At 41.2% G+C, this 121,896-nt stretch overlaps 1 protein-coding gene across 4 annotated transcripts; it reads right to left on the bottom strand.

Annotated features, from left to right (window-relative positions):
* Positions 1–5,349: 5,349 nt before the first annotated feature.
* MOB2 (MOB kinase activator 2) lies at positions 5,350–101,858 on the bottom strand. 4 transcript variants are annotated; one of them, XM_033155167.1, is made up of 5 exons: positions 101,454–101,858; positions 16,045–16,205; positions 14,840–14,933; positions 7,295–7,419; positions 5,350–6,636 (listed from the first exon to the last, which is right to left on the bottom strand). In XM_033155167.1, the coding sequence occupies exons 1-5, from the start codon at positions 101,468–101,470 to the stop codon at positions 6,305–6,307; spliced, it is 729 nt and encodes a 242-aa protein (XP_033011058.1). In that variant the 5' UTR covers positions 101,471–101,858; the 3' UTR covers positions 5,350–6,304. The 4 variants fall into 4 exon arrangements, with proteins under 4 accessions (XP_033011058.1, XP_033011036.1, XP_033011047.1 ...); XM_033155145.1 differs by lacking the exon at positions 101,454–101,858 and adding an exon at positions 100,454–100,530; XM_033155156.1 differs by lacking the exon at positions 101,454–101,858 and adding an exon at positions 56,445–56,719.
* Positions 101,859–121,896: the final 20,038 nt, after the last annotated feature.

Raw genomic sequence — 121,896 nt, 5'->3', positions numbered from 1 at the left:
CACCAATTTTTGTTGTTGTTGTTAAAAAGTGTGAGACTGACTTAACAACTTCATGGTGAGTACCAGCACCTATTTTTCTAGGGGGGAAAGCACTGCATATATCCCTTGCACCTTAAGAGCTGATGTAATTGAATGCTTTGCCAATGGAAAACAAAACTTCCAATCACTTGTCCTCATTGGGGCTGGTGTGCTCGGGACACAATGACTGGTACACGTGAAGCTGTTTTCCTGCCTATGTTATACCTTTAATAACTATAGGGTATAGGCCTGTGGCACCCTTAAGCCCCTTTATTTCACCCCAAAGGTCCATGTTCTGCAGGTGGCAAATATACGTTGTCAAGCTATGTCAGGTGTTCTTCAGCAGGGAATACTTAGGCAGTGAGGCAGAAATGGGGAGGCAAGGAGTTGTGGCAAGATGTTGATGGACAGAGTTGTGTGTGCCATGTGTGGCTTGTCCTATGCCCCCGAATATTGGCTGTTGCACTCAGATGCAATGGAGAATGCTTTCCTGTTGTCTAGCTGGTTTCTGTGTGTTGAATTTAGCAGGGTGTGGGTGTCCAACTTGTGCTTCACTTTAGGCAGAAAATATCTGGGGCTGGCCTTGGGCATATCTTAGTACCAAGGAAGATGCTTCCTGAGTAACTTCCTTGTTACCAGAATCTGCATCTTGCTCTCCCTCCAAAGAACTCAGAAGTGCATTTTGGCTGCACAAGACAGAACTGGTGACTCCATCCAGGCTAGCAGTTGGTCACCTGTGCATAATAGGGATTTGAACATGGCTTTGGGTACCTTTACCTTTACCTTCCCAGAGCCAAATATAAACCCAGACCTTATAACACCCCAGATTGGAATGCTTTTGTTCTTAAAAGGAGCACCTGTGATGGCAAGAGATTGGGGAAACTGAGCACAGGGGGTTGTGTAACCTAGACTTTAGGAAAGCTGATTTCAAAGAGTTCTGAGAAAAGTTGGATTGGATCTGATGGCTAAAAATTCTGAAGGAGAACTGTGCTGTGGATGTGAGATTATGAAAAGTAAAATACTGAGCCACAAACCATTCCTTCGATGAGAAGGGAAAACAGAAGGCATCTAAATAAGCCAGTGCGGCTGCATAGAGAGCTCTCTGCTGAGTGGTGATGTTTTTATGCTGTTTTCAGTTTACTTTGCAAAACCTGCTCAGTCCCCCCCCCCTTTGAACTTTATGAGGTAATCAAAATATTGTACAACAAAACGAGGAGTCAGGTGGCAAGTACATGGTTGGATATGACATTGAAACATGAAGAGGTTGAATCTAAAGTCAAAGACTATTGTTCTTGCAGGAACAGAGGTGGGTTTTTAGGGGAAATAAACCTGACCCTTCCCCACAGCTGCCAGATTTGGCATACCAGCATGAAGAATATTCACTACCTGTTCCACGTTTGGTAACTCTGTATTTGACAACAGTTTTCCAGGTACAGATGTTAACATAAGTGGCCTGTAATTTTCTGGATCCCTTTTTTTAAAAAATGATGTTACATTGGGCACTTTACAGTCCTCATGTATGGTGCCTGATCATAGTGATAAGTTGCACAATTTTGTTATAGAACTCTTGGGTGGGTGCAATCTGGTTGAGGTGATTTGTCAAATGTCCAGAGAAAGGCAATTGAGATGGTAAGGAAGCCAAGACCTCTGAGGTACAATTGGAAGACTTGGGTAGCTTTAACCTGGAGAAAAATAAGAGGACAGTAAGGTAAAGGTAAAGGGACCCCTGACCATTAGGTCCAGTCGCGGACGACTCTGGGGTTGCGGCGCTCATCTTGCTTTACTGGCCGAGGGAGCCGGCGTACAGCTTCCAGGTCACGTGGCCAGCATGACTAAGCCGCTTCTGGCAAACCAGAGCAGCACACGGAAACTCCGTTTACCTTCCCACCGGAGCAGTACCTATTTATCTACTTGCACTTTGACGTGCTTTCAAACTGCTAGGTGGGCAGGAGCAGGGACCGAGCAACGGGAGCTCACCCTGTCGCAGGGATTTGAACCGCCGACCTTTTGATCGGCAAGCCCTAGGCTCTGTGGTTTAGACCACAGAGACAGTAGTGGCTCTCAAATATCAGAAGGGCTGTTAAGCAGAGGATGAACCAGACTTGCTCACTTTGCTCCAGCAGACAGGACTAGAACTAATTGGGTGAAGTAGATAATCTGCTGGAAACTTTGGCAGAAACCTCTTAACAATAATAAGGCAAGTAGGGCTGTTTTACAGTGGAGCAGGACCCAGCCTCAGGGCAGTGTGCTCCCATTCACAAGAAGTATTTAAGCAGCGGCTGGACATCCTTCTCTCAGGGATGCTTTCATGCAGATACTGCACTTGTGTGGACTGCATGGCCTCCACAATGCCTTCCAACTGTGTGAATCTCTTTGCTGCATGCAGGGGTAGGGGACCATTTCCCTACTTCCAAGGATCATATTCCCTTAGGATTGGTGTGGAAAGCCTTTGTCGTTGCTGAAAAACAATTCTACTCTTCCCTGGCCATTGACCTTGCTTGCTGAGGCTGATGGGTCTTGCAGTTTATCAACATCTGGAGATCCAAAGGCTCCCCACACCTGCATGGTGAGAGTTGCACAATTTCTCATTCCTCTTCCTTTCTCACCCCATGTGACAATTGGGGTTAGAGTTTTCCTCCTATAGGTGAAGGTTTTTTTCCCTAAGCCAAAATACTGCCTAGAGGGCAATTCTGGGGAGTGACAATTGGGGGGATCCCAACTGCATGAATGGGACCTTTTCCATCCAAGCCTAATTGTCACACTAGACAGGTGGTAGAGCAGGGGGGTCACAGCACAAATTGGATCTCTCTCTCTGTCTCTCTCTCTCTCGGTAAGCAAAGTTGTTACAGGCGGTGAGGAGGCTATGGGCTGCATCTGGCCTGTGGGCTAGACAATTCAAAAACCTGCACATTAGAATAATGTTTAGAATACAGTGCTAGGCCTCATTCAGTTATGAAGAAGTCTATGCTGTTTGTTTACAGGAAAAAGAAGTCCCCTCCACAATGTGGTGTAGGGAAATTTCTACTATTTCGGTTGTATATGCAATTGGCTGCTTTAACCATTAGGTAGCGATAGAGTTCCACTTCTGAGTACAATGCACTGTTCCAATGGCAAAGAATAGTACACTATGTCCAAACCTAGTTCCACAACTGACCTGTGTATGCCTGTTTCTCCCGTCTTCATCTTCCAGCACCTATTAGGGCAATAGGTCTATTTTTATATGATGATGCAGCAATAAACTTAAGAGTATAATCTCCAGGGGGTGGGGTCAGCTTTGCACACTTCATACATTACTTTTTATTTGGGTATGCTAGTTGCTTTAGACTGTTTTTAACACAGTGTTAAAATGTCTCTGCCAGTTATAGTTTTAATGCATAATTTACTAAGGAAATGCCTTCAGGTTTCCCTCATTAAATCAGGCAATTAAAGAGGAATTCTCCCACGCACAACAACATGGATGCATTGCCTAAACAAGAATCTCTGTGAGCTTCTAGAAAACAGAGAACTTTGAAAGCAGTTGAGCTGAGAGAGGCCACTTTCCCAAAACCATGGCCACCTACCCCCTCCACATATGGGGCACTCAATCACACAGCTGATCTGTACAGAAAGTGATTCTGCCAACTCTATGCTTGGGATTTCACTGAGCTCAGGGCTGGCAAGCCTCTTGTGCTGCAGTTTCCAGCTGGTCGTCAGGTGCCAGGGAAGTGCAGCACAAGGAATTTTGACAAGTGGGCAAAACCACCCACTTGTCAGTAATCTGAGGCCATGTGATCTGTACACAGCAATAGGAACAGTTCGTACTGATGCACTGGGCCAAAAATATCCCCCCCCCAAATTTAAACAAACCAGGAGATGGATTCATACAGTATGTCTATTATATGCAGTGTCTGCATCCAAGCGTGTCTTCTTGAGGAAGGCTCATCTTAATGCTCTTCTGTCATGTGGCTAAAGAGGCTTTTTGGCCCATGGATGGTACTAAGTTCACACTCTTCCCATTAACTGTGTTGAGAAGAAGCCTTATTAATGGCTCCTTTTTGTATTCTGCTTGCTCTTAGTCATTTCTTTTTTAGCATTTTAAGGAAAGGCAGATAAATGTTTTAAGTGTGTATTACCATGCGCTGTGGGTTAAACCACGGAGCCTAGGGCTTGCCGATCAGAAGGTTGGAAGTTCGAATCCCCGCAACGGGGTGAGCTCCCGTTGCTTGGTCCCAGCTCCTGCCCACCTAGCAGGTTGAAAGCACGTCAAAGTGCAAGTAGATAAATAGGTACTGCTCTGGCGGAAAGGTAAACGTACTTTCCGTGTGCTGCTCTGGTTCGCCAGAAGCTGCTTAGTCATGCTGGCCACATGACCCGGAAGCTGTATGCCGGCTCCCTCGGCCATTAACGCGAGATGAGCGCCACAACCCCAGAGCCAGACACAACTGGACCTAATGGTCAGGGGTTCCTTTACCTTTACTATGAAGTATGGCAAAACAACCTCGTGTACAAGATGGGAAAGAGTATTCTGTGCTTGGGTTTTTTTTAACATAAACGTCTCCTTTTCCTCAAAGCAAGGTCATTTTTCTAAAGCTGTCTTTATTCAGTTTTTAACTGTTAAAAATGGCAAAACAGTTACAAAGAGAAGCCTGGGTACCTGAAGAGCCATCCTACTATATAATTTGTTAGTCAATCTTGTCCACCCCCAGAAAATTCTGTTCAGAAAATTTTAACTATTCAGAGTATGTTCTTAGAGGAAGCATGTTGACTTCTTGAATGCAGCTCAGTATGTCCTAAAATTATCACAGCCAGTGAGTGACCTTTGGGGCTAAGAGTGCCTTGTACATTTTGTCTGCACTCAGTGGGGGCTGCCCCCTTTGGTCCAAAAGCTCCACATAGGCTTGGGGAAAGGTACACTGGACTTGGCCTGATAAAGATCACCCGAAGCTCTTATATGCCAGGTCAATCACTGAGGTCATCTGGAGGAGGGCTGTTGCTTCTTACAGATGCCTGGCATTAATGTCGCCACTCCCATGCTGTGCACTCTTGCAGCAGAGATTTTCAGAGCTATTACACCAGAAGGCCTTGTAGCTGTTTAATTGATTTCTTGGTTAGCCAGTCATTTTAATGATTATCTTGTTTTTAATAGTGTTGTGCTTAATGCCATACACCCTCCCTGATATTTTATAAAGAAATAAATAATAGTAAATGCCAAATACTTAACACAAAATAACTTTGTCTGGGAAATGCAAAGCACACACGCCTTGGCTAACAACTTCCCACACCGTAAACAGATAATATTTCAACCCCTGAAGCAAATAGGCTAATGATGTGACATTGCATACAGAACACTTATACCTGATAGAAGTTTTTTATTATTATTGGACAGATGAACTAAAATAAGCCAACAATATAATTATATACCAACAGCCATCTCTCTAGCACAGGTGGTGATACACTGTATGCCCCTTTCCATCTGCCCCAGGCTTCCCCTGCTCAACCACTGCATTTAGGCTCAATTCCCCACTATTTTAATTCTGATGTTTGTGTCTGGGAAGGAGAAGCCGGGGGTGGGGGGCAGTTGGGCAGAGGAACTAGAAGCAATAAGCAAAACATGTTTGTAGATGCTCTTTCAAGATCACCAGGCAGACTGGCGAGCCACATCGATTAGTGGGAGCCTTATTGCTACTCTAGTTGAGGCAAAACTCTTCCCAGTACAAGCCAGCAAAGGGCTAGATGCAAAAAGCCTAAGAGGAGGGAAAGGAAATGGGCCCTTTTAAGGAGAAACAAGACAAATCTCAAGCCCTCCCCCGCCTCCAAAACAAAATATCTGCATCTTAAGCCACTTTACAAGTAAAAGTCACTTCTTATAACATTTATAAAATGGCAGTACCACCATCCTAGAGAGAGAGACAGACAGAAGGGGCTTGCATTAAAGGACTCCCCCCACCCCACCAAGGGAGAGGAGAAGTGGGCAGAACAAAAGAAGACAAAGCGGTAGCCCAACTCAAAAAAAATTGTGGTTCTTCTCTAAAAACAGCACTCATCCATCTGATAGGGGAGAAAAAGAAAGAAGGGAGCAGGAAAAAAATAAAATAGAACTGGTGCAACTTCTCGCCAAGGATGATGCATTTAAACGAAAGCTCCATACGTCTACATGTCCTGTGGTGGCAGCATAATTGCTTAAACTGTCATGGCTGTGTATGTCTGTATATATATACACAATATGCACATATACATACACACAAAGAATATAGAGTGTTTTGTTTTTTTTAAAAAATGTTAGCATTAGTTTTGCTCCTGCTGGGACTCATCTCTCCTTCACATGGTTCTGTGCTCCTGCGCCGCTGCTGCTGCTGCTGCTGCCACCACTGCCGTTGCCGCTCCCATTACTGCTGCTGCTCCCACTGGTGCTACAGAGGACCTCCGTGAGGTCGTCCATGATGGTGGTTTCTTTAGGGTCCACCAGGTTGAACTCCCTGATGAATAGGATGAAGTGTATGTAGAGTGTGTTCAAATGTCCATGCAGCTCCAGTGCCAACGTTTCCTTGAAGTGTGAGGAGTAGATGTGGGCTAGCACATGAAACAGGTACTTGCAGATCTTCTTCACTAGAGACTCAAAAGAGTTGGGGAATTCCTTGCCTGCCACGAGAGAGAAAAAGAACCATTATAAATGTTCAGTGGCGCATCAAAGCACTCTAGGAGGAAGGCAACATTTGCTTAACTCCCTGCACTGGAATTAGCCATCACACTCTTCCAATCAGTCCATCTGTGCAAGCATTTTAACATGCCAGAAGGAATGAACCCCCCCCCCCCACCCAACATATTGTTCTTGGGATTCTTCCAACCCTCAATTGGGGGCAAGGCGGAGGGAGAAAGCCCTGTTCTGCAAGCATATGTCCTTGCAACAGGGCTGTTTAGGTGAATCTCTGTCTTTGGGGGAGGCCAATGTTTCAGATCCCAAACCGTACACAAACCACCCTCACATTTAGCCAGAAAAGTGTTCTCATGTCATCCAGCTACTGGCCCAGAAAAAAACAATGTGTGTAGAAAGGAACAGCAGAGATATGGCATACGTTTAGAAGTTGGTTTCATTTGATTATTCACTGATCAAAGTTTTGAAGAAGTTGCATTTAATATACAGTTTCAAATATTATTCACTTCTACAAACAATAGTAATTATACATATGTAATGCTTGTGTTTCAAAGCCACAAAACTCTGACTGGGACTTTTAAAAAACAATAAGTGTATAATTTTTATGAATTAAATGAATGAAATCTTTCCTGTGAAGCAACATACCATATTTTGTAGGAAAGACATCCTCATCTGTTACTAGCTTCTGCACTGAACTCATGACGAAGTCAACATATTGAGGAGCAGTACACTTGATTTTCTTTCCCCGCTCATCATACCAGTAGTATTGTCTGTGGAGAGAATTAACAGCAATGTATTATCTGTCCTAGAAGTTTAATTCCATGTAGACCAAAGCAAGCAGAGTCATAAATTGTCCTCCCTGGAGAGCTAGAAATTCCTGTATTTTCGCTTACTGAACCCAACAGCTGGTGTTTAATTGGTGGTGTAACACCAGATGCTGACCTGAGAGTTTGTTTGTTTAATCATTATAATACTGTCTTTTCTGTGCCATCCTCAACAAAATAAAAGTGTTTTAGAACATTGAAATTTTGATTATTGTTCAATGTAACAATTTGTGATTCTGGCATATTAAGAACACCACCTTCAGGAATTAGACATCACCAGAAGCCTGGAAGCACAGATTATGTTTTACCAGTGCTTATAAAGATTACATTTGCAGGCTTGCTGTTGGACGAAGCAGATAATTCTATTTAGAATTTTTACGGAGACCAACTGAAACAGAATGGTATTGCTCTTGCAAAATACGCAGCTCTTGCTTCTCCCAACATTAGCACAAATTCATCCCACCTGCTGACCATTCTTGAGGCGGCTTGTAGCATTTAAAAATACAAAGACAAAATGAAACTATGTCAACAGAGCTGATCAGTTCTCTCTTATTTTGAGGACTACTCAATTGGCAATTCATTCTTTGCCACAGCCTAAGTCAATTGAGCTGTCATCAAAATAACATCTTCCATCCAAGTCAGTAGGTCCATGCACTAATGAAATGCAGGCCAAAAGTATGCCAGTGATCTCATGACAAAGTATGAGAAGTGAATACAGAATTTCAGGCTTTCAGACTGATTTGCAACAGAATATTAGTGTGTGTAGAAAGACTATACATAATGTAAAGTTTAAAGAGTGTTAATAAAATCAGCTGTCAGGAGAGGGCACTATAGCAAGACAGACTTAAGAACATACTTTAACAGTTATTACACAGCTTCAAACCAGACTGATGTTAAATGTGTTCTTGCATTATGTGACTACTTTTTTAAAAATGCAAACAGCAGTGACTTGGGGAGAGGCTGGTAATTACTGTGATTGAAGCAAGCAAGGGAAATCCAACTCTTTCCTCCCATGTGGAGTTCCTGATAGACTAGATCTCGATGCTGGAAGATTCAGGAAAGGCAAAATAAAGTGTCCCTTCCTACAGCACATAAACTACAGAATTTGCTCGCAAAAGATGTAGTGGTGTCTACCAATCTGGGTGGCTTTAAGAAAGGATTAGACAAATGCATGGAGGGTAAGTCTACAAACCAAAATGGCTGTTCTACCTTCCAACTCCTGTTGGAAGTAGTATGCCACTGGGCAGCAGATTCTGGGATTCACAGGCTGAGCTCCACTTGTAGGCTTCTCATTGGTTGGCCATTATGAGAACACATTACAGGACTAGATGGGCATTTGGCCTGATCCATGAAGCTCTTACTGCCTGATCAAAGTCGCACTTTGGAACAGCTATTCGCATTGAGAAGAAATCCTCCCAAAGCAAATGGCTGTTTCGAAGAAGTGATTTTCATTTGGAGCACAAAAGTGGATGAGAGACTGCTGTTTGCATTTAAAAACAAATAGGCAACAGCAGTTATAAGCAGTAGTTATAACTACGGTAATGCATAGTAAAGTAAGAATAGTAAATGACACACGGTTACCATAGAAATAATTCTGTCTACATCAATCCTGCCTTCCCTGCTATATATTGTATTGTGCATAAAGTAGGCTTTTACCTCTCTTGGTTGTCTGGAACTATGCATATGACCAAGCTTCCTTCAAGCTACCACTCAAACCATCTATATTTCACTAGATTATCCTGGAAGAATACACTCCTAATTCCAGTTCTACAAGTGGGTTTTTAATCTCTTTTAAAGATTTAAAGAGCAAAGGTCAGAAGCTGCAGGACTCTTATTACCACCAGCAGTAAGGGTTTTGAGTTTTAAATTTGCTCAAGCCTTTAACCATCATCTAAATAATTCTTGGATTTAGACACTCAGATGTTGACTGTTACAACCACCAAATGATTTTTACATATAGCAATGGGGAACCTTCTAAACATTTTTATACTGAAGCAGCATCAGCTATCAGTATTCATTGTCATGTTATCATTTTTAAAGACTTTAGATATTCTATATTGAGAGGTTTAAAAACAGTGAGTGGGACTTTGTTACAATATGGATTTTTTAAAAAACAAAACATAGTAAGATTCCTTCATTGTAGATCAAACTGGCATCAAACTAAAACAATTCAATTCAGCTGGGAGGCCTGAGGAAAAAGAATGATTTTCAAGAGGCATCTAAAACGCATTATAATAGGAGCCTGTCTAACTGCCAAGGGGACCACCTTCCATCATGCTGGTGCAACCACACTGAAGACCCCGCTGCTGGTAACTACATGCAGAATGTGGAGCACTGCGAGCACAGCCTCATCAGCTGAGTGCAAGAAGCAATCAAGAGGGTAAGGCAGGAGCTAGGTGTTAAGGGTTTAAACAAAAATATAATTTTATATTGGTTCTTCAGGCAACAAATTTGCAATTGCTGATTACAAGGCCAAACAATTTAAAAGAAAAAAAGAATAATTTTATTCTTACTGGGAAATATATTTAAAATCCTGTCCTTCAACCTAAATGAACAGTGGAATGTCTCCACATTCAGGCTGCTTGGGAGAGCAAGGACTGCCAGCACCAGTGAGTCATTGAGGAAGCCATAAAACAAGACTAGGCTGTGTTTTTCAAAAGGGCAAGGTTTCCTTCCCAACTTCAAGAATATGTGCTTCTTGCATAACCACTGCATCCTTGCCCACAGAGCAGCTTGCTATCTATCATTCCCCAGTCGAGTAACTTTCAAGAATGGCTTAAAGATGACAGTTTCAATAGTCAGACTCCTATCGCCTCACTGCAAAGTATATTTTCCCATTAAACCAAGACAGAGTGAGCATATGTGACCCCACCACTGATGCTGTGTGCTAGAGAAACCAACCTGGCTTAACAGGGTCAGAAGTACAGTACTGAAATAAGAGGAAAGTTAGTCCCATTTTTAGGTCAACCTCAAGAAAACAGAATTGAATTGAAGTAGCTACAAAAGCAACAGAAGAGTGCTTTGAGAACAGAGCTCATGTACACTGGGCATGAATATAAAGGGCAAAATAGCTCTCTGTTGTAGCAGGTCAGCAGATGCCATTTCCAGCTATGCCTATCCCTTTCCATAGCTGTCAAATCCTGGTGTGCTTGAGCCTCAGCCTGCTGACTTAAGGCAAGATGCCCTGTCTGCTAACCTCTAGGAGAGGTTCCTGATCTCAGCTGTCACATTTTAAAGAGAGAAAGCTGTACTTCCCAGAGTATCGAGAGCAAAATCCTTTCCTGGGGCAGCTCACTTTCTAGAGAAGCAAAAGTGGACCTCTCTCTTGTGGCTGGTCTGGTCTGTGGCATGATTCCCCTGGGTCTTGCTGAACTCTCTCTCTAGTCACCCACCTACATCTATGCTTGACAATGGAAAACTAATTTCAGCAGAACAAACTGGACTGATACCTATATTAAAAAAACCTGACTAGTGCTAATGATGCCTGCATTTAACAAAGCAGAAATGAATACTTTGCTGGTCAAATGCTTATTTTACAGCATGAGCATTACTTTGAACACAGCCGTCTTCAGAACCAAATACATAAGGATTCCACTGTACTCGCTTGATCTGCAAAGTCCAAGCTTAAACTTGTTTGTCTTTACACAGCATGCCTTCGCAACCGTCACACAGTGGAGAGATTGAATTCTAGACAAAAACTATCTTAAAGTTCAAGAGGGCAAAGAGAGCCACAACTGCCTTTTGGTCCAGGCAGTGTAACAGGTAAGTCCTGCTTTGGGCAAAATGCAGGAGGCATGTCCATTTTAGACACAGGGAAATAGAAGAAGAACTTAAAAACTAAACTTCATTCATGGCTGTTCATGTGACCTAACGACCCAAAATTCTAGTTATTCCCAAAAGGGGTTTGACAACTCTGTAGGCCCAGTGCTGCAATACATATTCTTGGTTAAGTGTGCCCTCATTTCCAGAGGTAAGGTGGAAAGACAGTCACAAACAGGTGAATTCTATAAGGGGCAGCCATGTACAAATATACCCCCAGTTATAGGGCCAGGCATTTCCCATGCAACAGCTGAATGACCAGCAACTACCAAGTCATCACATTACCTACACCAATCAGCCATATTGTCACTCATCCATGAAGCTTGAAAAGGATGTGACAAAGGGCAGGCAATGAGTGGAACCAAAACCGGGATAGAAGCACAGCTACTGCTGCAGCCACTTCCTTGCAGAAGAAAAAGTGAATGACATATGGAAAGACTGCATAACTGAGCAGGAGGGATACTGGAGCAGACAAATGCAAACATGTCCTCAGATCCCATATATTTTTCTTATGCAGAAGCAACTAACAAGACAGCACCCTCGCCCCCACCCCCAACACAATGGGAAAAAAGGGAAAGAAGACAAGGAAGAGGTTATGCAAGGGGAAATACAAAGTAGTAATTTCAAAATGAAGCACAGCTATAGTTTGCAAGCATGATTGTTCAACTGCTCCACAGCACAGGAAAAACAGTCTCTCTGTTTAGTTTGACAACAACAACTTAACAGAATTGCACCCAGATGCTGCCTATTTCCTGTTATCCCCAAACAGCTGCAACTTCACTTTTCCAGAACTTTAGTAGTTTTCCAGTACTAGTTCCTACATGATGCAATGGCCAGTAGCATAAATGCTCTTGAAAGAAGGTTAGGTATACATAGAGTAAATAAGGTGAATAGCTTACTGCCTATGCGTGTGGGAAATTGCAGCTGAATATAACTAGCAAGCTTAGAGCTAGTTAATGCATAGCATAAAGGGGTTAAGACAACAGAATGGTACTCCTAGACTCAATTACATCATGCTCCCTCTCCTCTAGTAAAGAAGGAAGTAAAGCTTATTTCTTCATTCTCTTCCACCATGTGAAGCCGACCAGGCAACACGTCTGGGCTTGACTGCTTCAAGCTCAGACTGCATGCTCTGAAATATTTTGCAGTATTTTGTAAACCAAGAATTTTCTATTTGCGTTGTTCTTCCTGCTGCATGGAATAATGCATGAATCTGACCTTTGAGTTTGAAAGTAAAACATTTAAGCTTACTAAACGGTGTGGTCTGTACACTGTAAAGGGGGTAGAAACAGGGGGTGCTGTAAGCAAACTAAATGAAATATTTAAAAGGTCTAACAGCCTATTGTTCCCATACTTCACAGTGCTGCATGTTTCTGTAATTTTAATACTCCGCTGGGGGCTATCTCTTGCTGGAGAGTATGTTTAGCCCCATGCTTTGGAACGAGGGATCCAGCCAATTCTTTTATTAACTAACTTGACATTGCTACCCCAGCAATGAGAACTAGAAATGCTTCCATGTTCTGGCACTGTAGATTTTAAACTACCAGACACAAGACAAAAAGGGATTGAATAGCCTCACCTTCCTTATTATCAGTTTTGAAATGTGACACACCACTTTCCTGTGGGACTGGGGCTGAAGTCACATTTCAAAACCACCAAATAATTGTACATATTTTTGTTTTACTGGAAGTTTTTTAGTCCATGTGTGGAACATTAAAGGAAAATGCTATTTCATAGCGCATAAAGACTACCAGTTTACTGGGCAATCATCCTGCAAACATTTTATTTATTGATTTATATAGCCCCATCAGTATGCATAGTTCTTTATAGAACGTAAGGGGCTTACGATCCAAAACAGAAGTCAAACACAAAGTGGAGACAATATGAAATTGTTTCAGTAATTTGTGCTTGTGCTTAGTTGTAGTACAATATAGGAACTAGGAGGTGTGCTAAAGACATCACAGAAAAGGTGGGTTTGAAGAAGGGACAACTGGGCTCTATAAGAAAATGTGAAGCACTTCTGTTCAGTCAGGCCCTCTTCTAATTTACTCCATTCCACTCCTCTCCATTCCTCCCCCTGCACAACAATCAGCCAGCACCTTGTGGCCACTAAGCATGTTTCAGTCTTCGCTGGGCTGATTTTGGGGGTCTTTTATACTCTTAGGGTCCCTCCTCTCTCCAGTCTAAATACTGTTCTTCTGCAAACTTTGGAGCTTTCCCAAGTCTGCCAATGATGCACATTCAAATAATGTGTTCACTGTTGTTGTATAATTTTTTTAAGGAAGTAAGACAGGTGTCCTCATGCAGGTGTTCTGGAAGGCAGTTCCAAGAATACAGGGTAGAAAGATGGAGCTGAAGGAGCAGGGACTAGGATACAAAAGAGGTAATTCAGGGAGAGGTCATGGGGGGCTTTGAAGGTAAGGACAAAATATGAGTGCTGGATCTGCAAGAAGTCAGTGTGGTGATGTCACATGATCAGAGCTATGAGAGGTTAAATAATTTTGGTGGCAGGTTACTGGATAGATTTTCCTGGCACCCCACAAAACTGGCCATGGGGAGGTTGACAGAATCCCCCAGAAGAGTATATGGTGGGAGGAGAGGGGGATTGTTCCATCTGACAAGCTGTAAGGCTTGCACCAATGCAACATTCACCATTGTGTGACGCTGAATTTGGATCATAGAGGTGTGAAAGTGCAGGTTGGCCAGATAGATGGCAGATAAGAAGCCCAGGTGGAAATAGTGGAATACCAGCTTGAAAAATTAAAGTTTCTCATTTTTTTTCTTCCATTTGAGTAGAATTACATTCTTGTTTCAATAAAAACATAATCAAAACTATTTGGTTTACATTTTACATGCATACTCTGATTGAACGATGTTTTCCTTTTCCAAGATTATGATAGAGAAACAATGCTTCTTTTCACTCTCAGCAGTTCACTACTTTTAGAAAGATATGGTCAACCTCAAAGGGAAAACACTAGGAGCAGAGCATTTTTTTCCTGGTCCCTGAGAAACTGCCAAATCATGTTCACAACACTTCAGAGCTTTGGCAGCTACACTACTTGAAGGTTGTCTGCAGAATGGCTGGGTGCCCAGCCATCATTCCTGAGGTTAAAAAACTCCCCCCAGGCTAGCAAGCTCAAAAGTGGCCTTTTGTACTTCCATGGAGCGGGGGTCAGAGCTTTGAATAATGCAGAACTCAGTTCCAGAACCAAAGAACTGTAGGCCAGGGAGAAAACGGCAAGTGTGGATTATTTTTCAGGGTGGTGGGTAAGGGCCCAAACAAAACACATGCCAGATGCAGCAAATCATTCTGTTATTTCTTCTAAAATTGTTATTTCAATTAGAATAACACCGAGAGCTAATATTTGATTCAAATTTGGGCTTTTCTCTTCTTCCTTACATCCAATCTAACAATTGTTTGGCCATCCTTTTAGCATGCGCTAAGCACTTTGAGTCAAGTCTGAAAGCTTTCCACTTCTCGCCATCCCTCACACTGGAGCAGAATAGCCCAAGCCATCACCACACCACAAATGAAGACATCACTTACGTATTGCACACTGCCATGGTCTGACATGTATCTCCCGTACAAAATTCAGAGATTGTACTATATTGTAAATTGATATGGTGGAAAAAGGTTGTTGCTGAAAGAGAAAGAGACATGAAGGTGTTTTCATTACTCATTTGAACTTTTGGCTGCAGAAAGAAAGGAGCTGCATAATTACACTGGATTTGGTGGTTCGCTTGAACACTTGCACAATTAGCCCAACAACAATCACTAAATTTTCCCTCGCTTGAAGCATGCAATCCGTGGCGTAGCAACCCTTGCCGGCACCTGGGACAGAGCTTTTTTTTAGGAGATCACTCAAAGTTGTTGAGCTTTTTTGGGGGGGAACAGCTCCAAAACTTGACTAGCTGACATTTTGAGGGACAGCTGTTCTGCCACTCACCACCTCCCCTGCTGCCCCCGGCCCCATGATGCCCTGCAATGAATATCACTGGCTGTCTTTGGGCCAGTCACACACTCTCAGCCTAACCTACATCACAGGGCTATTTGCAAGGGTAAAATAGGTGGGGGAGAACTTTAACCCTAAGCTGCTTAGAGAAAACAAATGAAAATAAAATAAGCCTACCCATGCATATCAAAATCCATTATTTTCCCCAAGGCCTTTTTTGTTATTTCTTTGCATGCATTTCAAAAATGGCAGTGGGGAGCTCTAATCAGAAGCACTACTTAAATTATTCACAGGCAGCACAACAACTGGAGCAAACAAGTCTTATTATCACACTTTTCAATGTATGCCTAGAGGGCCATGCAGACCAAGACCAGCCTGAATGGTTCAGAGCAGGCCGCAGATGTTTCCATTCGTGAAGGAACACAGATGTCACTATCTAAGGCAGGGGCCTAAAATGACCTAGCACTTTGTCTTCTCATATTGACCAGATCTTTTTTTTCAGTCACCCAGGCTTGTATTTCAGCATTCAGGATGCTGATTTCCAGTTACAAAAAGGGTACAATCATCAGCTTTTAGAAACGTATTCCATAGCAAAATGAGGGTCTTGTGCAAATGTCAAAGTGAAAGGAGAAACTTTTCACCTTGCTGAACTAATTTGTTTTGCAAAGTGGAAGAGTGGTTATCCAAATGCAACATCCTCTGCCCATTACAATTCCTTTAAAAAAAAAATCAGAAACCCTACTAGCATGGAAACTATCTAGCAGGAATATTCAGTTATTATAAATATCATGGTACTTACTGTTGCTAGCTAGCCACTCATTAAGGTCTATTTCCCGTGGTAGCATGACTAGCTCTTTGAATTCAAAGTCAGTAATCCTTGACTTCGTGTATTCCGGCTCTAGGTAGAGTTTCTTTTCTTCTGGTGCTGGCTTTTTACCATTTGGTTTTCCCTTGGATTTCCTGCAAAAGGAAAAGGAAACAATGCCTTGAACTACAAGCTGAGGTGTAGGCTATATAAACTCATCTCCCATCTTTTGTAATAACTTTCGCTTTCATACTGCATAATCCAATTTCCTTTATTAACAAAGGAAACCTGCTGTTAGAATCCCTGCAAGAACGAGGCCAATGGTAACCAAAGGAAAAGGCATACAGCTCCAGGCTAGTTGCTCACGGCCTGAAGATGCTTTTGCCCCCCTGCCCTTTTCCTGGTAAAGAAATAATGAAAACTGGGTTCATGCCCAAGCTGATTTAAGCCTCCCTCTACCAGGTGATCGATTAATGCTGCCTTCTGTACCAGAGGTGTCCACTTTAGAAGATTGCTGCTTAAAATATTTAAAACCGTACATGAACCCAATGAATCACAAAGGAAGCATTCTGAGCTGTTATGGGAAAAGGTAGGATGAGAAATGTTGGGGGTTTAGGAGTTATAAGCTGTTGTGGAAAAAAACAATTAAGGTAAACTCAGGGTGGGTCCTTTGGACATCAACACCCGCACTGCAATCTTGGTATCTGTTTATTCATTCTTTCTATATTCTACACAAAAACATTGTGTATATATATACACACACACACACACACACATTCTCTCTCTCTCTCTCTCTTTCGTAAGGCTAACACAGAAGGGGTGAGAAGCTAAAACTAAAGAGTATGTCACTCCAGATACTCATTTTATTCTACTGAACATTTTTACAGTATTTTGCATTATTTGCATACAGTGAAGCATGTTTCTGCCTACTAAACTTCATGGCCTCGATTTATTACATTTATAGTCCAACTTTCCTTCAGGGAGCTTAAAGGAGGTTTACACAAGTTTCCTAGGTGTTCTTCCATCTTGCCCCTGATTTAGAGACCATGCCCGGCCTGGGCTCTCTGCCTCTGGGCCTCATTCAAGCTGAGTCATGCCTTAAAACACCAGATATTGCTCAGTCCAAAGGAGCATAAAGAGAAAAGAGTCTTGCACCCGTGGAAAACAGTGTTTAAATCTTTCTTTCTCAAAGTGGTCCAACAGTAAACATTCCACTTGACCTCTTCCTCTTCCAGGAATGCCAAGCTCCAATCATGGAACCAGTTTATCTTAACAATAAACAGCATAAATCCAGTTCAAACTATGCACTTTGCCTCGAGGTAGCCAAGAAAGCACAACATGATGAGCCTGCCTCATTCCAAAGGAAAATCTACACTAGTAACCCCCTGAATGCTGTGAACAAGCTGGCCAGGTTCTGTACAGCATGCCTTTAATTCTTCTGTTCTTCTCTAGACAAAGTTGTGTGTGTAGAAAATAACGTTTGGGGCAGGGGCAGCATTTAGGAGAGCCAATTCAAAACCTTTGACTACCATAATTGAAATTACTTTAAAAACAGAACAAGAAGCATGAGAATCCTGAGCACAATAGCCTTAGAAGAGGTTACACAAAAATGACACTAGTTGCTGCTCGTAGTGGAAAGTGTGATACCACCACCATCACCTGAAGAATATGGTTTAATACTTCCTGTTACCTTTCATGCATTTATTTAGGCTGGAAAGCTGCTGCCATGTCAAAGAAGAGATGGAGAAATTATGCTGAACCCATTTGATAAGTGCAACCATCCTTGGGAGGCAAGGAAGGAAAGAAAAGCTGCACTTTTGTTGTCCATTCAGTGTAGTGTGGAGTGGGCATCTACTTGTGCAAAGGGCCTTTTTCTTTCCTTGTGTGTCCCCAATATCTGCTCTAGGGAATCGGGGCAACCTCTGGAGCATTTTTTAGAGGTGTGAGGGCAGTTGCAGAATGGAGACGAGAAACTGGAAGTCCTATTGATCCAGTGCTGTGTGGTGGTTCACAGATAGAAATCAGCTCAGTGGTAGTAATATGTACACAGAGGGGAAAGAACTTAACATAGTTTTATTTTTCCTTGTTTTTATTTTAAAACCCGTTTTTGTATCCTTGCATATCTACCCTCTTGCCTGCTTACTTTACCTGCTTTTCAGCTTCTGAATAGGCTATTGACCCCTTCATTCTCCACAAACACCACTTTCCATGCTATATGCCACTGGAGTACCCTGTAAGGAAATAGAGCGTGCTAATCCTATTCACCCAATTCAAGACTTTCAGACCATTGATGGAAGAGCTTCCTTAAAGGCAGAAAAGATTATTCATGGTGCAGGCCTGTGATAAGATTTTTTTTTCTGTCGCCCAGCATTTTTAATTTTGGGTAGTACTTTTGGAGGGGGGCATTTTGTGCTTCTCCTAAGGTAGTTTGTCCACCTTTGTCTCCATCCTGCATTAAGCTCTCACCTGTGGCTCCGAGAAGCTGTTAGCATGTGACAATGGTCACACCCCAGGAAATAGATTTGACTGGCCAGGTGAGGGTAGCTGATGGGTCTCTAACCCTCAGTGAGTTAGGGATTTCCCCTGCATGCAAGGACATGTCCTGATGGATTGAGTGAATGAGACCAATAGAGGGTCCAATGGTCAAGAAGGCAAGAGACAGATGGATGCCAGCAACAGCTACTTTTCCATTCTTTTGAATCTTGATAACATACATACACTTATTTCTAATGTGTTGGGCAGGAGAAACAAGGTATCCCTCAATAAGATTATTCACAAGTCACTCTGTCATGGCTAGGCTATACATGCCTTTATATCAAGGTATTCCTTCAACCAGTTCCTGGCTAATCTGAAATGCCTCTACTAGATATACACAAGCTTGGACATAAAGAAACAAATGAAAAGCCCACTTCATGATGGTCAAGTGCCAGTGAATATCCAGCTTGAGAAATGCAAGCTTTTCCCCTTTTTTGCTGAAAGTCAAATCACATCTCCTTGCAGTCTCTGAGGAAATAAACCTCAGCTATGTTAGCCAGTGAAAACACGACTGCAAACCAATTCTTCAGGCGGCTCTTCAAGCAAAGGTTACTTAAAAACCCAAACCACAGTTGATGCAAATGTCACAGGCACAAATCACCCTACAGAGTAAAAGGGAGAGAGAAGGGCAGAGAAGAATGCCAGACAAATGGAGTGTGTACTGAGGTCATTGTGTGAAATGTTATGCTTGCTCAAGTTTTTGCTGCTTCTAGCCAACCTTTTACACACACACATACCGCTTTATATTCAGATGGGAGAAAGAAATCTCTCTGTAGCTGGAATAATATAAAACACAATTACTGTAATGTACTGTAATGCGCAAACTGCTTTCTATCAGCCTAAGTGATAACATTTTTGTACTCAGCAGCCCACAAAATGCTACTGCAATGAAAGCTCGACTGCAAACTCACCACTGAACTCTGGGTTTGGCACCAAACTGTTACTTGCCTGCAGGCAAGTGGCTAATTTCAAGGCTTGTTACTCTCCTTGTTACTGATCCTGATAGATAGTGATATCCCAGCGCAAGTCTGAGTTCTGATGAAGGATGGTCAAACCTTTTTACAATCTGTGTCCATTCCATCCCATTTCTACATTTTTCCATGACTTTAAAAAATGTATTTGAAAATTCACATTTTAATACAGTTAAACAGTTATTGTTCAATCTCAAAACCTGAATTCTTTCTCCCAAAATACCTCATCACTCGCTCCCCCCTCCACCACTACTTAGTTGAATAATGGTAAACATAATCAAATTTCTGACATTAAGCTCTGTCAGCCAGCTTCAGAACACAACTTGTGAAGTTTCACAAAGAGAAAATTATTATTTGGCATTTTGTACTAACACCATGGAATCAAAGGACAAAAAAAAAAAAAACCAGATACTGTGAAATGCTTATGCATGTCCAAATAGATCTTTAAACTCATATGCAACCCAGCGTGTTGTACAGAAATCAAAACGCTGAACTTAAGAAAACATCAATTACCAAAAGATAACTCCCAGGTAAATATTTCTGGAATTAGGATCAATTTAAGTTTCTGCAATGTGCATCAACAACTAGACACAGCACCCAAAATGGACGGCAACAACTGTTATGAACACTACAGCTATAAATAAAAATAAATTAGAAAAATTTGCTCTAAGCATCACTACAGCTGAAAGTTATTGAAATGTTTTTATTTTTAAAAGTAACTTGTTCCCTATATATACACTACACATGCACACAAAATTTCTACCATTAGCCAAGGATTCTATGGATATATATAACAAAGACATTGACCTATCTGAGGTTAAAGAGAGTTTCACAAGCCTAGTCACCTAAATCACAACCTTGTTAAAGTCCAAATAAGTGACAATGAACAGTTATACGTTCTGTTCCCATTTATTATCACATCTAGGACTGCCAGATGTCCTTTATTCTCCTCAGAGATCTTCTTTATCTGAGAGTTTGCAGCTGCATACAAAGCATAATGAATTAACCCTGTTTGACATGCCATACCTCTAAACTGCCTCTTTTTTTTTTAAAACAACTTTGGATTTGTCACCCTTTGGAATGCATGCAAATATCAAACTGCAGCCCAAGCTATTTCCCTGGAAACTCATCTGAGAATGTCAAATGGCAGTTCCATGCCAAGCACCTCATGTTGACTCTCCCTTTCTTTTCATTTTGCCAGCCCTGAGGATCAGAAACATTGAAACCAAATTACATGTTAACAATGTTCCTCAAAACAAACTGTCTATACTCACACTACTAACAACGTATACTTTATGCGTTCACTCCCTTATCAGAAAATGGACGAAACAGTAGAAGACAATATGAACCCCTTTCTAAAATCAGATTTGACCCTGTGGAAGAAACTGAAACGTTTACCTTCTGATTCCCCTTTAGTTCCAATAACTCAAAAGTCTTCCTTCACACAGCAGCCAAATCAGGCTTTTTTGCTAAGTGGGTTATATAAACTCAGATACTTCTATACTAATCAAAGCCCCTTATAGCTCCAGAAACAATTTTTATATTGGGAGATAACACCAGATTAAACATTTTCAAAATCAGCCAAATATGTTTTAAACAACTACTCAATTAGCTGACACTGAAGCCAGCTTTTCTCCTTGGGAGGCTATTGGGGTTGACTGAATTGGGAAAAAATACCTTATGCTAGTAAGAGTACTTCATTCTAATGTCCTGTATAGATACGCATGCAATTCCTAGAATACATGTGCAATTTCCTAAAGGTCTTTCCCACCAGTAACTGCTTCTCAATCAACAACTTACTCTGTCCTTTTTCTAGGCTTCTCTATTCAGCACTTTTCTCAACATGGGGTTTGTATGTTTCATATACTGTAATTGATTGGCCAGGGTCAGATGGGGTTGCAAGCTCCTTAGCTCAAGATGTGAGCTCAACCCAGATGTTTGCCTGCATTTGTATGGTCACAAAACAGGGAGAAGGGGTGGGGGAAGAGAGACAGGTAATCCCTACCTGCAGCACAGCCAGGCACATCTTCCTTATTTGACCTTTGCATGATTAATGTGAAGGTTTATACAGTGGTACCTCAGGTTACAGACGCTTCAGGTTACAGACTTCGTTAACCCAGAAACACCGCTTCGGGTTAAGAACTTTGCTTCAGGATAAGAACAGAAATTGTACTCTGGCGGCGCAGCAGCAGGAGGAGGCCCCATTAGCTAAAGTGGTACTTCAGGTTAAGAACAGTTTCAGGTTAAGAACGGACCTCCAGAACGAATTAAGTTCTTAACCCGAGGTACCACTGTACATACTTTATAAGTGCATTGTACATAACACACATAGAGCCCAGTGCTTTGTACTAAACACGTGAATGTCTAAAATAAGGAGCATGGGGAGCTGCGAGCAAGGGGCTTGTATGGCTTCCCTGTCTTGTGTCTATGTTAAACCCAAACTTGTTCATGCAAATTGAGGATGGTGAATCCCATTAAATGTAACTCATATTTTTAGCCAAACTAAATTGCTGGCCACATGACCTGGAAGCTGTACGCCGGCTCCCTCGGCCAATAAAGCGAGATGAGCACCGCAACCCCAGAGTCGTCCGCGACTGGACCTAATGGTCAGGGTCCCTTTACCTTTACAGTACCTTTATATTGCTTTTAAAATGTTTACATATTAAGGGAAAGGCATCATATTTAGGTCTACTTTGCTCTAAGCAGTATGAATTGGTTTATACTTCAAATATAAACAACTTTAATGAGGCAGAAGGTAAAGATTTTGGCAAACACTTAAGTCTACCCAAGTATAACTTACTGGAATATCTCCCCCCTCCTCAGTAGTGAGAGGGCACAAGATTATTCAAATAATGTGTCAAGAAAATTCAAGTTTAATACTCAAGGTAAAATTATACATTCATAGTTGACTTTTCTGCGTGTGTGTATCCAACCCAAATGCTTCAATTTGAGCCCAGGTATTTTGACAGGTGGGGATCAAAAACCAGAAGGGACAGTACAATGCTAGAGGGGAACACCAGTAGGAGAACATGACCCAAACCCCATGAGAGACAGACATAAAGAGTCTTCCACAAACACTGCTTACGTATTAGCAAAATTTATTGTTATAAATCTGTCATTTTTTTTAAAAGCTTTTAAAAGGTTTCCTCAAAAATCCAAATTCCCCATCACACATTAAATTACATGCACCAGAATGTATATATTGGGATTTCATCTTCAATATTTTGGCAGGAAAAATATTAGCAAGAATAAATGTTTCCCTTATGAGAGCAGCTTTTAAGTGCTTTTTTATTGCAAGCTTTTGTATATGGGAGGTATGAGCACATTGTAGAGGGTCTAGCTGCAAGGTAAAAGTATGGGGGAAACTATTCTTTTATTGTTGTGGTCAGCTGGTTGCAAAAGAGAAGGCAACCAAGGCCTTTGTGAATAATGCTTCCCTTGCCAAGCTGCCTGACCCCAGAACCCCATTTTATAGCTTATCTTTTGCAGTCATATGCTGGCTGTGGGCAAAGGAGAATTGCATTGCCTTCTTTTGACTGCCAAAAGTTTATATATATATATATATATATATATATATATATATATATATATATATATATAGTTGGCTGCAACAGCAGCTATTTACCACCCCCCATTTTGTCCCTTTAAAAAAGTTGCTAATAGTTTATTTAAGAGAAGGAAGGAAGTTCCTTGCATGCCCGGGAAAAGTTTTTCTTTCATATTCTCATAGCAGATCTTTCCCTTAAAAGGCAATCTCTGCCATGGCTCCAGATGCTGCTGGACTGAACACAGGCAGTGCCCAAGCATGGCAAGCATATTAAGGATGACAAGTGCCATAACCTTATTGCATAATTCTGCCTTCTAAATTCAGCATTCACTGTGCAAATAAATGTACTTAACTTTGAGGTATGAAGACAAAGTTGGGCTTGTTAGTAGTATAATTATTGTGCTCAATATATTCCCATGACAAAATGTGTTGTTCTAGACTTTCTACGTGTCCAGGTCCTTCCTCTTAAAAGGTCAGTATTAAGGGGGGTGGGGAAGGTTCAATGAAATTTAATCAGTCTCATCTTCTGAGCTATATCACTATCACTTTCTGCTTCTTCATATTTATCATGGATTTATAAAAACTGAAGGTTTGCCCATATTGAAACAAGTTTAGATAGTGTTTCATGTCTCATCATCCAAAAATCTTCCATTTTTATGGGGGGGGGGCAAAATTTGGGGTTTTCCTGAATATTTCCAGGCCTTCACATCCCTAGACAAGTTTTATTTATTGTACTACTGTGATCAGATAAATTGCAGCATTATGAAGTTACTAGTATGGTAGAACTATTTGATTTAAGCTATTCTCACCTCAGCTTACACAATCTGTTTCATCGTTGAGATCACATTACCTCCTCTCATCAAGTATATAGCCCACATGCTGGCTAACAGGTACACATTTATGATGATACAGAAATGAGGAACAAGTTGCTGTTACAAACAATCCCATCATGAAGGTTCAGATTTATTCATGGCTGAAAATTTTCCACATTCGTACACATACAGACATTGCCACATACAGTTTGTTACCCTTTCTCTCTTATGCCAAGAATGCCTTAAGCCTCTTATACAATTATGTTATACTTCGATAATTATCATTATATCTTGAGTATATGATTGTGTGGATTCATCTCTACTCTTCGTCAAGTGATTAGAAGGGGCGCTTTTTGCCCTGTGCAGCTATGTAAGGAACGGACAGGGCTTTTCCAAACTGTCTTCAAACAAATGCTTAAGAGGAACATGTTACACAGTAAGGAGTTACATAGTTTCACATTTAAAAAGCCAATCTAAATTGACACATTTTTCAAACAGCAGCAAACAAGATGCTTTTAATAAATCCACAAGCGCAAGATGTTTTCAATAAATCCACAAGCGGGGCACAGAGACTGTGTCTTCTTAACAACTGTCCTTAAACATGTGAAGCTCAATATACCGTATATCGCGGCGTATAAGGCGACTCGGCGTATAAGACGACCCCCCCAATTTTTTATGTGAAAAAACAGAGTTTGGGGTATACTCTCCCAGCCCGGGCTCCATGGTGGCTGAGGTGGTGGTGGCGGCGGGGAGAGCGTCCCCCGCGCCATACAGGAGATCTCCGCGCTTGCCGGCCAAGCGCACAGCGGCCTCCATGGCTGCTGAGGCGGCGGCAGCAGCGCTGGAGCGGCGGGGAGAGCGTCCCCCGCGCCATACAGGAGATCTGCGCGCTTGCCGGCCAAGCGCACAGCGGCCTCCATGGCTGCTGAGGCGGCGGCAGCAGCGCTGGAGCGGCGGGGAGAGCGTCCCCCGCGCCATACAGGAGATCTCCGCGCTTGCCGGCCAAGCGCACAGCGGCCTCCATGGCTGCTGAGGCGGCGGCAGCAGCGCTGGAGCGGCGGGGAGAGCGTCCCCCGCGCCACACAGGAGATCTCCGCGCTTGCTGCCCAAGCGTTCAGCGGCCTCCATGGCTGCTGAGGCGGCGGCGGCGGCAGCGGCGGCTGGAGCGGCGGGGAGAGCCTCCCCCTCGCTGCACAGGAGCGCTCCGCGCTTGCCTCCATGGCGGCTGAGGCGACTGGAGCGGCAGGGAGAGCCTCCCCCTCGCTGCACAGGAGCGCTCCGCGCTTGCCTCCATGGCGGCTGAGACAACTGGAGCGGCGGGGAGAGCCTCCCCCTCGCTGCACAGGAGCGCTCCGCGCTTGCCTCCATGGCGGCTGAGGCGACTGGATCGGCGGGGAGAGCCTCCCCCTCGCTACACAGGAGCGCTCCGCGCTTGCCTCCATGGCGGCTGAGACGACTGGAGCGGCGGGGAGAGCCTCCCCTTTGCTGCACAGGAGCGCTCCGCGCTTGCCTCCATGGCGGCTGAGACGACTGGAGCGGCGGGGAGAGCCTCCCCCTCGCTGCACAGGAGCGCTCCGCGCTTGCCTCCATGGCGGCTGAGGCGACTGGATCGGCGGGGAGAGCCTCCCCCTCGCTGCACAGGAGCGCTCCGCGCTTGCCTCCATGGCGGCTGAGACGACTGGAGCGGCGGGGAGAGCCTCCCCTTTGCTGCACAGGAGCGCTCCGCGCTTGCCTCCATGGTGGCTGAGGCAGCGGCAGCGGCGGCTGGAGCGGTGGGGAGAGGCTCCATGGCGGCTGAGACTGTGCACGCACACACTCAGCCAGTGGCGGGGCGGATGTTGCCGGCGTACAAGACGACCCCCGACTTCAGAGAAGATTTTTTGGGATTAAAAAGTCGTCTTATACGCCGCGATATACGGTAGCTACACTGCCTTGGTTGCCTTTTATAAGCTTAGATACATGTTTTGTGGTTTACTGGGGGTTTTTAACAGTTGGATCAACTGATCTATGCTTATAAATATTTTTGTACTGCCATTAATTTTGCTTTGAATTGTATTATGCTTTTATGATATGCAAGCCATCTGGGGTTAGGCCCCCAAAAGTAAAGGTAAAGGTAAAGGGACCCCTGACCGTTAGGTCCAGTTGCAGACGACTCTGGGGTTGTGGCGCTCATCTTGCTTTACTGGCCGAGGGAGCCAACGCACAGCTTTCGGGTCATGTAGCCAGCATGACTAAGCCGCTTCTGGCAAACCAGAGCAGGGCACGGAAATGCCGTTTACCTTCCCGCCAAAGCGGTACCCATTTACCGGTATCTATTTGCACTGCGTGCTTTTGAACTGCTAGGTTGGCAGGGGCAGGGACCGAGCAACAGGAGCTCACCCCGTCACAGGGATTCGAACTGCCAAACTTCCGATCAGCAAGCCCTAGGCTCTGTGGTTTAACCCACAGCGCCACCCGTGTCCCCACTTTTATAACCCATTTTATAATGAAAAGTGGGTAGAACACATTTCACAAACGAGCAAAGCTCCAGCATGGCTAATGGGCAGAGGTGGTGGGGGTCCTGCAACATCTGCTGGGCCACAAATTCCCCACCCTGATACAGGGAAAGTACACTATCACCTTAATTGCTTTAGCTCTCATATCTGTTTTTATGCCAGATTTTCAATATTCTTTCCGACCCATTTCCGACCCAATCAGTAGATGTGTGGTTAGGACTTTTGGCCCCGATGCACATTACTTTGTCCATTGAACTGCATTTGCCTTTTTTTTTTTTTTTTGCCTATTCAGCCAGTCTGGAGAAATTGTTTTGGAGTTCTTTGCAGCCATATGAATTTTTAAGGGCTCTAAATAATTTGGCATTATCAAGAAACTTGGCTATATATTGCTGACTCAACTCAGATCATTTATGAAACATTAATAGTACTGGGCCAAAAGTAGGTCTTTAGGGGGCCACTCTGCTTGCTTATCTTCAGTTCAAGGTCAGTTTAATCCTGCTTTTCAACCCAAATCCATATTTGGCAATACCTTTGTTAGGCCAACAAAAATGTCACAAAATACTGTGCTAGGTGGTAAAAAAAAATGTGAGGAATTGGGTTGGGGGAGAAAAACTATGTTTATCAAGCCAGCCATGTCTGCATTTGGTAATAGTCCTAAGATGCCCATAACAAGAAATAGGCCCCATTCAAGGAATCATTAATATCACCCCCCCCTCTGAGTGAAGAATGGAGCTGGGTTACACACTGTCACTGATGAAGGGGGGGCAATGTGAAGTGTGAATCTATCTACAATGGAAAAACTACTTTCAGAGTGTTCACGTCATCTCCAGATATGCCATAACATTCCAGGAATGAAGGCAGCTTTGTTGTTTAGAAGAAATACTATGCTATGGAATCTTTCACCTGGTCACTTTGCCCAACCAAGTGCCCTCCAGGTGTTTTGAACTACAGTTTCTGTCATTCCCAACCACTGGGCTATGATGACTTAGGCTGTTGGAGCTGAAGTTCAAAACATCTGGAGGGCACCAAGTTGGAGAAGGTCCCCTATATAAAAGTGAAATCGGCAAGGACTATTTCATTAGTCAAAGGAAGATGTATTGTGAGGACTGTACAGACACAAAGGGCACAACAGCTGCAATCAGCAATTCATAGCAATTTGACAGAGTGGGAAGCACAGATAGGAGAGTACAAAAGGATATGAATGAAGTAAGTGCATGTTCACAGTTTGAAAACACTCTCAGAGTTCATCAATCTACAGAAATGCTTCCATGAGGATGAACGTTAGAAAATGTCACTAGGGTACTTTCCTTCATAATGGGCTAAGTGAGCTCCAGCTGCTTGGCTTCACTCCAAGGGGAGTTGTTCCCTAGTAGGTGGAGAGCGAAGGACAACAGCAAAGAAGAGGGCAGGAAATGCCACCTGAATCATCTTGGCACCACAGGAACACCATGTTATTAATATTCCTGGTACCAGACTTGAATGTGACTTCTATTGTGAGGGTCTTCTTAAATCCACTAGTAGTGCCTCTCTAGGCTATAAAGCAAAATGTAAGTATTCTAAAATAAACTAAGCAAGCAAAAATAGTGCTATGCTGGAATGCAAAGATGACCACGTTCAACCACCACCACCAGTGAGTGAGTTCACAGAACAGTCATTCCGCAAAGCTGAGCCCTCTTCTGAAGGATAAATATTTTTCAACACGGTGCAACACGTCAGCTGAGTTCAATCAGTCTTATTTCTGTTTTAAGTTCCCTGGGGGGAAGGAACAGCAAAAGGTCTGTCTTTAGTTCAGACTTGCCTTGTCCTGCCAGAAAAGCCATATATGCATTAAAGTGCTCTGAGATGAAGAGATTTGGTTTCTGTTTTGAGGGAGTGGAGGAGAAACCAGGTATTTTCCACATTTGCTCACTTCATTGTGTCTCGCCCTCACTGAAAATAAAAGGGTCCTGCCCTACCTGATGCCCTTTTTGTACTCTTTCAAATTAGAGATTATAATACCTTCTAACCTCTTAACTAATTTGTGTGTACAATTTTTAGCACATAAAGCCTTGCTAACATTATGTCAAAATTCAGTCCATTACTGGATCAAACAATAACATCTACACTTGAAGCTGAACACCAGCTTGTTGGGACTGACATTCAAAACACCACCAATTCTATCTGGTTCCAAGTTTTAACTGGTGAGTTGGCTGGCAGGACAATGTTGCTCCATTAAATCCAATTCAGTGTTGAATGGTAACTGCAGTATACTTCCCTGCCTCATTCATAAGCACAAGGTCAAATCAACCTATTTTGTTTCTGGACAAGCCACAGAGGATTTTAGAAATACTGCAGGAATGGCTACAAGTACATCCATACAAATTGCTGTGGAAGAAAGAGAGCCTCACTCCAAACTATTCTGATAATATAACAAGATCTAAAAGTTCACTCCCCCCCCCCTTTCAGCATGCTGCAAACTAACTTCTCCAAGTGGAATTTCAACATTCCTTTTCAACTGATTCAACAACATTGTAAACAGCAAGCATTTCTACACTTGGTAAATGGTTTCCATGTATGCACAAGTATGCTGACATTTTCCTATGTACCCAGTGCTGGCCAGACTATAAGAACTAGGAACAAGGGTGACAGATCCCTCACTTCTCTGCTCATACATTTAAGAAATCCTTCCATGTGTACTGTAATTAAAGAATATGCCCACCAGTTCTGCTATATATATGTCACTATATACAAATAGTTTGGCATAATTTTAAATATATACCGGTAATTGTTTAACATTTTAAAACATGTTATGCTTAAAGCATTAATAGGATCTGACATTTCCCCAAAAAAAGCTTTGGACAAAAAAATTGGTCTGCCAATGCCAAAGGTTCTCTCAACAATTTAAAACCAGCTTTGTGAAAATAACTTTTCACTAGTTTAAAAAAAATAAATCAATAGTTAACAAGGAACATGGGCTTCTGTTGTTAAATTGAAAACTAAGCTTCAGACTGCATCTTTAACAGGATTAGAAATATTCCCTTTCAATATAACTGACAACTGAACATTACACCTTGGATAAAATGATGTATCAATCAGAAAACTTCTTCCTTCGGTGACAGTCCTAAGTACCATATTGGTTCTTCTTTACACATCAGTATAACTGAAAAAAATGACTAAATTCTTAATTTTAAAACAAAAGAAGTTTCAGAGTACGTGTCCATTCTTAAAGAAGTGACAGAGCATCTTTGATAAACACTCACACACTCATTTTTATCACCATTAAAACATTTGGGCCAGGATTTCCCAAGTTCGTGGAGCTGTACTCAAGTGTACCACACAACCCTTTTACTTTTTCCATCATGAGCACTAGAAGCAGAATTATGCAAAGTACATACATAGATCCAGGTGTTCTTATGTAAAAGGTAAAGGTAAAGGTACCCCTGACCATTAGGTCCAGTTGCAGACGACTCTGGGGCTGTGGCGCTCATCTTGCTCTATAGGCCGAGGGAGCCGGCATTTGTCCGCAGACAGCTTCCAGGTCATGTGGCCAGCATGACTAAGCCGCTTCTGGCGAACCAGAGCAGCGCACAGAAATGCTGTTTAACTTCCCACCAGAGCGGTATCTATTTATCTACTTGTACTTTGACGTGCTTTCGAACTGCTAGGTTGGCAGGAGCAGGGACTGAGCAACGGGAGCTCACCCTGTCGCAGGGATTCGAACCGCCAACCTTCTGATCAGCAAGCCCTAGGCTCTGTGGTTTAGACCACAGCGCCACCCGCATCCCTGTGTTCTTATGTAGTGTTATTTATTTAGTTATTATTACATTCATATGTCACCTTTCCTCCAAGCAGCTGAATATTGCGTACATGGTGGTTCTCACCATTTTATCCTCACAGCAATCCTGTAAAGTAGGTTAGTCTGAGAGATGGTGACTTGCCCAAGGTAATCACAGTGAGCTCCATAGCTGAGTAGGGATTTGAACCCTGGTATCTCAACAGTTACTCTAGAGAACAATTTTAATTTTAAGCGCAGAATATAAGCATGCACTTTATCATCAACCAATCAGGTTGATGCTTAAACATTTCTGACAGACAGGCTTGAATAAGTGTTGCCTTTCTGCCAAACTTTCGCCAAGACCTAATGAGGCAAATGCTACTTGATATATTTCTAAGAAGACACAATCATGTTTCAGTTTGAAGCAATTAAAAGACACTCAACTCAAGCTGCAGACAATAATTTGCTCTCCGTCAAGTTTTCCCTGCTACACTATTTTGGTCAAATGGAAAGTTGGAGAAAAGAACAGAACAAGACAAAAATAGTTCAGAGAGCTCCCAAATTGCCTTTTGCCCAGTAGTCTCAAACCCATCTTAAATTCTGCTTAAACAAGTTCCAAGATGATCTGTTTTCTAGCAATGTCTACAGAGTAGTTCAAACTGTGATTAAGAAGTTATTTTGCCCAAGCTTACAAAATTTGAACTTGGTCCATTAGAGATAAAAGTGGTCTAGTCTGCAAACAAAACATTGCTCAGAGCTAGTATGTGTAGTATTACACAACTGACTTGTTTATAAAAATAAGCTGAACTTCTTGTAAAAACATTTAATTTCTCTCTAGCACCTAACTAAAATTAGTTGCACTGTAAAAGTGATGGAGATTGATAAGATGTTAATCAAAAGGATTGCCAGTTTAGTTATATTCAACCTAACCATTTATGGAATACATAATTCAAGGAAGCAAAAGGTGTATCCTTTAGAGAGAGAAATGTCATTATCATGGTGTTGCAAATACACTTGAAAGAAATGTGTGTGTGGTCAGGATCAACAGGGCTTCTACTAGTCAGAGCTGGGATTCAGGGATCTACCTGTACATAGCTTCTGGTTCCTTACCCATGGCTAAAAATCTGATAGTAGTGACTCAGAATCCTTATTCAACTTTTCTACCATTCCTATTTTTAATGAAGTTAAACTCTAGACCATATCTACATGCACAACTGAGTAAGTAACTGAGATGGCAACATGCATGATATAAGTGCAGAATTTGGAGTACTGGGGCCTAGGATTCAGCCAAATCAACACTGTATAAACTTAAATCAAATTGGACAAATGCACTTTCATACTTTTGCTAGAAGTTGCAATACAATTAAAGAATATAAGGAGGAGCTATGACTGGAAAGTGAGCAGTCCCAATACTGTTCGCTTTTGTTTTACAAGCAAACTAACTCAAACATAAAAGGATCATGGGCTTGGTGAATATGACCCAGTTCACAAAGTCTGCCCATGAAACAGACGACATAAAATTCTCTCCAGAATAATGAACTTTCAGCAAAAAGGAAATGCAACAGCAATAGATCTTGGAAATGGATTTTTAACAATCAGGCAGAAGCTTCACTAGATTGACCCTCCACACTAGATATTCTATGAAACGGTGCACATGTAAGTGGGCTGGCTTCCTACCTAAACTGTTTGATGAGGAGATGATATATTATCAACAAAACTTACTGCTACCTGATGTACTGTAGCAATTCAAGTAAAGCAACATTTTAGTCTTTACACACACATGCACAGCCCCTGATGACCTTTCCCCCCAAATAAGTGGTAGTCAGAGAGCAGTAACACCAAAGAGGCAAACCAACCAAGGAGGTAGATAAATGTAAAAGGTGGTAGGAAGAACACAGGTGCTACCTTTGTATGAAAGCAAAGACTGCATAGGCTTCCTGAGAAACATGGCAACATTCCTATGGGAAAGCCAGGTGTGCCTGCTCCCTAATTCTCTCAGCAAACATTATAGCAAAAGCAGTTCTTTCCAGTTATGGCATGATGAATGGGTTACTGTTCTACTGATTTCAGGTTCCACAGTCCTTAAAGTGGAACTAGCTGACTAAAGCCTGGCAAATTGAAAGGACACTTCGAAATTATCACAGCCAACTTGCCAATTTATTTTTTTTTAAAAAGACTATTCAGTGAGTTAAATTTGTTATCATCCTTCTTGGCATAAACCTCTGTCATCTGCCACACACAAACCCATTATACAATCTAAACTATCTTTTTTTTTTTACCTTTCCTGAGCAGCCTATGTTGCCTTGTTCCTTCATGCCCCATTTCTATTCACCCTTTTCAGTCATAGCCTATTTGCTCTAACAGAGCTATTAAACTCTTATATTAGTCAATCCTGCTGACTGATAATAATTACATGCAGAACAGGGTATTGCAAAGAGATGTGTAAAGATTTAATTGGTTATTTCCTTTCTTTGTTGGCACCGTAGGTGAGTATCTGAATACATAAAGAGTAACTCACTTTAAATGAGATAAAAAATGGGTTCCCATCATAGCTGTCAACTTTCCCCCTTTTTAAAGGGAAATTCCCTTATTCCAAATAGGATTCCTTGCAAGAAAAGGGAAAAGTTGACAGCTATGGTTCCCATGCTGGTTTGAAAAGTCAAAAGAACTAAGGAAATTCCCCTCAATTTCTCTTCAGTTTCATAATAACTCTTGCTCAGGTCCATACTCTCCAATGTAGAGAAACACGTGCAAAGAACACAAATCTGCACCAAGTTAGCCCAAATTCTGTGACACGAAATACTGGTTTGTGTGACTTGGAATAAATTTTGCCAATTAAGCAAATGGGCAGATTCTCTTGCTCTGCAAAATTTGTTATCCTCATCCTTAACATGGAGAGAAGCAACAGCCTATATACATGGCACTGAAACCTTGCCTGTAACTTGGGAAATTGCAAGCTCTGGGTGTGTGCTGTGCAGGAGGACAAGAAAAAGGTGGTGTTTGTGTGCTGGGATTCTGTAGAAGCACAGAAAAATCTTAATGCAACTTCCTAAGAATACCATCTGTCATTAAGAAATGACAAGAACTAACCAGACTTCCCAGCCTTATGTAGTGAAGTTACGTGTGAAAACATGTGGATGGTGTCTGATGAAATCTCAGAAGGCAGTGAGAGTTTCTGAGTAAGATTTCAACTCCTTGAAATCTTACTCAGAAACTCTCACTGCCTTCTGAGATTTCATCAGACACCATCCACATGTTTTCACACGTAACTTCACTACATAAGGCTGGGAAGTCTGGTTAGTTCTTGTCATTTCTTAATGACAGATGGTATTCTTAGGAAGTTGCATTAAGATTTTTCTGTGCTTCTACAGAATCCCAGCACACAAACACCACCTTTTTCTTGTCCTCCTGCACAGCACACACCCAGAGCTTGCAATTTCCCAAGTTTATCATATCCTTATGCACCAGACAGTAAGTACCAAGTGCCCCAAACAAGTTCAATTTTGGATTATTCATGGGGGGGGGGGGTTGCAAGACGAAACCTCTAAAATGAAATGCCGAAAGTGGCTTGCTCAATTATGTAAGTCTACCTGTAGCATGCATGCACACACACACACCGCACTTAGAAGAGTCCAGTAGTCACTAATAATAAAAAATACTGCATTGTGACATCACTTTTTCCATCTTTGTTAATTGCAGTTTGATTCAGCAAAAGATGGCAGCGAACGCTGTCAGACAAGCCACAACTCCACCTCAAAATGTAGTAATTATATTTAACTTGCAGTAAGGCGATCATACTCACATACCATATCATTAGTGTTATACTCACAACCTATGTTGCCATTGCTAATTGGCTAGTTCAGAGTTTTCTTCATGAGCCAAGTACCCCACTTATCCAGTCTGGGTTCGTCACTTTCAAGTCAATACCAGTGTTATTATTACAAATAACTGAAAAATGTAACTTCCAAGAAAATGCATTTCAAATATATATTTTACCCCATGGATGGGGTACACAATGCAAGAAAGTGGGAGATACTATTCTGGTTGACAAACTGCCCCAAAACCTTCACCAAAACCAAGTTGTGATAAACTGATTCAGCGGATATTGATCTTTAACCACTTTATTTAACCATACATTCAAATTTAAATAAATATTCATGTCTGATTTAAGAACTACTTCTGCTGAAAGGTATTTTTAATTCTGTGGTAACATTCTGGAAGTTACAATGGAAAAGTACACTCCTCGTTGTCTGACCAAAATTCTTATTACAAACTCCGGACCGAGAGCCTGATTAAACCTTATGACTGAACACATTGATGATGAAAACAACAACAACAAATTATTCACCAAAATTACTTGTAACCCAACCCTATGCATTTTCACTTTAAAATGAAGATGCCCAATGTGTTCAATGAGACTTACTCCACAGTTAAGCACGCACAGAACTGCAGCCTTACTTAAGCAATTCTACCAGAAAACCCCACCATCGATATGCATACATGAAGTTTACATTTCTTATTGAAGCCCAATAACATTTGAACAAAGGTGTCCAAGCACAGGTGTGCTTAGAGAATAAGAAGTTCCAAACATTTTTCTCTTTTGATTCTGAATTCTAAAATAGTGAATGCAGAAGTCAGAAAAATTGGGGCAAAACCAACCCACTTAAACTACTGTTGTCTTTACTAAAATCCAACCTAAATTTATTAACACCCTAGCTCTAAATACATTGTTCTACTTCACATGATCACCTGCAATCTTGCCTCATTTAAAATCAATTGTAGTTTTGCCACTGATGTCTATAAGGATCTGTCTGCACTCAAAGTGAATTAATAGCCAAACAAGCTACAGAATGAGAATGTGACATATGCTTCTTCTCTCCCCCATCATAGCAAGAAGATTGTTAAAAGAAGTTATTACCTTAATACTTTGCCCACTGCCTGAAGAACCATTTTGCAGCTTAATCCAGTTTTGGGAGTTTGGGCAAGTACTGGTCTTTCACCGCTGAGGTTACAATGATCCCCAACCATGTTGGAGAAAGACAAGAGAGAGAGAAAGTAAGGGGGAAAGGGGGGAAATTGGAAACTGCCAGTACAGACTCGCAACACTTTACTAGTTCTCTCTCCTTGCCTTCTCAAAAAAACTAGTCCAACCACATTCACAGAGTTTACACAGCTTACTTCACTCTAACCCTCCCTCCCTCCTTCCCTCAGCCAATGAAAGAGCAGCAAAGGAAACCGGAAAAAAAACCTAGGCTGGAAAAGACAAACAGCTGCTCCTTTTTACAAACTCTAAGTAAAAGCCAAGCCTGGGGAGCCAGTGCCAATAAGGAAGCATTTGAATTGGCCCTTTCAGACTGGCGCCGGCTGTGCAACAGGACAAGAGAAGTAGTGTGAGGGATAAGCAAGCTTTTTTCAAGCACCCTGTTACAGAGATACTGTATGAACAGAGGAGAGGAGGGAGCCCATTTACACTTCAATTTTTGTGATCTGTGAAGTACTGAACCTAGCAGACCATGTCAAATATCTCATAACACATACATGCGACCAGATAAGGCATAAAGTCAATATAAAATTATATGCACATCTAGCTAGTCAAATTATGAGAGGGATAACTAAAACATTATGGCAGACCAGCACGGCTACCCACCTGTAACTAAAACATTGAAGTATGCTACAGTGTTGATGCAATATTCACAGCAAGTACTAATTATGAATCTCTCTCTCTCTCTCTCTCTCTCTCTCACACACACACACACACACCCCAAGTGCCCAGTATGGAATCATAATTCATGAATGAAAAGCCTACTCTCATATTAAAGTTAGCGATGAAGCTGAAATAAATCCAATTTAACTCAGAATTCGCTTTCCACTTTCAGAATCATGTCCATGGCTCATACAAATTATATTAATCTTGAAAGTATAGTACCTTTTCCAGATAGTACCTGCCAAGTTTCCAGAACTGTAAGACTTTTGTTAAAGATTTGATACATGTTCAACCCAGCATGGAATTCACTCCTCCTTAACCACTAATGATGGTCAGCAGTAGCACCCTATAAACACTTGATTTAAGTAATCAGCATAAACAAGGTAGGGGGAGGTAGTAGTTTGCAGACATCAGCATAAACATGTCATCCTCAAATACCAAGGGTGCATTCATACCAGCATGAAGTGTTTTGCTGCTGGAACCAATACTGGAAGTGTGCCTCTACAGCAGGGTCTAGGTCAAGTGAGAAGTTAGTTTCCACTAGATCGCTCAGTTTCAGGCATATCAGGAGAGGAGTAATGCAGTAAAGGGGCAACTAGTTCTGGAAACTGAAATAATAATATCTGTTCTTCCCAGACAGGAGCAACTGGCTGGAGTAGTATTTCCAAATGAAGCATCTTCCAACTCTTATATGCAACACAGAAGCATTGGACAACCCCGCTCCCCCATGCCAGGACAGTATTAAAAAAAGAAACAAATGAGGGAATAGTAATGGAGCTGAGAATTCTGGTCTAGAGAAGCAGTCAATGTTGAAGGAAGCAGGGGTCTCCAGGTATATGCAGCATAAATCTAGTTTGCCCCAGGGGCAAACTGAATAAAGATAGGTCATGCTAAAGTGCTCAGATAGATTCCTTTTCCATATGGGTGGTACCTTATGGTACCTTCTACTAGGCAGAATCGATATGAGGGCCAGAGAGCAATGGGCTGCTTCACCCACAATAAATGGCAGGTGAAGCCGCCAGCATGCTCTGGCCCTCATACCACAGAGGTACCATGCAGGCAGGTGGCTTCTTTAAACTGCTCTGTTGATGGGTGTGCAGCTGCCCATGCCTCAACAGAGCAGTTTAACAAAGCCCCCACTCCGGCTCATGCAAGCTGGAGGTTTGTTCAGCTGACAAGCAGGCTTCCTTAAACCATCCACTTCTCATCTGATCAAGCCCCCCCCCCCCAACTTGGCTTGCACAGAGGGGATGGGCTGCCTCTTCCTCCCAAGAGAAAGAGGTACCCCATCCGCCCTGCCGCCCCACCCATTATTAGGTGGCAGCGGCTGAGGCAGATCCTGCCTCAGCTGCCTTAGCACGGGCTGGAAGGTGCTGGAGGAGGCGGTGGCTTTGGAAGAGGCAGAAGCTATGCATGGTGACACCAACTGCCTCCATGGCAGGCAACTGCCTTCTTCCTTCCTGCAGCCTTTCAACATTGTAGTATATCACCATTTTGCGATGCTTAGGTGGTGTTGTATTACGATGTAAGAAAGCAGGTATCGCCCAGTCCTACTTTCTTCTACTCTTTGAGCAAATAGGATGAAGAAAATTCTGTATCTTCCCTTTCATATGAAGCCAAGGAGACAGATTATGTGACTCATTTTCCACTTCAAGGGGGCTCATCTACTCCCAGTACAATTAGGCACATCACTTCCATAAACAGAGATTTCATATATTGAATCTGCAATCTTGACTTCAACGCACTTACCAAGTAGGTGCATTTTCAAGGCCGTAGCAATAACAAACACTATTCACATCAAAGCAGGAAGATAGCAAAACCCACAAACTTAAACCTAAAACTCAATTTACATACTTTGAAATAATCCTATTGTGTACCATCACCTTTCTCCCTGTTTTTCCTTCCATTCTGGGTAGGTGCTTTCTTGCTTTAGATTTTGGTAAGTATGCTACTATTTTTTTTTAATTTATAGTCAGTTGCAACATTCCGACTCCATGAAAGAAAGAAACCTGAAGTGCAATTATAAGCAATAATTCGCCTACTTTTATATAGGTACTTTGTGACATGGAAGCTTTCAAAAAATCATTAGAGAGCATAGGCCCATTTAGATGTTAAGAAAATCACCACTAAAAAGTATCTACACCATTTAAGGGGTGTATCATTTGATTCATAGTGCAAAGTGCTTATTTGAGAGCATAACTGGAGTAATATTTTATCATGAGATAATGGCAAAATCTGCCTGCAATATGCCAGGCTGTTAACTGGAAGGTTAATATGATATTGTTGTTTTCACAGCCTGCTTGTTCAGGTTCTGCCACTTCATTTCCCACACAAACATCCTAAGCTTACCCATTTGTTCCTTCAGGGTATTAAGCTCTACAGTTGTTCCTGAATCCTTTACTATCCTGTGGCTAAGTAAAGGAACTACTGTACTTACTGCCAAACATTCATTTCTATGAGAGGGCTATTGGCAACAGTACAATTGCTAAGAGCACATGGCAATTCTTAAGGAAACCCCGTGTTAATGCACTGTAAGCATGGGCACCCCCATTTTGTATCAACAGTAGCAATGCTGTCAGAAATTCATGAATGTTGGAAATCCTTTTCCTTAACCATTTACATACAGACATAATATCAAGTGCAACATGATGAAAAACTTTCCAGACAGTTTAGATGCATTGCTTTACCATACACAGCAGGAGCTTTGTTTAATTTCAACAATGACGACCTATTCAACAGCAAGGAAATATTAATAAGCAACAACACTTTGAGAGTTTACAAAAGCCAATCTCCTAGCAGACCGGTGAAGGGCATAATCAAAACAGAAAAGAAAATATATAGATACAGGTATACATAAGAACCAAGATATATAAACCATAATTCAGAAAAAGGCTGGAAGTTTTAACACAGGGTGGGGTGGGGTGGGGGAAGTGGGAAATAATTATACTCATGTTTTCTGTATTTATGCTTTTTGGGGGGTGTGTGTGTGTGTTCGTTCTTCTTTTTTTCCTTTTTGTATTTTCCTGCAATGATCAATAAAAATCTTTTAAAAATAAAAAACAGATGCATTGCTATACCATATACAGCAGGAGCTTTGTTTAATTTCAACAATGACGACCTATTCAACAGCAAGGAAATATTAATAAGCAACACTTTGAGAGTTTACAATACCACTTTATTTTTATGACCACAGAAAGAGGCAAATAAATAGCTAATTGAGCAACTGTTTGTTAACAAAGTATTCAGTGAGCACCACACAGAATATTAGTATCAGGAGGCCTGGAGAAAAATGTCCGAAAAAGCGATTCTGCCTTAAAATTAAAGTGAATTGAGTTCATTTTTCTGACTAAGAATACAGTGCAGCATTTGAGACAAACAAAAGTTTGCAGGGTTTAATTGCAAAGTCAATTTAATTTAACTTGCAACCTATTCATACAGTGTGTCCCTGCCTAACATAATGAATGTCTTGATACTGCTAATTGCCCTTTTATTTTTAAACTTCATCGTGCTTGTTGTACTACTGCCCAACCAAACATGCCTGTTAATTATTTTAGACTGTTTTCTGAAACTGCTGGAATAATATTCTTACTTAAGCTTCTACTCAGGGCTTTCACTGAAAAAATGCTGTAGGCTTCAAGGTTGCAGCAAGTAAAAAGTGAAAACAATTCACACAAAATTACTGAGAAAGTTGTCTGTCCTATCCAAAGACTGAAGGATACTGAACAACAAATGCCTGAAGGTGTTGAAGACCAATGTCTGTCAAAGCTACCATATTTGGCTTTTTAAAAAATGCATTCACTCCCCTGCCTGATGGATTCTGACTCACAATTCAGGAGACTTGTGCCTCCTTTTCCTGTCTGAAACTGGTACTTTAGGCCCATAAAATATCCATTCTTAAAAAGTGTGAAGGCATTCGGCTCATTTTCCAATCTCTTGTAGCAGCAGCTTTTCCTAATGGATGACCTGGAGGTCTCCTTCTGCACGCAGAGCAGGTGTTGGAATGCTGGGGGGGGGAGCACACTCCAGGTGTCATGGGAGGACTCTCAATGCCTGTTAGGTGATGGAGGGGAGCATTAAATTTGCTTTAGTAGGTTCTCACAATATCACACTGAAATTCTGTTCTTGAACAAAAGTGTTGACACAACTAAACACATACTGAAAGCACAATAATTCTGAGCCCAAAAGAAACAGGATAAATTCTTGTATCATCCACTTCTAGTAATAAGAAAGGCTACTTAGTAATGAAAGCTCATGGGATACAGCAGCAGCAGCAGCAGCAGCAGCAGCAGCAGCAGCAGCAGCACAGAATATCAAACTTTCAAATAAGCATATTCTCAAAAACAGCAGACAAGTTAATCTAGTTCTTCATTAGTATAACAGATTCCTCCCACAATTCAAGTGCACGTCTTGCAAAGCACTGAGGCAATGCAGACAGCAGTTCCTGGGTGGCTTGTTACGTATGATGCAATTTCTTTTCAGGCTCTGCCCACTCAAGCACAATTTCTTCATACACCTTTAGCCATAGCTAAGCGCTTGGGGAAGGAGATAATTATTTTGATTGATTACTACTGGTGCATAATACTTATTCATTGCTAGTATATAAAGATATTTAAGGCACTTGTATTATTATTCTACAGCATTTGCTTTTTACTGCTCAAGGTGGTGTTCATGGTTCCCCTCTCCTCCTTTAATCCCCACAACAACCCTGTGAGGTAGGTTAGGTTGAGAGCCAGTGACTGGTCCAAGGTCATTCAGTCAGCTTCACAGCTGAGTGGCGATTTCAACCTAGGGTCCCCCACTCCTACCTTGGTCCAACACTCTAACCACTACACCAGCTCTCAATACTGAGAGTTAGTAATACTGGTGGAGGAGAAGTATTACTGACTACTCATCAAAAAGCTGTGGGGTGCATATTTTAGCCAACATTTAGCACATTTGCTACTTATGCAATGTTAATGTCAGGACATGTGTGTACACACATACACCCCTCAATCCTTGAAGTTGAAATGCATTGCCAAGCAATGCAACCCACCTAAAAGGAAAGCACTGAACTTTGCTCCTAGAGCCCTAATCTTAGATCCCGTTTTATATAATGGCTAAGAGGTTAAGAGGGCTCTCCAAAGTTCAATTAACTCAGTATCAATTGCTCATTTCACATAACATAACCTTTCCACTTCACAGCACAATTTCTATTTTCACAGTAATGTGTCAATATCAAGCAAAACTGACACAGAAAATGGCTGAGAGTCTTATATCTAACTTGTATCAAGGGGGAGGATATATTACATTATTAATGGTTTATATAACTGGATGTTGCGCTCTGTGAAAGGCTGACAATATTTGCTGTTGTACTACTGGATCAAATGAACACTGGCATCTGGTATCTCTCCTCATATATCGTTATTTTTTCCTATGAACCACCCTGAGGTTATAGGGCGGTTTACAAATTTTAATAACAAGTGTGTGAATGTTCTCCTTTTCCTCCACAAGTGCTTCTGACAGAAGATGGAACAGGCATGGTACCAGTCTCTATAGCCATTGCAGGCTCTGTGATTCTCCCAACGGTTTGTGTTCACCCCCAAAGGCATATTTCTCCACTGTCTCCCAAGACAGACAGATGCCAACAACAAAAGTAGACACCTCAGGAGTAGCATATGTGTTCCTGCATACAAGTGGATAAATCATACAAGACTCTTTTATCCTATTTGCATTGTTGTATACAAAGTTGGGAAGGGTAGCTTCATATTCCTAAGGTAAAACCTGTTTAGACAGGATTCTTGTGCCAGCATGTCTGCAAAGCAAGCAGAAAGCTACAGGAAAGGCTTAAGAACCTCAGTCAATGACCTACTTACCACTAATGCATGCCAGAAAGGTTAGTTGTACAGAACAGTTGATAAGGAAGTGCTCAGGCTTGCAGTTTCAGGGCTAAGTTCTCATGCCTGACATGCTATGGATTTTTCAGTCCCATTTAGCAGCTCAACAAAATTATTTTCAAATACGTATGAAAAATACTAAGTGTTAAAACTTTGTTTTAGGAATAATGTATGCTTTCTGAGTATCTCACACACAAACATGAAATACTTAATACTGCTGCATTCATAAGTGGGATATACCATTCATACTGATTGGTAAAGCAAGATTGGTTAATATAAATTATGATGTTCCACAGGTAAAATACGAAGTTGGAATAATAACTTGTAACAATGGATAATAAGCAGGGAGCTACCAATAAATGAAAACCAGGGCTCTTGCATGTTTTGCTACTAAAAAATACAAGAAGAGATAGCAACTGGTTATCTATTGTAGTTGCAGTCTAGAAGAAGGTTGAATAAGTTTTCCTTTACTTTAAACATGAATCAGACAATATTATTTCAAATGGATTTATTTTTATTTAGATTGGTTTAAGTCATGACTTAAACCAGACGAATAGCTTCAACAGGCAGTAAATCTAGACTCCAAGAGCCAATCCAGCATTTAATTGATATCACATTTAAGAATCTGTTTTCTTATGGATAGGTGTTGTTCAACATTCACTTCCAACTACTGACAGATTTCAGACCACTTTACTTCTCCTGTTTTCTTGGACTTGGTTAAAATTCTTCTTTGAATTCTATCAAATACCTTTCCATTAGTCAAGAAGGATGTGCACCAAGGCAGGAATATCAAATACTATCTGATCTATCTATCGTTGCATTTTAATATTCCTGCTTCTTTGATACACTTTGGAATCATATTAGTCCTGGCTGCCACATCACTGTATGATGAAGTCATACTCAGAGCTTCAATAACTTCTAAATCCTTCTAAACCATCCCTGTATTTCGTGTAACTTTAGAATCTTAGAGTTAGAAGGGAACTGAGGGTCATCTAGTCCAACCCCCTGCAATGCAGGAATCTCAGCTAAAGCATCCAAGACAGATGGCTATCCAACCTCTGCTTTAAAACCTTCGTTTAACAAGTTTACATTTTTCTACTTGTATTTGACTATTTTGCCAAGACATGCAGAAATGTGTTAGCAGCTTGCTCACTACCATTGTTTCAGGTCAGAAGACCATTTAGGGCTACTCATGAATCTATTTTTGCAGTGCACTGGTCATATTACATGCTGTCTGTCACATTTCAAATCTGTTGAACATTTACAGGTGGATTTACTTGCTCACTTGCTAAAATATCTTTCACATGTATCTAGAAACTCCTTCTACGTGTGCCTCTATGACCCAGTTCAGGCAATTCATCATTTATTAGGTTAAGATCAAACTTGTGTCCTTACACGCCCTCCTCCTATCACACATATGCTATTTTGTTGTTGTTCAGTGATCGTTCAGGTCGTGTTCGACTCTTCGTGACCCCATGGACCAGAGCACGCCAGGCACGCCTATCCCACATATGCTATACTGTAGGTGAAAAAATTCAGGGTTTGTTAAACCAAGGTATCCCTTTATATCAAGAGGAACTATAGTTTCATCTTGGTCTATCCTAATTTCAGATCCTACATTGTAGATCCAGATTAGACTATAGTTTCATATTCAGATGTAATGGAAACCATGGTAAGGAGGGAAAGTAAGGAATATACAAGGTTTGTTCTTAGTCCTAAAAAATCAGAGTTATGAGGGGGGAGCCTTAATCATAGTATACTTCTAATAAAAAATAATGTGTAAGATTATATGGGTGAAAGTGTGGATGACAATTTCTCTTACAAACTTCTCAGACTGAGCATTTTTGTTTCCTAACACTGTTCCGTTTCCTACCATCAATCTAAACTAAAAAACTGAGCCTAGATTATAGCCTAAAACCCACAAATTGCACTTGGCCACATTTTTGTTCTTCCTCATTTTAGCCTCAGGATATCATCTCAGAAGTGAAAAAAGAAAAATGGCTAAAAAGAGTTCTTAAAAGAAACCGAGCTACCGGTAAATATTTGAACACAATTATTTGAACCTGACAATGTAACAATTTTTTCCTAGTTCACTGCATTGCTCGGAGTTGGCTTCAATATGTTTCTAAGACAACCAAGTGGAATTTAGCAGTTCACAATAACAGTGATCTATTTATCCCGAGCCTAACTGAACTAGCTGAAAACTGAAGCCAATGAACCAGATATTACATTTACATTTATACCACAAGAGGTTTATAGTTTCTATGGTTTCTGGCTGAGCCAGAAGTTCTCAACAGAGATTCTTTGGATGAAATTGGGGGCATGGGGGGGGGGTTACTTCATCACTTTTTAAAGCCACTGCTACTTGTTTTGGACAGTATTCTCGAAGCGACTGGCATGAGTTTGGCCAAACTGCGGGAGGCAGTGGAGGATAGGGGTGCCTGGTGTGCTCTGGTCCATGGGGGTCACAAAGAGTCAGACACAACTGAACGACTGAACAACAACAACAACTTGTTTTGAGGTAGCAGCAGGTACACTATCATGTAAGTATTGTTCAAAAGGATTCTGGGGAAAGTGTGCCCATCTAGCAGATATTTTTTTGCAAACCAAAAAACCTGGAATAATACTGTGACATGAAACACAGTGGAACCTGCAACAAAATGCTGCAGTGTGCATCACTTCTGTTCAGTGTTCCAATCAACTATGCCCTGTCACAAAGCCCAATTCCATTCCTCACCCACCCAATCTAACATCAGGGCAGTATAAGTAACATTAATAATAAAACATTTGTAGCTATTGATGGTGTTAATTCCTCACTTTGGGGTCCCATTTTTGTACTAGATTTTTAAATTTATCTATTATATGTGGGTTGTGCTATTTTGGATACATAACCCTTGCCATGCACATCTGAAAACCAGAGAGAACAAGGGGTTGCTGCAATCAATCAATCAATCAATCTATCTATCTATCTATCTATAGCATACTCCTCTCTCTTCATGAGCCATGGTTCCAATACTTCCCAGGGAAGATGATGGTTAAGCCAGTTTCTATCAGTGGTGTAGATATATTTTCAGCACTCCCCTCTCACTTCAACTTCACATATTCAGTTTTCAACAAGATTCAAGTGCTAATATAGTTTGATATTACCAAGTACTTGCCTCTGTCCCCAAGACAGCTCCATTGGGGTGGGAGAGTGGAAAGAGAGAAAGAAAGAGAGAGAACAGCTGTGGACAACTCACACCCCAATTTTGCATTTGATGAGCATTAAACTGCAGTCATAACTAAAACTAATCAAACCAGCTAATTATCAGCCTATCCCCAGCTAAATATTTGCAAAAATGGTTTCATCTTTCAGAAAAGAGGCCAAAGTGCTTGAGGATGTAGGAGAACAATTCCTTTATTACAATTGCGAGTGTGCACTATATCCCTAGACAGAGAAGTCCAGAATAATGGAAACAAATATATTTCTCAATATGGTTTTTTCCTTCGCAAGAAAACACAATTGACAGTCTTTTCAAATATGCCAGGGACATGAAAATTACCACACCAGATTAAGATTGTTGTTGTTCAGTCGTGTCCGACTCTTCGTGACCCCATGGACCAGAGCACGCCAGGCACGCCTATCATTCACTGCCTCCCGCAGTTTGGCCAAACTCATGTTAGTAGCTTCGATAATACTGTCCAACCATCTCATCCTTTGTCGTCCCCTTCTCCTTGTGCCCTCCATCTTTCCCAACATCAGGGTCTTTTCCAGGGAGTCTTCTCTTCTCATGAGGTGGCCAAAGTACTGGAGCCTCAACTTCAGGATCTGTCCTTCTAGTGAGCACTCAGGGCCGATTTCCTTGAGAATGGATAGGTTTGATCTTCTTGCAGTCCATGGGACTCTCAAGAGTCTCCTCCAGCACCATAATTCAAAAGCATCAATTCTTCTGCGATCAGCCTTCTTGATGGTCCAGCTCTCACTTCCGTACATTACTACTGGGAAAACCATAGCTTTAAACTATACGGACCTTTGTTGGCAAGGTGATGTCTTTGCTTTTTAAGATGCTGTCTAGGTTTGTCATTGCTTTTCCTCCCAAGAAGCAGGCGTCTTCTAATTTCGTGACTGCTGTCACCATCTGCAGTGATCATGGAACCCAAGAAAGTGAAATCTCTCACTGCCTCCATTTCTTCCCCTTCTATTTGCCAGGAGGTGATGGGACCAGTGGCCATGATCTTAGTTTTTTGATGTTGAGCTTCAGACCATATTTTGCGCTTTCCTCTTTCACCCTCATTAAAAGGTTCTTCAATTCCTCCTCACTTTCTCACTCAGATTAAGATTACAATGCAGCTAATTTAAGCTAATATCATTATCATGATTGATTAAGTGTCTGTCGGGAGTAGTGGCTACATTTGTTAAAGCACAGCAGTATCACAAACTGATCATTGCCAAGAAGCGCAGAATAGAATTGTCTATGCACAGATGCCAACTCCAGATGTTTGCAACGTATAGAAAGACAATGCATTGCATATTTCTTGCTGCTTTTGGCATGTGCTAACCAACACTTCATGGAAATCTTCTTTCCTACTTGTGCACAACTCTAATAACCAACAACCACTTTTAAATTTTTATTAACTAAACATGCACATAAATCACAGAAAACTGTGTGTTAGAGTTCCACTTAAGCAGATGGTTCAGACAATAGTTTAGCGTTACAAGAATGAGCCACAGCAAGTTTGGACTCACGTGCGTCTCCCTCCATTCTCAAGTGTTCACAATTCAGATGTTTTCACTTCCATTTAAACCCTCAAAATAAATTAATAATAAATGTTAGCTTACCAGATCAAAAAGATCCTACATACTCATGGACACCAGTGCTATTCTACACTCAGCACTTCTGCATATATGCTGAAACCACAATACACTGCAGCAGTTATTTGTAATGGAAATTGTTACATCAGATGCAATGACCAGTAAGTAGTCTTGACATCCAGTATGTGTAGTAGGAAGGTGGATTTCCATAATAAAGAAATAAAATTGGCTTCCTCCATAGTACTATTTCCATTTGAAAAAAAAGGGAAAGCCCAAGTACAAAAGGCTACTCATTATTGTGGGCGGCTGGTCATCAGCAAGTGCCCTCAGACATAACAGAGGTGACAACACAGCATTGTTTGGAGCACATTGCTATTATAAATAGCCAGCACCATGATGTAATGTTTGAAGATGGTTTACTGCTATGGATTTCAGATTTGGGTATTTGCTTTTACTAGTAAGTTCAAAATTTGCATTAAAAAAGCTAGTTTGACTAGTTTAAATCAGGGGCGCAATAAACGGATGGCCTTTAACTTGGCAGTTATTGGAGTCTGCTGAAACAATATGAAATAGCACCATTCACCATTCTTACCCCTTTCCCACATTTTAAAAGAAGCCAATAAAGCTTTCAAATGCAGATACCTTATAAACAGAAATGCTATAGTTTTGAGGAAAGTGAATTGAGAATATAAATGTTTCCTGGTAATATGGATATTTGGCAGTTTGCACACCAATAGCTAAGAGTACACTGGATCTTTAATTTAGCTTCAATCCAAGAATTACTTATATTAGTGCCAAATATAATAAAAGTCTTCACAAAGAAGTAAAATATTTTCAATACAGGAAGATTTTTGGGAGCTTTGCACCATTGGCTTTAAAGTTCACTTCCAAGCCTCACACCAAAGCAACTGTCTTAGGATCAGTGTGAAACCCTTTTGCCTAGACGCGGGTGGCGCTGTGGGTTAAACGACAGAGCCTAGGGCTTGCTGATCAGAAAATGGCCGTTCGAAACCCTGCACGGGGTGAGCTCCCGTTGCTCGAGTCCCAGCTCCTGCCACCTAGCAGTTCGAAAGCACATCAAAGTGCAAGTAGATAAATAGGTACCGCTCTGGCGGGAAGGTAAACGGCGTTTCCGTGCACTGCTCTGGTTCGCCAGAAGCGGCTTAAGTCATGCTGGCCACATGACCCAGAAGTTGTACGCCGGCTCCCTCAGCCAGTAACGCGAGATGAGCGCCGCAACCCCAGAGTCAGCCACAACTGGACCTAATGGCCAGGGGTCCCTTTACATTTATGACTCATTTAACTCAATGGGACTTAGTTCTGAGTAGACATGCATAGGATTGTCCAGTTAACAGAACATGATCAGTTCTATCCGAAAGGGTTTTGAGCATTTTACTCATCTATTCTATTGAATAGAACATAAGGAATCAACAGATGCATTCGTTGCAATTTCAGCTGCATATCCCACCACAAAAGCAACCATACTTCATGATTTAGGGGTGTTAATAATAGAGATCTCCTTAATTCAAAGGAAAATGTTATGGTTTATAACTGAACTCCACATCGCTGGAGGCAGAATGGTCATATGTTGAAAATCCAGGGAAGCTGACACAGAATGTTCAGAACCCACAAGACAAACAAACATCACAAGACAAATGAATTCTGAATTGCTATGTATCACAGGCTTTGAGGTTTACAGGAAGTACACAGACCTTTTCTTTACACACACACACAACACACACACAGAGAGAGAGAGAGAGAACTTGTTTGTGAGAGTGTGAAAATAATTCACTAAAATCTTAACACTTATCAGACTTAAGGAAAAGGTAAAGGTAAAAAAAGGCAAACTTAAGTAACACCTCTTGAAGACCACAAATACAATGAAGTCAGCTACCACCACAAAACATTCCTGGCTGTTAGATCAGTGATGATGTATTGTTATCAGGGTGGATAAAACCAATGGTTTTTTTAAAAAAAAAATCAAAATCAGATTTTTTTTTATTTAAATTGGATTTTTTAAAATAAAATGCTTTTTGGTGAAAATATTACCAAAGGTTATTCAATCATGAAATAAAGATTAGTTTCTTAATTATGTAGAATAAGGCTGTATGGTTTAATTTTTTGGTAAATAAATTCCATTAATCCATTCACAATGTCATTTATGCTCTTCCAGAGGTTTTGTATGATTATTGGGCAGTTTCTCGCCTACAAGATATTATCACAGATGCTTGGTTTACCTTTTGCAGTTCTCAAAACTGAATTTGACTCAGCAGAAATCACATGCCTCTTCTTCACAGCAAAACATGGTCATAACATGACAGAGTTGACAAAAGACCTAATCCTATGTTCTACAAACCTATGATACAGAATCAAGCCCTTCAGTGTTAAGTTTCAAGAAGTTCAGTGAATAGAATAGAAACAATATTTTTCTGATTGTTTGGAGTAGAATGGATCTAATAAATCTATTTAAATTGTTATTATTAAGGTAATGATTATTTTTCTCCTTCCTAAGTACAACAGAAAAGTTGTCCAAATATGAATGATTAACCTATTAAGCTGGGGATAAAAAAACTAATGTGAAAAGTTGTTATTCTAAAAATCTTCATCTACTTGCATATTAAAGTTATACCAGCAAGAATTAGTCTTTATGTAGAAAACTGTGATTTAAATCAAGCCTTGCTGACTAAAAAATCCACCCTGATTGTTATTGACTGTACAGCATGCTTTTCCAGGAGGTGATAAGAAACTTGGTAAGAAAACATGAATGAAATAAATGAGCCATGAGGGAAAGTCTTGAGGTGCTTATGTATCACAACAGGCGTATACACATTTACTTCAAGGACAGTACCCAAAGACCAGAAGCCTTCTGAACAAAAATACTAGGAAGCATATCTAAAGGATGTTAATAGAGACAGGCAAAATTAAAGGGACCATGGGTCATTCAACTCTTTAAGTTTGGATTCTACTTTTCAAATATTGGCATGTTTAGAAAACTGTCCATAAAATGCAGCACTAAGGAGGCACCACCGGCTTCTTTGCTAGAACTGGAATTGACAGCTCTTGCCACCTCAAACCCTCCTTGGCCTTATCTCTGTTCGTTTCATCTATTTTTTCCTACTGCTGACAATGCAGCGGTACTGGTGTATCAATTAAATATGAACCTACTACAGCTCTGGTCACCCTGGCAGATGATATCCATCAGGAGAGAGATAGGAGATGGTGACCCTGTTGATTCTCCTTAATCTCTTGGTGACCTTTGGTACCGTTGGCCATGGCTTCCTGCTGGATGGATTCTTTTAGCTGGGACAAGGGGGCACTGTCTCCCCAATTTCTTGAAGGTCCCCATTTGTTCACAGCAAAGTTCAGCATGCATTGCTAGTTTTGAAAAATGTGCATTATGTGGCACAATAATATGCTGTACGCAGAATGATGCTGATCAACAACTCATGATGGAGAAGCTAAAAGCTCACTAAAAAAATTTATAAATAAGTCTACAAAAGCTATTAGCCTATCTATGTTTTATATGTCTGCCTGTCAGCATTTACATGTACTCAATCACTTGTGGCATACCAGCTACCTGGAAGTGAATGACCAAGAACTATCTCCTGGTGTACCAAGAATTCACTGCCCAACATTGGGCTCCATAACTACTTGGTATGATGTTCCACTGAAATTCTTTAGCATGAGTATTGAACTGAGTATGCAAACAACTGCTGTCATGATAGAATACATAGTAGACAGGCTCTAAAGTATTATGTATGTATGTATGTATGTATGTATGTATGTATGTATGTATTTTCTATGCCGCCTTTCATCCAAGGATCAGAGGGTGGCTTACAATATAAAGTAGGTAGTTATTCATTTTAATATGCATCCTCATAATTTAATATGCCTCAGTAGATAGACTTAATACAAACACATACAAAACAGGTACATGAGCAAATGCTGCGAAGCTACTGGTATATGCCAGACACACAGGGTACAGCAGCAGGAACTCAGAATGGAGAAATGTTTTTAAAAACTTACCAAGAAAAGTGCCTAAGTATAACACTAAGCAAATTGCTATGATAATGACCTTCATGTATAGAAAAATCTGCAGTGTAAATAAACACTAAGAACAGTTGCAATTGAGAAGCCAAGCTGAAGAGCACAATGATACCAAGGACAAGGAAAACCGGGAGCACAGCAATTCATGCTTCAACCTTGAAGATGTAAAAGCATGAGAAGAAAGTCTGTGAACAGATCCTTATGTGCTAATGTATGATGACTAGTAAATCTCCTCTAGGCAAATAGCAAGAAAAGCATTTCAAACTTTTTCTTTTTCTTTTAGGCAGCAAACAGCCTAGGGTCTGAGTGAGCAGGCAAGCTACCGTGTTTCCCTGAAAATAAGACACTGTCTTATATTTATTTTTCCTCAAGAAGACACACTATGGCTTATTTTCGGGGTATGGCTTATATCGCGCTAATGCTTAGAAATCCTGCTACGGCTTATTTTATGGTATGTCTTATTTCCGGGAAAACACGGTAGTAACATTTGTCGGTTACTTGCAGCGCTGAAGGCTTCTTTCCTCAAGCCCTAAACTCCCATTTCCTCTAAGAATCTATTCTCATGGAACCCAATTATTGTGAAAGTCTTTCCTCTCTTTCCCTCCCACCTGTCTGAAATGAAAACCTGAGAACTTTCTAATTCCAAGAAATGCCTATGACTTCTCACCTGGGAATTTATAGCTCTGGATCAAGTCATTCTCTAGGTGTAATGGGATGCAAGTGGAGCCTGATACCACTCTGAGAAAACCAATTTTTTAAAAAAAACTTTTATGCAATTTGTGACATCTGCACTAAAACTATTTGCAAATGTCTGGTTTGCATGGTGTTAATAAGGGCAAGTAGAATGAGATGAAATGAACATTTTTGTTATTTCATTCTTGAAGTATTTCCTGAAGGAAACTCTCTGTCTTAGTTGTTACAGCTTTAAAGAGTAGTTATGTTACGCAGGCATTACTGGGATTCTGTGTAACACATCTGAATTCTTAATTTAATACACAGTAGTTTGGGAAGGAACTGCAAAAATGTTTGATATCCTAGTTAAAGAAATGAAATGATGGACCTGTCCTACCCAGGAACCAGAAGTGCCAAGGCAACTAAAGGCTACTCAGTCACCAGCAACTCCACTGGATAAGTGCAACTGGGAATGGGCCTCAGGATTTCATGTTACCTCTTTCCCCAACCATGGGGGAAGAAAGCGTGAAAGCTTCTTATGTTTTGAAATAACCCTAAATAAGATGAATGAAACCTATTTTGGGGTACATGTATATGACTTCTTCTACACCTCCTATTTTTGAAATCTTCTCAACTCAAAGCAAAGCTCTGTAGTTGTTACCCTACCAGATCAACGTTGAAGTTCCTTATCAGAAAGGTCCTAAGCTGCTGCCTAAATATACTCTGTTTACCGTAACTGTTGTTGGATTTGATGCTGTTTCAGTTTACTTTTACTGCAGCTGCTTGTTCTTATTGAAAGTTTATTGCTATTTTATTGTCACTTGTGAGTAACACTTGCATTGGAAACTGGTTACAAATTCTCAATACAAACAGCTGAAGGTAAAGATGTCACAAGTTAAAACATGAAGAACATGCATGCTGCAAATAGCCCAAGGTTTCTAACACTCAGCAGGCATCAACAACTGATTTAAGAATACTTAGTTTACTGTCTTCACCAACCTGATGGACTGGTCATTACAGTGATTTAAAGGTTAGCTTCTTATCACATGTGGCCAATGACTACAAACAAGGAAATACCACATACCCTAAAGTATTGCCAGCACTGTTGCAGGTGATTGTTCATATTTCCCCACTATAAGGGAAGTTGCACAAAACAGATAATGTACTGAACACATATACTTTATTTTGTATTGAGGATCTCAATCAAAGAACTAAAAGAACCGTGAACTTTCCCCAAGACAGAGTAGAGGGGAGATGCTCAAATCTCTTTAGCAAGCAAGCAACCTGTCAGGACTCAATCATTCTAGTAGGATGAAGTCACATGCAACATATGCTGAAACAGATGTCACAAAAACACAGAACTGCAAACAAGAGTAAATGAGGAAAGGGAATGGATTCTGGCATTGCAAAGGCAGCCCACACAATCTTGCCATAATGCTCCCATGCTGCTTCTCTCATATTGCTTCCTAAAAGAGAGATGCATTTGGCAGGGCACTCTCCCAGGTGGTTCACCTGGAACAATGTTCAATGTTTCAGATAGGCTCTGTATCTGCCCTATCCTCTTGGCTTTTAATTTCTTCCCTACATCTATGAAGCTGTTTGGGAGGAGAAGACAAATACTAAAACCAATTACAAACCTGTGATATTAAAGGGCAAGTTTTGCAAGGGCAAACTACTTTCTGCTGACAAGTTAAAGGTTTGGTTGAACAAGAAAAGCTTTTTTTTTGGCATTGTTTCCATTACATAATGTTATGAGGCCACCTGTGATGAGACAAACAAATTACGAATGGATTTAATTAGATAGATTCTCTCCCCTACATGCGCTGCTTAATTTAGAAACCAAGCATTTTGTTAGAACTAATAGTGCTCAGGCACTGGAAAAACCGGCAATGCTGAACAAGCAAAATAGCACCTGAGCACTAGGATATCAAAAAAAAGTCACTCCCAACATGGCAATTTCTCTGCTGTCACAGAGAAGGAGGGTCTCAGGAAAAGGAGACCATCACCCCAGGAGGAAAATGATCTAGGGGAGCAACCAGCTATCTCTTCACAGAAAGGATGCAATTTAGGGAGGCAAAGTACTCACCAATCACAAAATAGGTGATGTTCCCAGCTCAATTTAAGGTGCTCACACTAGTATATAAAGACCTAACCAACTTAGGGCCCTAAATAGCTGGAAGACTGGCTCCTTTCATGCAGTCCCAATTAGGTATTAAGATCAGCAGACAGGGCCCTCCTGGTAGTTCTGCCAGCCTCAGAAGTTCAAAGGATTGCCCTGGAAAAGGGAGGTGCTATACAGTTTTTGACGAATGCTGAAAATGTATCTCTCTACTCTGGCCTTTGACAACTGAGGTGTGTGTTTTCACACCCACCCTATTCCTGTTACCGTAATGTGATCAATCTTTCTATTGCTGAATTTAAATTGTTGCAGCCCACCCCGAGACTGTTGGAGCGGCATTTTCTGGTGGTAGAGAACAGAAGACAAACCCATGAAGCAGCAAGACTGGACTTAAACTAGGGTTTATTTAGGATCCACTCTGCTCACCCCGAAATGGGGGAGGGGCTAGAAAAGGTGCCCTAAACACATCTGCCTCCCTTTTTCCCTGACTGGATTACTGCGCCCAGTGGGGTCACCACCCAGCATCAGAAAGTTAAGATTGTGTTCATGGAAGACAATCTTACCCAGCTATGAGTGATCATCAAAGCAGCAGCAGCAGCACATGTCACTCTTTGTGGCCTCAAAGTTCAACTTAAGCAACTCTCTTGTGCATTTCACTGCCTTCTAAGGTCTGGTCATTAGAGAAGCCCCCATTGTGCATTACCATGGTAGCAGCCTATGTGTGGACCTCCTGCATCAAGCACTGATCTTATCTTTAGGTACTTTGTTTCACCAGCAGTAGAATACTTTTCTTTCTCAGTGAGCTTTTAAAGCTGCTACTGTTCAAGTGATTGTCTGTGAGTTTCCCTCCATAATACTGCTACCTGAGTGCTAGAGGATAGGCTGGGGTGCCTAGCATCCAGCTCACAGGTCAAACTTGTCTGCTAGGCTTCCTCATTTGGCCCACAAGCACATTTTGGGATAGCCATACCTCTCTGCCCTTCACCTGGTGCCTCATAAACTTCAAATGTGGGGCACATAGGGCAGGGCCTGACAGGTGCTGCCAATTGACAGCATCTGCAAAGCCCCCTTGGGCAGCTTCTGTAGTGTCTGAAACCACCTGATTGTCAGGAGCTTCTGAAACATTGCACAAAGCAGGATTGGACTCCTGCACATCAGTTGATATGTAGGAAGAATCAATGCTATGCAATTTGGGTACACAACAACGTTCCTTAAAGGAATTTTCATACACCAAAACCCAGCACTAAGCAGAATGGAATGCTGACGGTAACAATTGTATTTTTCTTTTTCTTTTAGTGGTGGTTACAATGCAGGCCCATTGTTTAGCAGCACCTTGCTGCCTGTGATATGGGGTTTGAAGTCCTGGCTTTGGGATGTCAAAGCACCAGATCATTTGCCATTGTTTGTGGAATCAGGTGATTGACCTGCCCACCTGTCAAAATTGGCAGATCTCTTATCTGTGGAGTCAAAAATCTTTCCCACCCCTAGAGTAGGCTACTTATGCATATTCTACTTCTTTAACATTGTTTGGATTGTTCATTAGGCATAAGTATTCATGGATTTTAAACTCACTTTTAACTAGTCAGATTTGAAGTTATTAGAGATTGTTATTATTACGACAGCTGATTTAATGGTCTGCATGGCACTTAAGTTCTATGAACATGTTGCCCATTCTATAGAATGCAGCTAAAACAACTCTTCTGAGCATATGTAGCAGGGTGGGCAGACTGCAGACTTCAGGCTTGTACAATCTACTTGTTTTCTACCAGAACCCCAAAGATCCATCAACCAGAGACTATCACAAGAGACGTACACTAAACATTAAAGAAAGCTGAGCCCAGGAATTTGTTCTGAGTAAGAGAACTTTCTTCATTTCCGTAGTATAACTTAGGTTTGGGGAGATCATGTCACTGCTTCTAAATTCAGTCAGAAATCCTTGCTGATCTACTGCAAATTGTCCAGAGATCTACCAATAGATCCTAATCTACCTTCTGTCCACTCCCAATTATCCGCAACTGGGTCAAAAGATTCCTATCTAGTTATTTCACCACAGGATGAATTAGGACGAAAACTTACTGAAGAGAAGATTTAGCAGAAAATCCAAAGACATACTAAAAAGTTAGATCAATTGTAGTCAATAGTTATTACAGCAAAAGTGTATTTAGGATTCAAGAGACTAACAAACCTTGGAAGCTGTTTCTGCACTTTGCCTCACTTTAAGAGTCTTCTCTTTAAAAAGGAATTACTACAATGTTTCCGATATCTACAAAACAATAGCAATGTTCACAATTTATGGCATTAAACAAGTTGCCAAATCTATGTATAAAGTTATCATAGCAAGCTGCTACAAAACACAGAATTCCGCAATATATGGTAATCTTATTCAAAATATTTAAAAGCAAGCTGTTGTCTAACATGTTCATATCTTCCAAACCTAAGCATTATTAAATATAGCTGTAACTAACTGGTAAAGGTAAAACTGAGCTACAAAACTGAGTGTAAATTGGGAGGGTTTTCACATGAGCTTTATGTTGTATTTAAAACTCCAAAATGAAATCCAAGATTTCAGGTTAAACTCTAGCATCTTCTTGCACCAGAAAGCACTTTCCACTGCATCAATTTCAACTACCAAGGCACCTTGCCATTCCTTCACATATAGGAATCCATGTGGCCCAGCTGGAAAGCTGGAACTTACTCCTGAAAGACCTAGCTCATCCCACATAAGTAAAGAACTCACAGTTTGACCTTGGGCAAATCACTTTCTCCTTGTCTAAGTTTCCTTCTGTAAATCAGGAACAAGAGTGATATACCAAATGAGATATTGTGAGGATATGCAAAAATGGGAAACAGCTTTGCAAAAAAAAAAAAAAAAACCACCCAAGAATACTCATGCTTTGGTTCTCACTCAAAGTCAGTAAATAAATACAGTAAGCAAATATGTGATCATACCAGCAACAGCAATACAGACACTTTGGAAACCAACTGTCTTAACTTCACAAACAAATCATCCCTTTCCATACCATTTGAGAGGGTGGAGAGTATGAAACAAATTAAAGTGGTTATCATTCCTTACCTATTCAGTGTATAAGACCCATTCCTCTTGAGTCTCATGCTTGCAGACAAAAATTTGAGGAAAAAAATCCAGAATGGAATATGCTTGTCCTAGTTTAATGAGAACAGAAGCACCTGTTTGTCAGAAAGGCTTTTGCTTGGTCAGGAAACGTCTTTCCTGTTTCACACAGTCCATCAGTGGGAACAATCAGAAACCGCACAATTAGCAGGAAATATAAAGGAAATCAGTTCAGGCAAAACAAGAGCCTGAGGATGTAAAATACTCCACCTCTTTACAAGCAAAACCCTCAAAACTTTTCCAAAAAGGAGCAGAATTTGGCAGCTGAAGCAGAGCAAAAGGAGAGATAAAAAAATGTACGTCCTCTCTAAGATTCAAAGGATAATGACAAAGATGAAGTTTGCTATGTTTCGCCCTCTTCTAATTAGTCTGCAAGCAGCTTCAGATATTCCCTCTTCCTCTCAAGCCTGCTTGACTTATTGCTCAAGTATTTATGACTGCCTCAGCAGAACAAGGCAAATGAGAAACAAATCAAAGTAGCTGGGTGTCCAGATTCTTTAATATCACAAAAAAGAGATCAAGCCAACAGACAGCTGAGCAGGAGAGTAGGTGGGAAAGCTACATTTAACACAAAAAAGCAGGCTCCTCTCGCACATGGCAGGGTGGGGTGGGGGCAGAGAGGAAGAATGCTTCCAATAGTCCAGTCCCGGGCAGGCTGCCCTGCATAATCACTAGATCACACTGTCTCTGATTAGGCTGCTTAGCCTCTCTTCCTGTACAGCCTGCCACTCCCTGACTGTTTAGCAATATGCTGTGGACCCACACAATTTCTATAGCACAGAACTATAACTGTTATGTAATGTTCTAAGCATTTTTAAAATGAGACTCGAACTGCAGCACCTGCAGTGGTTCCATAAAACAAGGACTGCTTCACATTACATGGAGAGCACTTCCATGGAGGATATTGAACATGTACACAGATGGTAAATTGTGGTTCTGAGTTTGTATATGCATATTAAGAAGCTGCAGTTGGTTCCCTAGCATGTGGACAAAATATGCAACAGGGAAAGATGCAAGATCTTCACACAATCTATATGCAGATTTCATCACAATTCCCACATGAATCCCATTCTGCATGGAAATTCCAAATCATATAATGTGGACCTCTAAGAGTACAAGAGTAAATTAATTGGACTAGCTTGCTTCTGAAGTAAGAAAAACAGCTTTCAAGCTATTCAAGATTTAGGAGAATCAAAACAAAGATTAAAGGAAAGGCATCTTATGTGCCCAGACTGTTAAGCAACTCAGATGAGTCAGATGTAAGGTTATCAACAGCCCGTGTGAACATCCTATCAGCTCATTATTATTTGCTCTGAATACCTGAGGGATTTGTATCTTCAAAGGTTTAAACCTAGGATTTATGTGTATACATCTGCAACATAGGGTAGCATTTCAGGTATGTAATGAAATGGACTCTAAATAGCATTAATGTGGATTTTAGCATTATGGCCAAATTAATGTATTACAAAAGAACCAGAGAAAAGAAAAATTACTGGAATCAGTAGGCGAGTATGAGCCATTTAAGGAAAGTACTGAACTTTTCCGAGTATCAGACGAGGATTTTATATTTTAAAAATCATGTTAAAAATTGAGGGGCATCGCGTAGCTGTCAACTTTTCCCTTTTCATTGTGAGGAATCCTATTTGGAATAAGGGAATTTCCCTGTTTTAAAAAGGGGGGGGGGAGTTGACGCTATGCATCTGATACATGGATGTAGGGGGATGTGGGATTGGTTGCTGCTGCGAGCCGGAGATTATCAGTGGGTATTGGGTGTGTTATTGGTGGCTGCGGCAAGGGCTGATGTTGAATGGCTGTTGCTGCGGCAATTTGGTTGGCGATTGGTGGCTTCTGCTGGCGAGGGGACGGGCAATAGGTGGCCTTTGCGGCATGCATGAGTGTCAACGCAGATCCGACTGGCGATCCCCCCTAGAAAAAGCTCAACAACTCTGGGCAACCCCTTGTTTTCTTAATTTGGAGTCCTGAAAAATATGGGGCGTCTTATACACGGAAAAATACGTATATAGTACAAAACGGGATGCACCACTGAATAGGAGAATAGGAAACAAGAGGTTGGTGGAATTTCTTTTCACATGTGAACCAAGCCAGTTATCAGCCCTAAGTCAGGCAGCTAAAACATAAAGCAGACATCTGTTTCTTTGCAGCTTTTAACCAAATGCAAATACAAAACAACGAATCTTAGGCAAGGAAGTTTCATGATGGAGTAGGCAGGACATACTTTGCGAAACAAAACTGCATATTGGACAAAATGTCACACCACTGCAACTGATTATTTAAAAGAACTCATGGATATGGTAGTGCCCCAAGACAAGGCTGAACTCCGAGTTCCCAAAGTGTGCTAGAACAAGATTCATCAACATGTGTTTGAGCCACTAGAAGAGTAACCAAACTAAAACAAAGATAAAAATGAGCCTTGGGGGCCATACGTGGAGGACCCTAGAGACAAAGGTCTTAGAAGAAAGTTAAGCTTATAAATGAAAAACTGTTACCCATGAAATCCACCACAAAATGCCCATTGAAACCAACAGAAGGTTTGGGGGCACAAAATGCACAGAATGCAATTTATAAAAGCTTTCGGTGTGCAAAAAGAATGAGATCCAAAGACACGTAGCTATCCAAACCAGCACCAAACCTTATAATTGAATTATAAACCAAATTAGATTATATTATAATTGTATTTAAATTAAACCATAAAAATAAGGGCTGTTCAGAAGCTGCTTCATGTCCAGAATGAGGCTAGGAGAAAGCTCTGGGCTCCTGCACTGCTTTCCCTGTCCATTTGTGCGCGGGCAGGAGGAGAATAATGAGTGAACCAGGAGATCAAGTCCTGCATGACTTAAACCCAAAGGTCAAAGTAGCATCTGGTCGCGCCTCTGGGATTTCTGCACTAACAGGAGCTTATTCTCCTGATACAACTCCAATGGTGGGATTTACATGAAGGAAATTATACTAAGTCACTTCTGTTTTCAGGCATTAAGAACCATTAGCTTGGGGGGAGGGGCACACATACATTGGTGGTACAGCTTGTACATGTTAAAACTTACTTCTCCCCCCCACCCCCTGGCACGCCAAGCTAAATATCTCACTTCCCCCTTGAGGTTCAATTACTCAGTACACTATTTTAAGTAAGTAATGTCTAAAATTGTCTAAAATACATTTAAAATGTTTGATACAACAGTCTTGGTTCTGTCCTGCAAACTTACTTCTCAAACATAGAACAAAACTACCTACAAGTGTGAAACTACTTTAATAAAAACATAATATATAAACTGAGATACACAAAATGTCCTTTACCACAACACGCACAGTAAAAACTACCCCCCCCACACACACACTTTTCAATTTTAGAGATTTGTTAGATGCAGTCGTCAACAAAAGCCACAATTAAGAGTCAAGATAAGCATGCTTAACTTCATGCTGGACAGTGGCCAAGTTCTTAAATATCCAAATACATGAAGCCACTATTCCTAAGAGATCCAAGTTCATGAAGTTACATAAATTGCTCATAAAGGGGAGCAGGAGGAAAGCTTGCAGTTTACTAGAGTATTTTTTCCCCCTCCTGCCACAGAAAAGGAACATCAGGTAATTGAGGCACAGCATTTGCCCAGATACAGGAAGCGACTGTTCAGCTTGCCAATTTGCTCCACCCAAGTACTCCCAAGCTGGTATAAAAGGCTTTGCTGCAAAATATAGCCAGTGACACAATCTAGGAGGAGGAAAGCTGTGGAGGGAGAGCAAGAGACGTGAGTTCAGGAAGAAAAAGCAATGAGATTTGCTTTAGCTGATATTTGCAGTGTCGAAAAAGAGTAGCAAACCCTCCAGAAAAATACTTGGATGGACACTTACACCACACCTGAGCTGAATAGCCCTCTGGGACAGGCAGGCGTGCACACACACACACACACACACACAATAACCAAAACTGCTTTGCTATTCTAGCTCAATCGCCTGAAGCAAGAGAAGTAAAACAGTTCAGTCCTCCACACTGCATGGAGGGCTTGTACCCTACGCACAGACCAAGAGTGAGCAGAAAATAGCACCAAGAATGGGCAGAAAGTTTATTACTATTTACTGGAAGTTCCAAATGATTTGAAGTAGATGAAAAAGGGTTTTCTGTCTCCCAAACTGTCTAATAATAGCAACTAAAAATTGTTTGGGCAAATCAGGGGTGGATTTTTATGTGAGAGACCGTTTTCCCCTTATATGAACCTGCTGCCTGGGCTCTGAGATCTTCAGGGAGGCCCTTCTCTCAGTCCCGCCACCATTACAGGCAGACTTGGTGGAGAGGGCCTTCTCAGTGGCTGATCCCAGAGTTCGGATATTAGACTGGCTCCCTCCTTGCTGTCCTTCTGTCAGCAGCTGGAAGACCTTTCTATTCCAAAAGGAATTTTGGAACTGAGGAAAATGTGATGTGTCTATTGTTATTATCTGTGTTTTTAGTGGATCTTTTTATAGTCTTTTAATTCTATTAGTGCCCCAGCGCGGGTGGCACTGTGGGTTAAACCACAGAGCCTAGGGCTTGCCGATCAGAAGGTCGGCAGTTCAAATCCCCCATGATGGAGTGAGCTCCTGTTGCTCGGTCCCTGCTCCTGCCAACCTAGCAGTTCGAAAGCACGTCAAAGTGCAAGTAGATAAATAGGTACTGCTCTGACGGGAAGGTAAATGGCATTTCCATGCACTGCTCTGGTTCGCCAGAAGCAGCTTAGTCATGCTGGCCACATGACCCGGAAAGCTGTACGCTGGCTCCCTCGGCCAAGAAAGCGAGATGAGCGCCACAACCCCAGAGTCATCCATGACTGGACCTAACGTCAGGGTCCATTTACCTTTACCTTAATTCTATTAGTGTTTAAGTACATTAATGACAGACTTTTCCATGTTTTTAGCTTGTTCTAGTAAGTCTCCTTGAGTCCCATAGTGGGAAAAAGATGGGATATAATAAATACTATTACCGCTACTATTACTACACTACTACTAATAATTTCAACACCAAAACCTCATAGAAAATTGCCCTGCTTGATTCAGGGCAAAGCAGCTGTGCATAATTTTCCCATGAAAACACATACCACAAAGGGGTTATCTTATGTATTTTTACTCTCATGGGAACAATGCCAAATAGGAAAATGACCCTTGGTGGGCGACCTCCCAATTAATGCTGTTTAACCTCTGCAGATGGCTTTCACTGCTTTTTATTTTGAAAAAGACAATGCATAGAAGTTACATGCAATAAGATGTAGTTTGGCCAAGAGTGCTTTTTGCCATCTACTTTTAATATGCCAACTGCACCCCTTCCTAGAGAAATCATTCATTCTCTCATTCTCTCCATGTAATGGTACTTGACACTGGGCTGCCCTGAAATCAGCTGATTGTTAATGCCTGCAAACACTATTTCAGGCCAATCACATCTTCCCCTGTCCACACCTGACATCAGTCATAACATAAGTTTAGGTATGTAGGTATAACTTGGTCAAAATGGTCTCATCAGTCAAATGGTGAGGCCTGGTGAGACTATTGGGCCCACAGGTGAGATGTTTCACACTGCTGCATTATGTCTAGGTGGGAAGAGGTTTGAAAGCAAAATGTCAGAAGGTAGAGAGGAACGCTAGCATTCACACATACCTTCTAGGCAGGTACATAATAAAGGTAATCCCACGTTTTAAATGTATTGACATGTCAATTTTTTAATACATGGAAATGTTATTTCCCTTTTTTACAGTTGTTCCAAAAGGTGGTATTCACCTAAGTTTTACTTGAGTAAGGCCCCTGAAATGAATGTATCTGATGGACAAAGGGTTGTGGGTTTTTTGCTCCTCTAGTTATTATCTGGCCCAGTATTTTTAAAAGTATTGTCCTTTTAAATGCTGATATTTTTCCATCCATCTAGTGTTCCTTTACACCCATGAATATATTTTCATAGATATTACATTTCTGAATTACCAGTACAATGTGATCCAAATCCCTAGTCTCTCCACAGAATCCAAGTAGCAGCCTATTTTCTTTTGTTGCAGTCTTCTCAAGATTAAAGCCCATCTGTCTTAATATCAGAAAATTACACTGAAAACTTGTAACACATTTAAAAAGTTTCTGAAAAAATTTACATACACATGAAAATTAATGAGTTCTCCTTCATCCCATCTAAGGCTTCTTATTTCCCTACTCTTACTGCTTCTGCTATGAATTCTCTGGTTCCTGCTGCTTGCAGTCCTCAGACAGACCCACAGAAAGATAATTTACACTTTGAACAGTATCCCTTCACATATACTTGATAATGAGCTTGTAAAGCCATGCCCCTGTTTACCAACAGGAAGGCAGCCCCCAGCTGAGAAGCTTTACAAAGTCTCCCCCCTCCCATCATCCATTTTAGACATATTAAATATAAATAATTTTGAGGGCAGAGCATACTGATCAGTAATGATCTCCAGGAGCATTATATATCATTGGTGTCCAGAGCAGCCCCAAGGGATCCCACAAATATACACAGCTATGAACCTAAAAGGTGATTGCCCTTCGTGGGGGGGGGGGCCTGCCAAAGGGAAAACAAACTTTTTGGGGTGATAACAACCAGAGCTCCAGAACAGCAAGAGAAGCAGCTGGAATAGGTTACTGTTCTTCTTGATATCGTTAATTGAATATGTAATTGTTGTGCTTCATGCTGCGTTTTTGTTGTTTACCAATGTAAGCCACTTGGAGTATTTAATAAAAAGCCAAGTATAAATACTGCTCTAAATCTAGAGATTGGAAGTGATTCACAAAATCCCAGTATTCTTCATACTCGAAGCAAATCTCACTGAATTCAACGGACCTTACTCCCAGCCCAAATGTACATAGGATTGCAGTCCCTTAGCAGAGTTCATACTTTTCTGAGTACTGAATAACATTTCTAATCCTATACCATGGGGGGAGGGGATATGTTTGGTGGGACCAAACATCTGAAAGCAGTTGGCCATGTGGATGTTATCAGGTGATAGTGTCAATCCATTTTGTAAACTTATTACATTCACTATAGCAGGCATGTCCACAGGTAGATCATGATCTACCGGTAGATCACTGGACATCTGTGGTAGATCACTGGCTCCCCCCAAAGAAGCCCAACAAGTTTGGCTCCCCTAAAAAAACCTCAAAACTTTTGCCCTGCACCCCAAAGAATCAGGGCCTTTCTCCTTCCTCAAAATAGCTCAACAACTTTGATCTGAAACCCCCAAAAGGGGGTAGATCACTGCCAGTCTCTTGGAAGTTGGCCACCCCTGCACTATAGCCCCTATTTGGAGCGGCTACAATATGAGTGTTTTCCATGTGGACTCAGTTTTAGTCTCTAAGGGCATCCTATAGCAAGAATGCATCGAGATATTGGAGATCAGAAAATATTTGTTCTCATTCTTGCTGCAACAAGAACAAGGCTATGCAGCTCTCATCATCCCTTCCATGCCTCAAATGCTTCCTGTCTCCAGTCGAGTTTATTTTAGCCCTTGGAATTTCTTTCTATATGTTCCAGGAACAAACCATCCATCCTCCATCCAGATGGCAGACTTCAGTTAAGGGATCCAAGGCCTTAAATAGAGTGTTTCCCTGTATTTACTTTTTCCTACACTGCTGCTCACAATGTGACTGGGAAAGTGTCATATAGAAAACTCTCACCGAACTGTAGATGTGTTCAACATTTCTTCATTTCCTTTCTTAAGAGACATTCTTCACTTGCTTATGCTGCTAACAGCTTGGGGTCTTCTTTTGGGGGTGGGGGTGGGGGAAACAGGGGTGTACTATTAACAACCTGACTAATATTTATAGGGAGTATTCTAGCCAATACTGGATGATAACCAACATTCTGTGAATAGAAGTAACATTCTGCCCATTCTTACCCTTCAGTTCCACACATACAAATCTATTCCAAAGAATTCCTCCCACCCTCCACCCAAGATTCTCTGGATCATATTTCAGAGGTACATGGGGCAATGGGGGGAAGGAGAGGAAGAGCATACCCTACTGCACAAGTAGAAATTTGGTCCACTCAAGGATGGACGATCACCATCTGATAACACAAAAAAATGTGCATATTCCACGGTGATAGGTACCAAGGATCCATTATGCTTTAATATGAACACTTTCCCAAAATGTAAGAAGAAAAGTCAGTTATTAAGTCAAAAGCATCTTGTGCCCTCATCATTATCAATCAGAAAGTAATTTTATACATTTTATTCAGGCCATTTCAAAATAAGTTAAATGTTGGATTGAAAAGTAAAGTCTGCATATCAGTATTCCATGCACATCACAGAAGATATTATATTTTATGCCACTATAGTCCCTCTTCTCTTTAGACATGTATCAACAAGAGGAATATCTTGCATTGACATACCCACAGCAAAATGATAAACGTCTCAGGTTGCATCTCCCAACATTGCTGCCACCTCTGCAGCCCAACAGGTGAATGTTGAAGCCCAGTGTTCTCTCCTGGTGCCTTTCCCATTTTCCCTTCATCACTATACAACTTTTCATGCACGTTAAAGCAGCACAATTCAAGCAGCTAATCCAGTTCTAATGCAGGTCAACTGCTAATTCTTGCAGCAAAGAGGAGTGTCTTAGCTTTAACAATGGCTATAGATGACCATTAGAACACTGCTCAAGGCAATGAGCATGACAAATCTTGACCCCTTCTATCTATTTTGACATTTTATAAAATGTCTATTTTACTTCACAAACAATTCTTGAAGTAGCTCAAACGAGAGTTACAAAACTATGAATCAAATAGTTTTAAATGAATGCACATACATTAATGAATTAGTATTGGAGATGGCATGCCTCTGAGTAAAGAACTTGGACAATATGAATGAGGAGAGTGATACTGCACTTATGACCCAAGTGGTGGCTTCTAATAGGCATCTTGTGGCCACTTTGGAATAGGATGCTAGATTAAACGGGCTTCTGGTCTTATCCAGCAGGGCTCTTGTGTTCTTATAGAAGGCTACATACTTTAGATTGTGATGTTTGCTAGTCCTGGCTCTCTTGGGGTTTTTTAAAGCTTTGGTGTGTTACTGTGTTGTATTTATTGGGTTGGTGAGTGCAGCCCTTCTTGCACAACAGGGCTTTCCTAGCTGACCCACTACAGCTGCAGGCCCCTCAAAAGACATATCTCAGACTCTCTGGGACAATATGGGGTTGCAGTGTGACAGGGAAATTGGGAGAATTCAGAACAGCTGCTTTCTATGAGCAGAAATGCCTTTCTGCTCTCACAAGACTGATTTATTACTTGTGGGACACTTTGAATGTGTTTGGAGAGGGAAATGCTAGTTTAAATAAATACTAGCTTGCTTACTTCTTTATTTCTAACATTTCTAGACTGCCTTTCTAAAAATGTAATCAAACTAGAACTCATAGATTGGCTATAAGAATAGTCTGTTGTCAAAATTTAAATTGTCTGCTGAGGAGAACTATGCTTTATGGAAAACTTTACAATGCCCATATGATTTAATGTGCTTTGCTTATTTAATAAGCAAGATTTAAGGAGCATGACAGGTAGTTTTGAATCTGTATAAACTTCTCAAGTGTTTTTTTTTTCAATGACCAAAAGTATTTGAAATGAAATGATTTGGGGCCTGGGGGCGGAAATCAGTGAATTATACAATGTAGTTTAGATGTTATAGTCAAATAAATTAAAAGCTTTCTTTAGAAATTATTTTTTTACTAGGGTTCTTGTAAACATTTTAAGTAATGACTAGCCCATACTCCCTTGTATTGTTTACATTTTTAAGCAAAGGTTTTGAAAACTGCTCACATAAAATTTTAGCACATCCAAAAAGCTATGCATTTGTATTTATAGCCATGCTTCCTAGGGCAATCACTTGCAAAAAAGAGAGTTAAATTTCACTATGCAACTGTCTAATGTGATTTCAGCTATGAAACTGCTTGGGTCTGATTAGTTATGAACTAACTAATGGCACCAGTCCTTTCTTTTCTTACATAGAGAATGTCTCAAGGAAAAGTACAGCAGAAGAAGAAGAAATTCATAGGATTGTACTGTGGGTCCTATAAGTAATCTATATAGAAAGCTATCCCAGATTTAGTATAAAAGATGGAATTTTAGTCTGCAACTATCTATCCAATGTGATCTTCTCTCAATCAATCAATACTGGATACTTCCTTCGGATGTCAAGAATTATTAAGCTATGCTAAAATGCAGCAACATGAGTTTCTGTATATATCACTCTTCTTTATCTAGACAAATTCTAGTGAACAAACTTTCATTCTTTTCAGACATTCAAGAAGCAGCATTTATTAGCTGCACAGCAAACAATAATAATGCAAGATACTTTATGCACAGTTAAAATGTCTGCAACTGCCTAGTGAGATCAGAACCATGCCTTCAAAGTATGAGCAGAACATCAGATACTGATGCTTTCAAGTGCCGTATTTTTGCTCCATAAGACGAACCTAGTTTTTAGAGGAGGAAAGGGGGGAATGCCCCATTTTTTTGGGGGGGGGAATCAGCTCACAGTTGTGCAGCTTCTTTTACAAAGGGGAAAAGCCCAGTTTTTGAGGATCAGCTCAAAGTTGTGGAGCTTCTTTTGCAAAGGGGGAAAGCCCAATTTTTTGAGGATTAGCTCACAGTTGTGCGGCTTCTTTTGCAAAGGGGGAAAGTCCAGTTTTTTTGAGGATCAGCTCAAAGTTGTGCAGCTTATTTTCAATGCGGAAAAGCCCTGTTTTTTGAGGATCAGCTCACAGTTGTGCAGCTTCTTTTCAAAGGGGAAAAGCCCCTTTTTTGAGGATCAGCTCAAAGTTGTTGAGCTTACTTTGCAAAGGGAAAAAATCCTGTTTTATGGGGGTTCAACTCACAGTTCTGCAGCTTCTTAGGAATGGGAGCTGTTTCTACAGTTTCCAAACAGATAATCTAATCAGCCAGTCACATGTCACTGGGAAAACAAACAGCCTCCATCTGCAGAACATTCAATAATGGAGGCCTGGCAAGGGGGTGGGGCCAGAAAGGGAGCCAGAGATTTGACCACATATCACTCCATAAACGCACAGACATTTCCCTTACTTTTTAGGAGAAAAAAAAGTGAGTCTTATGGAGCACAAAATATGGTATTCAGTCTTTCCAACTGTGTTGTCTGATCTATCAATCACATATCAGGTATTTGAATTGATCCATGCCTCTGGTACTTTTTTTTTTTTTTTTTGGCCAACAACTTGTTTTGCATGATTTCCCAATCTCAGGGTCAAAAACCCAGGCACACAGCTGGAAGGTGACCCAATACAGGAGGAAGTAAAGTAGTCTGAAACAGCAGTGTAACGATACTTCTTTTAACAGACTCTAGACATGCTATTTAGTAATACCCAGCTACTGCTAGATGGTCAAGAAAGAGTTCTGTTCCTTCAGAGTTTGGTGACAAAGGGTATACCTTGCTACATATGTTGAAATCCCATCACCCAGCACTCATAGCATGCTATACCACATATTCCACACACCACAGCTGCATGTAAACCACATGGACATTGTGGGGGGAAAGTTTGGCATGCCCAAAATCCAAGGGCTTCCGATAACCACAGGACTCGTAGATGGTAGTAAGTTAAGGCAGTCCTATTCAGAGACACTTACCCCACTTTTATTCTAGTGCAGTATTATTTTATTTATTTGAAAGCATTATATACTGCTCAATATTTCAAAAATCTCTAAGCAGTATTGTCCAGATAGTAACTGCCCTTGCCTTCAGCTGAGCATGTACTTGCAAAGCAACTGTTATACTACATATGTAGCCCCAAAAACATACAAGTGTTTCTATGGATTGAGTGAATGGTGCATGCAGGATTCAGGCGTGTATATGATGAACGTTTATTCACTGCCATCATGTTATTTATCTAATGCTACGATTAAAACACTATTGTGCATTTGATACGTGATAAGAATCCATTCTGTAACAAAAAGGCTAAATGTGATAAGTCACCTACCAAACTTACAAAGATCAGAATAAATTGCAGTTGCTATACTCATAGGGCAGTACTTTATTTCCCATACCCAGGGTTTGCCTGCAATTTGGAACTGGGAACGCATGCACTTCAAACATGAACCATACACCTATGGTGCCCTCCAGATATTTTAGATGACAACTCCCATCAACCTCATTCAGCAAGGCAAATGGCCAGGGATGGTGGCAGTTGTAGTGTGAAGGAGGCTGCCTTAGACCAGTAACTCAGGCAGAAGTATGCCAATAATGTTCAACAATGAAAGGTAAGACAAATTTAGAAACCTAGTAAGTAGTAGTAGTAGTAATAAACTAAAGGAAAAACTTGAAGAAACTGATGAAATTGTACAGAATCATCCAAATGGTGAAAAACTAAAGAGGGTTTAGTAAAGCAAGACCTATACTAAAAACCCATACCAGCAACAGATAAAGAAATAAAAAAATTAAAATTATTGTCAGAAAGGTGTGTGTTTGGCAAGAATAACATATATAAACACTCAGAGAAGAGTATACTATTAAGAAATACACAGGAAGGAACTCATTCAGCTTGTATAATGCTCAAATGTTATATACACAAAATTGTCCTCTCCACTGAGTTCTGCAGGAAATGGGACTTAGCTTTTGCTTCCTCATTTGCTCTAACTACTTATTATGTCGTTCCTGCTTGAAGTTGAATCCCTTCTCATATGAGTTAGGCTGCAGTTAGCAGCTTACAAATGGTTACCCTCAGGAAGTGAGTGGGCTTCTGTATTAAAGTTTCTATTTTAATACTGCATACCAAAACTTATTCAAAGCAAGCAACTATCTTCTGCCAACAAAGAAAACAGTCTCTTCCAAACAACTGTGCTCTTTAACCGTCCTCTATCATTTAGACTGCTCTGACATACTTGCTGTATTTGCCAGACTTTGGTGTATGGGTCTGAGCAACGCAACTCTCCACAAACGTACCCCAAATGTGCCTCCCGCTCTCTGCCTCCCTCCACCAATGCATTTCTATCCCTATAAACAACAGTAATGTACTAACTTTAACATGATTTAAAAAATGCTTTTAAAGGGGTTTTTTATAGGGGCAACCTAAGCCTAGACAAACTTCCAGTGAACTCATAGGTGACATTGTATGAACCACTCAGCTAAGCTTTAAGGCATGGATGGGGAACCTGCGGGCCTCCAGATGATGTTAGATCTTTTAACCCCAGGCAGCATGGCCAATGTTCAGGAATTAGGAGTGTTGTAGAGTCCCACAACTTCTGGAAGGCTACAGTTTCCCCATCTCCGCCTTAAGGATTTGATAATGAACAAAAGGAAAGAAAATTCTGTAGCCACTGATCTGATGCACTGAAGAGCTCAAAAGATGGCACTGACATCTGAAATTCAGCATGGCAGACACTGACTAGTAAACGTCAAGGACATGCCAGCATTCCACAATGCTTATAAGGGAGGTTAAGCAGAATCATAGAATTATCTCACACCCTTCTTTTTGTTTTCAAGTCCTACCAAAAGAATATTAAATACAGTATTCAGTTCTCTCCAAACTTGAAGAAATAAATGAGGATATTAACTGCTTACCTTCCTGATTCTTGCAGCAAGACTATCTACAACTCAATGCTGGAAGACCGTTCCTGATTTCAGTATTACAAACTGGTGGAACAATGCTTGCAACTCTGCTCTTCAGGAAAAAACTTACATGGCATATCAGATTCCTAAAGGGAAAGGCAAAACCAGGCTCATTTGTGGCAGTCTGGTGGGATTCATAGACTTGCTAAAAATCATCAAATATATCCACCTCTTCAGCAGCTATGGACATCTGGACAAGCAACTTGCTCTATTCTCACCTTGGCCTGAAGAAAGCCATAATCCTTCTCCTCATTTGATCCTCTACATTTTACTTGTCAACTTAACCATACTGATCCTTTATATCGTCTGTATCATAGTACGGCAAAGTTAACAATAGCTGTTGCAGCCCTGTGCCTTATGCTTGTTTTTCTGTTAATGTATTTACAAAATATGAAATTCTTAACATTCTTTTTTTAAAAAAAAGATTGGTGGCACTATTATTAATATGTGGTCTTAAAAAATATGAGTTTACAATTATACCCAAGTAACTATTATTGGGGACGCGGGTAGCGCTGTAGGTTAAACCACAGAGCCTAGGGCTTGCCAATCAGAAGGTCGGCGGTTCGAATCCCCACGACGGGGGTGAGCTCCCATTGCTTGGTCCCAGCTCCTGCCCACCTAGCAGTTCGAAAACACGTCAAAAGTGCAAGTAGATAAATAGGTACTGCTCCAGCAGGAAGGTAAACGGCATTTCCGTGCGCTACTCTGATTTGCCAGAAGCAGCTTTGTCATGCTGGCCACATGTCCTGGAAGCTGTACACCAGCTCCCTCGGCCAGCAACGCGAGATGAGTGCGGCAACCCCCAGAGTCGGACACACCTGGACCTAGGTCAGGGGGTCCCTTTACCTTTACTTAACTATTACTAGAGATTTTCTTTAAGAAGCTGAGTGATGCCACTAAACTGATCCAGGTAAATAAAGCATGGAAAAGTTTATGGCGCCAATATCCCACACATCTGAAGCTTTGCCCTGGAAACATTACTACCTCCCAATTTTGAAAAAGCTCTTCTGAAGACCCCCAGGTGAAGTTAATACATGCTCATACCTGTCTTACTCTTTCACCAGTCAGTCATTACAGGATGAACAGATACAAGGATTCCATTCCAGTGAAACTATCAGCAGGGAATTTCCAACACTACTGATGTGAAGATTTATTATATTGATTTTGATCCCCATCAAGTCATGAGGCATAAAATTAAAGGGAAGGTGGTGTAAGAATTTGTGGGTCACTGGCCGAAAGGCACTTTAAAGTCAAATAAGCTTTAGAGGCAAGAAGTCTACCTTCAAAAAACTGAAGTCTTGTCCAAATGAAGAGAACAGAAAGGAATACAAACTCTGACAAAAATAGTACAAGCAGACAGAAAGGGGTGCTTTAAAAGACTTTGAAGAATGCATTGCTGAAAACATTAAGACCAACAACAAGGAGTTCTTTAAATATAGGGTTGCCATAAACAAACCCCAAAGTTGTTGAGCACCATCTTTCAGAAATGGCAGCCCTATTTAAATATATTAGTAGCAGAAAACCCTTCAGGGAGGCAATTGGATCCTTGAATGACAAGCGAGTAGAAGGAGTTGTAGAGGAGGATAAAGAGATTATGGAGAAGTGAAATGATTTCTTTGCATCTGTTTTCACAACGGCAGATACCAGTGCCTGAACTAACTTTTGTAGGAGAAGAGTCTGAAAAACTAAGACAGATAGTGGTGATGACAGATGAACTTCTAGGCCTAATAGATAAAATAAAAACCAACAAATTGCTGGCTCCAGGTGACATCCACCCAAGAGTCCTCAAGGAACTCAAATGAGAAATTGCTTCTCATTTGTCTTCTAACAAAAATATGTAACTTGTTCATTGGATCAGTCTCCATACCTGCAAACTGGAAAATTGGCAACGGACCGTCAATTTTTAAGAAGGGATCCGGGGAGGGGGGTGGGTTCCTGGAAAATATAGGCCAGTTAGTTTAATATATCTCCCTGGAAAATATGTGTAAAGTATTGTTAAAAATAAAATAACCAAGCACATAGAAGAACAAGCCCTAGTTAAGCAGAGTCATCATGACTTCTGCAAGGGAAAGCCATGTCTCACAAACCTATAAGAATTCTCTGAGATTGTACTTCACCAAAGATTCCCAAGCAAGCTTAGCAGTAAAGGAATAAGAGGAGAGGTCCTCCTGTGGATCAGGAATTTGTTAAGCTGCAGGAAACCAAGAGTAGGAATGGACAGTTCTCCAAATGGAGAGAAGTAGAAAGTGGAGTCCCCCAAGGATCAATATTAGGACCTGTGCTTTTTACTTATTCTTAAATGATCTAGAGTTAGGAGTGAACAGTGAGGTAGTCAAGCTTGCTGATGAAAGTAAATTGTTCAGGGTTGTTAAAACAAAGAGACTGTGAAGAGCTCCAAAATGACATCTCCAAACTGAGTGAATGTGCAGTAAAATGGCAAATTCAGTTCCATGAAAGCAAGTGTAAAGTGATGTGTGTTGGAGCAAAAAATCCTAAATTCACACACACACTCATGTGGTCTGAACTGGAAGTGATGGACCAGGAGTGAGACCTTGGGATCATAGTAGATAGCTCAAAGATGTCAACCCACCATTTGGCATCCATGAAAATGGCAAATTCCATGCTAGGGATCATAAAGAAAGGAACTGAAAATAAGATTGCCTATATATCATAATGCCATTCTATAAATCCATGGTGTGAGCACATTTGGAGTACTGTGTTCAGTTCTAGTCACCCCACCTTAAAATATTCCAACAATCAGTGCTTTCAGTTATTAATGGCGATGGATCACCACTTGCCACACATAAACTAACACCTTCATACTCATTTGGAAATATATGCGAACAAATGGAGAGTATCACTAAATACAGTTACCTAAAGCACTGGCTTGTATCTGTATGTTTACAACCAAAACATTTCAGGCATGTGTTAAGCACCATTTATGAAAATTCACTGCTGCACTTCAACAGGAAGCAAAGTTATGAAGAACATTACTTACCATGCTATCAATATGATTCAATACAAAAAGCAAAGAGGAAACTCGTTCATTGCTTTGTCTTCCTAACGTTAGGAATTCAAACACTTCAGTGACTTAAAAGGAAGCATTTTGGCTTCAAATTGTTTTACTGGCTATGCTAGGTTTTAATCTTTTCCCCCAAAAGAAATGGAAACTACCCCAAAAGGTGGGAACTCTCAATCATTTCAGTAGTGTTATTCAATTGAGAAAGTATTAAATAACCTTGTTTTAAAACAGGGAGCGTGCCCCATCTTGTGGGAGACATCTGCAATTACAACTGGGGAAATTGCTTTTACAAAAGAAATATGAAAGCCAGACTCCTCTACCACAGATCTTGTCTTAACATAGATCTTTAAATAGTGCCTTGGTCTCATGGGATTTTACAAGTATCTTAGGATCCAGAGGACTGACACACACACGCACAGCCAAGAATAACTTTCTTTTGCTAGAGTTCAACAATACTGTAAAATCTGGGTACAGAGACTCATCATTCTGATTTTATTAATTATTGCACCTCTTGCATTTTGCTAACATTTTACCTTACTGAGTAAAGTGGTTTCATGCTGTAGTCTACAAAACAAAGGCTCACATGGCACAAAAATGGTCTTAAGATGCCACGGAACTCATTATAAAAAAAAATTTCTGCAGGCATGTTATAACTGCAGGCCTCCCTTTTGAGAGATAAACAGAAAATTGATACATTCCTATTAATGTTTTTACTTGGACACAGATAAAGCTCAAAAGCATCATTTATTGTAAATGTGCTAGTTTTATCGTTTCCTGTCTCTAAAAATAGTGAGTGCTGCTGTCTTAAGCAAAAAGAAGGCAGATAAGTTAGGTATCAATTAACAGGGATTTTTATTTTAATATAAAATGCATTTGTTCCCATTTTGCCCTATTCTATTTAGGTAATTCTTCGCCTTGATGGGGTTCATTATTGGAACCTTAATGAAAGAATACAGGATACCAATTCATTTATGTAGCTATTAAAAATCTTGGAATCTTATCATTTTAAATAGTACCAGGATACTAAGGGCAAATGTTCCACTGCGCTGACAAGATGCCCAGTAGACATTAGTCACCACCACAAGCAAATTTATAATTTGCACAGAAGGGAACATGCACTGGAAGGCAAATCAAAGTTATTTAATGTTTAGGACCAACTTTTTCAAGCAGAATGCAAATCCACTATTATATGTTAGAGGTATGCGGGGATTCATCTTGTACCTGCATATTTTAAAAAATTCTAATCTGCTTGATTCACATAGTGCTCTCTCTGCTTTGATCTGTGCTCTGGGTTCTGACTGAGTCACACTCTATACAACAAAGCTCTGTTCTCCCCATTCACTATAATGGGGTATCTAAAATGGCTATTATTGTTCTCCTTTGGCCAAAGTGAATGAAATTAATTGGTATAGGAAAACCTCCACAGTGTTTTAAACCTCCCAAATTGACAGCAGATACACCCAGAGGTCTTCTTACAGGGCACTCTTAAATTTTGATTTTTTAAAAAACAAAGGAAAAGTTTAGGAAAGGAAAAATCAAACGAAAAGTCTGTTTTATTTTTCTGCCAGAATTGGACGCAATTTGCAGGCATGGTCACCCCTTCTGAGAAGATGAAGCCTGCCAAATTTCAGAGGTAGCTGGCTCCCTAAGTTTAAGATGTGAAACAACAAGTTTCATTAAAATTTCAGATGAAAAGCACATTTCTTCCTATTATTAATTAGGCAGTTTAATACAAAAGTAAAATACCAATGTGACAAATCACAGTGCCAGGAGTTTTCAAAATATGAATATACCCGGTACTAATTCTGGGCAATATTTCTCCTAAATAGATTAGTTTTTAGAGTGGGCGATTCCCATAATGAGAGAAAATAAAAATGAAACAAGAGAACAGCAAGTGCTAAATCATTACTAGGAGAATAAACCAAATGTTGTGAAATGGAAACATGAAAAGGGGGAGTAACACAAACAGATGGAAGCAAAGTTTTAAAGTAGTATTAGACACCACTACACACACCCACACCCAAAAAGAGTATATCAAAATACAGAGTAGAGATTACGATAGGAACATTTTGAAAAGTACTCTTTTCAAGCTTCAGTAAATCAGACAAGTAGTGTAGGTTGTGTCTGCAAAATAATTAACATGTGGATTTCCAAGTAAAGGAATCTAATAACACCAAGAATTTCCCAGCTGGAAGTAGTGAGCAACAAAACAAGTAGAGATCATGGTCAATGTCATTTGTGACAACTGTTCCCACCCTTCCATGCACTATGTAGGCATTTCAGTTCAATACTTAACAAAGGATATTCCAACTTCAGTCCCTACATATTCTTAGTGTGTATATCTATACTGTAGGCCAGTGTTTTTCAACCACTGTTCCGTGGCACACTGGTGTGCCGCAAGATGTTGCCTGGTGTGCCGTGGGAAAAATTTGTTTATTTGATTCCTATTCAAGAGAATTACTTTATATATAGTCAATATAGGCACAGAGTTAAATTTTTTAACATTTTCTAATGGTGGTGTGCCTCGTGATTTTTTTCATGAAACAAGTGTGCCTTTGCCCAAAAAAGGTTGAAAAACACTGCTGTAGGCAAGTGTTGTGGATGATTAGTACTACAGGTATATTGTACCAGGTTTCCCGAATATGTCACTGTTATTTCATTTGTAGCTTACAAGAAAAAAGGTGTAAAATAACTATTTTGGAAACAAAAGTTTCAAACCAAGTAATTGGAGTAGCTAAAGATTCAACCTTCTGTTTTATAAACTGTATCTTTTGTGTTACATTTAGAGCTTCAAGGAAGAATAAGCTCCTGAATAGTTCTTGAATATTCCTCTTCAGCAGAAAAGGACATTAAAACAGGATTGCAAATAGACATTCTCCTGGCCATCTGTGGTGAGTAAAAGATAATCAAATAAGGAATCTGTGGGTTTTTGTATGTCATTAAAAACGAAGTATATGCAAACAAATGGTCTAATAATTTAGTTGTTCCCTAAACAAACTCAACAACCTCAATCCTAAAAGAAGCTCAACTCCAACCCTAAAAAAGCTCAACTTTAATCCTGAAAAAAGGTCAACAACTTTGGTTGGTCCCCAGGGCCCTTCACTTCATCAAATCTGGCCCTCTTTGAAAAATGTTTGGACACCGCTGCTTTAGCAGGATTCAGAAGCAGCATCTCTCACTCCAGCAGTTTGCATAAGAGACTGTGCAGTGTGTGGGTGGGTTGCTATTTACATCAACAGGAGAACAAATTTTCTAAGTTCCAACAATATACAGTGGTACCTCGGGTTAAGTACGCTTCAGGTTAAGTACGCTTCAGGTTAAGAACTCCGCTTAAGAACAGAAATCGTGCTCTGGCGGCACAGTGGCAGCAGGAGGTCCCATTAGCTAAAGTGGTGCTTCAGGTTAAGTACGCTTCAGGTTAAGAACGGACCTCCAGAACGAATTAAGTACTTAACCCGAGGTACCACTGTATCCTAATTTAAGCATACACTCTTGCCCTGGGAAATTCAACATACATATTTACTTCTCAATGTAGCATGGGATAGGAGTTCTCACCTCAACCATTATAAATTTCTCACACATCCAAGAAATCTAAATGGGAATAGCAAGGGGAATAGCTTCATACTTTCAAACAGCCGATAAGACCTTACAGTGCTAGGGGTTCTGGTGCATTGTAACTATTACTCTCTGCCCTTTTATCTTTCAAGGGGAAAAAAATGCATGTAACACTTAACAAGCTGGGCAGTGGGGTGGAGGGAAGTGTCAGGTGAAAATCAAGCAGAAATGAGAAGTGCTGGATTGCAATACTGACATTCAGACGAGGTCAGACAGAAACAATACATTACATTTTAATGAGATATAATACACTTGTATTAAAAATATTTTCTACACATAAAAAGCAGGTACAGTCAAGTCATGGAAAACAGTCATTATAATGGACAGGAAATGAGAATGTGAATACTGGTATGACATATTTACAAATAGGAACTGCACCTAAGCTTTTCCTAAGCATAACAAACTGAAAGTTCCAACACTGCCTACTTTTGCCTTTCTACCTCCAAATAAACATGGGGACTATTACACTCATCTTTCTATTGCACCAATATGTGATTGGGAAAAATGTAGGTGGGTAGCTGAAATGTAATCAATGCTGACTTGCATCAGCACTAATCTGTAACAAATTATTAAAGAAAAGAGCCATTACAAAAGTAGATGAGATACTAATAGCTTCAGTTCCCTACTGATCTGTTGTGGCCCCAAAAAGATGTGTCATCACTTCCAATTGCTATTTTTGTAGTTTGACAATGAGATGAGGTTTTAAATAATTTTGCAAACCTCAGCCATTCTGCATAATAAAGGCAGATAGAAGGTGGCTTTATACCCATAGCACTTAAGCATCAGTGTGTCTCAAAGGGGGAAAGAGACAATGTGCCCTGCTGAGTCATTATAATAGAGTGGTTGAGGAACATGCCCTTTTATGTGAGGGCTGCTACTTCTACAAAACAAATACATACTCATTCTGCAAAGAGAGGAAAGACTGAATAGCCTAATGAGCTGCCCATCAACCAGCTACGGTGGCCCCTCCCTTGCCACCTGGGGAGAGGGATCTGGCTTTCAAAATGTTTCTTCTCTGGAGTACTCTGCCTAGTTCTGGGTACCACAATCTAAGAAAGATATTGACAAGCTGGAATGTGTGCAGAGGAGGGTGACCAAGATGATAGTCTGGAAACCAAGCCTTATGAGGAATGGTTGAGGAAATTGGGTGTGTTTAGCCTGGAAAAGAGCAGACTAAGAGGAGATATGATAGCCATCTTAAAATAACTAAAGGGCTGTCACATGAAAGATGGCACAAGCTTGTTTTCACCTGCTCTGGAGAGAGTAGGAACCAAACCAAAGGCTTCAAGTTACAAGACAGGAGATTCCAACTAAACATATGGAAAAACCTTCTGACAGTAAGAACTGTTTAACAGTGAAACAAACTCCCTCGAAAGGTGGTAGACTCTACTTCCTTGGAGATTTTAAGCAGAGGCTAGATGGCCAACTGTCATGTATGACATGCTTGGATTCCTGTATTGCAAGGGGTTGGACTAGATGACCCTCAGGATCCCTTCCAACTCTATCATTCTTTGATTATATGAAAAGTATCTGAGAGGGCATCAGTGTTGTTTTTTATTTTGAGAGTTATTTTAAGAAAGGCAAAAAGCACAAGTGTTACCAATTGAATGATTTTGCTCTTTTGAGTACTGCAAGTGTTTCACATGTCACCTTTGTTTTCAGCACCTTTAGCAAGGAAATATTGTAGTTCCAGAACTTATCATCTTTAGTACAGGTGATTCTCAACTTGCACGGGGGTTACATTCTGAGGACAGCACGTAAAGTCAAAAATTGTATATCGTTAAAACATATTGGGTTCAATGGTGGGTGGGGTTGCTAAAGTCTTTTTTCCCTTGGATGCCAACCCCCTATTTACTTGTTTATTTATTTTTGCTAAGCACTTAAAACTGAATGCATACAAGCTAAATGCATGTAAGTCGCAAGGTTCCTGTACATGGTTTAACCTGGTTTCCGTCCAGGCTAAATACAAAATCTACTGGTTCACTAGTGAAGCCAAAGCAGAGACAATGGGGGCACTAGATGATTATGGGGTGGAAGAGTTGCAGAGGGAGTTCTGCAAGTTAAGTGGCAATTCAAGAGAAGTGAATCACAAATTGGCAGTGAAGAACAGTTACAGGAGTATGTTAGAACATGAAGCTTATTGAAAGAGCATAGCGATGACAGAACTAAATGATGCAAGTGTCAGTTGGATGAATAAATCAGCAGCTGCTCATACAGGGGGAAAATACCCGAATTATCTACAAGCTCAACAAGCAATCTGAATATTTCATTTCGCATGAAAAGTAAAGATAGCTGTGCTGACCCATAAGAAAAACTCCAAAGTCCATTTTATAGGACAATACTTTTAGTAGACCAACCAAAATATTGGAAAATAGTGCACAAACTTTCAAGTTCCCAAGAATTCTTTATCTGCCTATCAAAGCAAAAGGGAGCTATGGAAGAGGAACAAAATATTTGGCTAATGGTAAAGCTATCTCTATCAGCATTTTCTAGTCTTAAATTGGAGTTAAGGATAGAAACAGCAGATATTCAAATAAGGCCTTTCAGGTGCTATGCAAGCATCAGGCTGCATTAACACTCACTGGAAACAAGAAACATAGCAATGGCTGATTTCCTATCTGTGACTATAAAGCTAGCAGTTACCTATGTCTCTTTCCACCCTTAAGCAAAATGCAAAATGCAGGGGTTTCTTGACAGGTGGAAATTAAATTTTAGATGGTGTGCTTGGTAAAACAAAACAAAAAGCCCCACATGATTACATATGTAACATGATTGTTGTTAAAAATAAAACATGCTGGAGCTGAACAGTTGACTTGCTTCTATCCCAACGGAAATGAGTTAATGAGAATGGAGAAAGCAATTTATCAAGGTGCAGGCGGCGGCCTTCTCCCTCCCATGATGGCAGAAATTACGATGCTTTAGCTCTAGTCCATGTTTTCCCCAGGACAAATGCTTTGTGGTAGAAGTCCAGAACTGATCCACCTCTCCACGATCACCACAATCTACCATTACAATAAAAATGAGGCGGAGGGGCGGGGGCAGATAGAGAGCCTAAGCAAATCACTTCATAAAAAGAAGAATGTAAGTATCACTTATGGGTTGGTTTCCCAGGGCAATTATTTCCATGCAGCATATATATGATTTCTGAAGTGTTGTGTTCATACTGTAGCATTATGCTTGGACAGTGTGTAAATGTTACACTATCAAGTAGCTGAAATCAAAAGGCTGCAAGGCAGAATACCTAGAACACCAACTGGGAGGAAGAGAATTGAAAAGCACTCTACAGCTGATGGTTTATGTGTTTTGCCCTTTGAAAAGTTATAATGCATAATACATGGCAAAATACAAGTTGCAGATTTTGTATGAAATAAAGTCATTTAATGCTGTTAATTTGGTTTCAGCATTCTGAAGAAAGGAGGAGCCTGCACTGATAAAGATTCCCTGTCTAGCTGGCAGAAAGTGCATTACTAAGTTAAGAAGCTGCTAGCACACACACACCATGTTTGCAAATCCACACAAAAGAAGCCATAGTCCTCAATTTCAGATTTAGAGCACATGCCAGAGATGCTGCTAATATCATTTTCTAAGAAACAAACTATATGCCTCTTCATCCCATGCAAATAGCAACTGTACAAATCCTATGAGGAACAAGAAATGCAAGTGGAAAAGTTGAAACAGCTGCAATGCAACTACTTCTGCCCAGATATTGTTTAAGGGGGTGCTAAGAAAACTTAAGAAATGTAATGTGAATAACTGCTGGAGCACAGGTTGTTTAATTTCAAAGTTCACATCTCTCGTAGCACTGAGTACACAAATACTGATAACAGAAGAACGACACTTCGTATCACATAGCTGAGTTCTCATGTCCCTGCCTTAGTTCAAGCTTAGTTTATCAACAACTAATTTCAAATGGGGATTGGAAGATATCCCATTCAACACATTCTTATGTCTGTCCACATCTCTTGTCAGCTCTCATTTCTGTACCTGAGCAACTGTAGCTGCTTGGAATCTGACGTTCCATAAACTCTAAAGTAACACACATGGAATATAAATTAGGGCCTTGCATCTCTAGTTACAAATGCAAGAAACTCTGGTGCTTAAAGAGCTGAGTTGCAAGGAGATCTGCAGCCTGCAACTTGAGTTGGCCCAGGTCAAAATAAAGTCAAGGAAACCTTTCATAACTTCAGAAGAGAGCAGGGGAGTCTGAGTTTAACAAACTACATCTAAAATCATTGCTCATCCTAGCATTTGGTTGCTTTTTTAAAAAGAAGTGTGATCTTGTTCTATGGTTAGTTCCGAGAAAAGTTGTCTAAAGCTTTACAAACTGCTTTCTGAGACAAGATAGACAGTGGGGGGTTTTTTAACCCTCACGTCTTAAATAGGATAACACCAATATCCCGAGAAAAATAACGTATTTTGGATACAAAGTGCTCTGCTAATGCAACAAAATAAGGAGACTTTTCAAAGAATACATCATAAAATTCTCAAATCCAGAGAAGCCCCGCAACACAAAGTGCACTTCTAGTAGCTTAATATGTGGGTAGTATTTACTACTATATTGTATTATAGTTTAATTTTTCATTTTTCTTTCCTTCACTTTATTTATATACTTTATTTATATATCTTCAATAAAATACAAGTATTAGTATGTGAATAATCTGTAGTATATTTTACATAACATGGGGTTGTATAATCAAGAGTTCCATATACCATTATTTCAGTAATCCTTACAAACCACTCTATGAAGAATGGCAGCATAACCGCCCTCAAACTAGATAGGGAGCTCTGCAGCAAATGAATTCAAAAAGAGCACTCCTACAGCTTCCATCCTTCTGATTTTTAGCTCCTTATACTCTTGCACAATTCCATTTTCCCACAAGTTACCACTTGCAAAAGTCAAAGCCATGTCTCTTTTCACCTAACATTCATACTCAGTTAAGGGATGTAGAAAATGCTTATTACAAATGAGGATTGTTCTGAAGTACAAGCAACCTGAGTTAATTCCTTATTTTTCTGAACACTGAGTAACACAGAACTGTAGGGCCATCCTCTTCAGTGGTGAAGAGGGATGTCTGTAGTTGAATGAGACAATTTGCCAAAGATCTATTCATGGCAGAAATATCCCCTGTCCCTCTATAGGTGCTCCAACAGATATAGAGAGGAGCATACCAGGGATAGATCAGGTGAGTCTTTGGAGCCACAGGACTGAAATCCTGTTTCCCCAACACATATATATATACCTTGTACCAGGGATCTCTCTGCCCCTCATCTCACAATTAGCCCCATTTTTCTTTCTTCAATCCTTCTTCACCCTCATTTCTGTTCAGTACAAGGGTACCCGCCAAGTACTTATTTCACTTTCCCAGCAATTCATTCAGAGTTACAACATTAGACAGGCAATTCAGCAGGGGAACCTCAACCTGGAAGCCTCTGTATTCAGCCCTTGATACTCTCCACAGGCCCCACTCCATGCCCTTCTTGGGTGCTTTTGCCTGGCTGGAATGCAGCTTACTAAACAAAGGCAAGAGTCACATCTACTGCTCCACCCACTTTTGCCTCTAGCTATGCCCACCACTGGCATGTGACCCCTGGAATGTTACCCATGACACTGAAGTTCATGAGCTGAAAAAGATCCTTCTCCCCTGTAATACACCACAGCCAGCCTTCTTGGAACCAAGGAGAGGAGGAGCAACACACAACTGTTGCGTCCACTGTTGGATTTTGGAGGAATCCTAGGGGGCTGCAAATAGACTGTAAGCCCCACATCTGGCTTGCAGTTATGTAGCACGTGTCTGGTTTACAAGAAGAACTGAATACTAGTTTAGACTGAGAATCTCAATTTCATGAAGAAAAATACAAAGTTCTATTAAATTCGACCTACCGAACATCTAATCAACACACCAGTAATTCCTTTCAATGAAAAAAGTAGTTTTAAAATGGTGACAAGACTCATTAGCCAGGACAATGATTTACCAAAGGAAAACAAAACACAGCTATGGCTCATTTACCTTCCCAGCTTGTCCAGGCAGGTTTTAAAAAAAGACGTATGGGGTGTGGTATCGTAGAAAAGACCTACACAGCCCTGTTAAAGTGACTAATTCATAGGCAATCATTTTTGCAGAAATGTCTTTCTATTTGGCAGTTTTTCTAAATGGGAGTTTTGGAACAAGTAAACACAACAGAAAATAAAAGGGCAGCAGCTAGTCAGCAACTACAGTCAAGCAACAGAAGTCAGCTGCAAGTCAAGCAAAAAAAAAGTCAGCTGCAGTCAGACAGAAAAGTGAGAGGACTTTGGGGGCTACTCAGTGGAGGAAGAGGTATTCTCCCCATGCTGTAAGTTACTCATTCCAAGCCTGAGTACTGTAAAGAGTAAGGTGGTTACAGGGCTGGTTGCAAAAGAAACTGATCAGCAAGTGCCTAACCTGAGCAGCACCGTGAGGTATGCAGTTATATACCTCCTCCCTGCTGTGCCTGAAATTGGTCCTCTGGAGTCAGCTTCACCCTCCCATCATGCAAAGGCCTCCACTTTTTCGGTGGGTGACTTTGTTTCATCACCCTCCTGTCCATCAAGTTTGCTACAAGAGAAAATCAACACTGGCAGCATCTTTCCACTGAACCATGATTTGAATTAGTTTTGTGAAATACCGGTATCATTTGGAGGCAAAGCAATGCCACTGTGTGCCAATTCAGATGTCACAGTAAACTAATGGTAAAAATCAGGGAGGAAAGGAAGAAATGCACAGACCAATATGGGCACTCCTGACTGCCAAAGCCCTGCTTTGCTGTTGCCAAATTAAGCCAATGATAGAAAAGAAAACGTACGTGTACACTTAAAAGTTACAGTAATGTTAAATGAGATCTATCCCTACAAATGAGGAAATGCTTGTCTTCAGAAAAGGGACTGGTAATTTGACTGAAAGCTATTATATGAATCTTAAATGGACATCAGCAGTAAAAGGCCAAAATCATCCCTTCATCTAACTTAATTACATCAGACCATGCACACTGAGTAATTACAACTAGCATCAGGCGTCATTGAAGTTTATTCCCCGTAACACTTCCACAGCATTTGGGGAGGAGGATGGAACTCAGAGCAATAAGAGCTCTTTGAAGTAGCATTTGCCACTTGCATTTCTCTAAAACCTAGTAATTCTGAAGTTTACTACACTTTGTGCTTTACAAGCCTTTGTTAATCTTCACAATGTGTCCTTCAAATAGGTTATTATTCCTATTTTAGATAGAAAATTGAGGCTGAGTGAACAACATGTCTAAGGCCATCAAGTTAAGTGTCTCAGCTACGTGAACCCAGGAATTTCAAGTTCACCACACCACACACACCCCCACTGTCACTGAAGTTCAGTCTGAAAACAGCATTAAATAGAATAGTCATCATCATAATCATTGAATAGCTATCAATAACTTCTGAGCACCATCTACCCCAAACTCTAAACCATCTACCTCAACTTCCCCAAATATATTATGACAATCATCCAGTAACAATAAATCCAAAATGCCAACACATCTTATTCTTCTGTTTACTAATCGCATATCACAGCTGTTGTTTACATTTAAAAATACAAAGAGACTTTCAGCCAACAGTGATTCAACTTCCCCGAGTGTCTTGGGATGTCCTGACCAGGAACAATAGAGGCTTTGCCTCTCCAGTTAAAATAAAAAACAGTCCCCCAGGACCTTTGCAGGTTGATACTCTAATGGAAGAAATTCCTCTATCCTCATCATATGATGAACCTCTGTCCTTAGCTATTTCTTTAATAAACAAGAAAGCCCAAAATGTACTCATCACAAGGAATAAGTGCAATATCCTTTGAAAGTGGGTTTTAATATAGCCAGATCACTCCATCTGTCTTTACTGACATCTCAAAAATTATGAATGATTGGTAGTGGCAAGCTAGGCCAGTACTTCTACTTGTTTTTCCTATATGTTTAATAACTCTACCCTTAGGTGCTTTCCACTGGTTTATTTGGCACACTTCCAAGTCCATCTGTCCCAAGACATATGGTTGCCAACCATATAGGACAAAAAACTAGTTCTATAATTATATAAAAAACTAGGTCTATAATTTCCTGGATCATCCCCGGTCAACTTCCACAGAATCTACTTTTGGTGAACAGTACATGCCAGTATGTTTTAAAATGAGAAACAGAGAAATTAGATGCATTGTCTTCCCTCTGTTTAATCACAAACAACAGGATGGCCAGTGAGTGGCATTCCCTCTTTTCTTGCCCAGTGTGGACAGATTCCAGGCCATCTGCATGAAACCGCAGGCAGGACATTCTATCCTCCTTACAGCATGGGCACAGTGGTACCAGCCACTCCACTGCAAAGGGTGGACAGAGAAAGGAGGGAGCCGCTGTTGTTTTTCTTATTTGTGTTTTATCCTGGCAGCAAGCAGAGGCCTTGTGCTTGCCAAGCTCATTACCATTGTAAAATGTTCCCAATGATGATGGGATGGAAAGTGGGTTTGGGGGGAGGAGGGGCAGGGCAAGAAAAATCAAGTTTCCAAACAGGGCTGCAGGGATCAGCCTCAATTTCAGGCAACATGAAACAAGCTAGCTGACTGTGTTTATGGAAGAGGATTTACACCCTCTCAGCAGCTGATCTGGCAGCTATGGCCACTTCGCCTGTAGTTGCTGTTTCTTTAGTGCAAGGCAGACACTCCAGTGTTCCTCTATGCACTTATTTCCGCTCAGAAATCATCTGTACTAACTTCTCCGCAAGTGGCACTAGCATTAGATGTAACACACAGTATCTGTGATAGGACAATACATGGGTAGGCAAACTAAGGCCCGGGGGCCAGATCTGGACCAATCGCCTTCTAAATTCAGGCCACGGATGGTCCAGGAATCAGTGTGGTTTTACATGAGTAGAATGTGTCCCTTTTATTTAAAATGCATCTCTGGGTTATTTGTGGGGCATAGGAATTTGTTTTTTTTTTCTTCCAAAATATAGTCCGCCCCCCCCCCACAAGGTCTGAGGGACAGTGGAAAAAGTTTGCTGACCCTTGGGACAAAACATTTCACAAATGTTTTTGAACTAATGAGAAATTGGGCTGTTATAAGTCCACCATTTGCTTCTAGAATAACTGATCTTGGATCTTATCAGCACAGGAAATATAATTTAGGCATTTCACAAGGACATCACAGAATGCAAATAATGCTGTAATTTGTGGGATACATTTTCTAAACTCCTTTCAGTTTCAACAGAATGCCAAGGATTAGGTTTGGCCATGCATCCCCCAAACACAGCAGAAATAAATAGGAATAAATTCCTAAAACAATTTTGTATTCATTTTGAAGGTCTTATTCCCCAACAAGTTATGGTCAGAAGGTACTTGGTGCTGAACCTTGCTGAAGGCAGGCAGGTCTGGGTCTTGTCAACACCTAGACAGGAGATCACCTGGAAACTTTATGTACATCATAGTACGTTCTACTGAAGGATAAGCCTGATAAATAATAAATGCACAGCTTCTCTAGAATTTCACACCTAGAATTAGAAGGGATAAAAAAGCCTAATGAAAAGTACCAAGTGGTTTACATTTTCAAACTAGATTTTCTTAGGTCAGCCACAATACACTCTCAATCTGTACTGTGGGGAAAATTATACCGACACTACACTACCTTTCAGAACCATTAACATTTCAAAGAAGTGTTTTGAGAGATGAAGAAAATATCTTATCCTTTCCATAAAGGTCTAGAATTCATATTGTACAGACTCCTCCTTTCCTATCACTAATGAGCTGCATGTTCTTTGATTAGCACTTTCAGGGTACAATACATAGATTATATAGAGAGGGCGAATTCATTGGCTATTCCCTGCCTCAAAACACCTTGACGCATCTCAAGCATCCTTTGAAGGTTGTACAAGCCATTTCAGCAACAGTCTAGCCATGCCCATGTTCAATTCACAATTGATAAAGGATTACTTAAGGCAAAATTGAGAATGTAATAAACTTATTCTGAGGCCTACAGCTTAGAGCGGTGCTGCTACAAAGATCCATAAGCGAAAGGCTTATTAAAATGTACTGATGCTCTATTTCTTTTACTCACAGGTTTTGTTCTTTAGCAGGGTGTTTTTCGAAGCCAAACCTGCAATTACATCTTAATCTCCTGCAAAAGCTACTAGCCCCATCCCTTGCCACTCCACCCATGCAACAATCTACAAAATAAAAACAGCTGCTTCTGATAAACCTATCCCACTGCCTTTCACATTACACCAGAGAGCTGTGAAACTGTCACAGTACACTTAAGAGCTGTAACAAGTGTAATGATGCACTGCCTGTTAACCTGGGGACAGAGGAAAAGAGAAGCGAAAAGATGTTAGAAGTGGCAGGCAAGTAGAAGTGCTCCAAGAGGAGACTAGAATACTCATGCTCAGCAAACCAGGCTACCACAGGAACTGCTCCTGGGTAAAATCAAATGCTACACAAGTGCTTGTCCATTTGGTAACAGGACTTCCCTGCCCCTGTACACCCCCAACCGCAAAATATACTCCAAAGAGGCACACAGTGGGTGGACAGGAAGATAGTGTGAGACTATTCTGCACATGCATGGATGCATTAATTACATCCTCTGTGTGTAGATCTGGTCCATGTTCCCTACCTTACATTTCAATTCCTGAGAAATGAATTTTGGGGGGGGGGGGAATCAGGCTTCTTACCACAAGCTATGACTCAAAGTAGTTGCTGGCTGTTAGAAAACTATTGGTGACTGGGAACACACACACCAGCACAGCCCTGGTTCTGCTAGACAGAGAGTTGGAACTGAAAACAGGAGATCTCAAGGAAGTGACAAGCAGCAGCTGGAAGCCATTCCCTCAGTTCCTTTCCTCAAACCAGTGGCATGAGTAGCTGGGCAGGCCCTGGAGGCAGCCACCGCCTCCAATCATACTTCTTCCTAACCTCACAGATCTCATATGAATCTTTAGTATCTCAACCGACATTTTCTTGTATACAGCAACAGGATGCACACAAGATAAGCAGTAGTGCTGGGAGCTAAAAGGGGTTAAGTTGAACACACACAAAAATGTATGCGAATCCTAAAAACCAATTTAGCTCATACAAGACCAGAAGAAAGTTATGTGGATGCTAAATTACACATCATAATTTACCTCTCTAAGATCACTTGACCATTAAACTCTTACCACCTGGTGCACAAGAGCAGAGCTCCGACAAACTATCATTATTTCATAATCAGGTCATTTAACAGGATTTCACTGAACATATACAAATGATAGCCATGGATTGATAATTTTACCTAATCAGGCCTACTCCTTATTCAGACTTCAATATATTTGCTTAGCTCTAATCTGGTATCTACTGGAACATTTACCAAGGACCAAAAGCATAGGGTGGTATCCAACTAAGTCATACTTGAAATAGATCCTCTTAAACCAAAAAGACTTAAAGTTAGTCATACATATTAAATTCAGTGGGTCTACTCAGAGTATACTTAGTCAGATAGCCGATGCAGAACCCAGAACTGATGCACTTACTGTTTAAAAATAGTATCATTTATTTTTAGCTCAAAAGATATTTTAATGCCATGCAAGTGTTTGCTTCTGTCCAAAAATCCTGATCATTTTAGTGAGCTAAAAAAAGCCTCCTTCCATCAGCACTTTACTTTTATAGATAGTTCCAAGGCTTCAGAGATGGACAAGCCTCTCACCCTTACAACCCAATGCACCAACATACAGTAATCTTTTGTAGGACAAACACCTACCATAAATAGAAGTTCTCTGTTTTCTCCGCAGTCATAGTTCTCATTTCATTTAAGGGGATATCAAACCTTTTAAAGTTACCTTAGGGAATTCAGATTAGAGCTACTTTTTCATAATTATTATCTACTAAACATCCAGATATTTGCTGGGGGGAGAGACCTACCATGTTCTCACACTGCATCAAAAGGAATATGACAGACATACTGCAAAAGAATTATTACTGAAGCTTACTTAAGGGCAGAGCACTGGTCAAATACTATGTACTGGGGCATTTGTTTAAAAACAGCTAAATATCATCAGCCACAAATGCCCCTGTAAGCAGTAATTTCTTTTCTTTCTTTTTTACACCCATCAAAGTTACATCTGATTAAGAATTGAGTGATTATTTGACAATATTTTGTTAATGGGTTAAATAACTAACCCTGCATCAGGATTTGGTTGAGTTTATTGAAAGGTCTGCCTTTTTCTGATGATATACCGGTAGGTAGGCTGAGGATCAGAAGAGCACATTTAGTCCCTCCAGTATGCAGAGGTACAACTGCTTTATTGGTGCCCAATGGATGCTTAAGTTGAGATACCTGCATTGCAGGGGGTTGGACTAGATGACCCTCAGGGTTCCTTCCAAGTCTACAATTCTATGATTCTATGAATTCTATTTGCAGGTTCTTCTTCACCCATAAACTGGAGCACTCTATACATAGGAAGCTGCAACCTTAGACCAGAAATCATTGTCACGCAGCAGATTGGGAACAAAAGAGTTTTATTGTAACAAAGCTAAATTCTAAAGGAGTACCCAACATGGTATCCAGATGTGTCAAAAGGAACTGAAGAAGTTAGTTTACCCTGTAGAATCTGTCCCACTTACAAATATACTATTTTAGAAGAATAAGCATTATTCAAATTGCTGCAATGATTTCACATTGCTTGTGTTCAGAAGCCTGCATAACTGCAACTTGTACACTGCAAAAATTGGGCAACTGGTAGTTAGATAATCTTGATAAATAAGTCTTTATAACCCATACCTATTTATACCTCAGAACAATGAGCAAAACCAGCTGCATTTGTCTTGAAGAGGATTCACTGAGCATTGTAGATTGCTACCTAGTTCTGTGGCTTTAAACAGATTTATGAAGAGATACACATATTTAGAGAAATATCAATAAAAATAAGAATCGTAACATTTCTAGCTTATACAATTGCTGATTATATTTAAGGTAGCCCTGAGCTGACAAACTTGACATAGCCCCTAAAGCTGCAGCAGAAAATTAAGTGAGTTCTAATGCAAATTCTTTCAATTTATAATGCAGCCAGACAGTTACACATTTATTTTAAATGTGCAGGTAGGGTCAACTTTCAATAAAATGAACTTCAGTGCTACTTCTTACTTTCCAGTATTATACATATGCACATCTCTTTAGCCTGATGACTAAAGAAAACACTACACAGAAGCAAGTTTAGTTTCCTCTCCAAGACCACTTCCTTCACTGTGCAATTGTCGTTTCTCTGTGGCTGAATTTTTTCATAGTGAGAATCTTAGACTGGTTAGACAGTCAAATAAAGAATAACTACTAAAACATGGGATTTCAACACCACAATTAATGAAGCAAGTGTTATGCAGGAGACGTGTTTTAACAAAACAACAACAACAACAACGACTGAACAGTGGTGGGTGAGGAGAACTTTTGTAATCTTTCCCAATGAACACTGCATTGTATATCCATCCCTCCAAGCCACATTCTTAATAGAAACATCAGAAAAGTGCAGTGCCTGAAAACAGGATGTGAATATGAGGTGCTTTGCACGCACATGTCTTCCTTGCAGAAACTACAGAAACTGGAAAAGAACAAAGTACCGGCATCAAGTCTACAAGTTATAAAATATGCAAATACAGTACTAAAAGGGAAAGGAGCTATTCTCCAAATGAAAGAGTAATAATACAGGAAATAGGATAAAGATAGAAGTTATTTCCTACAGATTGTGTTTGAAAAGAAATAATTTGATATGCACACATAAAGATGTGTGCAACCAGCAAAAATTAATAACCCCACACTTAACTCTATCCACAAAGCTGCAGCACTTGCATTATAAAACAAAACCAACCCCCTCACAGACTGATAGCTGCATCCATGCATTCCTGAGGGACAATGACCCAGTTTTGATGCACCGACAAACCACAGCTTGTTATTAAGTGCATGAGTAGCAGCAAGTCATGGTGAGCCTCAGGAAGACGTTCGTCTTTCATTCCCCCCCCCCAAATCCATGCACAAGGCAAGGAAATTAGATAAAACACATATTTTCTTCTACAGCAGTTCCTGGTTGGTATTAGGTATAAAGGACTATTTTTTGTTCACATTGCATTTTATGTAAGCCCTACAATATTCTGTTGCTCTGGATGCTCAGAGAGAAATATAACCATTAGCATTAACAAACTACTGCCCAGCAAGTGGTGGTGCCACAAAGCCCCATCTAACAGCATTAAATGCCTGCTCTGTGACAAACACACATATGAGAAAGTAACACTTTTAGTTCAAATAATACAAGTACATACTCCAGAGCTGAAGGTCACAGAGCACACTCATCATCAAAAAGTGCCTTGGAAGAAGCATCAATTATTCAAACCCATCTAAAAAACATAGGATTAAAATGTAACGTGTATGTGCACGTTAATCTGATTAACAGAAATAGCCAGGCCATTCTTTTACTAGCCAAGGGCCTATTAACTTCCTATGTGCTCTTGCCACTAAAGACCCACTTCTGTATTTCTAGGCTGTAACTTCTGAGTTTGCTGTATAAAGACAGCAGGTACAGCAACAAAACTAAGACAACTTACAAAGTATTTACAAAATGAAGGTGGCTCAATTCAGCAGACAAATCTCACATTAACTGAAACCCATAAAATTGTTACCGAGTAAAACAAGAAACTGAAGGGAACTCTCCCTCCGACAAGTGGAAAGATAACAAAGGAGGAATTACATAGCATATATTTGGGGGGGGGGGATCTCTCCAAATAAGATGAAGTTTGTGCACTGAGCAACATTATCAGCACTAGCATGAACGTGTGGTCTAACAAGTCCATGCACCAAGTTAATTAAGAAAACCAATGTTATGTGTTCCTGCGAGAGAGAAAACCCAGGCCAGCTCTTTATGCCAGGGCACATTGCCCACATTCTCCAGAGGCCATGAGACAGTCCAGCAAACATACCACACAACCACAACAAGATTTTTTATCACAACTATGACCTGAATTCTCTTGGCATCTAAGAGTTAAAGGTTTAATTTTTTAAGAAAAATGAAATCAACGTCTGTTTAGTTATTGTCTTTGTTCAGCTTACAGTCCAAGGCATCTGAAAACTTTCTGGTCAGCAGCCAAAGCTGAAGCAATGCCCTCCTGTGAACCCTGTTTGGTATATGAAGGAAAAATACAGAACTACTTGAATATCTCATCCAAACCAAGCAAATCAGTACCTTTATCATATTAAAAGAGAAATGATGCAACTAGCACACTATCATTATAGGGATAATACTCACAGGAACGTGGCCTTAATTTTTCTTTACTAACACCATGCTACTGGACGCTGATCTTCAAACTGATTTTTTATTTATATTCCTATGTATCTTTCACCCGTTCTTCATTAGAACTCTTATTCAGTGGTGGGGAACAACTATTATCCAGGTGTCGTTGGACTCCAACTCACATCAACCCCAGTTAGCATGGCCAATTGTCAAGGAATATGGGAGCTGTAATCCAGCAACATCTGGAGGACCACAAATTCCCATCACTGCTCTGATTGATGCAAACATATTTAGAGCACCCCTGCTATGAATAAGCTTCAGTGTCCTAAGGAATATAAGATGCCAAAACTCTCTCTTACTGAGATAATTTTTTGTAATTACAGATCATCCACTTATTTCTTCTGTTACAACAATGAAATGCAATACCTGGTAGGCAGTATTAGAAATTCACATATATATATGCTAGGAGCCAGGTGGCTCCTTAAACCAGGGTTACAGTCACCAAAACAGAAAGTCTAGGTGCCATTTTTTGGCCCAGACAGTTTGAAAGTCGTATTTCTCAATACAACTTTTGGGTTCCTGGAATTCATTCTGATTGTGCAGATAAAACTGTAATGTATAAAGCTCTACAGGATGTGTTGCTAGTGTGTGAAAACAGTCAAGATGCAAGGATCCCCAGACATGTACCGTATTTGTCGCTCCATAGGTGCACCTTGTTTTTAGAGGAGTAAACCAAAAAAAAGAAATTCTGGTTTTCCTCCTCTAAAAGCCCTGTTTTTTTGAGGATCAGCTAAAAGTTTAGCAACCTTTTTGCAAAGGGAAAAGCCCTGTTTTTTTGAGGATCAGCTAAAAGTTTTGCAGCTTTTTTGCAAAGGGAAAAACCCTGTTTTTTGAGGATCAGCTAAAAGTTTAGCAGCTTTTTTGCAAAGGGAAAAGCCCTGGTTTTTTGAGGATCAGCTAAAAGTTTTGCAGCTTTTTTGCAAAGGGAAAAAACCCTGTTTTTTGAGGATCAGCTAAAATTTTTGCAGCTTTTTTTGCAAAGGGGGAAAAGCAAAGAGGAAAAGCCACGTTTTTATGGGGTTCAACTCACATTTCTGCAGCTTCTAAAGGAAAGGAAGCCTTTTCTACAGTTTCCAGACAGATAATCTAATCAGCCAGTCACATGTCGCTGGGGAAACAAACAACCTCAACAATGGAGGCCTGGGCAAGAGGGCGGGGCTGAAAGGGAGCTGGGGACTCTTATCTCTCTCCTGATCTCTTGCTGATCAGCTGCTGAGCGGGGTCCTTTCAACACCCCCTTTTCTCTTTGTAAAATAAAAAGCATGATCCTCTTTTGGCCCCATGGCAATTCAGCTCCAGGGACCACCATTCGCTCCATAAGACGCACAGATATTTCCCCTTACTTTTTAGGAGGAAAAAAAGTGTGTCTTATGGAGCGAAAAATACGGTACTTCCAGAGGGTGGAGACATCAGGCTCCATCCTGGTGCCTGACCATTTTCACTTGGTCACAAGTGGCCAATAGCCAGGTGCAAAATCCACCTGTCAAATTTTGAATGCCGCTGCTATGTGAATCCCAAAATTGTCAAACTTCCCAATTATTTTTTCTATACTCTTAAGTATCTTTGAAGAAGTCACAAAAAAATATTGAAAGCACTATATCAGACATTTATGGCATATGATGGTCAATACATTTCAATATATAAACCTTTTCATGGGTGGAAAATATAGGTCTGATATCTTCAGTAGTTTTCTGTAGAGAGAAAGAGGTTCACAAAGGTAAAAAAATAAAAATAAAAAAGCAGTAGGAATACGAAAGAGTAACACCTGCCTAAATGAGAATTGAAAGCAAGCATATACACTGCAGCTGTGTAAAGTGACACCAACAAGGCTTTACAAAAAGAAGGGGAAAGTTTCTTTTTAACTCAATATCCATCCATAGCAACTGTCTAGTTGTGGTGTAGCAATAAAACTGTCAGAACATTTGCAAAGCTAAGCAGGGTCCAGTACGGATTCAAATTGGATGGGAGACAGTCTGTTGAGATTCTTGCATTTCAGGAGATTGGACTAGATGACCCTTGGGGTCCCCCCCAACTCTACAATTTTGTTTCCATGTGTAGTAACCAACTTGGATTCGAATCCACCTGCAAGAAATAGTGATGAGATTATATCATAAGATTGTATCTGCTCTTGAGAAAATTCCCAAATTTTCTAAGTTGTCTCAACAAAGCCACAGAGAATTTTAATAAATGTTTAAGATCTAATTCGTTTCCTGTATCAGACAGCTGTTATGTTCAGACAAGGTGCATTTTTTTAAACAACCTTCTTAACTCCTTCATGGTTCTCACTTACACATGACACCAAAACTAGTTCTAGAAGTGTGCAACATAGTAGACCCTTAAAGGTAAAGGGACCCCAGACCATTAGGTCCAATCACGGACAACTCTGGGGTTGCGCGCTCATCTCGCTCTATAGGCCGAGTGAGCCAGCGTACAGTTTCCGGGTCATGTGGCCAGCATGACTAAGCCGCTTCTGGCGAACCAGAGCAGCGCACGGAAACACCTTTTACCTTCCCGCCAGAGCGGTACCTATTTATCTACTTGCACTTTGATGTGCTTTCAAACTGCTAGGTTGGCAGGAGCAGGGACCGAGCAACAGGAGCTCACCCCATCACAGGGATTTGAACCGCTGACCTTCTGATCAGCAAGCCCTAGGCTCTGTGGTTTAACCCACAGTGCCACCCACGTCCCTTATAGTACCATCAACAAAATATAAAACGTTTATAATGGTAAACACACAAATAGTGCACACCAACTAATATACACACTGGTCTTGTCTGCACATTGTAATAAACCATAATCTGAACAAAACTAAGGTTTACCATGAACAAGCAATGTGCTTCCCTCGTTCCTTTGCCAAGCTGGGAGAAGCCATGGAGAAACTGGCTTGGCATTACATATGGTTTGCTTCTACAAAACAAACATCAAGTAGTAAGCTACGAAAAACACTTTGGCTTCACCCATGGTTGGAGAGGAAAAAACCACGCACACTGAATCACATATAATGCTAAGCCATCCACTCAAAGGGTTGTTCCTTCTTTTTGCAAAGCTAGATAACAAAGCAGGCACAAACATAGTAGTTTACTTCAAACTATAGCTTACTGTGACTGACATGTAAACCTGACTGAGACAAAAAAGTTGAAACTTTACTAGAAGTACTTTTCCAATGAAAAAATCCAAGAGTTCTCAAGCCTCCTTGCAGAAGGAGGCTTAGTCAACAAAGAAGACAGCTAGTTAACAAATAATTATATTGACCTAAGCAGCTGCAGCACTTTTAACAAACATCAGGGAGTTATAGACTCCCTAATAATAGTGTGTAGTAGGAACAGAGGTTATGTGAAATCAGATTAAAGGAGTGAAACTCAGAACAAGTTTACACATTACCTCCCATGATGGTCATTAAAAATGTCTTTTACATGCCATCAATGCAATGGGGGAGCAATGTTTAGAGGTTGTGACAAAAATGTCTAGATAAACATCTTAGAAACATTAGTTACAGAACTGCCTACATGAGACCAAGTCCAAAGGTATGCCAGTATAGCTAAGAAGCAGAGACAAGGATGCCAAGAAGGTCTCCTCTAAACAAAGTCCTGTCCAAATGAAGTGGAGCACAAACTGACAAAAAGGTGTCCTGACAATAGGCATGTTAAAAACATCAAGAATAACATTTATGTAAGTAACAACAGAAGCAGGAAACTAGCCTGGGAGGTGACTGTCGATAGCCAAGGTGTGAAAGTACTAAAGAAGGGCAGGGCAATATGCTGCTTCTCTGCAACAATCATCAGCAGAAGATATTAGATATCATGCTTAAATTACTTTTTTCAGGCAAGACATTTCAAGAATTAGAGGTGACAAGAGATGATATTCTAGGGCTTCCTGACAAACTACAAATTAATCTACTGATTAGCATTAAATTCAGGCCAAACAAAATGAAGTGCTTCGTCACACAATGCATAATTAAGGAATTAATACATACAGAATTTGCTGCCACAATATATGGTGAAGGGTACTGGTTAAGATGGCTCTAAAAGGAATTAGCCACTGATAGAGGACTTCTTAATGAAGTTGTCTATCAGTCATGACAGGTAAATTTTACCTCCGTTAGCCCAAATGGGCCATGATCCAATCTATTAATGCAGTTCTAAAATGTTTAAATTTCGTCTATCACACATGAGGACCTAAACATGTTAAATGTTTCATGTTAGCATCATAACTCTAAGTTTACATGCACACTGGAAATTCCCATTCAAGATGTCCATAGTTTCATTAATATAATACAACCATATTTATATGTCACCATCACAACTGGCATCTCGGGGTAACATGGATCCAGATCTGTCTTTCTGTTGGGGGAAAGGACTGAGAACCAGTGGAGGAAGTTCCTGCCTCAAACTCTCCGGAGCAGCTTTTCACAGGGTACTGAGGGCTGCAAGAGGAAAGAGGACTCAGAGAAAACAGGTGGCTCCCATGAGCAGTGCTCGGGGACATATGGCTCCAACTAACTTTAAATGAGGAGTTATTTCCACTGGAGTAAGCAATTTTTGCTGTATGTGGAGAGCACTGATGCTACACCATTAGTAACCATGGCACAATGTTTACCTTATAAAATTACATGTTCTGTCCTGTGGGCAGAAAGAAGAGAGCAAGGAAGACAGGCAAAGACAACATCAGGAAATGCTACAACCCTACACCTCAACTTTACATTTTATGTCATTTATTTGTTTTGATATTTTAAAAATTACAGTGTTGCATGCCTTGGTAGAAAAGTGGTACAGAAATAAAAGAAAGAAAAAGAAAGAAAGAAAGAAAGAACAATACTTGACACTCTACACAGAAGGTGCCAGAAATGTGCAAAATGTATGAAGAATATAAACTTTGATGTATGTAGCATACAAGCATAGTCAAAGGATGGCTTGGGTTTCTTAAAACAGTATCTCTCAGTTCTTTAACTACCGGTATTCAGTTCCATATGATGGTGAATTCAACATGGTTATAATACTGATCAGCTTGAAGTTTCTACTGAATAAAGAGGTTGCTGCTCTGAAAACTGTACACAGAATAATAGAAGGTTATTGTTGGCATTTATATGTTGCCTTTCTGCCATGGCACTCCGGACAGTTTACAATTTTAGTATTTCTAAAAACTAGCATATGGTACAAAAAATATAGAACAGGGTTCTTTTCACGCCAACTGGTTATCATTACTGGAGTCTACAGCACAAGTTCCCTACCCTGTGTTTTTGTCTTCCTTCAGAACGTACAAGTCTTTAAAAGTTCCAAAGGTGAGAAGATTAACTGGCTACAAAATACTTGACAGGTGATGTTAAAATGTCTCCTAAAATAAGGTGCTCTTCAATAAATCATTTTAATTGTCACATAACATTATATCAGCTCCCATGATGAAATGGTCACTGTCTTGTCACTCCAGAACTACAAATTTATTAACAGTTGTGTTCCTTCATAAAAAGTTAAGAAATTTATATAACTGAAAACAACCACAAATACTATTTGTTGACACTTAAAACTAACAGAACAAACTTTCATAGCAACCAATCCTCTTCCAAAAGGAAACAAAACTCTCAACATATTCATACCAAATTTAAGTGCACAAAATCCTAATGCAACTCTGAACTCCAGTGAAAGTGGCGTGTCATATGTCTACATATAATAGGAAAATTTTAATCTCCCATTCTTAAAAGTTGCAATATATTGCTTAACATATTCCCCGTTGCTGTGCAACACCTGTGCAGACTAACTGGATTTGTACACACCTGCAAGTCATTGACCTTGACATGAATATGTCAGTGTTCAGCAGCAGGATACACAATATTTAACTAATGTAAAGAAAGGTCATAGAAATTTGGTGATCCAGTTATGACAGTTTGATTCACATAGTTCTTCCCGCAAAATTTTAGCAATTCATACGAGAAGACGAAAAAGAAGCACAATGTTTCTGGGTAGTACAAGTCATCTTGATTACTGCCCTTAGGCTTAGGCTTAGTTTAAATGCAGTATTTCCTAATATTTATTTGTTTCCATACTGCTTAATTATTTGCATTTCAAAGTTGTGTACAGCCCCCCCCCAAAAAAAATCCACAAATAATAAAACAATAAAGACAATAAAATAAAAATATATCGTAGGAGCAAACATAGAGCACCACAATGAGGGTAAACACCCATCCCAGTTAGCTTTAACCGAAGCTTATAAACGAGACTCAAACCCTGGTTAAAGCTAACCATGGTACAAATAGGATGCTACGCCACGCATCATGTTAAACACAGAAGGCACCTGAGTCTGTGCATGCTTCCAATCTCTTAACTATGGCTAAGAGATCAGGAAACATTACATCCGCACCATGCTTTCACTCAGGTAACCAGAGATTCTGAATAATGGCTCAAAAGAGCAAGTGAACGTGAAATTGTGAAAGCCTAGAATAAGGACAATTGTCAATGTTGCTCAATACAAAAGTATAAAAAGCAATTACTTCTGGGTTTTTGGCATTCAAAAACCGAAATGTACCGCTTCCGAGATGCTCAAAAACCGAGGTACCACTGTATATGTCTACTCAAAAGTGAGTCCCAATTACTCACTCGAGAGGTTGTGGACTCTCCTTCCTTGGAGGTTTTTAAGCAGAGGTGGGTGGCCATCTGTCACAGATGCTTTAGCTGAGATTCCTTCATTGCAGGGGGTTGGACTAGATGACCGCTGGGATCCCTTCCAACTCTACAATTCTGTGACTCTATGAATTACTCCAACAGGCTTTATTCAGAGGTAAATAGGTAAAGGACTATAGCCTAAAGGAAATTAATGCACAACAGTATTGTAGGGAAAACACATAAAGTTAAGGAAGCAGTTTATTCACTAAGCCAGGCATTGTAGTTTTCGCTCACACTAGGGGAGAGTCAAAAGGGTCCAATTTCTATGATTGTAGTAAACCATTAATAATAATTTATCCTGACATGCGAACAAGGCTTTTGGGTTTTTTTTTAGTTGCAAGTCTGTTGTCCATTATCAGAACTCTGCTACAGTAGTAAAATACTATGTGTTTTGTTCTAGAAGTGCACACATTAACTTTTGAAGGTTTCCCGCTTCAAAACCAGACTACACAAGCAGAAAGCCTATAGTAACTGAGATAAAACAAAGCAGGCACCATTACTGTTGACAGTGTTCCAAAAGTTGCAGGTAATAGCAGCAAGCATGTATAGAAATTTAAGTTTGATTTGCATAATGCTGTAAGAATCCCAGACACACTGAAGTACACAATTCTATTCATCTATATGTGATTCAGTTCAGAAAAAGGTCAGCACAAACAATTAGCATTAAGTGTTATTTGCAACTAAATGGTCCAATTCTAACTTCTATACGTTATGATTTATAAACACAAACATCAAAGCAGTAACTGGCTAACTCTGAAAAACCTCTGAGGTTTTAAATAACTAACCATCATTACCCATCTCCACTGATGGGCATATATGCAAGCATAATACAATTTATCAGCCAGCTCACCTAATCTGATAATACACATAAAGTCAATGCTTGCTCCAGATGTCCCAGCAAGTATTCTCGAGGAGCAGCATATGCAGCCGGAAACTCTTATTAGAAGTATTACCCAAAACTGATTTGATTTCAGTCACCATAAGCATGACACCTTCCCCGCCCACATCTAAAACTGCACAAGGCTTGTGACTCCTCTACTAAAACTCTATGATATCCTGTTAAACTATTATCCTTTGGCATAGGATCAAATTATTACATAAAGATAAATAACATGAGTGCACATTTATGGAACACATCTTACTCACCAATGAATTTCGCATCACCGTTATTCATAGTCCACCCAAGTCAAGAATAGTTGTGCAGTCAGTATTCAAGCGTTTGCATTTAATCATAGCTAGCATCCCTCAGCTGCCTGAGATTTTCAACCCTAAAACCAACAGCAAATAGCTTTCTACCTTCTGTCTCTCTGGGTAATTAGTACTATTAATCCCAAGATCTCCAAGCCCCCTGGCGTGGCAATGATTTGGTTTTAACCTCTGCCAAGGTCTCCTCTTTTACATTCTAGCAGGCAAACTGTTGAAAAAGTTTTAAGGTGTGACCTGAAGTGATATTGCAAAAACAGAAGTCTACGTTGACAGAAATGTGCTGCAACTTGCTGTTCCTGAATCCAAATTATTTCTAAATTGATGGGTTACAGCAATACAGTATATGTATGCTGCATTTCTCCTCTCTCTTAACCCAATTAAGTAATATTCATGTCCTGGACAGCTGACAAGTATAAAAGCATCAGCCTATTAAAAAAAAAGATCCCACTCCTAACATTATTGTACATTACCTCTCTGCCCCTCAGTCTGAACAAGTTATAATTTTTTTGGAAACTCCCTTGTCAAGCCATTACAAATCACTTCAATCCCAACAAGGTATTACCAACCATTTTGTATTCCTTGCTTTCCAACAACACAGGATCCCAAGCCAGCTGTTGTGATGCTCCATATTTTGCAATTAGAAAATGTCATTTACGGACATGTGATCCAGCATCTCTGCCACTCAGCAGAACCTTAATACACTGACCACCACATACCCACGAGACCAATGTACTACTGCCATCAAAGTGAACACTTTGCATTTCACTCACACACCACTCCCTTTTGTGCCCCCTGCCAAGTCTCCCACCACTGGAAATTCCTCCTTGACATCCTGGTGCTGTGTCAGGGTTAAGGTTTCTATAGCAACTGCATCTTATTCAAGGCAGATCTGCTGCCCTCCCCCCACCCCCGAAATCCAGGACACCCCCTGCATTATAGTCTCTTGTTCTTACACAACTGCATAGGACAGTGCATGCATAACCAAGCATAAAATAGTTCCCAAATACTCTCACAGATGGCATCTTTAAAAAAAAAAATCTCAGGACTTGCTTACCTGAAGTAACCACCACTCTGATTCTAGATGGCAAATCAAAGATTGTAACCACCACTCCATGCATAAGGATGCACTGTGCAAATCTGCATGTGTGCATAACACGTGCGCGCTCGCGCGCACCCACATTATACATGTTCGGGCAGGCAGCATGAAATTCATCTTCTCCCATTCTTCACCTTGCCCCGACTGAGAATCAGTAGAAAGGTGGTGGCTGGGATTAAAGTATGCTGGGCGCTAATTCAATCCAAGTTAATCCAATCTTGACTACAACTCAGGAATAACTTACACCTGACCCTACCAGCGCCGTGCCAAAACCGACCCCCGCGGCCTGAGGGGAGGGGGAGAGGAAAAGAGGTGGGGGAGAGGTGGAAGCAGCCGCTAGCAAGCCCGGAAACACCCCTTCTGACCTTCTTACCCCACGAGGAAGCTCGAACGAAGCACAAAACCCCAACTCAGCCCAGCCCAGCCCAGCCCCCCACCGCCCTCCGCTTCGCCCAGCCAAGGCTACTCACCCCATGAGCCAGTCCATGACGCCGCCTGCTGCCTTGCGCCGCAGCGGCGCTGGGCCGGGCGAGCGAGCAAGCAGGCGGCTCCGGCTGCGTCCCTGCCTGCCCGCCTGAGCTCCTCTCCTCACCGCCCGCTCCGGCCTCTGAGGCGGCTCATGGGTGGCGCCTGTCCCGCACCGGACCTTCTCCCGCCTGGCGCCCCGTTCTCTCCTCCCTCAGGCGGAGGCTGCTACTTCGGCGGCTACTTCTTCTTTCTTCGCCGCCGCCTCGTCTTCCTCCTGCTGCTGCTGCTGCTCCGGGCGGCTCCGCTGGGTTCCCGCCCCCAAGGCAGCGCCCGCCGGGTCCCCTCAGCCAACCAGCCTCGGCGGGCGAGAGAGACACACAAGCGCTCTCTCCCTCTCGCGCTCGCCTCGCTCTCGCGCTCAGGGTGGCCGGAAGTAAACACACTGCCTTTCCTCCAACATTTTCTCCCCGCCCCTCTCTCATCCCACCCACCCCCCCTCCACACACGCGCCCGGCACAGCAACCCGGAAGCGACCGCCCTCCCGAGGGACGATGGGAAATGGAGTCCCGGCGCAACCTCCGAGGGAACAGAACCTCTAAACGGGAACGGAGAAGAAGGGAGAGTTTCTTCTGGCAGCGGAGAGAGAGTGGGGAAGGTTAAAAAACAGCAGGAAGGCTGAAGCTGCGGCGGCCGCTGGGAATCTGCGAGGCTCATGCGATACTGCGCTTTCTTAACGCCTTATCGACCCGAGTCTTGGTTTTCCCACGTTGCTGCTGCTGTTCCCACGCGCCAGGGGTGCCCCATGTGGATGGTGGCGGACTGCATTTCCCGTTGTTCCTGCCCATTGGCCGTTGGGGCTGGGGCTGATGGGAGTTGGAGTCCAACAAATCTGTAAAGTGTCACAGGTGCTTCTTCGCACCTACCTGGAAGTATGCCCCATTGAATTCAGTGGAGCTTACTTATGTGTAAGCATGCATAAGTGTTTTGTTTTACTTCGTTTGGCATATATCGTAGCTTTTGCCAGCTGAAAAAGAGAGAAACCCCTTGTTTTCTTTTTAGATTACAAGCCTGGCGGCATGGGTAAAGAGTTAACTAAAACTTGCTTAAATAAATAAAAGTTGAAAATAGAAACCATCAATAAATGAGTTCTTAAAAATATATACAGTATATATTAGTATTATCTGGCTTCAAAATAGTATGTAGTCCTTCATTCTCATGCAAACCAGAAGAAGCTCATGCTTTTAGCCAAAATGCCCAGAAAATAAACCTGTCTCTAAAAGTAGAAATCACTTTAGATTTTCAATTGCATTTAATAACAATATGAAAGAGTTCTGTTTTATTTCACCTTCCAAACTGCAAGTAACTGCAAGTCACTGGGAGCACGACTTGTTTTGGGGTAAACATACATGGGATTGAACTGCAAATATAGCCATCATTATTAATTAGATTGTTTACTGGGATTAGGATGTTTGTCAATCTATTTTTGGAAATGAAAGCATACTTCCAGTTTCCCTTCCTAGCCATGATCCATGCCTGAAAGATTCTGAACTTTCACTTAGAATGTCATGTATTTCTGAAAACAATGGGTTGTGCGGAAAAGGGGAGGGGAAGTTCTTCCATGAACTGTTGTTGTAGAAGTCTCTGCAGGAACAGGACAACTTAATTGGATATAATCCAATAATGCTAAAGTCCAAACTAGACATTACACTAAATGTGCAATTGTATGTCATATGTTCAGTTCCCCCTACAAACAAACAAATATATCCCACCAGCCGTGGAATGGCACAATCAGGATTGGGTCTTGACTTGAGTGGATTAACCTTTTATCACGTACTACACACCAACACCCACCCCTCAAAACTTATGTTGGCCTAAGCAAGAAATGGCCAATGGAAACTCCAAAAGTAACAACAACCAGTTTCAGTGGAGTTTTCCTTATATGCCTTCTGAATGCTGAGCCTTCCTACCACAGCAATGCATGCTTTCATTCATGTATCTTCTTCTCAAGCATGGTGCTCTAAAACTTCCTCAGAGCTTCCCCTACTGGTATCATGGGGTTGTAACACCTGTCCAACACCCACCCACCCCAGTACTGTATATCTTTCAAGGAGTACTGGAAACTCTTTCTTGTCTATTATTTTTTAATATGTGAAGTCCACAGCAGGGTTTGAAGTTTAAGAGAGAGAAAATAGCAGTACAGTGGTACGAGTCAGGTTAAGAACTTAATTTGTTCCAGAGGTCCGTTCTTAACCTGAAACTGTTCTTAACCTGAGGTACCACTTTAGCTAATGGGGCCTCCTGGATTAGTTTGCCTACCCGTGCGAGGGCAGGAACAAAGGAGTAGGTACCTTTGCTGGATCCTAAGCCCATCACATGACCTTGTGTCTCACCAAGGGGCAGGGTTCTTTTGGGGTCTGGATCCAATGAACACACCAATGGAAGAAGAACAAATATGCTTTTATTTCTAGATACAATCAGCAGCAGACAAATGTAGCATACCTGATAAAAGCCCAAGCACAATCTCCCCTTCAGCCGCCCGGGGCCCCAAAGGAGTGGCGAGAGAGACCCCTCACGCCAGGAAACCCACAGCACCCAGTACCTGGTCTGTGGCAAAGCCCAATCAGTCCCCTCCATTCCTTCGTTTATATAGTTAACTTAATAGGTTTGATTGATTCCACCTGGCTATCAGGTACCATTCCCGACTGGTCAGGCACCTGGGTGTGGCTTGGCTAAGGTCATTGGCAGCTGAAGGTGTTCACAACTAATTGTATCTTCCTCACCAGCAACTTATTACAGCTGGACATCTTCCTTTCGGCATGTACCATAGATAAGCATTACTTTGCTAATTTCAAGACTGAGGATGGAAAAGGGAGGAGGATATGCCACCTGACTCCTCGCGATTACAAAGATCTTCCGCAAGTTTCCACTACACCTGGCAAACCAGTGCAAGTTCTATCAGCAAAAAGGTGGTGTAAGTCAAACTGCGCCACTGAAGTCAACAGGGAGGGCACAATATACGTTTCGCCAATTGTCCTGGAGTTAACACTGGATCCCTAATACACTTTCAGAGCCATGTGGGTGAGGCTGCTGGGTGAGGCTGGGCCCAACTTCTGTGTTAATTGGCATACTGATCTTTTCTTCACCGCGGTGTGTGTGTTCGTGCATAGGTTCCCAGTTGCTGCATTAATGTTAAATGAGAAGCCAGTGGTTTGCCCTGCCCTCTGCTTTTACTTCTGCTCCCCCCTCCCACCTTGCAGTTTTTGTTGTTTCATGGTTTAAAATTGATTACATGGTTTAAAAATGTTGATTACAGGGTTTAAAAATGTTTATGCTGGCTGTGTTGGAGATACTGTGCCCTAGGGGGGGGAAAGTCATATAAATACTGGGTTGGGGGGTGGGGAATCTCACTGAAAGAGAAAAAAAATAGCATTATGTCAAAAACACAACTACCATTCGGACCACTTGATCCCAACAAGCAAAATGGCAGAAGTAGTCTTAGCAGTGTGTATCTCTGTGCTTGTGTCGCTTCAGTAGTAGCCCCTTTGTCAGTGAGGTGTGGATCATGTTGCCCATGAAATAAATGAATTAATGCCAATATAGAGAGACTCATTCTCAGTCTGTCTGGACAGCTATATAGTCTTACTTTGCCTTTAAATGGATACTATATTAAATGATGAGATACCTTCGTTTTCCAATGCCATGTGTGCCTGACCTGTCTTTTCCATACGTCAGGTCAAATGCATTGTCTATATATAGTGCTTACTGTCCAAGTCTATGGAACGTTGTCAGCTCTGAGTGGTTCCACAATTTACAGGAATCCAAAGCTTCACAGAAATAGACAATGAGCCTCAAAGAGTTAAGGGCAAAATAATGATGATGATGATGATGATATGTACCCCACCCACCTGGCTGGCTTTCCCCAGCCACTCTGGACAGCTCCCAACAGAATATTATTAATAATAACAGTGCTTTTTTCTGGGGGGATGCGGGGGTACGCATACCCCTAAACATTTTGTGAATCTAAGTTTGGCCTCATTGAGGGGCAGTATTTCAATATGAGTAGGAAAATGAGAGTGCCCCTAAACATTTTTTAAGAAAAAAGCACTGAATAATAATAATAATAATAATAATAATAATAATAATGATGATGTGTTATGACGGAGAACCAGGATTTTATTCAGAGGAAACATACTCAGTAGAGAGGAAGTGCAAAAAAATGCATTTCCACTATGAGATTCAATACCCAGGCTTTGTTGGGATTTCATATGACTTATTCCATGTAATTTATTACAGAAGCAGGGATTTCTCCTGTCCATAGTAATGAGATTGACACATATAATGCTCCTTCTGAAACAATCACTGAAAAAGTAAAGATTGAGCAAGGATTTTAGCAAAAAATACTTTTGAACCATGGAAAGCTGCTCAGAGTTGCTTTTCCTTTAAACAGCCAACTTCACCGAATCCTCATAACCCGCCCTGGCAAAGCATAGACATGTTGATCATTTTATATTGCAAATAATATGGTAAAACGCTACTAAATACACTGTAGGCTGGCATACAGATGTTTATAATTTAAATAGTATTTGAGATTTTCATAGCACCAAAAATGAGGTCACCACAGTATTATGAGAACATGTGACAACCGTGATTGTATTAGAGTGAGTGTAAATACACACTTATGAAACACACACACACTTACACATCATAGCATGGTCTTTATTCCCTGTCCTTTTCAGGGACAATTTGCACAAAGGTTTTCCACATGGAAATTGCAGTGATTATGACTTCATGCGTCTACGGCTGGGCCTGGTGGCTAGTCTTGTTGAAGCTCTGGATTTTGAATCACCTCCTGAGGGCAACAAACTGCAATGGCAATATATGCCGATTGCCTACGCTTTCACAAGAATGGCCATACCAACGTGCAGCGGCTTCGCAGTGAAACCAAAAGAAAAGATGCAGAAGAAAATATGTATAGCAAACTTCAGTGGCTCCTCCTTGTGTTAGCATTTGGACAGACAGCCATAGTGGAGTTTGCTTTAACTCGTGCTTATTTTTAAGAACTCAAAACAGATCGATGAACAACTGGACCATAGCATTTGGAAATCATTTTATATTCTACAGCATTTGGAAATCATTCTGCAGCTTTTGTGCTATATTTGCACACACCACTTCTATGCATCATTTGATTTAGATGCCATCAGTATACAGTACATCAGTGATTGAACCTGTGTGCTGAAGTTAGTTCAAGTGTGCCTGGTTAGGACTAGGAAGACTCAGGTTTAAATCCTTATTCAGTTTTGGTCCTAGAGTGACCTAGGGCCAATTGCTTTCTCCCTCTCTGCCTCTTTCTGTCTCTCTCTCTGCCTCACCTACCTCCACGGCAGTATTTTTTAGGATAATGGGCTGGGAGGGTGTAGAATTTTGTACCTTTCCCTGAGCACCTTGGAGGCCAGGAGGTATATCAGTGCAATAAATACATAAAATGTCAATGTATGTTTCTAGGTTATGCCGTCCGTTATCTTTTGGGGTGTTTTTAGGGGAGACCCTTGAACATTTATTTACACCATTCCTAAGAAAGTTCTACATCTCTTACTTGTAAGGGTGATCCCTTTCCTCCTCTTGTACGATAATAAGTATCACATGCCATAAAACGGCGCATAGCAGATGTTGCAGATGTGCATTGAGCCTTACATTTTGAAATCTTGAGTAATCTTGCTCCTTGTGCCCCCCTTGCAGCTGCAATCACTTCACTTCTGAGAGACCATCGAAATGGTAGGCAGCCTGACATAGACAGGCAAGACCCAAAGATCAAAGGAAACACTGCATTCCAACAACAGTATTACCCATCGCTTCACATAAAATCCCTTTACACAAAGAAAACTGTCTCAGCATAAAAACCCCAATGAATAAGATTAGCAGTTTTACCCAGTGTGACTAGCCATGAGATCACAAATAATCATCTCTCTTTCAAGGGTCTGTTTGAAAGAGTAGAAATCATTCATTTGCAAATCACTTTATGCTGTATAGAAAAATGACATTCTGCAGAAATCATACAATTTATTGCAGCGATAATTTCCTTTTCTTTCCCTTTTCCAGTTTTTTTTTTTAAAAAAAATAATGATAAACCATCTGGTGATAATAATTATCCTTTATGCAGACACTTGATCCATCATTATCTGCAAACACTAGAGAACAGATGTCCCTTATCTGAATTATGCTTTCTTGTTACCCTTTGTTAAGAGTACTTTTGGCAGTGAGTGAAGGATGAATTTTCTCTAGTTCCATTGTGCATAGCATTGTACTAAGAGGAGGGTATTTAGTTATATGACACACATTTTAATCCATGGTTGACTCCCAAAACAATGTGTGCGTCATGTCAGATTAAATATTTTCTCCACCGGGCCGATGACGATATATGACAAAAAGCAAAAGGAGATTATCACCACAACAATTTCATTATAAAATACATTTTTCCCCCAGCAGGCTTTTAACAATATTGTTTTTATGGATTTTTATTTTTGACCGCCACTGGTTTCCTGTACTGATGACATCCTCTTAATTGTTGTTTTAAATTACAGTTTGTTTTTTTATTTTCAATATTTTAATTTTTGCACTTTGATAGCTGTAACAAGTCAGGATAGAAATATTTTAAAAACTGGCTTGCAAATACAAAATAAATAAATAAAGGAATATTGGCATCTGTTTAATTAAGGTTGCAATACTATATACACTTACTAGGGAGTAACTGTCTCATTACACTGCACAGATGGCTTCTGAAATGCAACATATATTTATCTTAAACAATTTCAAATTCAACTTTTTGCAAGGGAGAAAAAGTAATGAAGTACAGTACTTTTAAAAAATATCAGAAAAATCTGGGGCTTCCCTGAAAGTAGCACTTTTAAAAAAAACCACACACAATCAGAACTATACATTTTTAAAGCAACATTATAAAAGGCATGATATCTAAAGGCCTTTCACCCATGAAGCTCACTTCACCCATGAAAGGTCAGTGTGTACTGGGGGGTTACTTTTTTTTTTATTCTAGGGATTGGTATTAGTGCAGTGAAATTCAGAGGACCAACATTCTTATGAAGGCTTCTTGGACGTTCTGACTCTTGAGCCCATACTTTTAGAATAAACCCATGAAAGTTTGTTCCAGTACCTCCTGCTTCTGTTATTCTTTTGTTACAGCAGAAAAGAATGTTGACAGATCCTTGCGTACAGTATTTGGTAAATGTCTGAAAATACAGAAATAGACCAGTGAATGGTCTACAACAAGGGGCCACTAGTACTATTATTACTATCATTGTTGTTAACTGTATATTTTTATACAAACTGCCCTGATGCCTAACATCTAATTTTAGAAGTCAAACATTGGTCAAAACTAGCCCATTTGAAGGCTGGAGAGGGAAATCCTCTCTGCGTACAGGGTTTGCTATGAATTCTCCCTTTCCCCCGTGGTGCAGTTAGGTAATTTAGGACTCTGGACTTATTGGTCATACAGGCTTTCCCTTCAGGTGGTGGTGTGTACTGTACTTCAAAATGTGGCAAGCCAACAGCCCTGCTGCCTTTGTGGTGCCCTCCTACTGATTCTCCTGAGGGAGGCCCTGGCCTTCTGCCCTGACAGCATCACTGCCTTTCCCCCTTCGGGTTTTACAATAAGAGGAAGATGATTTAAAACAAACAACAACAACAACAGGGACCATAGGCACTGAATAGTTTAGCTGAAGGAAAACTTATTTTATTTTACCAGTAATTCCGGGTCGTTTGGTTGCTTGAGGGAGCTGGGAAGTTTCGCTGAGTGTTTGCTGCCTCCTCCTCGCATTTTGCTCTCTGCCCTCCCATCATAAATCAACCAGCCGCTACACGTCTCCATCCACAACAGTGGCCTCTTTATATGTCTCATGCAAAATTTAAGGTCATCTGATTGGCAGTCAAGCTGCTCTGTGATTCTGCTTGCAAGACAGCCTGCTGTACAACAGCACCCTGTTAAGCATCAGGCTTGGAAGTGGGACAGCAAATGGACAGGCTCTTTCCAACAGGGCTGCCAAATACTGTGTGGTGAGTGTGACTGTTTTAGAGATGGGTAAGGTTGGCAACATTTGTAATAAAACAAGAGTGCCAGGGTTTATTTAAAGAAACAAACATCTGTCCCATGATCTGGGGTGGGGGTGGGGGGAAAGCAGCCTGGAAATGTGTGGCAGTCCTATAATGAAGGTGCTCTATAGGTATAAAAACCAGTTAAAAACAGATTTTCAGTCCCCAAGTCATCACTACAGTTTCTGGGTGAAACTACTCGTTTGGAGAGGGCATGGGCTGATTCCATGCTTCTTCTTTTGGCAGCAGGGTGGAGATCTCTGATACATGATACACTGAATTCGCTTAAGAAGACAGTAACAACCATAGTAAAACATTAAAACAAAACTATAAAACGCATAAAGCACTGCTGTAGACACAACCCAGAAAACATATTATGGCCAAGATTACCTAAATCTGTAAATAGTCTCCATAACAACATGTGCATTTGGATGTGAAAGCTGCCTTATCTTGTAGATAATCATTAACAAAACGCTAAGCATTACATAACACTGTTGTAAGTATCTACTTTGGACATGGAGGATGAACTTTTCTCTAGACTTTTGGTTAGCTTACTTAATAGCAAAAATAGTTATGTAAGGCCCATGGAGGGCTAGAAGACTTTTGCTTAAGTGAATGCCATCGGTCTGTGATGGTTGGTGAACACTAGGTGATGAGCACACCCTGCCTATTTAGGTAGGGGTTGGGCAGATTGAATGCAGTTGCAGTGGGGGAAAGGCATTGGATTCTCTGCAGTTGGCTGGCAAGAAGGGGCCTTGGCATGTGTGCAGAGGTCTTTGAGGGCATGGTCTTTCTGTGGATCATCCAGAGGACTCTGTTGACTGGGTGGCCAACAAGGGTTCTAAATAAATAAATTGCTGCCTTGCCACATTTATTTTCTTCTCTATACCATTGGTCCATCTCTCTCAGTACTGTATACATGGACGACTGGCAGCGGCTCTTCATCGTTCAGATGAGGCATTTTCCAGCCCTACCAGGAGATGCTAGAATTTCCCCCCATTAATAATAATAATGATAATAATAATTTTATTATTTGTACCCCGCCCATCTGGCCAGGTCCCCCCAGCCACTCTGGTTGGCTTCCAACAAATGTTAAAATACATAAAAAATATCACAGATTAAAAACTTCCCTAAACAGGGCTGCCTTCAGGTATTTTCTGAATGTCAAGTAGTTGCTTATCTCTTTGACCTCTGATGGGAGGGCATTCCACAGGGCGGATGCCACTACCGAGAAGGCCCTCTGCCTGGTCCCCTGTAGTTTTGCTTCTCGCAGTGAGGGAACCGCCAGAAGGCCCTCGGCGCTGGATCTCAGTGTACATTGTATTTGTATTATTATTTTGGACTGCAGTAATGTTAGCAACTTCTGCTGATGGGAACAGTTTGTCTGCTACAGTGAAGCACCTGCTTTGCACCCAAAACCTAATATGTTTGACTGGTGTGTGGAAGGACATGTCTGCAACTCTGGAGAGCAGTGCTGGTTATTGTAGATAAGAATGAACAAGATGAGCTTGTAGTCTAACTTGATATGAGGTGGTTTCCTATGTTCCTATGCATACTGATGGGGAGCAGATGGAGGATTTAAATTAGCAATTTGCTGAACAATAAGTAAAAAGCACGTGTAGTCCTGAGTGTTGAGGAAACCTAGGGCCCTTGCTAGCCTGGGCTTAATCAGCTTCTGACAGTGCTCCCATCCTCCACGTTTTAATGGAAAAAGCCTGGTGGAACCAGAACCCATTTGTCTGCACCAGTGGTCTCTCACAAACAGAGACTCTTCTGTAAATACATCTCATATGAGCAATTAGCTCAGACAATAAAGCAGAACATATCCCTGAAGATTACCTCAGGGAAATGTAATTTCAATAGAAGGGAAGCAGGCCAGGCCTTGAGTGGAAGAGGTACAGTAGCTCTCCTCTCCACTTTCCCACTTGGGCACACAAGGAACCCCCCAGCATCTCAGAAAGGGCGCAGCTGCCTTAGGATTTGTCTATACATCTCTTGCAACTACCTGCAGAGGTTAAGTAAGAAAAAGGCACAGATTAATCTTGGGCTCTCTGTGGTTCTGCGATCCTACAACTTCAAAGCAACTTGCATTCATACAACTAAGTACTGTATGAATATAAAGTTATAAGAGAGAATGAAAAAAGTACTTATTTTAGGGCTCGGCAATTTTGAGGAAACGTACTTCTGATCTCAGGATCAGTCTTCTTTATGGTCCAGCTCTCACTTCCATACATTAAGGCATTAGTTACAATCATAGTGGTTCCATTACATACAGCAATACTCTTACTGGTTTCAGTAAGCACATAAGCATATCGGTTCCAATTTTACAAATCTGCAAGCATAACAGAGTTCTATTTACAATGCAGCATTACCTGTGCAGTTGCCCGGTGAACATAGTCTTTTAAATAAGCTGGGCACTTGGAAACCCTGCTGGACCGCCAAGGGCCAGTATCAGAGTCTGGGTGGCTGCCTGATTCCTGCTGCGACTGCGGTGCAACCAACAGTGGTGTTGAGCCCAAGTTCCCTGGCTCCGCTGCTGTTGCAGAAACCGCAGCGAGTGGACTCGGTGGAAGGTCAGGCACGGCAGTGGTCCGCATCTCAGGAGAGCCAGGCGGAACCACCGAAGCAGCTCAGCTCTGCTCCACGCCTGCAGCAGCGGGGGCTGGCGCACGTCCTGGGGGGCGTGACACGTGTGCTGGGGGCATGGTGCACCGCCCGCAGAGGTGTGACGCACATCCTGGGGCGTGGCGCACCACCTGCAGGGGCGGTGCTCCCAGCGCGGGCGGGGGGCAGCTGCAATGGCACCCTGCCGGTATCGCGCTGCCAGGGATGGGGCGCTTCCTCCACCAGTGGCAGGGGCCCCTTCAGTGTGGATAATTTGATATTTGTAGATTTCTTTACAAATAAGTTGCAAAGAGACTTTTAAAGTCAGAGGTAGCCAGTGTGGTTCTCTTCAGATTTGCAGACTTCAACTCCCATCATCCTTGTCCATTGCTCATGCAGGCTGTGGTTGATGGGCATTGTAATCCAAAACATATGGAAAGCACTCTGCTGGCTGTTCCCGACTTAACTGGCAGCAGGAGAGCGAAATATCATGGCTGAGATCCAAATAGCTTCTGCAGCTCATGCAAGGGCCTTGCTGTGGCCCCACAGAAACAGCAGTCCATGATAACATGATAAAAATAACAGCCCATGATAACACATGCAAGCTTTTTAAACTTCCCTCAGTGCTCCCTTCTGTTTGATGAACAACAAATCTACTCCCCCCTTGGTGCAACCTCTGCACTTTAAGCACTGAGTAGCACATGAATTCACCAGAGGAAGATTATTATTATTACACTATAATAGAATTATAAGATATACACTGGGATTATTGTGATATGTGTGTCATATACTTTGTGAGGGGCTGTTGCACTGAAGTCACAGAAACAGTAACTAAGGGGGCACTGGATTATGAATGCTTTTTATTAAAAAGTTTCGTGACACACTTTACAAATAACCCCTTGCATATATTTGCAAGGCAAGTGGCCATTCCACAGTCCCCTAGTAGTTGAGATTAAAAACTGGGATTTCAAACCTGGGAGTTATCAGTGTGGAACCCCTGTGGTTCCCCCCCCCATCCCTATCCCCCAGTAACACCATGACCTCGTTGCAACCAAGTACCCCAGACCAACCTGTGCTCAATGGCTGAAATGTAACTGAAAACAAGCATTTTCTAATCGGCCATTGCAAGGGCCATGTGCTCATGTTGTCAGGCTTCAAACTAAGCCCTACTTATTTTGAGGAAACGTACTTCTGATCTCAGGATCTTTCCCCCAATAGACCTTGGAGGATAAAAGTCAGAAACATTTAATATTCAGCAAAATGCTTGACACGCTCACTTGATAGCTGCACTTTCAGCTACTGCTTCTTTAAATCCCACTCCCACGGCCGCCCTCACAGAATAACACCACAGAGAATATATGTAGGAGAAGGAAAAGTAGAGATTTCCTGAAACAGAAGCCCTCTGGGGGAAGTTTAAGTGGAGGGTGATCGATAGCTAAGCTTCCGAGAGCCTCCCAGACACTCCAGATCAGCTATAATGGAGGGATGACCTCATTGCTAACAACTCCGATAGATGCCAGACCCAAGGGCACCTACTGGCTCAAGCAGAGGTGAAACGTGGGTATCATTTTTGTGCATCCCTGTTAGTCAGCAACTATGGCGGTTCACATCTCTCAGAGGCAGGCAGACAGAATGCTGCACTCAGAGGCCATGTGATATGTCTTGTGAGAGCGCAAGGGCAATGATGACAGTCACCTTACAGAAGCGGCCAAGATGGTTGGCATACTGCTCGGCTTCTTAAAGGCTTTGCTTAGGTGCTCCAATCTGCAAGGCCTGAACTAGTTTCCTGGAGGGCTGTTTCAGAAGCTGCAATGCTCCTTTTGGCATTCATTTTCTCCAATGTTGTCCAATGAGTAGGCTTACTGAAGTAAACATTACCACCCAGGCCCAAGTTAAATGTATTTTTCTTCACCATCTTCTTGCACCCACCAGGAGAAATTATGTTCCATTCTTGTGAGCAGGGCCTTCTCCCTGAAGTGTCTCATTCATCGCTTGAAAAAAAGGCAGTAAAGGAGAACGCACCCTGACCTGGGCCCTACACACAACCACTCCAGTTCCTGTGCACAGGAGAAAACTCCAGCCAAGAGGACATGGCGTGGAAGAGAAGCACCCACCCAACATGCAGAAGAAGAAGAGTTTGGATTTGATATCCCGCTTTATCACTACCCGAAGGAGTCTCAAAGCGGCTAACATTCTCCTTTCCCTTCCTCCCCCACAACAAACGCTCTGTGAGGTGAGTGGGGCTGAGAGACTTCAAAGAAGTGTGACTAGCCCAAGGTCACCCAGCAGCTGCATGTGGAGGAGCAGAGATGCGAACCCGGTTCCCCAGATTACGAGTCTACTGCTCTTAACCACTACACCACACTGGAGGGGGAAGATGATAGGAGAGGTGAGCCAGAGGAAGAGGCCCAGTTTTTTTTTTTTTTTTTTTTAAGAAAGTTGCTCATTCAGAGCAACTCCATGGGTGCCTCCTGAGGACAAGAACAGAACCAATGGGACAAGAGCACACCTGAGCTCAGTCCATGAATGAAATTAACTGGATGATCTTACCCAAGCATCTTACCGGAACAGAAGGATCCAACAGCCAGCCTGAGTGCATGGAGTTAGTCCCCTGCCAGAAAGATCTTCATTGAGAAGCTGCCATCTACAGTTCAATAGTTCACCACACAGCACTGCTGCACCTCCTAGAGACCTAGACCAACATCTGCTGACACTGACAAACATAGGTTAGCATAGAATAGATCCACTCTTTACGAATTGTGAACTCTGATATAGCGCTCAAAGTATGGGCAAGGTATGCCACCCTGAACTCCTTGGAGTAAAGGCAGGATATAAATCAATCAAATCAAATCAAACAAACAAACTAATAAATGTTAGAAGGAATTCAGGACACCCAATCATGTCTCCCAAGTTAAAGCTGCACTTCCTTGAATTGCCACTAGATGATGCCAACATGCTTCTTTATAAGAGCTGGGTTTTCTGAGAGGAAAATCCATTCTAATATCTAGAGCAGGGGTCAGCAAACATTTTCAGCAGGGGGCCGGTCCACTGTCCTTCAGACCTTGTGGGGGGGACGGACTATATTTTGAAGAAGGAAAAAAATGAACGAATTCCTATGCCCCACAAATAACCCAGGCAGGCCCCACAAATAACCCAGAGATGCATTTTAAATAAAAGGACACATTCTACTCATGTAAAAACACGCAGATTCCTGGACCGTCCGCGGGCCGGATTTAGAAGGCGATTGGGCCGGATCCGGCCCCAGGGCCTTAGTTTGCCTACCCATGATCTAAAAGGAAATCCTTGGGTGCTTCCAAACAGGTGGCTATTTGGGGACCAGTGCTTCACAGCCCCCCCCCCCCCCCGCAGCAGCCACATGGCATTGTGAGCATCAAAATGCTAGACTGTGTTCCGCTCCCATCCCCTTTAATCCCCGGGAAATCCGGTAAGTGAAACAAACCTGTTGCTAACTACCCATTTGCAACTTCCAGAGCACCTGACAATAAGCTTATTGGGCATTTGGGAAACACTAAAGAAAATGCCATGCTTTGACAGGTGTCAATCCCCAATGTCTTTATGAAATCAAATGATTTGGCCACCTGCCTACGACAACACAGTTATATCTGATTTTTTTTTTTACAGTGCAGTTTCAGTTCAAAACTATGCACACAAAAATCTGCAATATATAGAAAAAAATAGCACAAAATGTGCCTTTTGCTTTAAAAATATGGATAGGAGATGAGTGTGTAAGACGAGTGTGTACAAAATAAGCATTTATAAAACGTTGAGCAAAGCAGAAGGTGTAAACAAAGATTCTCTTACCCCTCATCCCCTTATAATACTAGAATTTGGAGTCTCCTCATGAAGCTGATTGGGAATAGGTTATGAGCAGACAAAACAAAGTTTCTTCAAAATGCAATGCATAGGTGTCATAAGATATGGTGCTGGCCATTATCCTAGGTGATTTGGAGGAGAGAGGTCAAATTTATGGCTAGATCTATCAATGAGTTTAATATAAACATGTATGCTATCTCTTGACACAAAGTCAAATCTTACGCTATGCTGATTTCTAGAATTGACATTGGTTCAGAATGCTGAGGAAGAAGGCCCAATAAAGACTACCCAGAGCTGTGATTCCATTTTTATTAGTTTGGACTGGAACTCAGAAGAAGCATTAGAAACAAACCTCAGGGAATATAATATACAGAATCAGTAGTGACAGCCAAGTCTCTCCACAAGTGTGTGTGTGTGTGTGTGTGTGTGTGTGTGTGTGTGTGAAAACAGGACCCCAGTGCAAAAGTTCGGCCAGATTTGCCAATGCAAATCAGTTTGTCAGCATAGAGATAATCGTCACTTTATGCCTGTGGAGAATATTCGTGATTATGCTTGCCATGGTGATTCACTATGTTTTTGTAGCAGCTATACTCATTATTGAATTTTATTTTATTTTGGTTACTTCCTTATGCACATCATGTGAGTATGTTCCCTTGTCATGGATTCCCCAAAAGACAACCAAGGGAATGGCTATGACATCCATCTGCATTCACGTAAGCCACTAGTATTGCAGTCAAGATGGGAGGCTTAAGTAGACACATACATGTGTGTTTGTGCGTATTTTCTTAGTGAAGTAATCCTCCAAGCTGGAGTGACACGATGAAGTAATGCCAGACCATTACACACCCTGAGTAAAGGATTCCAGTCTGTGCAGATAACTCCTGGTGCCTGGCACTGTGTCGCCATCTCAGTCTGCCAGAGATGTCTTGTTCAAGCCTTTCTCATAGCCTATAAACATTTCTCCTTTTAGCTATTATGGCCCTTTAAGTGGTTTTGCTTACAACTGTTGCCAGGGCTCTGCGTGACACAAACCAGTATCTCCAACCCAGAGCAATGTAATGGCACCAAATAAACACACTGATTTCAGGTTTTGTAAGAGGGAGACTGAGAGTGCATGAGCATACTCAGAATCTTTTCGCCCTCCTCTGATGCGGAGCATTTTCTCTGCTGTCTGGACCAGCAAGGATGCTGTCAATCACATCATCAGCAGGCTGATAACTGCACCTTTGGGAGACTGAAAGCAGAGTTAACATCAATAGATTTTCCAGGACCACTATGTGTCCATACATGTACATTTGTTTACTATAAAGAACAATGTCACACTCTTGTGGTTGTTTTTTGTTTTTTATTTTGTTTTAACAACCAGAAGAGTGTGACAGCAGAGAAAATGCTCCTATGCTACCTACCTCTTCTGGTTGTTCTCACTGTAGTAGTAGAAGAATAATAATTTGGATTTGATATCCCGCTTTATCACTACCCGAAGGAGTCTCAAAGCGGCTAACATTCTCCTTTCCCTTCCTCTTCCACAACAAACACTCTGTGAGGTGAGTGGGGCTCAGAGCCTTCAAAGAAGTGTGACTAGCCCAGGGTCACCCACCAGCTGCATGTGGAGGAGCGGAGACACGAACCCGGTTCCCCAGATTATGAGTCTACCGCTCTTAACCACTACACCACACTGGCTGTAGAAGCATTTCAGCTTGCCAGATGAATGATCCCCATCTTCTCCTCCTTTGTGCTGGTCCAGGGATTCCCCCCAAACTCCCCAAGCCAATTTTGGAAGTGGGGGGCACACAGGGGGAGGAGAGGGGCAACCCCCCCAAGAAGTCACACACACACAGTAAGTCCTTGTGCAGGGCTGATGGAGAAATCCCATGCAAGCTAGTAGTGCATTTCCCCCCCCCTAAAAATGTGTTCCTTTTGCCGAACTGCACTTGGCTCACTTAAAGTGCAGCTAGGGATTTATGGGACTTTGCTGATACATGAGCCAAGGTAGGTGTTAGGAACTAGTGACCCACTAGATGTTGCTAGACTACAACTCCCATCATCCCTGAGCACTGGCCATGCTAGCTGGACTGATGAGACTTGTAGTGCAATAACACTTGGAGGTCCTCCACTTCTAATATAGAGGACTGGACTTAACCGTCCAGGGGTCCTTTACCTTTACCTTTTACTTTTTTAGTATAGTGGAAGGGTGCTAGAGGACCTCTTAAGACATTGGGAGAGTTATGCCGAAGTTTTTGCCTTGCTGTCGTCTGGTGTCTTTGTTAGCTGTTCGGAGGCTTTTACCACTCCTGCATGCATCTCAGGAGAAACAAACAAAAACAGCTGTGGACCAGCAATTTCCAGGCCTATGTCAATAATGAGAATTTACTTGGCACAGATCTAGCTGAAAATCTGTTTACAGGGATATTGTGGTAATGTTTGTTACTTCAGTGATTACAAATTTTAAAAGTGTCTCTGTGTTGGTGAAAGTACAACTGGAATTAGATTACTGCAGATTACTGACCTAGCCGTTTGCTAGTGTTACAGGTTTATGTATAAATAAATGTTTCAAATTATAAAACAAAACCTGCAGATCAAAATGATAACATGCAGGTGCCTTTCCTTCTAGAAACCAAGTTAGGGAACGGATCATATCTCAATGGTAGAGCATCTGCTTTACATGCAGAGGTGCTGGGAATATGCTGTGCCTGAAACCCTGGAGAGCTATGGCCAACCAGAATGGACAACACTGAGTTGGACAGACCAAGGGTGCGACGCAGTGTGAGGCAGCTTTCCATCTTCCTGTGTCCAAGTGCAGATTGTGAATGCACATCCTGAAAGCCATTAGGAATTGAATAGGCTATGGGAAGCCTCCACAATATGTGACCAAATCATGATCAGATCAAGCCTACAAGACTGGACTCATTGCCCCACACTCCTGCTAGCATTCTCCTTGCGTAATTGTTTTTGAAGTTTTAGTTACTGTACTTTAAAGAGAGTTTTCTTTAGGTCAAGGAAAGTAAGAAGAAGAAGAAGAAGAGTTTGGATTTGATATCCCGCTTTTCACTACCCGAAGGAGTCTCAAAGCGGCTAACATTCTCCTTTCCCTTCCTCCCCCACAACAAACACTCTGTGAGGTGAGTGGGGCTGAGAGACTTCAAAGAAGTGTGACTGGCCCAAGGTCACCCAGCAGCTGCATGTGGAGGAGCGGAGACGCGAACCCGATTCACCAGATTACTAGTCTACCGCTCTTAACCACTACACCACACTGGCTGTGGTGCCCTGACCTCCTCCTGCTGCCGAACTCACACATCTGCTTAACTTGCCTTGATGCTTTGCCAGCGGAGGCACCCGGTATTTCAGTGAGTGGGCTCCCCTCCTTATCTGGCTCTAAATTTCTATGCCTGGCTAGTTATCCCAGCTACTGTAGTAGCCATTGAGGTCAGGAGGTGTGGTTCGAAATCTGTTAGCCCCCTGGCAATGGGGAGTGAACAATGGGTGTTGATTAGGAGTGAATATGGCTCCTATAGGTGCACTTTTAATCTTTATAAATTACAAAAGGGAGTGGAGGGTCAGAATTCAAGTGCGATAAGTGTAATAACATTATAATTTATCAAAATCAATACTCAGGACTTTAAAAAGACTCTGATAGCCTCTGGAAAAAAAACCCTCTGCTACCTCTTATTACACAAAGTAGAGCCAATCAGTATCTGCCAGCCAACCCTATCTGCAGCATGATCTATGATCAGGAATAAAGAGGTCTGGGTGGCAGGGCTGTAAATAATGTACCGGTAATACTGGTGGTTAGAATTGGAGATGTGTGTGTGTGTGTGTGTGTGTGTGTGGGACCAAAGTTCCTTTGGCTTCATTTGCATTGGCTGTACAGTTCTGTTTACATGGCACAGACCCACTACGCTGATGTCATCTGTCTTTGCTGGAAGGAGGCTGGCAATGACTTCAGTGCAGTGCATGTAGGAGCCAAAGCGCTTGCTCCTCCGTCAGCCACACATCATGGAGGAGCCTCGGAAGATAAAGGAGTCTGCCGGCAGGCCCATTTGCTTTGTTTCTACCTGCAATAATAATAAACAAATAAATAAACAAATAAGTAAAAATAAAATAACTAGAGCTGGGGCTTTGGTGTTTTCTTAGAGGGTGTATGTGTGTAAAAACTCTGCGTACTTCTGAAACCACAAATTTCATCTGCTGCGAAACGAAGCAGAGTGGTGTTATCAGCTGAGAGTTCTGACCTTTGGATGTCAAAATTGATACAGTAGTTATGCACACCATTTTCTGGAAGACTTAATCCTTCATTAACACATGCGACTGACATGTTCTGAAAATCTGGAACCCAAGTAATTATGTAGAAACTGCTGAATTATAAAGTCAGACAAAACATTGGGCCATACATCAGTATTTAGGTGGACACAAAGCCTTTTTCAATACCAGACCACATTATATTGGAAAAGTGATCATGGGAGTCCCATAGAATGGCTAAAATTCACTCATGGCATGCTTGTTATGATGATTTGGAAAAATGGACATGTATTATTTAATCTATCTCCCCTGCCTCTGCCCCTGCCCCCCCCCCCACATTCAGTTCTGAGAAGACTGGAAAATTTTGTGTGAAGTCAGTGCATGCACCCGTTAAAAATGTGTATATACCTTTAATCCTTATGTCCAATAAATAACTTTGCACATAATTTTGTCCCAGCAGTGTTCAACATGGTACACAGAAAAATGATTGCATGCAGATACTTGGAACCTATACAGTATTGGACTGAAGCTGCTAACAGAAAGCATTATGAAAATAAAGAAAAAGAAAAGAACAGCATGCATCTTGGAAAGAGAGCATTGGCTCCATCCTAGGGCAGCCTAGACTGATGAGTAATGGGCACTTTTGAGTAATGACATGACCAGCCAGCTCTGAGTCACTGAGGAAGCAGACCCAATGCTGGAGCCTCAACATGGCTATTCTCAAACGCAGTCTGTTCCCAACAGATGCCTCACAGGGAATAAACAGGTTGAAGGATCAGAGGTCTCCAGCTTTGAAACAACTCCATGCTTTCTTTTGTTTCAAGATCATCTAACCTCTTCTTCCATTCCTGGTCTTCTGTCTGCCACTTTGATCTTCCCATAGGAAGTCTGCTTGTTTCCTTATACGTCGATTGCCTCCTCAGGATGCCTATGGAAAGAACTGGCTGCACCGTCTGCAGTTCTTCCAGCTGCAGTCCAGAAGTCCAAGGCCTTGTCAACCAGCTCATGCAAGGGATTCTGGGCACTTCAGATGGGGTGGCAGAAGCCAGTTTGTAAGTAGCATGTGCTCCATCTGGAGCAAATCCAGAGTGCATCCTGTTCCTCTCTTCTCCACCAGAGGTCTGAATGATCCTATTAGGGTCATCAACACACCACAGAATTGTACCCCCCACCCAACTCTGTGATCCCTGAAGCCTTTGCCCTCATCACTGTATAGTGAGACTTACGAACTAAGTCAAAGTACTCTGTAAAATGGCAATGCCTAAGAACTTGCAAGTGTGGGTTTTCTACGTTTCAGGTGCATGGAGCACACAGCAAGTGATAGCTGGAGTTCGGGTGTTCTGCTAGTGTTCTGACATTGAAAGAGGTGAAAGGTTGATCGTGCTGGTTTTCTTCCAAATTGCACCCTTTAAGCTGCACAAGAGAATTCAAGTTGCACATCTGTCTGCCGTGACTCATAATAAAAGAAATGACTCTGATATTGAGAAAAGAAGGGTAAATGTGAGGCCTTCTGAATGTGAAGCAATACATGTTCCACTACTGAGACATAAGGTACCGGTACCTCCTGGAAGCACGGGTGTCTCATTAGGTAACCTGTATTATGAATGGAGGATGGGGGAATAGCAGTTATATAATTATGTTCAAAACAACAAGCGCCACAAAGTAAGAAGC

This window comes from Lacerta agilis, chromosome 1, assembly GCF_009819535.1.
Source record: "Lacerta agilis isolate rLacAgi1 chromosome 1, rLacAgi1.pri, whole genome shotgun sequence".
In the NCBI taxonomy this organism is placed as follows: Eukaryota; Metazoa; Chordata; class Lepidosauria; order Squamata; family Lacertidae; genus Lacerta; species Lacerta agilis.
The sequence above is the reverse complement of the archived record's forward strand: the minus strand, read 5'-3'. Positions and strand labels throughout refer to the sequence as shown.

What these genes read in the sequence shown, in the direction of transcription:
- MOB2 (XM_033155135.1), bottom strand. Translation starts at nt 35,192, where the DNA reads ATGGTTGGGGATCATTGTAACCTCAGCGGTGAAAGACCAGTACTTGCC. An exon ending in GCAGTGGGCAAAGTATTAAG is followed by an intron (nt 16,206 to 35,082) that starts GTAATAACTTCT and finishes TTCCTTTTGCAG; the next exon opens with GAAATCCAAGGGAAAACCAA. An exon ending in TGTCTTTCCTACAAAATATG is followed by an intron (nt 6,637 to 7,294) that starts GTATGTTGCTTC and finishes CTCTCGTGGCAG; the next exon opens with GCAAGGAATTCCCCAACTCT.